Here is a 122,588-nt window from a genome sequence, read left to right as displayed (position 1 = left end):
CTTGCACACATTCAGGCAGGGTCTGAGTTAGCTGGTCACATGGAGAGTGTTTTGAACAGATGTTGGATGAGAAATACTGCCGAAGGTTAAAAACCTTACGTATGGGCCAGATGGTGAACAAAGTCCCTGGACAGACCTTAGATGATGTCTTCAAACATTGGGTGATGTTTTGTTGTTTTTGACATTTAGTGTACTTATGAAATTAAAAAACAAACACCACTGGACTGTGTGTATGCAGTGAGAAATGACTTCTTTAAGGTTTTAGAGCAGGTCTTATTTAAAATCCATTTAGAAAAAATGCTCAACTGACACAGCATTTACATTAAGAAGAATGTGGTCACCTGCTAGGAATTCACATTCTTGAAATGTAAAGAGAAGAATCCTTTTAAATATAAATTCATACACCTGTATCATAAATTTGGGGGAGTCAAATGATGTATATACATGACTTAAAATGGGGTTCTCCACTGAATGATTATCTTGCTGATTAATCATCTTCTAATTCATGTTCAAGTCTGAAATGAAATTGTCTCAAGGTTACCATGGTAACTTCAACAAAACTATAGAAGAGACCACATGGACCTGTTCAGTAACTGTGACCTAGCCTGTAAAGAATGATAAATTATAACACTTGAAATGTTTCACATTCAAGTAGGAAAGATCATTTCATTAAGGAAACCATGGTAAAATTCTATTTCATAGAACAGTATTGAAGGATCTGGAGACATTTATGAATTACCAGAATAGCATTGTCAACTTTTATAAAAGGTCTTTGACACTGATGATTATGGTATTATAGTTACATAATGCCTTACATATTATATATGTCACATCAGTTATAGACAATCCTGGAGATGATAATCTACTATAGCAGTTCAAAGAGTCCCACAGGAACCTCTTTTAAAATCACTGATTTCAACTTACTAAAGATATGGGTGTACAATGTAAGCGGAAACATTTTCTACTATTCATATGCAGATGAATTTCATTTCAGCTCAGAAACATTTGGGAAACTGACATTGCACGTGACTTCAAGCTATTAAATGTTAGTGATAGCACCTTAGAAAAATACAACAGCTTTCCACATGTGACAGCTTGTGTTTCAAATAGAAAATGGACAGTGTTGCATAAGAAAATCAAATTACACAATAAATTCCTATCAATATTGTGGAATAGACCCTTCCTTTCCAGCGAATCACTGATGTTTCTGAGGCTGTAACATTCACTATGAGTTTAAAGGAAACTTTTCACACCGCTCAGGTGCTGTCTGTTCTTGGGACCAACGTTTCTTGGAAATGTACAGAACATTCTCTTCTCTGGAGTGTGAAGAGCACACATAAAAACAGTGTGTGAAGTCCTCTTTCACTGCAACCTGCTAAGCTCTCCAATCACTCATCTATTACCCACCAGTGTGATTATTCTTTTTAGAAGCTGGATGTGTGGCATATTTGAGTCAGCATATTTTATTCATGGAATCAGAAAGCAGAGAATAAATCATTTGCTGGGTTAATGACAAAACTTAGTCATTAATGAAACTTGGCCAGCAGGTACACACATCTGCAAAAGTGGAGGGCTAATCAAAGCTTATCCCTCCTTGGAAAGGTTCCTACTTATCCCAGACTCATCAAGACATTCTCCATTCCAGACCACAGATTAAGAATCTGTGACTGTGGGAAATCAGGAAGGTTCATTTTAAATAATGGCTTCAGGTGCCACTCACATGTCTCACTGTTAAGAGTAAAATCATGAAACCTGTGAACCCAGAGCAGCCTTTCTGCCAGCTATAGCTGAGCCCATCTTATACTTGCAGAAGAAATGCACACTCAACCCATTACCATCAAAATCAAATATTTTGGCATTGGTGTTACTAACTCACAGCAGGATCATGCATGCAAAACGGAGTGCATGCTACTGAAACATGTTGCACGGAGCTGTGGAAGGTTTTTATTTTTTTTTAAACAATATTATAAATGCTTGCACATTTTCCCCTTTTAAAAGACTTCAAATATCTTGGAAGTTTCACTAGTATAAGAAATGTGTCTTTTCCTTTAAAAAATTACATAGCATAAATTTCTTTACATTTGGTCACATTAGTTCATAAAAGAAACTTACTTGCATTTGAGAAAAGAGAAAGAAGTAGATACACAATAGCTGAGTTAGGTTCAAGAATCAAGATCAATTTGTTTCCAAGACTTGGAAGAACTCCTTTTGTACTGTTCCAGCTCCTAAAATCAACAACAAAAAATGTGTGTATCCTTCATAACACTGCTATTTTCACAATTTCTTAATCATTACACACACTAAAGTCTAGAAGACAGTCTTAAGTTTCTATACAATTTATGCAGACCATAGAGAGGAATCTATTAAGTTTTCAGACAAAGCCATATGTTACATAGTATGTACATGATTTTCTTCCAACTAAATAGAGCATTTGTCAACTTCAATTATTTTAAAATGATCTTATTTTAGCTTGCTGTTCTGCTGTGGTAAAAAAGTTGGTTGAAGTTAGCAATATTAATATTTAAAATGTATTGGGATCAGCATTATGGCTTAGCGAATCAAACCATCTATGATGCCAGCATCTCACATATGCACTAATTTGAGTCCTGGCTATGCCACTTCTGATACAGCCCTTGCTAATGGCCTGGGAAAAGCAACACAAGGTGGCCCAAGTGCGCAGGCTCCTGCATTACATGGGCAATCCAGATGAAGCTCCTGGCTCCTGGCTTCCGATAAGCCCAGTCTGGCCCACTGAGGACATTTGAGGAGTGAATCAGCACATTGACCTCCCTCTCCTTTCCTCTTTCTCTTTCTCCTTTCTCACTATTCCTCTTTCAAATAAATAAGTCTTTTAAAAATCTTTATTCTGTGACCCATTGGTTCTATTCTTAAATCTCATCATATAGAATCATAGAGGAGTGTGCAATGTCTAGACTGCTCAGTGGTACCGTGTACCTTAGCACACAATGGGGGCAGCTTCTATTTAATCAGTGCTTCCTGAAGAACATCTGAGTACATCAGCATTCCTTCACATGGGGCTTCCTAGGCAGCCAGCAAAACGGTGCAAATGGGAGCAAGGCAAGATACTTCCATTTTCTATACTTCAGTTTTCAACTTTCAATTTTTTCACAATGAGTATATGTTAATTTTCATAAAATAAGGATATATCTTATTAGAAGTAGAAATCCTGCACAAGATGATTAAAATGCAAAAAGAATCATTTAAGGAGACTGCCTTCTAGCCATGTTCATGTTGCTTAATGTCTAATTAGCTGTGCAAGTACATTAGTTCATATTTTCAAAAAGTGGTTATATTGCAAGATAAGGCAATCACTGCCCTTTGGCTAACATAATTGAAGTCTGTTGTTGCTAAGAAAATATGAAAAGAAGATTCTCATTTTCAAAAAAAATTACAGATTGTTTCTTTCATAATTTTAATGTTATACAAATTTCAAAACTATATACAGACTTTGGGAGAATTTTTAATAGTAGTAACTCTAGTAGTCTGGACAAGTTAATGTTTGTTTTTTTTTAAAATAAATTCAGTTCTCCGGTTATCTACTACTTATAGTTTCAGACTGTTAATTGATAATGAATAAACAAATGAGCATTGGAAACTTTATTTTTAGCTTGAATATTTTTGTTAATGATAACAGGGAAGACTTAACCAATCTGTGGTGGAGGACAATTAAAAATGTCTCATGTGGGGCCCAGCATGATAGCCTAGTAGGTAAAGTCCTTGCCTTGGCATGTGCCAGTATCCCATATGGGCACCAGTTTGTGTCCTGGCTCACCCACTTCCCATTCAGCTCCCTGTTGTGGCCTGGAAAAACAATAGAAGACAGCCCAAAGCCTTGGGACCCTGCACCGTGTGGGAGACCTGGAAGAGCTCCTGGCTTCAGATCAGCGCAGCTCCAGCAGTTGCAGTCACTTGGAAAGTGAATCATCGGACAGAAGATCGTCCTCTCTGTCTCTTCTCCTCTTTGTATATCTCACTTTGCAATAAAAATAAAAATTTTTTTAAACAAGATGTATTTTTTTAAACTGGATTTGCACAAAAAAGTACTTGCACAAAATTGAGCCAATCAGTAGATCCTTGGTCTGTAACAAAGTACAACAAAGTGAAAGGGATCTTTCTACCACCTTTTTTTTTTTAAAGATATATTTATCGGGCCCAGCGCGGTGGCCCGGCTAGGTGGCGCAAGTGGTTAAGGTCCTCGCCTTGCACGCCCGGGATCCCATATGGGCACCGGTTCTATCCCGGCAGCCCCGCTTCCCTTCCAGCTCCCTGCCTGTGGCCCGGGAAAGCAGTCGAGGACGGCCCAAGGCTTTGGGATCCTGCACCCGCGTGGGAGACCCGGAAGAGGCTCCTGGCTTCGTATCAGCATAGCATCGGCCGTTGCGCTCACTTGGGGAGTGAATCATCATCCGCCTTTCCAATTAAAATAAAAATAAAAAATAAAGATATATTTATCTTTACTGGCTCTGCTCCTGGTAATTCTTTAAGTCTCCTGGGTCTTGGGGAGGGAAAGCGAGTTCAGAGGAGGGCCACACTGTCTCCTGCAGGTTCGGGGCCAGCCCTCCATCACTGGTGATTGTTCTGTCAGTGAAGCAGGATGTCATGTCTCCTCCCAAGAAGTGTAAGAATCAGATGTGACCATTTGGGTTAGAGGGGTGCAGGCACATAGCACACAGCCTGGACTTAAGGGCATACTCTTGTAAAATTAGGGAATCAGAAGTGAGAATTTATTATTTAGAAATAGCGGGATCATTCAGCCCCTTCAAATGAATACTATTATTGTTCCGAATGTCAAACAAAATCTAATATAAAATCCTCAGGCTGTTTTTTCCTGAAAAAATGTTATACAGCAACACTCATATTAAAAGATTAAAAAGATAGGCAATATGAAGAAAGAGCAATAGACAACTGGCTAGATTTCCACCTAATGCTGTTAAATTCTTTCTTGCACTGTCACTAAATCTGGCAGTGTCTATCTTGTACAAGTAAAAATGAAAATGTATTTTTGAATGTTTAAAGAGGAACTGATAAGATTATTTCAAAATTAATGTCTAGAGAACTTTCTCAGACCTAGGTAGCTTCTGTGTACACATGTACACAATTGAACACAACTTAAGACCCTGAAGATATTTTGAAAAAACACGAAATTACATTTGAATTTAAAATTTTAGATATTAGAATGTCATATTTTTGGGACAAATATCAAGTAGAAAATTGAACATAACTGGGTAAACATAGTGTCTTTATAGTACATGCATAAATTCTTATTATGCTATGACGTGTACAATCCGAAATCAGCAAAATTCATCTGCTGAAACAACATGAATAAAACTGTTTTAGAAGTGAAATTATGTTTTAATTTTTCAAGTAGGTTATAAAAATCCTTCGGGGGCTGGCATGGTAACATAGCACGCTAATTCTGCACCTGTGGTGCTGAAATCCTGTGTGGGCACTGGTTCATGTCCCAGCTGCTCCACTTCTGATTCAGCTCTATGCTAATGAATGACCTGGGAAAGCAGCAGAGGATGGCCCCAAGTCCTTGGGTCGCTCTTCCCATCTGGCAGACCTGGAGAAACTCCTGGTTCCAGTTTCAGACCAACTCAGTTCTGGGTGTAGCAGCCTTTAGGGCATAAAACAGCAGATGGAAAATCTCTCTCCCTTTCATTCATACAATCAAGTAAAATAAATTTTTAAATAAAAATCCTTCAGCCAACCAGGAGGTGCAAGAGTTGAGTGAAGAATGATAGAGACACTGTGAGGTTGCCTTCCATTTCTACTCAAAGTTCCTATAATTTAAAGTCAGGTAGGGGAGACAGATTTGCATGTGAAAATTAATTATGCCTAGGATTAGCCCTCATGCCCTTTAATAACACCTATGCACCTGACCCAACTGAAAGTAGTCACTATGCAATAACAGATAATCTTATCTACAGTGGTAGTTAATTATTAAGCAGGAATGAGTTCTAGTTTCTATAGTCACGATACATATAAAACAAGGGTTACTAGAAGGCACTTTACCATTTTCACAACATGCCTCTCATGTTGCAACAGCTAGAAAACTCTCTAAATACATGGATTATTTTTCAAAAGACTTCTGGATAAAATGTTTTGCTTACTTATTCTAGGATCCCTGATGGTGAAAGACTAGTGTTGGGAAATAACCCCCTGCTCCTTTCCCGGGGGATGGCTGTCTTTTGGGGGGTGGCTTCTTCAAGCCATCCTCTCAACAACGTGACTGCCCCAGTCTCTTCCTCCCCCAGAGGCTGGCAGGGCTCTAAGCCTATAGTGCGACCTGTACTTATAAACTTACTCCTGTAAGGATGGATTCTGCAGTGCCTCATTTTATCAAAATAAAAGGTCCGAAAGAAATCAAAATATTTAGGTCGTGGTAAATTTACCAACTCTTTACATTCTTACATTAGACATGTGTGTCCAAATGGGGCTACCGGGACCACTGTGGAATGGCAGGCTCAACTTCTAAGCACCTTCCTGGGAGACCCTAGTATGTATGAGTACTTTGCACTCGGCAGTCCTGAAATGGACAAGATATATTTTCTGGAACAAGAATAGCATGGGTATGTCAGAATGTCTTAATGGAAAATAAAACCTTTCAGACAATCCCACAAACAAAAGAAAATGATCAAAGTGCCTCCCTAGCAGCAAGAATCACCATATATCTTTAACATAAAGACAACCAGAGGAGTGAAAAAGGAATAGTAAGTCATTTTGCTGAGTGGTGGAATACTAGGTGTTTTTAAATTAAATTTCTTCTATATACATATCAGAACCTTACTTTTTCCCATAATGCAGCTATGTTTTTTAACTCTTAAAATATAAAAAGCTCTAAATAAACATTAAGAAGAAATAGATACTATACACTCTAGGTTTTATGAGAAACCTTGAGAATGACTTCAATAAACACATAGGATAATACCTGATCTTTCTGTATTCTCATCTCATCAACTTCACTTTCAGCATACTGAGGATCTCGAGCAGGGTCCTTGACATCTTTCAGTGTGTTGACACTCTGAAAGTAAAAATCACCAAATCATTTCATGCCCATAAGCCAAAACAAACTTTCAATGGATACTAAATGTTTAATAAATCAAGCTTCCCATTCCACAGGCTGCTACTGAAAGTTTTCTGATATATTCTTCAAAAGATTTATTTATTTGAAAGGCAGAATTACAGAAAGCCCAAGCACTCAGACCATCATCTACTGCTTTCCCAAGAGCCATTTGTGATGCCAACATCCCAAATCAGTGAGTCAGTTTTAGTCCTGGCTGCTCCGCTTCTGATCCAGCTCCCTTAATGCAGCCTGAGCAACTGGGCACCTGCCACCATGCAGGAGACCCAAACTGGGTTCTGGCCCCCGGCTTTGGCATGGCCCCATCTTAGCTGCTCGGAACATTTAGCAGAGTGAACCTATAGACAGAAGGTCTTTCTGTGTCTTCTCTCTGTTGCTTTTTCAAATATAAGCAAAATTGTTTTTTAAAAATCAGAAATACATACCTTTGGTGGAAACAGCTTTTCATATACTTTTTTCCACAGGTCCATCGGTGAATGGGCATGAAACTTGCCAAGGTCGTTGTCAGGAACAGGAGGGGACCCTGCAATTGGAATTTTTACTTCAAATGATGGCCTTGGTTAAATCATTACCAATTCTATCAACACAACAGATAACATTTATAAAAAGTATAAATCTAAGTTCATCTGTTTTCCCTCTCCCTAATATTGATCCCTATGTAACACAGCAAGGCCTCTTGGGGCAGGGTTTAGAGTATTAGAAGACAGAGCAGACATTAATGGAAACTGTCATTTTCCACGCCCTATTGAGATGATAGCCAGGTGTATCGTCTTCTAGTGTTCACCTTAGAAACACCTGCACATACGTGCTAAGTTTCACATTGCTCACCAGCTGTATTAGTGAAATTTACCTCAATCATAATTTTGATAGTGAACTATATTACTCCATAGTCATATTTTGGACTCTACCCAACAATCAAGATAACTATATATAACATCACTAATATTAAAAAGTAAATTTTAAATTGTACAGTACGGACTGGCAAAATTCTGTGGAAACAAACAGCTTTTTCTACATCACTTAATCAGTATGTAAACGTACAGAAATATGTGAAGAGACATGCCAACGTTGTTCCTTCTGTGTGCTATTTTAACATTTTAGAGAAACAGTGCTTGCATTTGGTTTTATAACTTAGTTTGAAAAATTGAGAAATTTGATGCCATTTCTAGCAATTTTTAAGTGACAGATTTTTCATTCTTTGTTTCCAAAATCTATGTTCACAAAAACTGCTTCACTATAATCTTCCAGGGCCTCCTGACAACTTTGGTGTGAAGGCACTGATACACTTCACTGATTTTATTCGGCTTTGTCAAGTTTTACATGCATGCACGTGTGTGTATGTGATGTGTTTTACAATTTTTTTCACTTTCACAGTCCATGCACGAGGGTACTTAAAAACATGGAAATGAGAAAATGGGATGAAAGAGAAGTTGTGGTGGTGTTGGATACTCTCAGCGCACAGCAGAGGGGTTGGGCTGGAGGCCTGGCTCAGCTTCTGATGCCAGCCTCCTGCTAACGTGGCCCCTGGTAGGCAGCAAGTGCTGGCTTAGGTAGGTGGCTCTCTGCCACTGAAATGCAAGCCCTGGGCTCCAGGTTTTACAGGTACTTGTACAGTGAATTAATAAGATTCTCTCTTGGGTACACACTCGCTCTGTTTCTGTCTCTTTTGTCATTCAAATAAAGATACATTTACAAAATTTCATAAGTAGATTTTGTTGTAAAAATGTTTTGAAAACCATGCTTAGGTTTATATCAAGACACATTTTTTATGAATTCTTTGAAGATCCTGTACATCTATGAGCACAGTTATGACACTAACCAGTATCTCCTGCTGTGGACCACTCTCTCGACTCCTCCCCGCCACCCCCGACTTCCTCATCCACAGACCTTTCCCAGCTTCTTGACAAACACGAATCATTCCTCCATTTCTAAAATTTCAGAGATTATACTGTTTGACACTCCAATAAGCAGGATTTCCTGGAAAATAAGCTAAGAATGTATATTTAACTTGTTCCCTTTTATTGCTGATTAGTATTCCATGGAATGAATATATAGCATTTGGCCATTCATCTGCTGAACAACTGCTGGGTTATATCTAGTTTTGGACTAGCAAAAATAAGGTTGCTTGAAACATGTACATGTGTAGTTTAATGTGAATATGTTTTTATTTCTCTGATATATATAGTATTATATATAGTATAGTATATATATATATATAATTCTAGATCATATGGTAGTTGTATGTCCAGTTCTCCAGAGTAGCTATGCCACTGAACATTCCAGCTAGCAGTACAGGAATGATCTGGTTTCTCTGAAACCTCAACATTATCTTAGGTATCTTAAGAGTGGAGTAACATATTCTGTTTTCCACATACATCTTACCAGTGGCTAATGATATACAACACCTTGTCATGTGCTCGTTATTTTCTTAAGTGAAATCAATCTCTGCCCATTTTATACTTGGGTTGTTTCTTTCACTGCTGAGTTCTTTATACATCCTACATGTTAGCTGCTTGTCATACTTGTGGCTTGAAAGTGTCTTTTCTCAGACAGTAGCATGTTTTTTTCCTCACTTGCACACGGGCTTTCACAGAGCAGGCAAAAAGCCCACCTCATTATTTATCAGCACACATAGAGATTCTCGCTAAAATTGTTGGCACTAGTGACAATTATAAAAACAAGTCTACTTGTCATTCATGAGGCAAAACCACCTCTGTTGCTTTCGTTCCAGTTCAGTCTATAATCTCATTTCAAAGACCTCTACATTTGAAGCTGGGTCACCTTCAGCTTCTAAGAGCAATGAAGGATGAGAAATACAAGGGTAAACTACTGCCCATTAGATGTTAAACCCTGTCACCTCTAAAGTGTAAAGATTTGCTAGGCCCAAAGATCGTTACAAAGAGAGCAGCATCTGAGGGAAGGTAAGGGGAATGAAATATAGCCTTGTAAAGTTTCTTCTGATTCAGAAACCCATAAAACCTATGAGTTTAGAAAATATATTTCCATAGATGAAATAAGCTATTCTAATAAAAACTAAGGCATATTAATTGAAACAACCCTATTCTTTTTGGTTTATTCTAGCACTTCAATCTCGTACATATTTTATAATTGCTTGTATAAAATGTAACTTTGAATTTCCTGACCACTCTATGCTCTTGGTTGCTTACAATCTCAATGAGTTAAAATTTTAAAGTACCTGGAAATCAGCAAGGGAAACATATGCGCGCACACACACACACACACACACACACACACACACACACACACACAGAATTGTTTTTAATGGAAAAAGTCCCATATGTGGAGACATCCCTTCCATCACAATTATGTCAACGTGATGTATGTTGCATTAATACTAGGCACACAAATAAACACATGTGGAACGGCAAGTGATAATAAAACCAGAAATGGTAGCATGTTGGATATGAAGTGAACACAAAGTAGGATAAAATCAATAAGCAATTAAAAAGAAGATTGAACAGTCTTAATAAGTTCACCAACCTATTTGACTTAAAGAATCCAATCCTGCTGTGATAAATAGTGGTTTGTTCTGATCCACACATATCGATTTGCTACATGGAGTACAAAAAAAAAAAAAATTCAATTTAGTTTAACAATTGACTATGCTGCCACACTCTGGTAAACATGAGGATCACGTCTTACAGCTAACCACTGATGAGATCATGGCCCCTTAAGAATGAGTGAATTATCAGTTTAAGTGATTTCAAAAATTTAAGTATAGCATTAATGAATGTTTAACAGAAAGAAAAGGCGACAGACCCATGTTACCATGTTAAATCAAAGCTGAGAGAAGCAGCAAAGCTAAGACAGTGAAATTTCCAATTCTACTTATAATTGATATAAGAAAGTCATAATAGAGGAAAAGCTGTTCAAATGGGGGGAAAGAAATATGAGAATGTATGTAATATTATCATTTGTTCAAGTACTGAGACAGAAACAAGAGATAATATAGCAGCGTTTCTTTTCAGAACAGTCTTTAGGGGGCATTTTCCTGATGAGAACAATAATCCAACGAGCCAAAGACTATTAAAGAACATGCAATGATAAATATTTTACCTTTTGTCAATGCCAAATGCCAACTGGTTGATAACTCCACGTATTTTTAGTAACAGAGCTTCTGACTTACTGGTAAACTTTAAAAAATTAAAAGAATACATTATATGCTCTGTTTTCCAATTACAGAAATAGGCAAAAATAGGCTTTGAATAAGTATAGGCTGAAGAGAGAATTATGGTTTATTTTCCCAATAAATATATATGCTTCTAAAGACAATGATTAAAACTCCTCCTTCAAACTTCACAAGTACTTGATAAGAAAAGGGCGTTCATATAATTATGTACTAATTATTTTAGCTATACTCAAAGGGGCCACAATCATTGTCAAAGAAATGTGCGTGTGAGTGTGTGTGTGTTTATGGTGTGTGTAGATATATGTGTGTAAAGATATTCTAATAAGAGCCTAAAAGAAAAATTTCCAAAATGTAATTGGGTTGCTTAGAATATAAGAGGTACAAAGCAAAAAAACCAACTTTCACATCCAAGGGCATAGCACCATCTTCAAAGCAATCAATAAGAGAGCTGCAGTCCTGTCCAACAATACTGACGCTGAAAATGAATTTTAAAAAATTCTCTTCTAAATTGATTTTGGAGCTTGAATATTTTCTGTGATCAAACAAAACCAGGGCTGCCATATGCAGACCAGTTTACAGAGGGAAGGGAGTTGGTACTACTCATAATTGAGCTGGGACATCACAGCTCGTGCCTACCCTACAAATGTTCTAATTTTGATTTTTTTTTTTAAAGATTTATCTATTTTTGTTGCAAAGTCAGATATACAGAGAGGAGGAGAGACAGAGAGGAAGATCTTTCATCCGATGATGCACTCCCCAAGTGGCCATGACAGTTGGTGCTGTGCCAATCCAAAGCCAGGAGCCAGGAGCTCTTCTGGGTCTCCCACATGGGTACATGGTCCCAAGGCCTTGGGCTGTCCTCGACTGCTTTGCCAGGCCACAAGCAGGGAGCTAGAAGGGAAGTGGAGCTGCCAGGATATGAACTGTATTCATATAGGATCCCTGTGCATGCAAGGCAAGGACTTTAGCCATAGGCTGCCATGCCGGGCCCCTAATTTTGATTTTTAGAGATACCAAAAGTCACTCAGAGCCAAAGAATGACTAAGATATAGGAGAGCGTTGGAAAAAAAAATCCCTAGCTGTTCCAATGGTAATTCCACAAACCAGGCTTTATTTTGATTAAGAACAGGTTCCCAAAGTATTCCAAGGAAAACACTCATGTAAACATATAAGATCTGATACAGTTATTTAAAATAAAGTATTGAAATAAACTTAATGCATCTACTGGGGTATTTAAAGTATATGTGAGCAAAAACTGATTTTCAAAATATGACTCTTCTGTTTAATTTTATTTCCTATTCTGTTACGGAGAGAAAAAAGCAACTAACAAATTAATATAAAAGAATGTAGGGCTGGGAGAACATTAGTTGCTTTCTAATCCAATTCTTCTAGCCACTGCATCAATTGCCTCTAAAACATCTCCACAAACAGCTATAGACCTTCTGCGAACTCGCAGCCTTTCAGTAACTCACTCTGTTTTCAGATAATGGTGATTCCAGGATCCCCTGCAGATAATAAAATCTGTAGTTGCTTAAATCTCTACATTAAATGGTATACTATTTGCGCATATATATTGCTTATAGCCATTATAACCTTCCAAGATAATTTACATCACCTCCAGGGCATTCATTATGGCTAATACACTATAAATGCTATAGGAAATGATCACCACAACAAGTCTACATGTGTATAGTACAGGCACAATTATTTTTGTCAAATATTTTTGATTTTGATCCATGATGGATGATGTTGAACAACTCTTTTTTATTTTGAGTAAATGCTTTCTAGGGATTCTTTTTTCTTGACTTAGGAAAACAAAAAATTAATTTAATTCGGTTTCCATAGCTCAGTCCTTCAATTATTTAAAGAGAATTATCAAATTGAAGAAGATATTATTCTTCATATTATACTGGTGCTCTCAAATTCTAATTTTAAGCTTCCCATTATCCTGGTGGATCTTCTCTGGTCCTACTTAGTAACAATTTTCTGTTTTTATAAACATTTTTAGGTTGCTTATAATATTGTCATGATCCTCTACTGAATTATAAAGAATCAATTATAGCACTGAAAGAAATTGCTGAAAATCATGGAATCCTGCAAAACAGCACCTCATTTAGGTTCCTGAATACATAAGTAAGACTCCAAGTCAAGTACGAGTCGGGGCTATTAATTTCAGCTCTGCTCTTCGTGTCTTGTAAGACTAGAAAGGCTTTATTGTTGTCCAAAAATGCTCCCATAAACTCAACCTTTGTCCCTTTGGGCTTACTGAAAGCTGAGAAGCCATTCTCAAATCCTTTTCCAGGTTCCCTAGGTAGGGTCTTCCGGACAGTGGTTAATTCCAAATGTCTGTAGGGGAAGGCTAATCTGATTTCCTCTAAATGTATACACACATATCCCACCCGTATACCACACTGAACTCTGCCTAATTAACAAGTGTGACCTGTTCCTTAAGAAAGATAAGGGGCCATGGACCCGGAGTGGTGGCCTAGCAACTAAAGTTCTTGCCTTGAACACACCGGGATCCCATATGGGCAACGGTTCCAATCCCAGCAGCTCCACTTCCCATCCAGCTCTCTGCTTGTGGCCTTGGGAAGCAGTCAAGGATGGCCCAAAGCTTTGGGACCCTGCACCTGTGTGGGAGACCTGGAGGAGGTTCCTGGCTCCTGGCTTCAGATCCGCACAGCACCAGCCCTTGCGATCACTTGGGGAGTGAGCCATCGGATGGAAAACTTTCCTCTCTGTCTCTCCTCCTCTCTCTATATATCTGACTTTGCAATAAAAAAAAAATAAATAAATCTTAAAAAAAAAAGAAAGCTAGGGATTTCCTTTTCTAGCTTTAATTAGAATTAAATGTGTGATTTTCTCTCACAGCCAAAATAATGAATTGTAAGGTCTCTGTCTCTATTCTCACAATGGGTCATTCACTTTGATTTCCCCACATCATTTCCAAAGAGTAAAGAAGATTTTCCAAATTGCTCTGTTAACCTAATATATAAGCAAATACAGTTCAACACAAGTCATGGCTTAAAACCTGTGTTGAACTATATATATATGTATATATATACACACACACAGCGAGATGCATTTGGAATGTCCTGAAAATATAAAAACTAAAAATACGTATCATGTGTATTACTTCCGGTCACAATATTCTAGCCACAGATGCAAGTGGTTAGACAGACGGTGCTGTCTCAGGGTTCCTTTGAGTGCACAGGTTTGAAGAAACAGAGCCCATTGAATGTGAAGAAGTAGTTTTTAAAATAAAAATGCTTTCATATATTATTACACTAAAGAACATCCAGGAGAATTTGTCCCTGCCCAGGGAGACGATGATAACAGCGCTTATTATAACCAATATTTATTGAGTAACTCTTTGCTCTAGGACCTGTGCTAAGTATTTCACATTTAGTACCTCTTAATTTTCACAACAATCCTACGGGAAGGTCTTGCTTTTATCCCTTGTAGTCTGGGGGGGCCTGAGGCCAAGTGACCTTCAGTGACCTCCCTATCATGACACGTTTAACAGTGACCTGGAGATCTGAATCCAAGGGAACACGCCTTCAGAGCTAGTTTTTAAACTCGTACACCAAGTATTACTTTTTCAAGTCAAAAAAGTGCAATGTATATTGTAATTCTCAAGAGGAAGTTAGAAATAAATAATCCATTTATGGCTTTAGCTTTGACCGGGGTTTACAGATATAAGCCATTTAAAAGCTTTGCTCCAAAGAAAGATGAGGCCATCTAGCAGGGCGTCCTTCTAATTCCGGGAGAGGGTGTTTGGAAGTGGGAAATGCAAGAATGGGAGAATGTTCATTAGCAATGTAAAATTTATCATTTGTCATCGTGCGTCATGTTGCTAATTGTCTCAAATTGGTACTCTCCGTTCAATCCCAAACAGGAGATAACACAAACCATTAAAGACGCTCCGTAATAATGTGCGACAAACCGCAGAGTGCTGCATACGACCTTTCTCTTCTCAGAATCAAAATCCTGTGGAAACAGGTTGTTAAAAAGGAAGAAAAAAACACAAAAGCAAGTGGAGAGAACAACATTATCTATAGTAGGAAGACACAAATGATGAAGAGTAGAAAATCATTTCTTGTTTTTCTAAAGCAGCCACAAGGAGCAGCCTTCTGTTAGCTTTCTATTTCTACCGGGACTGCAGCAATGGCTGCGGCCTCCGACAGCTACAGCAATCAGATCTTTTTTTCTTTAAACACTTAGCTCAACAGAGTTTAGACATAAGCCCACGTTTTATAGTGTGGAATACCCTGAGGATTCTCTGACAAGCAAAGATAAGAAGAAACTAATTTTCTTCTTTCCTCAATTGAAAAGTTGGGCAGTAAGTCTTATCCCTCAGTGACTGGGTTGAAGATTCATTTTCTGAATCTTCTACTTAATCTTCATGCTCACGACCATATTCACTTCCTTATTTTCTCTGTCCCAACTGTATCTTCTTTCCTAAATTCTTGAAGCTGTGTGACTCCTTAATCTATTCCTCTGAGGTATTTTTCTTATTTTATCATTATTTTTGGCACCTCTCCCTTAGAGTATTTTCACGCATACAAAACAAACTCAGCTAGAAGTAGGAGAGCTTACCTGGAAAATATCATATTTACTTCCAATTATGACCAAAGGTATTGGAAATGGGTCAATGAGTTCACGATCCTGTGAATAAACGTAGTATTTTAATGGTTTTTTTTTTTTTTGCTATCTGCTTAGCAATGGCTACTTCTAAAAATTAGCCATTTTTAGTATCTTTTTATATGTTGACCTTATTTGCTTATAATGGAATTTGTTCTTGGTTTCTACTTACTAAGCTACACTTCATAAGTGTAAATCTAGGAAAGATGATTCCCTGAAGTAATATATTTTTTCTTTTAATGTACAATATAACATCTTCCTGATACATACATATTGTTTGTTATTTTATTCTAACTGCTCATCGCATGCAACAGCATCTAAACTACATCAGTTTGTCCTATTCTAACCTTATCTATGCAAAACACATTCATATAAACTTAGGACAATCTAAAACACTGCTCTTTCATTTCTAGATAATGTTTATGTAATTTGTTTGTTTGTCATGATCAAATTATAATGAATATGTGATAGTCACTAAATGAATGTGAAATACAGAGACGGTGACGTTTATGTTAAAGCTCTATTCCTTGTTTGGATGTGGAGCATTATCTGGTCTCTGCCAGATGATTTTTATACAGTCTGGTTTTTCATGTTCATTGTACAGAGATTATAAAATCAATAGCAGAGTATTTTAAAACTCCTTTTTCTATTGGTGTGATACGCCATAACAAGCACAGTAGATGTCTAAGAAGACAGAAGACATCCTTTCCCTTGTTTTGCTGTTACTGACGTCTTAGTAAATTGCTATAATTTTCTTGTGAACATGTTCATCTACATCAAATGAATTCCAAGTCAAGCATGAAAATCTAAAGAAGTTGTTTGTGATGTTATCTTAAGTATATACGAGGCTAACAAACCGAAGAATAATCTCAGCAGCAACTCACTGGATGATCTTTCTGCATATTACTCCAAATCTTCTGTCTCATTTCAGAAGCTGCTTTAGAATTTGTCTTTCCCAGCTTCATTATCATTTTGTCTACATGGCTTTTTGTGGCTTGCAACAGATTTTCCATGGTGGGCCAAAGGTCATTTGGTTTTGAAAGATCCAAAACAAGAACAACAGAAAATGTCCTAAAGAAATAAAAACATCTTTCAAAAACACTCCAAATAAAATAACATTTTGAAATATCAGCATGCTGAAATTTACCTAGGAATATTAACACTACACATTAAGAAGAAAATAGCATTATTTTAAGATAACAACAAAAATCTTATTTTTCCCAATGTTTTTCTCTAGTGATATTTAAGTGTTGCAACCCACAATGGGTTGGCACCATATTTTGTTTGAACTAAAAATAATGCAGTTCAGAGAAGCTACAAGCAGTTGGGTCCAATAACATTGTATTTAGATCCAGTTTTACTTCTTTTTACTTCAATTTTCTCTAAAGAAAAGAAGTAAAATCAGGAATACCAGCAGTGACAACAAAGTAGTCAGGTAAGGGAAGAACAAATAGTTACTGATAGACCCTGTACGAGAACTGCCTGCTTTATTCAATCCTCACAGCATTACTCCTAAATGTTATAATGGCCATTTATGGATTTGAAATCTGAGGTACAGACTTATGAAATAATTAGTAAAGTTTTATAGTCTCTAAGTTGCATGTCTATCTGTTTTTATCTGTTAATACATCTCTTAACACTAGACACACATTATTGGACCACCACACACATCTGTATTCTTTTTAGGCATACCAAACATCCATCTGAACTCAGCAACAAAAAACATCCTATTTAAAACACAGACAAGGCACCCAACCACACAGTTCACCAAAGAACATACGCACATGATGCCACCGTTCGGAAAATGTAAACCCAAACTATAATGAAGTATTCCATCACAACCAGTGTGATAGCTATTGTAAAAAAAAAAAAAAATCCAGGAAATAAGGCACTGGAGAAAATAGAGAGAAACCGAAAAAACTTTGATGGTAAAAATGTAAAGTGGTATAATTGGCTATGGAAAACCATATGGCAGTTCCTCACAAATTTAATCACAGAACTACCATATGACCTAGCAATTGCACTTCTAGAAATATACAAAGATGAACTGAAAGCAGAAAATTGAATAAATACTTGCATATCAATATTCACAGCAACATTGTTCAAAATAGTCAAAGGGTAGAAACAACCCAAACATCCAACGATGGATAAATTGAATAAACAAAACATGGCATGTACATACAGTGGTATATGTGTGTGTGCATAAAATATTTTATATATGTACATAAAATATTTAGATATAAAATATATTTTATAAATATATATAAATTTCTTTACATAATTTGTCTTATTTATATAATTATAAATATATATATAAATATAAAATCTTCTGTAAAGGAAAGAAATTCTGACAATCGGCAAGTGAAACATGCCAATAACAAAAGGACAAAAAATTGATTTCATTTCTATTAGGAAGTAGAGTAGTCAAATTTAGAAGGAGAGAAAGCAACTTGATGGTTGTCAAGAACTGGACAAAGGGAAACTGGGGGCTGTTGTTTATATACAGTCTAGAAAGATGAAAAAGTTCTGGAGATGGATGGTGGAGATGGCTAAAGTGAAAATACTTAATGTCAGTGAGTTGTACATTTACAAAGGACTAAGATGGCAAACTTTATGCTATGCTTAGTTTATCACAATAAAAAGCAAACAAATAAATCCAAGAGCAAGTAGTCATGGTATGTAAAAGCACAAAAGCCAACATGTCTTAAATTATCAGAGGAGGGATTCTGCCAGTAGATATGAACAGAGTAAGAAAATACATACTATTTAGTTACTTTGCTTAGTTCAAGTATAACAGCTATAGTTCATATAGTTCAAGCAAAACAGTAACTAAATACACAGCTGGTGTAAATACAGAAAGTAGTCTTTTATGCTTCAACTATCAACGTCTAACACTGTGGTATAGTGAGTTAAGCTGCCACCTATGATGGCAGTCTTCAAGTCCTGGGTGTTCTGTTTCCGATCCATCTCCCTGATAATGTGCCCCACCAAAAAAAGCAATGAAAGATGGTCCCAGGTGTTTGGGCCTCAGCCGCCCATGTACGCAACTCTGATGGAAATCAGGTTCATGCCTCTGCAGCCATTTGGGGAGTAAGCCAGGAGATGAATTATTCTCATTCTCACACTCTCTCCCTTTCTGTCTCTTCTCTCTGTCATCCTGCCTTTTAAATTAATAAAACATATTTTTAAGATTTATTTATTTAATTGAAAGGCAGAGTACCAGAGGATAGGGAGATGCAGAGAGAGACAGACAGATTGATCTTTATCTGCTGGTTCACTCCTCAAATTGCCACAGCAGCAGGAGTAACACTGGTGTGAAGCCAGGAGCCAAGAGCTTCTTCAGGATGTCCCAATTGGGTATAGGGGCTCAGGGACTTCTTCCACTGCTTTTCCAGGTACATCAGCAGGGAGCTGAATTAAAAGTGCAGCAGCTGAGGCTAATAACCTATAAAATCCCTGTGCAATTGTGTTGTCAAGGGAACAATTTCTGCTATTTCAATAAGCTCATGGACAATTTTGCTCAATTGTAAAAATAATATAGGCATTTTAAAAAGAAAATATATATATATATAATTTTCTTTTTACTTGAAAGGCAGAGAGAGAAAAGATAAAACATTGAGAAATTTTTATCAGCTGTTTCATTCCTTAAGTGGCCATGTGGGCTAGGTCTGGGTTAGGCTGAATTCAGGAGCCAGGAACTCCATCCTAGTCTCCCATGTCAGTGGGAGGGACCCAAACACTCACTGCCTTCCCAGACACATCAGCAGAAGTGGAGCTGCCAGGAAACCCAGCCAGCGCGGTGACATGTGAAGCTGGCATTGCAAGCAGTGGTTTATAGCACGCCATTATTCTTGTTTCTAGACACATATTTGTAATAGTAAGCAAAAAAAAAAAATTTAGTTTGAGAATTTTAGTATGGTTATATTTGGAGAAAAAAAGATGACTATAACTTTTTCCTGGTGGTAAAATGTATACACTATATATTTTTTCCTAACGAAAAATAGCTATCATAAGCAAAAGAGAAAGATTATTCAATGTTTTTACAAAATCAATTTTTTTTGTTTGCAGTGCATTGGAAATTCATATTTCACAGCAAATAACATTTTAAAAATCTTATTGAAAAAAGAACTCTTAAAAGTCACAGGAATTGGGCCCGGCAGCATGGCCTAGCAGCTAAAGTCCCCACCCTGAACGCGCTGGAATCCCATATGGGCGCCAGTTCTAATTCCAACAGCCCTGCTTCCCATCCAGCTCCCTGCTTGTAGCCTGGGAAAGCAACAGAAGACAGCCCAAAGCTTTGGGATCCTGCACCCATGTGGGAGACCTGGAGGATGTTCCTGGTTCCTGGCTCCGGATCGGTGCAGCACTGGCCATTGTGCTCACTTGGGAAGTGAATCATCGGACTGAAGATCTTCCTCTCTGCCTCTCCTCCTCTCTGTATATCTGACTTTGTAATAAAAATAAATAAATCTTAAAAAAAAAAAGCCACAGGAATTGCTCTGTTAAAAATTCAAGTCTGTGGAAATGTTCCATGTAGCTATGAGGGAGGTTTTCAAAAAGTTCATGAAAATACACATAAGAAAATTATGTATGAATTTGAACATTTTTTTAACAAAATAAACTTATTTTTAATCCCTTATTCTGTAGACTTATTGAAGTACCTTTTTAAAATCCTGTGAAGTTATTACAAAGGTAAGCAGTATCTAACAGCATCTACCAATATTATTCTTTTAAGATGCTGGGCTTTGTCCAATGGATGGAAATTATGTGCCAAACTAATTTCAGCCAAAAATGCCCTGAGGTTGGCAACTACATTAGCTGTGAAGATGTTTTCCATGAATTCTTTTACTACTCAGCAATCTGTTTTGGACTGGGGCCCATAACTCCTTTTCCCACTGTTCGTTCTAACCTTGATCCTCTCTCCTACAGCAGGCTCCAGCTGCCCTAGAGACACAGGGAAAGGAAGGCCAAGGCCGCACACAGTGAGGTATGAAGGAAGCTGTGGGCAGATTGGGCTTCCTGCCAAACCCAACATTTCAACGAGCTGGTCAGTTCCAGAAGGCCTGAAGCCTAAGAATACTGCAGCAAGTCAGGGCCCAACCAGCACTAACTCACAGCTCTGGAAGAGCCTCCTCCATGCTCCCACCCCTTCAGCCTCTGGCCATCCTAGGCAGTAGCTCTCTGGTTCCTGCAGGTGTCGCCCAACCTTGCTGTGTTGACCACTGACACTGTCACCCACCCTCACTGTCTTCACATGCCATCACGAACCTCCCTAACTCCTAGGCAACTTCATGCCTCTATTAAAGACAGGCACATAAAAAACCAGAGAGTTGCCAAATGCCATGTTTTGAAAAATAACGTCATAGGGAAAAGGTGGTTCAGTGTATGAAAACAAGAGCTTACCGTACACATAAAACACCCAGTTCCGTACCAAGTATATTTACAAAGCTAGAAAGACTGCAAGACATACTTTGACATATTAACAGTGGCTATTTCTTTTTTTTTAAGATTTATTTATTTTTTATTGCAAAGTCAGATATATAGAGAGAGGAGGAGAGACAGAGAGGAAGATCTTCCGTCCGATGATTCACTCCCCAAGTGACTGCAACGGCCGGTGCTGCACCAATCCGAAGCCAGGAGCCCAGATCCTCTTCTAGGTCTCCTACATGGGTGCAGGGTCCCAAGATTTTGGGCTTTTCTTGACTGTTTTTCCAGGCCACAGCTAGGGAGCTGGATGGGAAGTGGAGCTGCCAGGATTAGAACCGTTGCCCATATGGGATCCCGGCGTGTTCAAGGAGAGGACTTTTGCCACTAGGCCATGCTGCCGGGCCCAACAGTGGCTATTTCTTACATGATTCTGGATGGGCTTCCCTTTGCACTTTTCAGTATTTTTCCTAAGTTTTCTATATGAGCATACATTATTTTTGTAATAGACAAAAGAAAGTAAACTACATTACAGTTTTTCAAAATACAGAAAGCATCACAGTTTAACACATAGAAGGGAAATGGGCAGAAGCCTTCAGTAACAGAAAACCTGTTCTTTGGAATTCTGAGCCACAAAAGCCTGCCCAAATCCACCCTGTGGACACTGCTGTGTGCCTGGAGCCCCTCTCAAGGCTCACTTGCTTACCTCAAGGTGTCACTCGTAATTGGTATGCTGATTAAGTCCAATAAAGAGGTTCCTCCACCTAGTTCCCAAAAGTGAGCAATATGTTTTGGCTGAAAAACAAAATATTTTCCAAAAATCACATACTAAAAGGTATAAGTTTTAAATTCTAATGAATTATTCTCTAAAGTGAGTTATTTTGGGGAGACAGTGAAAGGGACATTGATAGAGAGCTCGTATCCTCAAGCTTACTCTCCTGCAGTGACCAGCACTGGGGTGGGCTGAAGCCAGGAACTGGGAGGGCAATCCACCTTTTCTATGTAGGTAGCAAGAACCTATTTGAGCACAGACTGCTGCCACCCACGGGCTACGTGGCAGGACGCTGGAGGCAGGCATCAAACACAGGCTCAGTGCAGGATGCCGGCATCCCGGGTGCCCTACTTCGCTCTGGCCCAGTTCCAGCTACTGCAGGCATTTGCAGAGTGAACCAGTAGATAGGAGAGCTCTGTATATCTCTCTCTCTCCTTTCCAAGTAAAATAAATAGATGTCTATTTTCAAAGCTTTCTTTCTCCTTTTTATTTCCAATCCTTCAAAATGACCACAGCATCTTTTCAAAAGAACAAAGAAAAACATTAAAAATATGTGATAAATGCCAATTCTATTTCCTACCTTAATAGAAGATATAAGCACTTCTCCTGATTTTATCAATACCACATTTAGCATACATTTACCCAAATTTCCAATAAAGTGAACCAGTTGAACAAATTTGGATTTGAAGGAATTCATAATACTAGACAGAAGTAAAATAGTTGAATCTGCATTCTGACTTAGGACAAAAGAAACTCACAAAATGAATTAGAACTACAGAAAAGGCATGAGGACAGGGAGGACCATGTGGCAACACTGGTGGCAGACCAAGATTACCTGAGGCAAAGTAGGAACAACAGTAAGCCTAACTGCCCTGGCGAGTGTGCCTGGCTACCCAACGGGTTGCCAGGCAGAGACCGCTGCTCCTCATGGGACTCTGATAAGGTGTGGCAGGGCGAGGCAGGGAAGCAATCTACAAATAAGAGCACCTATTCTATGAGAACCTTCCCAGACTGCTGGCCAGCAAAGGCTCTGCTTTCCCCTAGACACTGGAGCAAAAAAAAAAAAAAGTGCTTTTATTAGGAACAATGAGGAAACATCGAGAAAGACAGGAAGTTTCCAGGAATAATATGCATAACAAAACATCCAGAGAAAGAAACAGATGGAAAAGGAGCACCTGAATTTTTATACATCTGCTATCATGAATCTGGAACAGCCATACAGCACATTTTGTGTTATTTTTTTTTTAAAGATTTATTTTATTATTTTTTTATTGGAAAGGCGGGTATACAGAGAGGAGAGACAGAGAGGAAGATCTTCCGTCCACTGATTCACTCCCCAAGTGAGCGCAACGGCCAATACTATGCCGATCCGAAGCCAGGAGCCTCTTCCGGGTCTCCCATGCTGGTGCAGGGTCCCAAAGCTTTGGGCTGTCCTCGACCGACTGCTTTCCCGGGGCACAGGCAGGGAGCTGGAAGGGAAGCGGGGCTGCCGGGATTAGAACCGGCGCCCATATGGGATCCCAGGCGTGCAAGGCGAGGACCACTGCGCCACGGCGCCGGGTCCATTTTTGTGTTATTTTTTAAAAATATTTATTTATTTGAAAGCTGGAGTTACAGAGAGAGAGTCTTGCGTTCACCGGTTCATTTTCCAGATGGTTGTAACAGCCAGTGGTGGGGTAGGCCAAAGTTAGGAGCCAGTAGCTTGCTCCAGGTCTCCCATGTGGGTGACAGGGACCCAAGGACTTGGACCATCTTGCACTGCTTTTTCCAGGCCATCAGTAGGAATCTGGATCAGAAGTAGAGTAGCTGGGGCACAAACCGGCACCCACGTGGGATTGCTGGCATTTTAGGCTGTAGCTTCACACTGCTCCTACAGCAAATTTCACATGAGTGTGATTTATATTTCTGGCAAATTATCACATCATTATCCACAAAATCATTCAGCTGTTGATATATGAATCAACAATATTTGTGAGAAAAATAATTTTTAATGGGGAAATCTGTTCTGAGGATGTTTGTGTATTTTTAAAATTTATTTAAAAGGCAGAGTTACAGAGAAAGAGCGAGAGACAAAGAGAGAAGGACCTTCCATCTACTAGTTCACCCCTGAAATGGCCCCAAAAGCCAGATTTGGATCAGGCTGAAGGCAGGAGTCAGGAACACCATCCTGGTGTCCCATGTTAAGGGCAGGGATTCAAGTCCTTGGGATGATTAGCACATGTAAGGTAAGGACTCCAGCCACTAGACTACTGCACCAGGCCCTCCCTTATTTAGTTTTAAGATATTTATCTTCATTTGCATGAAAGGAAGACCAACATACATAGAATGAGAGAGGGAGAGAATTGGGTGGCAAGGTGCCCAGAAGACAGAGAGATTTTCCTTTCTAAAAGATCTATTTTTGTTTGAAAGGCAGATTTTATGGTGAGAAGGAAATATATAGAGAAGGTCTCCTATCTGTTGGTTCACTCAACAAATGGCTGCAATGGCCAGAGGTGAGCTGTTTTAGAGCCAACATCTTCTTCCAGGTCTCCCACGTGAGTGCAGTGTCCCAAGAACTTGGGCTTCTCTGCTGCCTTGCCAGGCCACAAGAAGGGAGATGGATGGGAAGTGGAACAGCTGGAACACAAACAGGTGAACACATGGGATGCTGGCACCACAGGGCAGAGGATCAGCCTACTGGACCCTTGTGCCAGCCCCCAAGAGAGCTCTTCTCCCATCAGTTGGATTCACCCTCCAAACGCCTACAAAAGCCATGGCTAGATCAGGCCAACAGGAAGAGCTAGACATGCCAACCAGTCTTCCACATGGGTCACAGGGGTCCAAGCAATTGAACCATTATTTGTTACCTTTCAAGATGCTTTAGGAGAAAACTGGCTTGGAAGCAGAGGAGCCAGGACTAGAATCAGCACTCCAAAATAGGATGCTGGTATCGCAAGTGATGATTTAACTCGCTATGCTATAAGATGCATCTCTAAAAATGCTAACGATGTAGGGATGAGTGTTGGGTGCCATGGTCAACATACTTTTTGGGACACCCGTATCTCCAAGTTCAGATGCCTGAGTTCAAGTCCCAGGTCCCCCTCCCAATTTCACCCTTTTTGCTGATGTGCATCCTGAAAGGCAGCAAGTGATGTTTCAAACAATTGGGTCCTTGCTTCCCATGCGGGAGGCCCAACTGAATTTCCAGGTCCGGGTTTCCTTCTGCCCCAGCTGTCAGGGATTTTGGGGGAGTAGATCAGCAGATGGGAGATTTTTTAAAAACACTGACAATATACTAATAATTTGGTTTTGGATAGTGTATTTACATAAATATTTCACAAGTGAAGTCCACATGTTTAGATTTTTAGATAGTAACCCACAAAATTGTTCTCATTTGAAAAAAGGAAAAGTTACATTAACACTATTAATATAAGTGATCCGAAGAACCATCTAGAGTTAAAGTTACAAAGGGATCATATTCTAGTATTTTTAGATATAAAAAATGAGAAGGGGAAAATATTTTCCGTTTAGATTGGATTCACATCTGCTGAATTGCATTTGAAGTTTGAGTGCACAAAGTCATGAAGATATAACGGGATAACTGGATACGCTTATTGATGGTAGGTAAGATAGAAAATTTCACACATCATTATCATTACTTCCCCATCTAAGAGCGGAGCTTCAATACTTAAAAAGACACTCACGGTGTTGTGGCCCTTTGCTCTTCTTCCGTAGGTATATTCCAAAGCTAAGGTTGGTTTTGGTGGCTCATCCCTGATCAGTAAAGGCAAACAGCGTTACTATGGTGGAATGTATTCGCTTCGTACATTATCATCTTACCCAAATCATTCTAATCTATTAGCAAAGAAGCTGCCTGTGTATAATAGCATTAAGGTAAACATGAAAAAGATTTGATAGAAAAAGCAAGTCTTAAAAAAAAAAAAAACCATCTTAGTGGACTGCAGTGGCAGCTGCAGAAGTAAAGGAAGGTGCGATTTGGTAGCCCCTACAGGCACTGCTGGAGAGGGTGACTGGGCTAGTGTGCCACCACCCCTGGCAGCACAGGCCTGCTGCACTGGGGCCAGGTGAGAAGCACTGACATCAAGCTTATGTCCAGTCCTGGTGGGGATGCTGGGACATTCAAGACTGCTCACGGAAGGGAACACCAGTGCGAGACTTTCATACAGTCCCCTGTCTAAATCATAGCTCAAACATGGGCATCATTTAGCTAATGAGAGTTATAAGCCAATTACATTAAAAAGTGCAAAAAAAAAATCAACATGGACTGAGAAATATTAAAACGATTGGATTAATTTTTATGCTGTACCATATGTTCCTTGGTAATCAATTTTATGTTATATATATATATCTTAATTTTTATATGGTAAGAATCACTTTCAGTGTAGAAATACAGTGTTAATATACTCACATTAATGTGCAACCAATATCCAGAACTTTTTCATTTTGAAAACTGAAACTCCATACTTACTAAATTCCATACCTATTACAACCTCCACCATTCTATTTCCTCTTTCTATGTACTGATTTCCCTTAGTGAAATGATACAGTATTTGTCTTTTTGTGTCTAGCTTATTTCACTTAGCATAATGGCCTCACGGTTCATCAATGTTGCAGTATACAGATTTGTTCACTTTTCAAAGGTGAATACTACTTGTGTGTATATCTTTTGAAGTTGGAGAACTAAAAAGAGACTTTTTTTTTTTTGTAGCTTGTTCTTGAACAAGGGGTGAGCTGCACTTTGGTTTGTTTTTTCTTTTAAGATTTACTTATTTTGGGCCCGGCGCCGTGGCACAAGTGGTTAAGGTCCTCGCCTTGCACGCCCGGGATCCCATATGGGTGCCGGTTCTATCCCGGCAGCCCCGCTTCCCTTCACCCGCGTGGGAGACCCGGAAGAGTCTCCTGGCTTCGGATCAGCATAGCATCGGCCGTTGCGCTTACTTGGGGAGTGAATCATCGGATGGAAGATCTTCCTCTCTGTCTCTCCTCTCTGTATACCCGCCTTTCCAATAAAAAAAATAATAAAAATAAATCTTTAAAAAAAAGATTTACTTATTTTTATTGTAAAGTCAGACATACAGAGAGGAGGAGAAACAGAGAGGAAGATCATCCGTCCACTGATTAACTCCCCAAGCACTACGGCTGGAGCTGAGCCAATCCAAAACCATGAGCCAGGAGCCTCTTTCAGGTTTCCTACATGGGTGCAGGGTCCCAAGATTTTGGGTCATCCTCAACGACTGCTTTCCCAGGCTACAAGTAGGGAGTTGGATGGGAAGCTGTGCTGCCAGGATTAGAACCAGCGCCCATATGTGATCCCGGCATGTTCAAGGTGATGACTTTAGCCACTACCCTACCCTGCTGGGCCCCAGAAATGACTTTTAAATTTGTGATCTGGGGCCCAGCACAACAGCCTACTGGCTAGAGTGCTTGTCCTGCATGTGCCAGGATCCCTTATGGGTGTCAGGTTCGTATCCCAGCTGCTCAACTTCCCTTCCAGCTCACTGCTTGTGGCCTGGGAAAGCAATTCAGGACAGCCCAAAGCTTTGGGACCCTGTATCCACAGGGAAGACCTGGAAGAAGCTCCTAGTTCTTAGCTTTTGATAGGCTCAGCTCTGGCCATTACAGCCACGTGGGGAGTGAACCAGAGGATGGAAGATCTTTCTCTCTGTTTCTCCTTATCTCTATCAATCTGCCTTTTTAATTAAAAAATAATGAAATCTTTAAAAAATATTATGATCTGCATGTTTATTAAATATGTTGACTTTCATTCTTGCATATACATGTGAGTATACATATATGTGTGTATATATATATATATATTTGGTTATTAGACAACCAAATATATATATTTGGTTATTAGACATCCCACAGGATGGAAATTTTCTTTCAGGAATCAGAATGTAACTTTTAAGACAAATTTACAAGTTCTGTTAATCCATAATTCAGAAAACTTTTATGAGTAGCCTATAAAGGAATTTATATTAATGTTCTTAAACTCAGTGTGATATTTTGTAGTATTTATCTTATGTTAATATTGTATTAGATGGTCCGTTTATAATAGGAAACATTTAAACACTGCTTAAAGACAACCATGATTTCTGGAGATAGAAAGATGAACAAGGTGTCCCTACGATAGTTAGCACCTGTCAGAGACAATTTCATAGGTGAAAGAAATCACACAAATCCAGGATTCCATTATTTGTATTCTCTAATAATATTTTTCAACTAAGTGATGTTTCTCTGGCCTTAACACCCAAGTCCACCTCTTGCGATGCCTTGGAAGAAGTCCTAAGGAATGTCCATTACAGCCTTCTTGACAACTTCCTGCAACACACATCAATCATGATCCTAAGAAAATGTGATGGCATGCTTCTACAGCCAGGAAATATGAAGACATACAAAAAGAACGGTAAAATGTTCAATCTGAGCACTAACGCTGTGCTTAAAAAAATACACAACTGCACAATTTCATGGGAAATCATGACAACATTTTCCTCTTAAACAGGAAATCCGGCATTAATCTATGCCTTGGTTTGTTGTTAGTTTTATCTTTAAATGAGCTCTGAAAGGTTACACCAAGGATTCACTTCACCTGCCATCTATCTCTTAGAATCTATCTTGCTCTAAAATAACCAGAATAAGCATAAATGTAGTCTAAAGTTAACATAATACTTACCTGTCAAGACACCTTAGAATAATAGTAGTCTTTCCCTGGGAATTCAAAAAGAAAGAATACTGTGTTAATGTCATCCATATGTAACATTTTTATTATTGTTCATAATTATGGCTCAAAATAGCTTTTTTAATCTCTTCAATGATAAGTTACCTGGAAACTGAAGACTAGAAACTTTCAGAATTCTTCTAAAGTTTGACAGATGGGAAAAGTTAACTGTCAACTTTCCATCACAGTGTAACTACACTGCTATTATTATAATTATGAAGTCCTACAGATGACAAATATTAGCAAATCATACCTCACTTTAATGGTCAACTTGGCAGCTGTCTTAAATTTTCTGTACTCATTAATGCTAATTGCTGGTTAAGCTGATGATGAGTGTCTTCTGAAATGTTTTCATTCCAATTGTTGAGGTGGAAATAAAGAAAAGATAACATAGAAATAAAGGACAGGCCACAAATATGTGCAAAGTGGGCTTTTCATAGTGGGTTAGTGTGCTTGGTTCGTTTTGACTCTGGAGGACGTACTTACTACACTTTTGTTTGTTTGCTTTTTTAAGAGTCAAGAAATGTCAATTCTATTCCCATCTTTATTGGTAATCTGGAAACTCAGCTCACATTAAAAGGACCAACTCAGGGCTTTACTTAACACTAACGGGCATTATTCATTATTTAAACAGTAAAGCTCCTTTTTTTTTTTTTTTTAGAACAAACAAAAATGATTCCTTGCAAACACAGAGATGAAACTGGAACAGAAGGGAAAGCTCTACTGGAAGAAATCTCTGGGCTCTAAGGAAGAGAAGCATCTTTGACACAATTTAGTTATTCCTATAAAGAAATTCTTGAAGTTGAATCTAAACTATGAATATTAAAATGTTGACTTGCTGATTTTCCTTTTTAAAGATTTATTTATTTTCATGGCAAAGGCAGATTTACCAAGAAAAGGAGAGACAGAGAGAAAGATCTTCCATCCACTGGTTCACTGCCCAAATGGCTGCAATAGCTGGAGTTGAGCCAATTTGAAGCCAGGAGCCAGGAACTTTTTGGTCCTCCACATGGGTGCAAGGTCCCAAGGTCTTGGGCCATCCTCCACTGCTTTCCTGGGCCACAAGCTGAAAGCTGGATGGAAAGTGAAGCAACTGGGACACAAGATGGTGCCCATACAGAATGCTGGTGCCTGGAAGTGTTGGGTTAGCCAACTGATGCATTGTGCTGGCCCCACTTACTGATTCAGATGCTGATATATAGGTGTATTATAATGGGTCACAGCTTTATCACTGAGTTGGGGTAGAAGACCTGAATATTCTCAAACAGCAAAATAAAAACATGATAGTGAAGATTTCAAAAGATTTTATAAAACATTATAATTTTTCCTAGATCAATACGTATATTATTTTTTAATTTTTAGTTTCTTTATTTGAGATGAAGGGAGAGAGAGTGAGAGGAAGAAAGAGAGAAAAAGGAAGAGTAATGGAGGGAGAGAGAGCAACTGGCAGAGAGAGAGGCCATTAGAGAAAGTAAGCCTCCATGTAATAATTTAGTGTCCATTTGCCAGAGGCTGGGTTGCAATGAAGCTGGGAGCTGCAAACTCAATCCAGGCCTCTTACCCTGGTGGCCAGGACCTCATCAACAGCCAGGGTTGGGGATTGAACCCAGACACTCTGCTGTGAGACAGGGGTATCCTAACCATCATCTTAACCACACCCAACACTTAACACATAAATACTTTCTCATTCATTCTAAACTAATAGATGATCTAGCACAAGAGTTAAAGCAACTAACTCCATATCAAAATGCTACAATAAAATTTACCATTAGTTGTTAAGTCATCAGAATTAAAAAGTAAGTTTTGAAGCATTACCCCATTTTTACTGCCAATGAAGAAAACAGATTTTTCTCCAATTTCAACTCCATTGTGTTCACTTCCACTGCTTCCTCTTTTTTCCACTTCAGCTTTTGCAATTTCCCAAAGAGTGTCACTAGATAAGAGATTAAAAAAAAATCAGAGAAACAAGAGGCTGCCCTCAAAAGTTTATTTCAAGTTCACAGAAACCTTCTTTCAGTAAAACTTATAAAGCAAATTAACATTGTTTCCTTTGGAGGGGAGGCAATGACTAGGTAAGATATCTAAGGATGAGTCATTGTGCAATTTTCCTTTTAAACCAGTTCTTTGAAGAATGATGACATCTCCAGGCAGATCCCTCATCCTCAGGATTGGAGTCTGTCTTATCCTGGCGCCTTCTCAGCTGCCCAGGGAGGTAGTGGGACATACAGAAATGCACAGCTTTGAAAACCACTGATGCTTTAATCATGAAGATGGGACCCAGGCAAAGGCAGCACCCCAAATCCTCTCTGCTCCCTGAAATATTTCTTTTTGTTGTTTTTGCTTTTTTAATCAGCCTTTTTGCTGAAATCTTTTATATATATATAAAAGTTAAAGAAGGCAGAAGACAGAGAACTGTATTAAACTTTAAAAAGTGAGATCGTCAGTCAACTGTCAAATCTAACTCCTTCATTTCTTTCTTAACTATTATTAATATTTATTTATTTTTGTTGGAAAAGTAGATATACAGAAAGATCTTCCATCTGTTTTTCACTTCCCAATGGCTGTACCGACTGGACCTGAGCCAATCCAAAGCCAGGAGCTTTTCTGGGTTTCCCAAGTGGGCCACCCTTGACTGCTTTCCCAGGCCACAAGCAGAGAGCTGGGTTGGAAGTGGAGCAGCCGGGACCCGAATGCACATCCATATGGGAAGCCAGCATAGAGCTTAGAGGATAGCCATAGAGCCACCGTGCTGGCCCCATTTCCTTAGTAATTAAAGAAATACGTACTGAGCACTGAATATAGGCAAAACCTGTTCTAGACCTCAGACTCATTGAGAGCTGAGGCTGGCATTGTGGCATGGCAAGGTAAAGCTCTCTGGGCGCCAGTTTGTGCTATTCAATTGCGCCATTTTGTTTTCCACTCCCTGCTTGTGGCCTGGGAAAGGCAGGGAAGATGGTCCAAGTGTTCCTGCCCCTGTTATCCATGTGGGAGACCCAGATGAAACTTCTGGCTTCTGGTTTGTAGCAGCCATGAAGCTTGCTTGCTTGCTCTCTCTTTTCAAATAAACAGATCTTTAAAAACCTTTCTAAGAGCTTAAAGGCATGTCTATTCAAGAACCAGGAACAAATAAAGGGCAACACAAGTACGGGGAAGACAGAAACATATCTGTACTAAATGTATGCATCTATTTCACAAGTAAGCCTCCAAGAACTCAGTGGGGACCTGCGCTCTTCCTGGGATGGGGATGAGAGAGACAGGAGTAGGGGGTGGGGGAAGGCGTTCCTGGAGCATGCCTTCTGGGGACTTCAGTAACTGTAATCAGTGATACCCGTGACACGAAGCTGACAGCTCTTCACGCACTTCATGACGCAAGGACCACACAATGATCCACGACGCGAGAAAAAGCCTTATTGTGGCCTGAGCTGAACCCTGCCCGCCTCGACACCCTTACAAACCATCCTGAGGTTTGGGACTATCTTGAGGAAGGGTCATGAAATTGGACGTCTGAGCGCTGCTGTATTTCACAGGCCCTCAGAGCCCCCTACCCCCGCAGAGTTGTCGTCATCTTGCCCCTAGAACTTTCCAAGTTTTCCCCTCATTCAGTCGGGGGACACAGCGCCAAAAGGGCAGGCCCTGGGGGGAGGAGGCTTCTTTGCGCTTGGGAGAGCCTCAAGCTTGCAAGAAACTCTGATGGAATCAGGAAAAGGATGATCTTTGAAAAGTGCTTCCTCTGCTACTTCGGGAACATTTCTCCCTGTCTGCAGCAGAGTCCTCAGGCTCAAGGACCGACCCCTCACACTCCTGAGCATCCCGACCCCGGTCGCTAGCACAGACACCCAATCGGCTTCCAGCCCAGGTCCCCTCTTCAAATACACCCGCAGCGGCCATTCCCTTCCCTGCTTCTCCCAGGCTCCGAGGGAGCGCGGGGCCGACACAGGCAGCGTTCGGGGACTACCTGGGCATAATGGCTGGGCTGCCTCCTAAGAAGTAAGTTCGGCTTCGGGCCCAACCTAGAAGCAGTTGGGCAGCGAGTTCCCAGAAGAGCCAAGAAGCTCAGTTCCCCGAGTTGCCATGGGAGCGACGTCGCGCCGCGGCTGAGTGCAAAAGGTTAGCATCATGGGAAATGTAGTTTTCAGCTTTCCTGTTCAAGTCTTCCGCTTCAACCCTGGGGATGTTAAAGAACAAGCTGATAAATGGTTCTAAGTTGGGAGTTGTTCTTTTATGATTTGCCAACAGAGCATGAAACAATCTCTTAAACCTTTATCCGGTAATTTTTTCTTCCAGTTTTTGTGATGTGATATTCAAGAACAAGAGCTTGGAGGTGAAGCCAGCCTAGATGCAAGTGCTGACTCAAACACAAGAATGAGTCACCACATTGAGTAAATGACTGGAATTTTCTGATCCCACAAATATGGAAATCTGATGAGTTTGAAATCATACACACATATACATATAAGCTGTGTGTTTAGCACATTATAAGCACTGGACATTTGCTATTTTCAAATTTCAAGCCACTGGTAAGCAACTTCAGAGAGACAGAAAGAAGACATTCCTGCAAAAATGAGGTATGTGTTGATAAGAGGAAAGGGTGTTTACTTCAGACAGTCTTTGCTAACAAATACTGCTAATATGTAGGTACAATATGGAGCGTGAAAGCTATAGGTAAGCTATAGGCCAAAGGCAAGTTCAAAGATATTGATATGTGTATCACTGAATCAGCATACATACCCTAGCATTAGCCAGCCCATAAACCAATAAACAGACATAGGACACTAACAATTTGGGTTCTGAAACTTCAGAATCCCTTTTCATGCTAGTTAAGAAGCTCTGTTAATACTGATAATAATCACAGGAGCCCTTTTTTTTTTTTAGATTTGCTTATTTATTTCAAGAGTTGCAGAGAGAAGAGAAAAAAGAGAAGAGAGGAGAGGAGAGGAGAGGAGAGGAGAAGAGAACAGAAGAGAAGAGAAAAAGAGAGAGAGAGAATATTCCATAACTGGCACTGCTTCACTCCCATAGATGACTGCAAATGGCTGGGGCTCGATCAGGCCAAAACCAGAAGCCAAAAGCTTCTGAGTCTCCCGAGTAGGCACAGGAGGCTAAGGACTTGGACCATCTGCCTCTGTTTTCCCAGGCATAAACAGGAAGCTGGATCAAAGTGGAGCAGCCTGAGTCACAGATGGAAGCTTTACCAACTATGCTGAAACACCAGCCCCAGGAAACCTCTTTCACTAATGCTTGTTTTGTAGTAGACAGAATACAAGCACTTGGTGTATGTAACTGTTGGGATATCTGGGATAGGTGATTGAAGGACAGAATCGGCTCACAAGGAAGGTTGCTGTTTGGCTGGAACCTGAGTAGCTGTATTTGATCTTACTGAGCCAACGAGTTTTCTTCCCTTGTTCTTTCTGAGGTTTCCCACTTAAACAAAGAAAGTGATCTTCCTTGCTAGATGCAAATTGCTCACAAGAGTAGACAAAGATTTCACCTCTCATATTGGATTATCTAGAAAAGTCAAGAATTTCAAAGTTGGTGATGGAGGAAGTAATTTTATGCTATTTGTTGGATGGAATGAGCAGCAGTGCAGTGGGGTAAAGCCATGTGCAACATGAACTGGAAAAAGTTAATAGTTTGGGGTGGAAACATATGAAGTGCACAATGGAGCTAAGAAGGGAGAGCAAATTGGACGGAGAGCTTGGGCTATCATGAACGATCTTACAGCTTGATTTTACTGTGCTATGAAAGGTCAAATAAAACTTAAAAATAGGAGTATATCATGACCAGACCTGAATTTCAGTGAGATAATTTCTTGCAGCTGTGTGGAGGAGGGAGCCTGGAAGAACACATGGAGCCTATTACAAACAGCTGTGCAAGTGACAGGCAGCGTTTTGGTATTTCCCCCCCACCCCCTTGTTTTTCCAAGTTATATAAGCATATTGTAGAAAAGAAATTTACAGAAAAAAATTAAGAGGATAAAATCAGAATACTCCAGAAATACAGGCTACTATGTATTTAGATGTGTTTTCTTTTTAATATAATATTTCATTTATTTTTATTTGAAAGACAAGATTACAGAGAGAAGGTGAGAGAGAGAATGTTCCATCTGCTGAATCACTCTCCAAATCGCCATAATGGCCAGAGCTGGGCTAGTCCAAAGCCAGGAGTGAGCAGCTTCTTTTGGGTCTCCCACACGGGTACAGGGCCCAAAGCTTTGGGCCATCCTCTACTGCTTTCCCAGGCCATAAGCAGGGAGCTGGATGGGAAGGGGAGCAGCTGGGACACAACCAACACCTATATGGGATTCTGGCATCACAGGTGGGCTTGTACCAGGCCAGCCCCAGATGTGCTTCCTTCTAATCTTTTCTCCTTACAGAGTTGAGATTTCACTATAAAATTTATATCATGATTTTAACATTTTTTCTGCCCCTATCAGTTTTCTTACAGGTGTTATTAACATTAATGGATGCACAATATTCCATTATGGAGATTTTTCTATAAATTATGGACTCACTTTCCAACTGTTGAGTGAATCTGGGGTGGTTCAGGGTTAACACCCAACACAGTGCAGTGAAATCAGAATCCTTCCCAGGGATCTCTCAAACTAGCAATGGAAAAAGCAAGTCACACCTTCTCCAGGGGGAAATAAGCATATTTTCTGCCAAATGAAGAAGTTATTTTGTGGATGGAGAACATAAGCACTCACATTAACATGAAGACAAAGTCCTTGCACGTGTCTTGACTAGGCCCAGCCTCATACCCATCTGGGGAATGGACTGGTAGATGGAAGATTCTCTTTTTCTATCTCTCCCTCCTTCTCTGTAAACTTTCAAACAAATCAATAAATCTTTATGCCATTCGGCAGGCAGATAGACCATCTGGAGTCACTGAGCTTGGCAGGTAGGAGCGCAATGGTAATCTAATGGAAAGATGTTTCAACAGAACAGTGGGAAAATGGTATCCATATGGACAATACTCACTCATCTGGACCAGTGGGCAGAAGCAGGGGAGGTGCACAATGTGAAAGCTGACTAGAATGTTTATCTAGAGATACACAGTAACTGCACACTTGATATCCCCCAGGAGTTCCAGTCAATAATTTTTTAAAATTAATTTATTTTTTATTGTAAAGGCATATTTATAGAGAGAAGGAGATACAGAAAGATCTTCCGTCTGCTGGTTCATTCCCCAAGTGGCTGAATGATCCAGAGCTGAGCCAATCAGAAGCAGGAGACTCCTTCGGGTCTCCCAAGTGAATGCACAGGTCTCTCAGGTCCCAAGGTTTTGGGCTGTCTCCTAGGTCCCTTGGGAAGCAGGGTCCCAAGGTTTTGGGCCGTCCTCCACTGCTTTCTCAGGCCACAAGCAGGGAGCTGGATGGGAAGTGGAGCAGCCAGGATAAGAACTGGCACCCATATGGGATCCCAGCACATGCAAGGTGAGGACTTTAGCCACTAGGCTACTGCACCCCAAAGTCCATAACTTCTAAGGTATCTTCCCTTGTATTACCCAACATTCGTTAAGGACTTTTCTTGAGAATTCACCTGAGCCACATACAGAGGGAGAGGACTGTCCTTCTTTTGTTACGGCAGCTGCTAAGGAATAATCATGTGATTCTTTAAAACTGAATGAGTTTATTTGAAAGTTAGAGGAAGAAAGAGAAAGGGAGAATCCAGGTCTCCCATGTGGGTGCCAGTAACCCAGCTGACTGTTAATAAAACCTTAATATAATCTAATGGTACTTTCAGAAAGAGATTTCTGCCCAATCTCTAAAACACACACACACACACACACACACACACACACACACACACACACACACACACACACACTCCATGTCTGTTTATTAGAAGGTTGTCCCACCACAGCAGAACCTACTTCTCTTTATTCAAGTCCTGTTGAATAAGTGCATGCCATTTTGATGTTACTTGCTAATAGACATTTCCCTAAAGAAGACTTTTTCTTTGCCCATTCCTGGACTGTAAAACAACTGTAAAGCACACCTGCAGGGATCAGAAGTTGATGCTAATTATAAATATTACCTCCACCCTCCCACTTCAACCGCCAAGAAAAGCCTATGTCTTGGTCCTACTGCTAGGTGCACAAATCTTGCATTGTCCTTAATATTTATCTACGTATTTATCTTCACTTGGAGTTTAAGGGGTGGGGAGAGTTCGTCTTAGGGCAGTGGAATTGCATTCTTTGGGGAGATATGCATGTGGCAAAGGTGGAAGAGATGCAGTTTCTGCAGAATCTGCTACTAAGATGTTAGCCCACCCTCTTCCTCCAGACCCCCTCCCCACTGTTCTCCCTCCTCACACAGACACCAGCCCAGAGTTGCTCAGCAGGGAGGGAGGCCAGATTCCACAGCTGTTGGATTGGGGGCAGGGGAATCTTGGCATCCCAGAAAACTTAAAGCTCCTCCCACCCACCCTAGAAAAATACAGTTATTTGTGAAGGTTAGTCCTTCAGGTTTCCAGTCATGAACTGAACTACTACGTATTTTACTTCTACAGAAAAAAATTCCAATTAAGCATATTTTAAGACAAAGGCTCTTTTTCACATTGTGATTAGCCTTTCCTATAAATTGAGACTGAAGTTCATGCCCAAGCTATGGATCTTAAGGGTGTACGCACACACAGAATACACACACACATACACACACACCATCCAGAACATTTAAAATAAATATTTAGAACACCATCCTTTCAATTTACCTATATGAAACAAGTTCCCTTGAAGAGCTTAGGATGAAATCATAGGAGAATCAAACTTTCTATTTTTTTAGTGCATAGAAATACATATACACAGATATTTATTAAACTTACAATTTGCCAGAATAGCCTCTTTTTATGCAGATAAAATAAAGCAACACTGAAGACAAAGCGGGAACATTCTGAAGGTGTAATAACCACCATTTTCCCTCAGCTTTGACAATGAAGACATTCGGTATTTCTTGAAGATTATTCAAAAGATAATGCTCAAAATGGGTTTTGTAAATCATTTATTATGATTGAAAGGGAAGAAAATGATAGGAGACAAATATTACAATTAAACATGTAACATGATTCTCTTGTAACAAATCATAATAACATACTCTGATTTTTTAAATGGCTATGTAATTTCCCAGAAAATAAAATTTTCACATCATCAGTTACAGAAAATTGATTTCTTTCCATCAAAATATTTTATCTCTGCTCTATCAAGAATGAATACCAAGTCTATGGCACTTCTGTTTAAGCCTGCACTACACTGTGAGCCTTCACTTCCTGTTTAAATTAGGGTGGGGGTGGAGGGCTTTACCAAAGAGTAGATGAATTACTGCCTGACACGGAAACCCCTGTATATATCTAACAGGTCTGTCAAGCCTTGGGCTCACCAACTACTGGTGATGATTAAATGGTTTCTTGGGAACTTGGAAACAACTGTATACCAGGCAAAAAGCTTCTGAGAGTCTTCCCAAACTGGAAAGTACTTTATTCTCAAAAACAATTTGCCTCCTCAGGGAGTGGTTATTGCTGAAAAGATGTAGAAGTTTTGGTGGGGGGGGGAGGATATTCTATGAAAGTCTATTTCATGGAATTAAAAAGTTTTTTTAAAATTATTATCAATAAGGCACAAGATTTCTAATGCAATGTATTTCCTGCTCTGGGCCTTCTCAGGATACTGAAAAAGTATGGGACATTGCTAAAAGGCTTGCTTTGAGAGCAGTACACTGCCTTGGGAAGAAAAAAACAGAGAAAAATAGGAGAGCTCTTCCAGCAAATTGATTCAGCAGCGCACATTTTCCTCAAATTGATGTTTTAAAAATGACACACAAAGTGATAAATATATGTTCAAAAATAAATATGAATATTCTACACATAAATAAGTATATTCATGATTACTACTAAAATTTTTATGATAGAGTTTTCATATCTTATCACAGTTTCAGTTTTAGCAGGAATACTAATGGCATGGTTTTGACATTCTGGAAAACACTGACCACCATGTACCTCAGTAAAGTAACACATCTCAAGGTTTTTTCACCTAAAATTTTATCTCTTTGGACAAACAAAAATTTTGGAAATTCTCGTCAAACTATCATTAGAAAGGATGGTACGCAGGGCCAAGCTCAGGATTACCTTTGTTTTCAAAGATTTTACGTCACACAGCAAGGTCAAGATGGCCCAGCAGCAGGTACAATGCAGTGTGGACAATGTTCCTGTGTACTTGGGCTACTCTAACAGTCAAGAAATATCAGCTATGAGGGTTTCCTTTAAAATTTTATACTCCTGTGATCTGCAGAGGTGACGGGGACATGGGAGGTTCTGCTTGCCTAAGCCCTGGTTTTTTTTCACCTAGAAATTCATGGAGCCAGAATATTTACTGCACTTGCTCAAAAATTCTACCTCCGCACCCCACCCTGCAACAGTTAGGCTGTGTATGCCACTTTTCTCAAACTCCACACTATCACTAAAGGCACATTTAATTATCATATTTAATTTTTAGCAGTCAGAATTTTCAAATAATCAGCTAGTTTATTCAGGTAGTTTTTTATATCTCCCTTCCTGAAGATTTCCAGAATATTAGAAAGAAGAAAGAGAATAAAATATTGCACCATGCTTCTGATGAAGAGGGTGAAGGGAGATGAACAAAAAGACACATTCTACCCAGGAACCCTAAGAAAATTATCATGGTGGCAAACTTTGCATTTGTTTTATGCTTATCTATCTGACTAACCCCTGTATTGTTAATGTTGGCAATACAGACTTAGGGGTACCATGCTGTCAGAATGGGCGTTGGCTTGGAAAAAAGCATGCATCTGGGCTCTGGGGCCTCACAGCAAGGTGGGACCTTTGGTTGGCCTGCTGCCTGGCAGAGGTGGCTGGCTCCCCACGGCCCTGGCTTGGATTCCCCCTGGCCGGGCGGAGAGCAGTGCTGGAGCGGAGAGGTGGTGGAACGCTGCCTTTTGCTGATGGAAGTTGTTTATGTAACTGGCAATCAAAAGCGTGATTTCAAGAATCTAAAACAAGAAAAGCAGAATGGTTACACTCTCGATTAGTTCTCATCACTTCTGAAAGACAGGAGAGGGTTGGCCATAGGCCATCTGCCCAGCAAGCGTGCACACTATCTGAAATCTGTATCTAGATCAAAAACCACGTGTGCACGTCCCACACCAGCCAGGCACCAACACCCCCACAGTGTTCCACAATCCAAAACAAGCTGAAATTCAGTGGCTATGTGAAGAAATGTGACCAGCATTAGCACAACTCCATCAGTTATCTTAAAACCACTTTGAAGAAACTCAGGGCATCATATCCACTTCTTCAGCTAAAGTACTGATTGTACTTCCTGGCTGACTGCCTTTACACAAGTACAGTTCTGAATTGAGAAAGTGATTTGCCACTTTAAAAAAAAAACTACAGATACTTGAAGATTTAGTTAACAATTTTAAGACAGTTAAAATTTTAGGAAAATCAACTTTTCATTCATGTGTTAGTATGTAGCCCATTTATTTATTATGTTTATTTACAGACTTTGCATAAATGTAGTAAAGGAACTAATCTGCTTTAATTATAAAACCCTGCTACTTCCTTTAATGAGTCCATAAAGTGACTAATCCCAGTAAACAATATAATGTGTATATTACAACCTAACTTACATCATGCTCATTTGTTTCTAACTTTCCTATACCAGGCACTACGCTCATATATACTTTATATACAGTATCCGCTTAACTCTTCTGACTTTTTTAAAAAAGGGATTCAAAGATTTATTTTGTATTTTACTTGAAAGTGTGGGGTGTGGGGAGAGAGAAGTATCAAGTTCTTCCACCTGCTGATTTACTGGTTCACTCCCAAATGGCCGTAATGGTCAGGGTTGACCCGGGTGCAGACAGGAGTTTCATCCAGGTCTTCCTCATGGGTGTGGGGGCTTAAGCACATGGCCAATCCTTCATTGTTTTTCCAGCTACATCAGCAGGGAGTTGGACTGGTAGTAGAATAGCAGTGTAAGCACCCACATGAGATGCCAGCATTGGAGTCGACAGCTATACCCACTAGGCCACAACACCGGTTCCTTCATTTAAATCTTTAGACAAAAGAAATAGGCAGCATCACACCATTCTTAGTTAAGAAGCCAAGGCTCCGTTCGAAAGATGAGGTAAGCCAGCAGTCACACCATGCCTGGGAGTTTGATGATCAAGTCTGTCTTTTGCCCACTTGGAGCACAGTCTGCTCATTCAATGCTTCAGTGAGAAAAATCTATTGTAAAGGAAGTTGGCAGAAAGATTTTTCACTCACCTTGGGTTTTGCCATGGCAAAAAGGAGCTTCTCTGTTGGTTTGTCCTTTGAATGTGTATTGTTAATGACTACCATAAAATCATCCTGATAACCGCCAAAGGTCATTAGACTCTTGTACAGATAGCTGACTATCAACCTCTTCGAAGAGAAGAAAAACCAAATATGTTATATACTCTTTATTTTCAAAGGAAGACAAGAAATTCTTAGTAACATTATTATATTATAACATCATTATTAATTATGATAGAGTATAAAAATTATTTTTTAAAATAAAATCTAAGATTCAATATAGATAGCAGTATTATTAATTTTATCTAGGTAATGTCTACTTTCACAATTAAAGCAACTTTTGATTATGAAATAAATGACTCATTGCAAAAAAATTAGAACATATAAGAAGAAAATAAATGAACACTTAGCATAATTTGACTTTGCTTTTAACTATGTGAAATGCTATATGTATAAATGAACTGATAACATTACAGAAAAGTATAGAAATTATATCATAGAAATCTTAGTGAAACTAAATTTAGACTTTGGCAATTAAAATTTCTACTTTAATTATATACTAAATATTGCTTTATATTGGAAACAATCTTCATAACACTTAAAACTTGGTTGTCTCTGAGTTCTCATGGAAAAAATATGAGTGCAATCTAATCCTAGTATTTCAACTAAAAAAAATTTTATTTGAAGTTAGAATTATAGAGAGTGAGAGAGAGAGAGATTTTCTATTCATTGGTTCAATCTCCAGGTGGCTACCACAAACAGGGCTGGGCCAAGACAAAGCCAAGAGCAAGGAGCTTCATCTAAGTCTCCAGCATGGGTGGGAGTCCTCCACTGCTCTTCCCTGCCACTAGCAGGGAGCTGCATCACAAATGGAGCAGCCAGGACATGAGCTGACACTCATATGGCATACTGACATGACAGGCAGCAGTGTAACCCTGCATGCCACAACACCCCGATATTTTTCTTATCCACCCTATCTTGTTCTAAAAGGTTAAACTATAATCACAGTTGTATTCACAAAATGACTATTAATTTAATCATGTTAGGACAAATGCAAATGAGGAAAATCAGATTAAGATATCATTACCTCCTACTACCATACACAATCAATAGAAACAGCTGACATTGAAAGGCAAATGTTTATGATTTAGTCTTACCATAGAGGTGTATTCCAAAATGCTGACACCATCCTCGTGTACAGCCAGCCAAATGAAAGCACTTTCTAGTGTTGATGGAGTAATGGGCTATGGTAGGTGAAAATACACTCTTACTAAAAATGTTAAGTAAAATTACAAAAACATTTTTAGTCTAAATTATATGCAACAATTTTCCATTACGCAATAACAATTTAGCATTAAAAAAATCTCTTTTGGGGACAAGGCTGTGTGGTATAATGAAAAGAGTGAATTTAACATTAAGAGACCTATGTTTGAGACAGAAATCTGCCATTTAGTAATGTGTGCAATGCGACAAGCAACTAAATCTCCCTGAGGCTCATCTTTCTCTTCTTCAACATGAGAACTATAATAAACATATGTTATTTCTACTTTGTTTCATGAAGCTAATAGTTGTCAAAGCTGTTAGGGTTTCTAAGATTATATAAACCCTAATAAAATAAGATACATCGATGTGCTTTATGAAGTATAAATTGCTTTTACATTGTAAAGAATTATTACAGCTGCATACTTTCTTTGTAAGTTTATTATATATGATATTCAATGTCTAATAAAGATTGGGTAAGAAGAAAATTTAAAACTATGGGATCCATAGTAGTAAAAAATAATATAATTCCCACCAATTTTTATTGCAAAAGCAATAAAATTATATCAATAAAAGATCTCTCAATGCTAAAAACCAATGGAAACTCATGAGTATTTTTGAGCATCCCACAATGATTGCTTTGCTCAGTTAACAACTGAAATTCTAACAAAAAGCTAATTTCCTTAAATCTTATAAAAGGATGTAAAAACTATAATGAAACTAGGATGAATCTTGTGCTATCTGTATATGGTAAAACTTATCAGAATCCTCTCAAAAACAAAAGCAGGTGGCAACTTGTCAACCCATGACTATTTGCAAAAGATAGCAAGCATTCAACTGTCCATGGGCAGATAAATGGATAAACAAAATATAACAAAGATGCAATGAAATATCGTTCAGCCTTAGGAAAACCAAGGAAGTTTTGATACCTGCTGCAATCTGCATAAAATTTAAAGTCATTATACTAAGTGAAACAATTTAATAATACAAGGACAAATATTGCTTGATTCCCCTTCTACGTGATACCTAGAGGAGTCAAACCTATAAAGAAAGGAAGTAGCATGATGATGCCAGGGGCAGGGGCCTGGGAAAGGTCAGAGGGTCGGCACTTAACATGTACACAGCATGCATTTGATGCAGTAGCACAGCAATGTGAATAGGCTTAATGTTATGCAACTGGATACTTTAAGATGATTTGAATGGTAAATTTATGTTGTGTACATTTTAACATACAGAAAGGGACACCACTAAGCAAAGGAGTTACAACCACACTTCCTATTATAAACAATCAAAAATGCCTATTGTGAAATGTGAAATACAATACTCAAATTTTAATCATAGGAACTTATGCCAGCAAGCACAGCACATGCTATCTGAGCAGAGAAGTATATCAAATAGCCGTTCTAACACTAAAGTTAGAATTAAAATCCCTCTAAAATGTTAATCTACCATTCAAAACTATTCCTTTTATTTCTATATGTATTTATTCTTTAAGCATTTACTATGTTAGAAATCATAGACCTGACTATATAGGTTGAATGACAATCTCTGCTATCATAAAAATTATACTTGGACTGGATAAGCTTTTCAAGGTTTTCTTTCAAGTATCCCAGTTCCAGACCCAGCTCAAAGACACAGCCTCCCAGGTGTTATGGGAGAAACAGTATGCTTTGCATGCCTTCTCATGTTTATGATGGGGCTACTTTATCCAGCACTAATAACACAAAGTCTCCCAACAATGCAAAATTGCACGATCCAATAGGTTGGCTAAGACTTAGCTCCATGCCACAAATGTCTAGTCAATACATTACATTTTGTGCTGTTGACAACTACAGAAAATAAAATCATCCATTTTCTATACCCATAGATGCCAGAGTTGTGTGAGAAAACTCCCCTGCTTGAAATACATTAAATCTGTTCTCTCTGTGTTAATAAAAAGAAAAAACAAAAAAGAGAAAAAAATCTTCTCTAGAATTCTTTCCTCTAAAAGACTACTCTTTATCACGCATTAGCGAACAAAGTACTACAAACCAATATAGGAAAAGGAATTGCAACTGGATTTTTTTTTTATTGGATGGGGAGTGCAGTTTCTTCAAGACTATACATAGCTATTTAAAAACACTAACTATCATCTTTCTCTTAAATTAGCACACAGCTTCTAGTTCTAGTAGCAAAAATAATGTCTTAATAAAACGTTCACTTAGAATGAGTTAGAAGCTATGTTAGATTTGATGTATCTACTCCATCTTTTCATTAAGAGATGAGGAAACCGAGACCTAGACAGGGTCACTGATTTGCCCAAAGTTACATAGCTATTTAGCAGGTATTTAAGAAGAGAAGGGCACTGGAAGAGGATTTTAGGATCAACAAGTCGATACTCTCAAGAAACGTGCAACTTAACAGTGAGTAAAAAACAAATCCAGAAAAAACCAGCAAAAGGCAGGATGTATCCTAAGACCCTGAGAGAGTACCAAGTGACATGGTCCTATAGAAACAAGAATTAAAAAGCATGGTTTTTGCTTTGGGGGAAGAGCTGACCATTATTTGCTTCCTCAGTAGATCTCTGGTATGCTGTTCATGTCATTTCTGTCTGTGGTACTTTGTTCAAATCTAACGTACACTGCTTTGTTTACAGATCTTGGTATAGACTAGGCGAAATAGTCCAAGTACAACCTGTCTGAGACCATGGGTGGATGGATTACCAGAGTGTAGCTCAATGACAAACAGAACTCACTACATACTATGTTAACAAGCAAGTCAGTAAGATAGTGAATGAATGAATGAAGAGAAGCACGCAGGGCTCATGTGTTTACAAGCCCATGATGAGCCTAATGTGCCTAAAATACGTGTTAGGGTTAGGGCAAAACTGGACAGAGCGGAAAAGATGGAGAAACTTTCCTGTCTGTCAAAGGCGTCCCGCTACTATCTTCTTTCAATCTGGAAGAACTTCTCTTCATTTTTAAAAGAACAAAACAAGCTAAATCTTGGGGTAAATCTGTAAATCAGTTTTTGTTTAGCATCCCCGCCTGAGTCATCCTTACTTTTGCAAGAAACAGCTTGGCACCAAAGAATGGCCATTTCCTGGCTACTGTCAAATAGATGCGCACGCAGTCGGCAGCACTGTGTCCCCTGAGGGCCATCCACCTGGTTGACAGTCGCTGGCAAAGCTGCCTAAAGAAGAAGAAGAGGAGGAAGAAGAAGAGGAAAAAGAAGAAGAAGAAAGGAACAAAACAAAAACACAAAAGCAATAACATAGCCAATACATTAGCCTCTCAAGAGTTCTGGAGCCAGTTCTAGGTACAACTACTGATGGGGAGGCATAATCAGATAGACCTATTATTTTTGTTGACTTTCATTTCAACACTGTCTTGTCCTTTTTTGTTGTTGTTGTCCTTTGTTCTTTCTGGAGCATTCCTTTTACCAAATTCCCAGACTATTAATGTTCTTAGCATGATCTGAGGATTATCCCCCCAGGGTAAGTTTAAAAATGTCTCACTGGGGAGAGAATCCACAGAAGGAAGGTGTCTGACTCCCTTTGTTATTATGCATTTCAAATAGACCAATAAGTCTTCATGAAAAACTGAATTAATTAATTAATCTGAGAGATAGCAAGCTTCCATACACCAGCCTATTCCTGGGAAAACCGAGAAGGCCAGGTCTAGAAGCTGTGTCCCAGTTTCCCATGTCAGTGACAGAAACCCAGTTACTGGAGTCACCCAGTGCTGGCTCCTAGGTCTGTATTGTCAGGAAGCTGGAATTAACTCAAGAGCCAGAAATCGAACCAAGGTACTCTGATATGGGACACTGGTGTCTGAATTGGCAGCTTAACTGCTGGATCAAATTCAAATTCCGGTTAACAATTAAAACTGCATTAAAAATCTTGAGTAATAAGGTTTATTTTTAATTCAATTTGTTTAAAATAAAATTTTCCATGAGATAAATTTTTTGGTAAATATTTCACAATGCTAAGTCTTTTTGTCTAATTCCACCCTCCTTATTATTGGAATGAATTTGGACAGTGGAAACTAGGTCAAATGAAAAGTAGATCTGAAGTAAGATAAATTAATCTCATTAAAATTCTAAAAATACAGCTTCTAAAGCTTCTGGATATATTTTAAATATGAACATTTACAACTTCATGGTGCTCAATAGTACTGAAAAATCTTGAGAAGATGATGAAAATGATCACAATTTTTTTCACTTTTAAAGTCAGAAAAAAGAATTATTGTGACATTATCCCCTAAAGCATTACAAATATGTCCTTACCTTAGCTGTTCCTCAGAGCAGCCTTCCCTATACCTTTTAGGATAAAATTTCTCTATGGCTTGTTTCAGAGTTTGATTTGTTTTGCACTGATTAGTAACATGTCCTGCTGGAGTTGAAAAAGGCCTTTCGAAATCTCCAATCTCTACCTAATTGGAAATTAAAAAAAGAGCTGCTGATGAGAGATTTCAAAAAGAAAACCAGTTTTATTTTTTCTAAACATTCTTGTTTTTTAAAGATTTTTAAAATTTTTATTTGAAAGAGTTACAGAGAGAAGAGACAGATAGAGAAAGATCTTCCATCCACTGGTTCATTCCCCAGATAGCTGCAATAGTCAGAGCTAGGCCAGTCTGCAGAGCTTCTCCTGGGTTTCTCACATGGGTGACAGCAGCCCAAGGACTTAGGCCATACTTAAATCTTGCTCAGACACATTATTAGGGAGCTGGATTGGAAGTGAAGCAACTGAGATCGGAACCAGTACCCGTACGGGAACTCACCTATCCAACGCTACCTCAACTTACCTGCACATCTATTCAACCAAGACAGACATTCTGTAAGAAAGAAAATAGTTGCCCATAGTCTGTACTTTCAAATACTTTACTGTATACTAAGAGAAACTGAGACAAATAATACTTGTGATAAACCTAGATATAAGATACCAAAAAGGGTTCAAAGAAGAAAGTTTGATGACATTCATGTGAATGTCATTCTGAACATTCACATCATTCCTATCATACTCCTATTATTCATTTTTTCCTTGTATCGTTTTTAATTTCCTTCACTGTTTCTTCAAATGTACTGAAAACCTTCCCCCACAGCAAGCTGGGCATTGTCCCCACCTACCACTTGGGAGCACTCAGCACAGCTCCCTGTAAAATCTAAGGTTAAGACTTCACCATGAAGGACATGTTGAGTTGGACAAACAATGGTTACAAGCCGTAGGCTATTCATGGCAAACTTAGTCTTACAGGGAAGTCATTAACGGTGTGTCCCAACTCAGCATCTCCCTTCGCTGGTGCCTGACATACCATGTGGCATAGAATAAACACAATAAATAGCTGGGGAGTAACTGAAAACAAACTCAGATAATTCCCAACCTGCCCCATATGAAACATGCCACAAAACAAAAAACTCTTCTACAAAGTTTAGTGTATTTCATTTACCTTCACAAAGCTATTCCAAGGAAAAGACAGCAGAGAAATTAGTTTCCCTTTTATAAATACAAAAATTAAAGAAAAAAGTATTTAGTAGTTCACTTTTCAAATGTCTGCAATAGCTGAAACTGTGCTGGGGCCAATAGCTGGAACTGTAATGGGGATATGAGGGACCTTGTGTAGTAGCTTAGTGGTTACAGTACTCACCTTGCATCCACCGGGATCCCGTATGTATGACAGTTTGTATCCCAGCTGCTCCACTTCCCTTCCAGCTCTCTACTTGTGGCCTGAAGCCTTGGGACCATGTACGCGTGTGGGAGACCCAGAAAAAGCTCCTGGCTCCTGGTTTCAGATCAACTCAGCTCCAGCTATTGTGCCCACTATGGGAGTAAATCAGTGGATAGAAGATCTTTCTGTCTGTCTCTCCTTCTCTCTGTAATTCTGCCTTTCCAATAAAAATAAATAAGTCTTAAAAAAAAGAATGGGGATAGGGAAACATCTCAAGAGAGACAAGAAGTACACGACCTAGCAGTTAAGACACTTGCGTTTTCTTAGAGGCAAGAAAATTTGCCCTTTCCACCTGCCCACATCCTAATGCCTGGACACTGATATCCACGTTAGGGCCCTGGCAGACATTTAATGCCACAACGATGACACCTGAGGGCTAGCAGAAGGCAGCACAGGATAAAGCCCACATCCTCAATGAGTTAGGAAAGCCTCTGGGAGATCTTCTTCCCTCCTGCCTCTCTCACACATTCGCCTGTCTCAGAGGGAGAGGAAAATATCATCTACTTTCTAAGTCATTTTTTATTTATACAGGTATATGGTTATAGAAGGCTGATCTTAATCATAATGGATAGAATAAACAAACCGAACAATGTGTTCTAGTCTTTTAAAGATTGATTCCTATTAGGTTGCTGAACAATTTTAGCATGTATCTTAGGCCACAGCTGTAATCCCTTTGCTAACTGTAAAGCTTACTGGTATACTTTATACAAGTAATGATGGATTACTCTCGCACTGCTCCCACTGCAATGGGTGATGCAGTTAGGGTGGTAGTCATAACAAAACCAATCGAAAGAATTATTGGCAGGATATCATTTTGCTACATTTAATGCAATATAGAAGCTAGTTATCTGATCCCTTCATTATATTCTTCTATAGAACATGGAAGTTACCTGAGCTAAAAGAGCTGCCATTTCCAATGCGAGATCCTTGTTCAGAGGAAAAAGTCCATTTATTATCTGATCATTTGTCTGATACATTAATAGCAACTTTTCTCTGTCGGTCTCTCCACGAGCTTGCATCGAAAAATACAGTCTGAAAAAAAAAAAGGGAGGAACTTTTTCATTACAGGAAGTTCTTACAGAAGAAAGTAAAGATAAGTCCAGACACTTGTTCTATGTAACCAACAAAATGGCAGAAAACCTGCTATGGGATTGAAATTGATTTTTCTTGTTATTTTATGGCTTTTAAATATTATCCTACTTATTTTTTTTAGAAATCATTTAATCTATTATTTTGAAATCTCAAATCCTGAAGTATTCACTGGGGGAGGACCTAAAATACCAAGTAAATCAGAACATGAGCCATCATTTCAATGGGCTGCATACACTTTCAATTGCCAACACTGAGAATCATCCTTTAGACACATAACAAATAATAAGAAATGAAAGTTTCAAGTAAAAATAGTCCAGTAAGGCTGATGCCCATGGTATAGTAGGTTAAACTTTCATCTTATGTCACCAGCATTCCATGTGGGTGCTGGTTCATGTCCCGCCTGCTCCAATTCTGATCTAGCTCCCTGCTTATGGCCAGAGAAGGCAACGAGGATGGCTCAAGTCCTTGGGCCCCTGTACCTATTTGGGAGACCTGTTAGAAGCTCTAGAATCCTGGTTTTGGATCAGTTCAGCTCTGGCTGTTGCAGCTATTGGGGAGTGAAATAGATGGAAGATTCTTTGTCTCTGCTCTCTAGAACTCTGCCATTCAAATAAAAATGAAGCAAATCTTTTTAAAAAATCCAATATCAATATTTAATAAGAGAGGAGAGTGAGACTTTCCCTAGGAAACCTTAGAATTATAAGACACCGTTTATTCATTTATCTGTGCTTTGCCTTCAGGAGCTCAAAAAGAGTTGAAACACAGCATGGCTTTTGTTGCCTTTTGAGGCCATCACCCAATCAGTGACCCTCTTTATTATTCACTAGGTTGTTTACTTACAAGTGAGAGCCGTAGGCCTCTAGCTTCTGGCTGTAACTTGGGCAAAAGCTCTAGGTGCTGACACAAAAGGGTATCTGAGCAACACCTTGACACACTTGAGTGTGTTATGTTGGAAAATGAGATCTAGAACTCAACAGATGTTAGGTGTGAGCCTAATGAGCCTAACGAGTCTTACTGTGGATTTTCAGCTTTTTTTCTCCCTACAGATTTCAGAGAGAGAAAACCCCATTCACAAGTTATAGTATGATTCCCAGTAATTCATTTAGTAGCAAAGGCAAAGGTAGCAGGTCCAAAGCTCCAGGGAGCGCAGCGGGGATACTTGGGGAAACCACTTACACCCATGATTCTGATCACTCTTCTTTCCCTGCCAAGCTTATGAACCAGAAACAAATCCTAAACCTCATTTTTCATCTATGCCTATATGGCAGGTCCATCTGCTGAATGAAATTTGGTGATGAAAATTTTACCCTGAAAGCATACAGGCCCTGGCATCTTGTCCATGGAACATGCTGGCCCAACACAAATGGTTCCCAGTGTTTCATCTGCTCTGCCAAGTCTGAATGGATACCAAACATCTAGTCTTTGGCAGAATGAAAGAGGGCATGAGCATTTTGGAAACCATGAGCATTCTGTGTCTGAGAATGGCAAGGCCAGCAAAATGGTAACCATTACCAACTGCAGACAACTGTACACATCTAACTGGCTTTATCATAATCAACAGACCATTTCTTCTGCAGCTCTCCTGCGAGCTCCATCCCATCTACTCGTGATAGCCTGCAACTGTGCTCTCTCTGATGCTCTTTGCACTGCATGTTTTCCTTATTCCACTTTCCACTTCCAAGCTATGATCTTGAAATAAGACATAAATAATAAAACATTTAACCCTTCTGCTTGAATTGCCTTTTTTTTCATTCTGATGCCAAATACACTATTAGGAAGTTATTTGTGCATTTTAACATGGTAGTATTCATTACAATTCTGTTTTTTAAAAACAATTTCTTTTTTATTTGAAAGGCAAATTTTTATAGAGGGAGAAGGAGAAACAGAGGGAGATCTCCTACATGGCCACAACAGTCAAAGCTGAGCTGATCTGAAGCTGGGAGCCAGGAACTTCTTCCTGGTCTCTCACATGGATGCAGGGTCCCAAGGGTACTGCTGCTTTCTCAGACCATAAGCAGGTAAGCTGGATCAGAAGTGGAGCAGCCAGGACACAAACCAGTACCCATATGGTACCACTAGCAGCAAAGTCACCGTGCTGGCCTCCACAACTCTGCTCCTTTTAGTAGTGCTTCCCAGACGTGGGGCAATATTCTTATACGTATCTTTTGAACAACTTCTAGCACTTTCAACCAAATATTTTAGAAAGATTTATTTATTTTTTTTTAAGGCAGAACAGGGCCTGGCCCTGTAGCCTAGTGGCTAAAGTCCTTGCCCTGCACACACCAGGATCCCAAATGGGTTTGTATCCTGACTGCTCTGCTTCCCATCCAGCTCCCTGCTTGTGGCCTGGAAAGCAGTCGAGGATGGCCCAGAGCCTTAGGACCCTGCACGAACGTGGGAGACCCAAAAGAGGTTCCAGGTCCTAGTTTTGGATCGGCTCAGCTCCGGCCATTGCGGCTGCTTGGGGAGTAAATTAACAGATGGAAGATCTTCTTCTCTGTCTCTCCTCCTCTCTGTATATCTAATTTTCTAATAAAAAGTAAATAAATCTTTAAAAATATACATATATGTATATAACTATGCATGACGTTAAGAGAGTAGAAGTAGGAACAAAATTTTATTGATGGTTTCTTCTTTTTAAAAAAACATACAAAGTATAAATAAATATTATAACTTCCAAGGCTCATCAGTGGGAAGCATCATTGTCATTCCATGACTTGAACATAGCTGGGGACTCCTAACCTGGCAGTAGGATGGAATTACACACCTGTTTTTGTAAGTCAGACGCACAGTTCTTGTGCCCTCACATTTCCCAGGTTGCTGTTCTTTGGAGGCTTGCTCCCATTTGGAGATAATGTCGCATATCTAGGAGGGGAGCAGAAAATTCAGATTCATAGGACACTTCAGATTGATAGTGGTTGAAGTTTCTGTGTAGCCTCCAAGTTTTCAATTAATATGATCTAATAAAACTTGTTCAAGCTTTTTGTTTTCAGCCTCTGCGAAATTGTGAGTTTAGGATTTAGTTACACATTGCTCTTTGGCCCACTTAGCCTCTTAGACACTCATTAACTTTGGACCGTGGCCTTGAATTTTTTACTCAAAAAGGAATCTTAATGAAGGCCTGCATGAAGCTGGAGACTAGGAGATTACAAGGATTTTTTTACCCATGATTTAATCATGGAAGAAATAACTTATCCACATTCTGAGCTTACAAAGATAGGAACAACAAGTCACACCAAAAAAAAAAAAAAAAAAAAGAAAAGAAAAGAAAAGTAAAATACAAAGACAGGGCCTCCAGCCAGTTCTAGCCTCCAAATTTGGGCCTCCATCTCTTCATCCACAAGAGAAGCAGACCATTGCATTGTTCTGAAATCCCTGGTGGTTCTATAATTCTATGTTTCTAAACTTAAAAAAAAAAATCTTGTTTTCTTCCACAAGGTCATGTTTTGCTCATCCTTCAAATTCAAAATCAGGTCTTTCCAAGCGCCCCTTGCTGAATTCAATCTCTCTCTCTGTACAAAGTTCACAGCACTCTTAAAATATTTATCACTTTCATTCCTTGTTTAAGGTCACCATCGTGCAAGGCTGCTCTTTCCTAAGCAAATCATATATTTCCCATGGAACCAAGCTACGTGTCCCCTCTTGTGTTCTCCATGGGGGTCGGGCAGGCCCCGAGCACACACAAGCTGAATAAAGGAAAAGAAATGGAAATTCATGTTACTGGTACGTTCGTATTTGCACTCCTATCACTCTCACATTCAGAATACTGCCAATCCTTTTCCTCTCTTCCACATGGGGATGCATTTGTGAGTTCAGACTGTGCATTAAGAATGTGGTTTGACCACGGTCCAGTGATTTTTTTTTTTAATTTTAAGGATTAGGTTGATGATTTAGGAAATGAGTAGCTTTTTTGCTGGTGGCTGGCAAAAATCAAAATTCCTTATAAGACTTGCTTCTACCTTGATGTTGCCTTGAAGACAATGCTCGAAATCCCTGCCAGAAGGATCGTCTGTGAACAACGCAAATCCAGACTGTGCTGGCTTCCTCATTCCTGTGTCCTGGTTCAAAGTATTCAAAAATTCTTCCACTGTGGTAGATGCGTCAAACCCAACAACCTGGTCAGAAATAACAAAGCCGTTTTCTCAGTCTATAAATTTCCAACAGAGTTTGCGGGGGGGCGGGGCACGGCATATTTAAAGCAAGATTAATGATAACATTTATTTTTCTAAGTGCTTTAGCTTGCCCTCTCCCACAAAGCTCCACTGGAGAACATTAACAAGGTTACTTACAGCTGGATGGCAGCATTCAAAATGTCACCTTCAGCCAACAGACATGAATTCCAAATAGAAAAAATGATTTAACAGGTATAAACAACTTGTAGGGATATTATCTTACTCTTTATAAACCAACTAAGAACTACTGTTGAATGTACAATCTTTAAGCAAATGAAACAAATGTATTTAAATAAGCCCAGCGCAGTAGCCTAACAGCTAAAGTCCTCTCCTTGCATGTGGCAGGATCCCATATGGGTGCTGGTTCTAATCCTGGTGGCCCTGCTTCACATCCAGCTCCCTGCTTGTGGCCTGGGAAAGTAACTGAGGACAAACCAAAGCCTTGGTACCCTGCACTGTGCTGGAGATCTGGAAGAAGTCCCAGGCTCCTGACTTTGGATCAGCTCAGCTCTGACCATTTATAAAGGCTGCTTGGGGAGTGAATCAACAGATGGAAGATCTTCCTTTCTGTCTCTCCTCTTTGTGTATCCAATAAAAATAAAGACATAAATCTTTAAAAATATAGATTTAAATAAAGGGATACTTTCTGTGCTTAGTGTTTACTTCATTAATAGGTAAGTATCTGAATTCTGAGAAAAAGGTTGATGACTCTAAACACTAATTGCTAACTTTGGAACAGACAGTTAGCATGTGGATCTGAGAGCTGGGAGGGTTCAGAAAAGTCTCTTAGGATTAGAGACTTAAAAATGTAGTAAGGGCTAGAGTTTGGCACATCAGTTAGGGTGTGGCTAGGATGCCTGCATCCTGTCCAGTACTGCCTGAGCTTGAGTTCTGGCTATGATGCTTCTAATTCCATTTTCATGTTAAGGTACATGCTGGGGGAGAGGGGTAACAGAGTAGCAGGTGATTGCTCAAGTACTTGGGTGCCTGCTACCTACAGTGAAGATGAGGCTGGATTCTGAGCGACTGGCTGAAGTCTGGTCAAAAACAGGCTGTTACAGGCAACTGAGGAGCGAACTAGTGGATGGGAGATCTCTCTCTGCCTTTGATATGTCAAAAAAAGATAAATAAATAGAAATTTAGAATTGATAGTAAAAGTGCATACACACATATTAGTAACTATTTATTCATATAGTGAGTACACTGATGGCGGAAAAACTTGACTAAAGTATTTTGGTTTACTCCATTAGAATTATAATGGCCGAGAAACCTATCCCTTATTTGGCTTTATATGATTGTTTTTTAGAGCGGTTTTAAAACTCCACTGTTCTGAAAGATGAATACATCTGAAGGGTTATCACTGCTAGTTGTTGCCACAGGGAGGTGGACAGTCTCATTTGCCTAGTTCACAGAGGTTAAACATGGGATTCTTGGCTGGGCAAGTTTTCACATCAGCACAAATGTTAGCCTACCTGATAGATCCCATTCATGAAGTGCACTGGTATACTGAAGGGCAAAGAATGATGATAAGGGTTGCGGAGCAGGGTCGACAGGATTTCCATTCTCGAGGGCCGTGCCTCCCGATCACCATTTTGTTGGGTTCTTTCCACACATCGCTGGCAATAAATGGCATATTTGCCAAACTCTGTCCTGGGATACAAAACTTAAAATCAAACTTGAGGAATTTGTTTGAGACCATTGAAAATATGCATCCCATTATAAAAGGCTTTTTTGCAGTACATTGTTTGAATGAATTACGCTAATATTGACAGTAATTTTCCTTTTTTGAATGATTCAAAACTGTTGTAACATTTCTCAAATTCTAATTACTTTGCTTCAGCAACTGAGTGACTGAAATGTCCCTACAAAACATTCTTCTTTATTGTATCAAATACATTACCAGGCATGACATAGTCAACACAGAGTGAGTGATGCCTTTAAGAAATATAAAGAAAACATGAGTATGGAGGATAGGGAAGATGTCTTTAAAATGGGATGTGGCACGTAGATTAATGTTTGACTGCCAAAAAAGTTGAAAAACTATTTTCAAACAAACATGAAAATGTGCTTTGCTGCTTTCCCCCATAAAATGCATACTTGTTTTAAAAAAATGTGGAATATTAAAACCACCAGAGTAAAGAAATATAAAAGCTGGATAGAGGTCTTATTTGCCCTCATTTATTCTATATAATTTTTATTCTGTTTATAAAATCAGATTAATAACGCCTCTACATATGTTTGCATCTTTAAGTGTCTTTACAACAGATCCTCAAATGTCATCCACCTCCCTCGACAGCAGCTGAAAGCACATGACCTTGATCACAGTGTCCCCAAAAGCAGGATGAGCTGCAAGCTGCTTTCCCATTGCTTCCAAGTTGTTTTTGTTTTACTGTGTGTGTGTGTGTGTGTGTGTGTGTGTGTGTGTGTTTGAGTCAGCATCTATTTAAGCAGCTAACATGAGCCTCTTTGTGGACAAAATGACTCCGGATAAGCCTTGGCTGAATGCTTTGAGTCTCATTGTATGAGAGCCATTTGGAAAGGTGGATTTTTTTTTCCAAAGGAATGGAACTGCTGTACGTAATTCAAATACATTCAATTATAAAAGGCGGGAAGACCATTAAGGGATGTTTCCCACATAAAAGCATTCAAGTGGAGGAAAACTATAAAAGGGAAACAAAATAGTTGCTTTGATTGAATGAACACCAGCTAACGTTACATCATTCATACTTGAAACACACACAGATTTTTCACTTCAAAATATTCTTTGTCAGTTTTTCCAGTTTCTACTGCAATCACTCAAAAGAGATTAACATAACAAAAGAAATCTATTCCAAGATCCACAAAAGTGATAATCAAAGGCTTCCTGGATCCATATTTGTGTCACACAATGTTCTGAAAGTGCACCTGTCAGCATATTAAATACTTATGGCTTATTGTAGATTTTCAGAGGCTACAGGAGGGGAAAAATGGTTCAGCAAGCTGGTTTTCTGCACACCTGGAATCTGCATTCTTCTTCAGGTGGAGCCTGAGGAGCCACAGGAAAGGATGATGAGGAAGGAAGAGCCCAACACAGAGCGCCAAGAGCTGCCAGCCCTGGGCAAACAGAGAGATCATAGGTTAGATTTGCCATTCTGGTTGGAGGTGTGGCAGGAAGAAGCTAGGAGAGCAGTGGGTAGATGGGAGTCTCCCTTCACCAAAAATCTCTTGCTTTTTTCACACATATATATCTATTGAAAACACTCATCATGTTAAAAAAAAAACATAAACACTTTCTTATTAGATCAGATCCATAGATCCGTCCAATTGTAGTTGTGTTTGTCTGCAACTGAGGTAAACAACAACAACAAAAGCAAAAAAGGTATGATAGATCTCTTTCCCACTCAAAGATTAAGACAGAATTTCTTTTTTTGTTGTTCGTATGTACATTTACTTGCTGATGAAAATATAAAAGCTTTGAGAAAGGCATATTGTAAAATAATAGAAAACCATATGCCTCATGCCAAAACTCACCTACCCACACATACATGCATTTGGACAGACAGACAGACATGAAGGGAGAGTAGAAAAGATAATTAACAGAGGTTATGTTTAAGCAACAGTTACATGTGACTTTCATTTTTCCACTGCTCCGTTTTGTGCTCTCTTGTCTATGCTTTTCTCATTAAGCAAGTATAACTTAAGTAGTTTCGGACAGGCTATATAAAAGAGAAGGGTTTATTGGGCACTGTGCCTGCCCTTGAGGATCCTACAATCTAGCAGGAGAGAGTTGTATAAACAGCAAATTTATAACGCAACATATTGATATCATCTATTGTTTTCTTAAAATATAACCAATAGAAGGAATGAGTAACTGCTGGAGAAATCAGGGAAGGATTCACACAGGAGATGTGGCTTGAATTGGACTGTAAACTCCACAGCGAGGAAGGAATAAGTACCACGCAGGAAACAGAAACACAGCTACAAGCTAGGAGGGATGTGAATGAGAACTAGGGAGAGTGTATCACTCATGGTGAACTGGAGGCAGAAAGTAGAGAAAGGGGAGGCCAGTAGAGCAGGTGTAGGCAGGGCACTTGATGCAAATGAAGTTTAGGTTTCAGGACCCCCTGTTGTGCTCAGGCCCCTCCTGAGGCCCTGAGAAGGAAGGGCCCTATTGCCTGTGTTTATGTGATAAGCATGCAAAAATGCGCAAAAGCAATATGGCTTGTATGTTCTTTCTCAAAAGGATTTCCCACATCCCTCAAAATTTGGATTCGGTCCCAGGTCTTATTTGCTAGGGTAAGAGATTTTTGTTTTATTCTGTGACTAACAGGAAATTAATATGCAAAGATGAAAACAGGCACTCACTGGAGTAAACACACCCTACAGAACTGAAAAACAACTCAGTCTTTATTGCAAATCAATAAAAAACAACCACATTTTACCCAGAGCAAATTTAAGACTGAATGTTGTTGAAAACACAGAGGAATTATAGAAATGTATTCAAAGGAATTTACTGTACTTGAACATGAGATTTTGATTGAAAGATGTCTTAATATAGCGGTAATTATTACAGGAGAAATAACTGGGAAAACTTAAGTGCACGTAATTGATATTAATGAGATCATCAATATTTACACAGATGTTTAAGAATATAAGGAAAATGAATATTTGTATAGTTTAGAAAGGGTGACAAGTACACTACCCAGCTGCTGTGATTTGAAAAACTAACAATGTACATACATCTTCATTTATGATATACATATGAATAAACCAAAAGGACACGGATCAAAATATTAATAGCTGTAACAGCTGTTTTCTTTTGCACTTTCACAGTTTCTAGATGCCTATTTTCAATGTATAACATTCTTACGATCAGGAAAACAACATCATTTAAAATTGTATATATATGCATCAACGTATACCTGCAGTGGGCCTGGCTGGTTCTGTGGTTGTCTTCGTCTTGTCTGTTTAATAAGTTGACAGCAAATTTCATTCTGCAGCTCAGGATGTGTCAGGCAGATCTGTAAGGCACTCTGTGCTAGAGATATGTGGTAATCAATGGCTGGGGAGTCAACTTCTGCATTTATAAAAAGCTGGCAGGTCTGAATTAAACAGAAAAAAAAGATGCATTCAAAGTAACAAATGATTACATGCATTCTACATGAATTCTACTGATGCTCTCTTCAGCAATAGTTTATGTTTGATTGTTGGAAAAAGATTTCATATTAAGGAAAAGATTTCTGGAGTGGCTACATTAATAGCTGACAAGGTCTGTTGCAAAGCAAAATGAATTCTTCCAGAGACAAATAGGGCTGTTTTATAATGATAATGGCTCTAATTCATGTAGATGGCATATCAAGCCTCAATATTTAAGTAGTTAAATGTTTTACCGTGCTTATTTCTCTCATCCCCTCCTAGATCCTGGGCTGCGGTGGAAGGTGGCTGCGACATCTTGAGAGGTCACAAGGAGACCCACATTGTGAACAACACACTGACAGCTATGGGAGAGTTTGGAATCCTGTGTCCCCAGTCAAGTCTTCAGATAACCACTGCCCTTTCGGTGAGCTGAACAGTGATTTCACGAGATTCTAAGCCTGAGCCGCTCAGCTAAACTGCTTCCAGATTCCTGATTCTCTGACGCTGTGAAATACTGAGTGTTTGTGGTTTAAAGCCACCATGTGCTAGGGAAATGTTTAAGTAGACAACTGATGCATAGATGCGTCATGCTAGATTATTGCCTGTATAATTTCTAGATTTGTTTCTATGACTGCTTCTTCTCATCCTGATATATCAATATTTAGCATGATTTTCTGTTCGTCTGGTGACTTGTGATTGGTTGTAGAACTAGGAAAATTTTTTTTATGAATTGTATTGCATTATATGACACAGTGTTATAGGCACTGGGATTCTCCCCACCCCTCCCCGAACCCTCTTCCCATGGTGGATTTCTCCACCTTGTTGCATTACCACAAGAAGTAGGAAATTTTACTGCCAAGCACTGGAATGCTTTGGTTGCCTTAATATTTTTGAAGTTTTTTTCTAAGACAGTAGAATGATAGAAACAGTTTTGATTCTTCCAATTTTTTTTTTTTCTTAGGCTGGGTCAGATGAGGCAATAACCTAAGCACTCCACTTGATGCTCAGTGTTGGACATTTCCATTCTGGGTGATTGAAACAAAGTCTCTCCAGCCTTTTGTGAGCTCCAGCACTTTATTATTACTATTACTATTATTAGTAGTAGTAGAGGTAGTATTGCTCTATTTTTTACCAGTAGTTGTCTCCATAGTTTATCAGATCTCAGCTGAAAACTCTAGGGAACCCTCTGCAGACTTTTCTCTAGTTCTCTATTCTCAGTCCTATGAATTTAAACACCTTTACCTCTTCAGCTTCTAACTGTGTATGGCACAAGAAGACAGGCTCTGATTGGGTGCTTCCCTCACTGCACTATGCGCTTTTATTATTTTTTAAAAGATTTATTTATTTATGCCCTTAACACACATCGTGTTTGTGATTTCTTGTGTGTGTGTGGTTTATCACTTTCTTGAAAGGAAGAGCTACAGAGAGAGGAAGATCTTCCATCCACTGGTTCTCTCCCCAAAAGGTTGCAAAGCCAGGGCTGGGCTGGGTCAAAGCCAAGAGCCTGAAACTCTGAGTCTTCCATGAAGTGGTAGGGGTCAGAGCCCCCGGACTTAGGCCATTGTCCACTGCTTTCTTGGGTGCATTAGCAGGGAATTGGACAGGAATTAGAGCAGCGGGGACTTGAACCTGGCGCCCACATTGAATCCTGGCACTCCCCTTTAGCCCACTTTGCCATTATGTTGGACACATAACCATGGTCCTGAGATGCTTCAGAAATTGAACGGCAGCAATCCAAGGGTTCATCTCATTGGTTTTCCTGAGAATTGTTTTCCCTGTGCCAGTGGCTTCATGCTTAAACAATCACTGTGAGGGTAAATTCAGTAGCCCCACCTTGACACAAAGTATTCATTCCTTTTACCTACTACTGTTTATCTGTGCATACAAAAGGCTTTGATTTCTCCTTATTAGTTCTATATCTCACTGCCTTACTGATTTGCTTTTTGCTTATGGCGGTCTTTTTTAGGGTATACAACTATGCCTTCTGTAAATAGCTTCATTTCCAACGTAAATGCTTCTCAATTCTCTATGTTTTCAACTACATAGGTTAGTCCTCTAATCGAATATTAAATAATAAAAATGATAGGCTTTGTGTAATTTAAGCTTTGACTTAAAAGTTTAAAACAATAATAAGAAATATCCTTGTGTTGTTCCTCATTTTAGTGAACTAGCATTTTCCCATAGAGTATAATGTTTATTTTTAGCCAAGAAACATTTTCTCATTTTTTAAAAAGGCTTATTTGTTTTTACTGGAAAGTCAGATAGAGAGGAGGAGAAAAGGGGGAAAGATCTCCCATCCGATGATTCACTCCCCAAGTGGCCACAATGGCCAGTACTGCGCCAATCTGAAGCCAGGAGCCTGGAGCCTTTTCTGGGTCTGCCACGTGGGTGCAGAGTCCCAAGGCTTTGGGCCGTTTTCAACTGATTTCCCAGGCCACAAGCAGGAAGCTGATTGGGAAGTGGAGCTGCCGGGGTTACAATCAGCAGCCATATGGGATCCCAGCACATGCAAGGTGAGGACTTTAGTCACTAGTCTACTGCGCTGGGTCCACATTTTATCATTTTAAGGAAGTATCTATTTACTACTACTTTCAGCATTAATAGAGATGACTATCTATCTAACCATAACATTATTGTCTCCCAATATAACAAACAAAAGTATCTCTTTTGTCGAAAGGATCTGGGTCATGCTGCCTAATATCCTAACTTTCTCAGAGTTTTTGTTGTGATCAGTGTTACTGAGTAGGGAGTGAGGAAAAGGTAATGACTGTGAGGGATCAAGTCCACAAATAAGTACTGACTCCAGGCTACATGGCTATTTGATGATGCTCCCTAACAGTCACTACCTGATTACTGAGGAGCAGCCAACATAGTATTGATCTGGGGTTTGGCATAAGAGTGTATGCAAGCATGAGTCCCACATACATAGAAAACAAGAAGACAAAATAATCCAGAGGTGAAGCTTACTAGAACTAAGAAGATTTGGAGTCTTAAGATTATGTCATTAGTGAATGAAGTGATAATAAGAGTCATTTACAAGACCTGATGTAGAGAAGAAAGAATGTGAGTGAGAACCAAAATCCTTAATGAAACGTAAAGAGTTACCAAAAGGTGACCGATGGCAGATATGGGAGGATGAAGAGTGATATAGCTGAATGGCAAATTTCAAATAATCTGGAATTTCCAATAGTGATTGAGATAATAAGAATGACTGGTACTGGAGAGCAAGGAGAGAGCTGAGGTTGGTGTGATATGAAAATATTCCCATTTGAGAGACTTAAGAGGAAAGGATTCTTCAGACATCAAGCATTTAAGAATGGTTTATTGTGGGCCTGGCGGCGTGGTCTAGTGGCTAAAGTCCTTGCCTTCAATGTGCCAGGATCCCATATGGACACCAGTTCTAATCCCGGCAGCTCCACTTCCCATTTGGCTTCCTGCTTGTGGCCTGGGAAAGCAGTCGAGGATGGCCCAATGCTTTGGGATCCTGCACCTGTGTGGGAAACCTGGAGGAGGTTCCTGGCTTCTGGTTCCTGATCGACACAGCACTGGCCAATGTACTCACTTGGGGAGTGAATCAACGGATGGAAGATCTTCCTCTCTATCTCTCCAGCTCTCTGTATATCTGACTTTCCAATAAAAAGAAATAAATCTTTTAAAAAATGGTTTATTGCAGTAGATCCCAAATCTTCACCTACCCAGACAGCACACTGAATTCACTTCAATAGATTTCCTAATCAGAATCATTATCATCACATATTAAACTTTACTGGAGACAGTGAAACTTTATAGGCCAAATGATTACTTCTCATTTTTCAATAAATTAACTGTGTAACAGCATATAATGAATTTACCTTAAATAGTTTAATAGCTTCCGTCTGTAGGGCTTCAGAAGGCAGTGTTGTCAGCGGAGAAATGATTCCTTCTTTGCTGTGACACAAAGTGGGGTGTCTCCAAATCTGCGAGGCTAAATTCAACAGAAAAATGTGAACAGAAAACTGACCAAATCACTTACTTGGCCTCCATTATATGAATCTCATAGAAATCAGCTCCTTCCAGCTGGGCTCATGACTTTATGTCATAGAAGTCATAGAGAAAATGGTCACAAATGGTTGCTTTATTACAGCTTGCATGCCACTGGGATTCCCATGTTTCTGTTGTGGATTATGTTCATTCAAAAGGGTTGGTTCTTCACAAGTTCTTCATTAGGCTGCAACAAGTCTACCAAGGCACTATGGTATTGCTCAGAAGCGCCCAAGATTGTTGACGTAGGTAGGATATGAGCCAAAAGAAGAAGTACATGGGAGAAGTCAAAATAGGAGATCTGAAGTAAAAGAGGAACTTGATATCATTCCTAAAATCGACACTTACTAAATACCTACATGGCCACTGTAAAGTAAATGATGCCTCTGTTAGTATGCACAGTATATTATAGAATCCAGACTCTAGTGGGGAAGACTTAGGCATAAAAATTCATTTCCCAGTAAAGCCGCAAATGCTATAAAAGAGTTAAAGGAGAAGGGGAGGGACAGGTGCTTGTCCTAGAGTTAAGATGACCCCATTCCTACACGGACTGCGTGGGATCCATACTTAGCTCCTGACTCCAGCTTCCTTGTAATGTAGACCCTGGGAGGCAACAGTGATGCCTCAGGTAATTTGAATCCTGCTACTACCTTACGGAAGATTTGGGCTGATTGAGTTCCCAACTCCTGACTTTGGCCCAACAGCATGTTGGCCAATGCAGGTATCTGGGGAATGAACTAACAAATAGAGATTTTTTTTCTGCCTTTCGAATAAAATAAAACAGGAATGCTACCTTTGATCTGCATCATTTCTGGAGCCAGAGAAAACTTTGAAAAAATTAAATGGCAAGGTGTATAGGGATATAATTTTTACTTTGATCAAACATCTTTTATTGGCCAGATGCTGAGAAGAAGTGGGCTGGCTGGGGATCTCCTAAGCTAGGTAGGATTTCATCCTGTTGGTGAGCACTGTGAAAGAAGGTAGTGCGGGGGGGCCCTTCTGAACAGAGGGAGCAAGGTGAGCTAAGCTTGGTCTCCCAGTAGCAAAAATCCTGGCCATTGAAGGCAAAACTAGCAACAAGCAGGGTACACTGTTGGGAAAGAGGAACCAACACAGTGGAAACTCCATTAGGCTAAGGGGTGTGGGCTCCATTTCACAAACCGTAACACCTGAGGTGTCTATGAACTTACAGGGTTCCCCTTCTATATTCAGCAATTTGCAAACGAGTTGCTCAAATTCAGATCCAACATTCACATTGTTGCTTCCAGCTGCAACAGTCAGATGATAAAGCCAGGTGTCCTTAAAATCAGAACAAATCAATAGAAAAGTTAACCAAAATATGTCTTAAGGAAAAAAAAAACACTGTATAAATACCAGAAAATTTTTGAGTCTAAGAAGAAACCATTTACTTCCATGTTTAAATAACTAAAAACCATTGAGTGAAATGATTCTATCTTGAATATTGCTCATACTACTTTTCCCACTGTTCATAATTTTTATTTTTTTGACACATTTCTTGAAAAAGCGTGGCACTATTCAGCAGAGCAATATAATGTATTTTTTTAAGTAATATATTGTTAAGAGGCTAAACACAACCAGTTAGTGTTCTTTTCAGAAAATGCAATCAATTCTACCAAATTTAAAATCTCAATCCCAAAATAAAATATACAGAATACTTAAGAAACCTAAAAAACAATACCTAAATTTTCCTACTTCACAAAAGTCATTATTGGCTATTTACTTCCTATATGAAAATAGATATGTAACAAAAATTTTGCATTTTTAGCATTATTCTAAAGATGGGTAAATTATTCTCATTTTACTAATTCAGGATAAGTACCACTTTGTTGGTAGAAATTTCTTACAAACAAGTTTTATTGGCTATAAGATGTTCTACTATATGGACATACCATACTTAGCTAATGAATTTCCTATTGTTGAACAAGCAATGGTTATTAATTTCTCAAAGACAAAATAATACTGTTACAGTGATGGGCCCTTAACCATTTCAGACTAGGTTAAGCTGCCTGTGCCCATAGCAGAGTCCGATACATACCTCTAGTTCCTGATCCCAGCTTCCTATTAATGGAAGAATGTTTTATTTGGAAAGCAGAGTAACAGAGACATACACAGGTTTCCCACCCAAATGCCAGCAACAGCCGTAACAACAAAGCCAAAGCCAGTGCTAGAAACTCAGTCTGGGTATCTCATGTGGGTGGCAGGGCTCTAAGTATTTGAGTTACCACCTGTGGCCTATCAGAGGCATATTAGCAGATGGTTGGAATCAAGAACAGAGCTGTGACTCAAACACAAACCCTCCTCTAGAAGATGTGGGTCTTGCAAGGGACATTTTAACCACTGCACCAATAAATAACTACCTCTTCTCTCTATTTATAAATCACATAAAACATAAATTTTAACAATAACTTCATTGAATTATTTTTGCTTTTTAAATTCACTTGGAAATTATTTTTCTAGGTGCATGATATGAAAAAATAATAAAATTAATGTTTCCCAAATAGCCAAATTATTCAATACATAAGAAATTCACAAAACTATGCATTGAATAACCTGCTACTCCCCACCAACTTGTGATGCCTCCTTTATCATGTATTACTACACACACTGATTCCAACATTAAGAATTCCTTCACCAACAGGATTAAAATGACTCAGATAAGACTCTTTTCCAGGGAGGTAAAGAATGTCTGAAAACAGAGATGACATGTTCCATCTTCAGTATTATAAAACTGATTTGAAAACTCCCTCCAACATCTGAGTAAAATTAGCCAAATCCATTCTAAATCACTCAAGGAGTCCTGAAATACCTTTTCATGCTTGGATCCAATCAGGAGGTAAGTTGGGCCTTGATCTTTGGGGTGGATTACAATGGTGTAATGTGTGGAGAGCAGACTGCGTCCACTGGCTTCATAATCTTCATCGGAATCACAGGATCTGTCAACCTCCTCCACTTTGGCCTCCCAGAGCTTGATCTGACCTAAAGGAAACTGAAGCAAATGTTAGGAAGTGTAAGATGAGTACTTTATAAATCTTTTGCTACTAACTGACATTTGAAAAAAAAATTCATTTTACATGTTCGAAAAGCAGAGAGACTGAGAGAGAGAGAAAGAAAGAGATCTTTCATCTGTTGGTTTACTTTCCAAATGCCTGCAATAGCTAGAGAAAAGCAACCTGAAGCCAGGGGTCAAGAACAAAACCTTAGTCTCCCAAACATAGGCAGGGACCAACTGCTTGTGCCATCACCTGCTGCTCCGGAGTGTACTTGGACAGGAAGCTGGTACAGAAACCAGCCTGAAGTCTAACCAAGCCACTTATAGCTAGCATAGGCATCCTGAGCAGCAGCCTAAACACCATGCCAATCCCACCCCTGATTAACATGTTTCATTTTCATCTTTATAAAGTGTACTTTTGGGTCTAGTGCGGTAGCTTAACAGCTAAAGTCCTTGCCTTGAACGTACCTGGATCCCATGTGGGCCTGGTTCTAATCCCAGCAGCCCTGCTTCCCATCCAGCTCCCTGCTTGCAGCCTGGGAAAGCAGTGGAGGAGGCCCAAAGCCTTGGGACCCTGCACTCATATAGGAGACCAGGAAGAGGCCCCGGACTCCTGGCTTTGGATTGCAAAGGTTAATAACACTTCAAACTCCAATAAATGGACAGATTTCCTCTATCTTAATTTAAAGGTAGGAAAAGCTTCCCAAAGTTAATATACAGTACCTTTTATTGCCAAAAACCAAATATATCTGCTTTGCTGAATATTTAACATATTTCCTCTAAAGTTTCTGCTTCAGTGAAGTACATTTATTCCAAGAAAACACAGTCTTTCCCAGTTTGGTAACTTCTGCAGTATTTGGCCAGGTTGGCAATTGCAGTTCTCTTCTAAGATTTCTTCTAAGGTCTCTTGCAATTGCAGAGGAGAAGTTGGGAACTATGTTAGCCAGAGTCTCCTTCCAAGTATGGCTCAATTTAGAATTTCTCTATGAGATCTGCCTGAGATCTGGAAGCTAAGGGTGAGAAAAGCACTGTGGTCCTCCTGAGATACAAAGCAACCAGAAGTCTCAGCTGATCCCAGATTCCCAGTGTTGATTTCTCAACTTTTCTGAAAGTTATGTAGTTAAATAACTTTTCCATAAGCTATTTATAGTCCCACATCTATAGTAAAATATGTAGAGTGGAATACGTGGAGTGGCTTCTGCTTTCCTAACCATTAAGTTAGAATCAGACTGAACACACAGCTGTATATTGTGCTTACTTGGCTATTTTTATTTACACATGGGCACTTCCCCACATTTCTTCAGATGTATTATTTCTAACGGCTGTATTAGGGTAACTCCCATCCCATCAATAACATTAAGAATGTTGCATGTATTTAAAATACAACTGGTCAGATCAGAAAGTGCAGTCGGTAAAGAGGGCACAGGGAGATGCTAACAGATGCATGAGGTCACTGGCCCAGGACAGCCTCATTAACAGTCAGCAGCCACAGGGTGCCATTTGTTAAGCAGACATTACTGTTATATGAAAGTATTCATGGCCCACATTGGCTCAATTTTTGTAGTTTCAGTAATTCCAAAGAGACAGAGAATAGCCATAATGACAACTAGGTAGAGGTTTCTACTTTGAAAAACAGCTAACCTTTTTACTCTGAAATGATAACTCAAGTTTTTTTGATGTGAGCTGACTAGCTTCAGAATGAAAAAGCTGGATCTTAATAGGCAGCTGGCCAGAGAGGTTTCTGAGTAGTTGGTACAGGACTGGACTCTTTCCTTTCTGTTCTCTTCTCTCAACCTTATCTAGCTTATCAAAACCTGGGAAATCAAAGGATGCTGGAGTTGGAGGCAGAGGAAATCATTTCTAGGACTTACAAGATGGACTCACTAAAAATTGTTAAGGATTAGAATTATTAATCAAGATTTCTAATTACATTGTAGTCATTGTACAATTTAATACCAATTCCAGCCTTATTAAAAATTCTAAAGCTTTATCTAGCAACAGAGGGATGAAACGAAAAACTTTACACCACAATAAAAAATTACTCTAATTATTGTATTTGGAACATATACGTACCTTATCTTCTTGGCTACGAAAATAATACAGGGCCTTTCCTATAAGTGTACACCAGACTCTCTTGGAGTATCCATGCTTTACCTGGAATCACATTTCAATGAAATAAATGTAGCTCAGAACTTTGACCCTTTAAGGAATAGCTTATATAGTCTATTTAAATTTTTAAATATACAGTGTATCCAGAATATTAGAGATCTTCCAACTAAACAGTCTAAATGCTGTTTAAGACTTACCTGTTATGATAGCAGGATGGCATATTTGGCTTTTGTGCTCATCAGTCAATATTTAGTGAATGTTTACAATTACAATGCTTAGGACTGAGATACACAGATTTTAAGGGTGATAATTTCACCAGCAAGTATATTTCAGTCTTCCAACAGCCTAGTGACTCTCTGGGTTAACATCCTAAAGGCAGACGCCAGGATATTAAAGTCTCAAGTAGTCTAGCAATTTCCCAGATGTGAACAGTTCATATACTCAAAACTACTGGATGCCAACTCTACAATTGATCACACGAAATAAAACATGATTACAAGTTATTGCTCTACATCAAGTACCTCTTACATCAGGTCCTATGTTGAGTGAGTGGAACAGAATTTGAATCTAACTTTTGATTTTCAATAGTCTGAAATTGGCAACACTCCTGGATGGAGATACGAAGAAGATACAGTTTCCTTTTGTAACTTTATGAACAGCCAGACAATCAAATCAGTAGCATATTACAAAACCACATCAAGAAGATAAGAGTTTACATTTATGTGCATTTTATGGAAGCCATCGAACTAAAATACTGATTGGGCAATGTAGATTGATTATCATTTGTTTTTTCTTGAAGATCCTCCTGCCCCAGGCATGCCCAGATAGAGACTTTCAGATCTTCACCAGACAACTTTACCTATTTCCTCCAGCCTTAGAAAACACTAAGAATTGCATTCTCACTAAAAGACAAGGTTGAAAATAAATCCAATAACCCAAAGTTAGGATGTGATGTGCTAAGTTGTACTTGTCCTATATTCCCACCCACCTGCCAACAGGCCTGCCAAGCTAGCCCTACCATCTCCTTCCTTGAGGCTAAACCTCCTACTAGAATCTGGAAAGGCCCAAATGGAAACCAGCAATAGTCACAGCCCCAGATTCTGTTGTCACAAGGAGAAAAAGTGATGGAGGAATGGAAAGGAAGTGCTTTGGCAAGGCAGAGGTAGCCAGGAGGGGCTGACACTTATGGAGGCCCTAAAGGAAGTAAAGAAGCCCTTTGGTCATCTGCTAAGCTATGGGCAGGGGGTGTCTGAGGAACAGCAAGGAGGCCTGAGTTTCTGAGGCTGAGTAAGCGAGGTGAGCATAAACTAAGACAGAGTTAGGAATGAGGCAGAGAGGATTTGGATTTGGCAGAGGTTACTACAGTTCCTTCTAATGACCTACATTTCCTTTGTATTTTAAAAAGATGTACATCTTTGAAAGGCAGAGTGAAAAAGACAAAGAGGGACACACACAGATGGATCTTCTATGCTAACATTCCCCCATGTGCCACTTACAGTTAGAGCTGAGCCAGGTTGAAGCCAGGAGCCAGAAAATTCATCTGGGTTTCCCAGAGAGGAGGCAGAAACCCAAATACTTGGATCATTATCTGCTGCCTCCTGGGGTGCACATTAGCAGGAAGCTGTATTTGATCCACAGAGTTGCCAGGACTCAAACAACTCATGCTATGGGATAAAGGCACCCCAAACAGTGGTTTAGCCAACTGTGTAACCATGGCTGACCCTTGGTTTATATTTAAATGGACCATCCCAGCAGTAATACATTGAGAAGAATTGTTGCCACAGCGAACTTCCTAGTAGACAAGTCAACAAAAAGCAGAAATAATCTGGACTTTGAGGCCTCATGGACCAAGGCTTTAATCCCCATTCTACCACAAACTATACAGATGATCAGGCAACAGACAGAGCCTCATGTTGTACACTCAGTGTAATGCTGTATACTTCACAGGGCCACTGTGATGGCCAACTGAGAAAATGCAAATAAAGGACAATGGTAGTTACACAGTAAATGCTGCTTTCCTCACTGTGAATAATAAGTAGAACACATGTTTTCTTTTAAACCCACATATCCAGCTAGGCTCTGGGCTTTCAAAGCTGTAGTTTGAGCAAACAAATAACTCTACCATCATCAGTTTGATGGATTTAGAATGTTGCCAGAGAAAACAACAAAAACAAAAATGTTTCATTTGGAAAGACATGTTTAAGTTTAATTAAATTTAGAAACATAATTACAGGCAAATATCCTCGCAATCTGAAATAGAATTATGCAGGGATTTTTTTTCTTCTTTGAACAAACTCCAGAAACAAGCCTCATCAAAACTGTAGCATCATGTGTCTGGCTACAGACAGCGTACTGAAACTATTTATCTTTGCAAAACAACCATGGTTGCCTTTGGAGAACTGTAAATTAATGGAGAATTTTGCCAACTCACTGTGTAAGCCATGCTTTAAAATCTCTTTGCATGTAAATGTTATTATATGAGGATTTCTTAAAGTGTTGACTTACTCTGAAAACATTATAATAACACCAATTACAACAGAAGAATTCTTACGAAGATTTAAAACTAATCACAAGGCTTTGACAAACTGAAGGGATTTTTTTACTTTAACGTTACATACACAGCAAAGGTATATCACATCAGTCTGTTTTCAAACATTGGAAACAAATGGCATGTCATATCCCAACTAGCCTTTGAGGTCTCAGAAAACATCACCTGTTATCTTCACTCCTTGTCTGTATTCTTATCCCCATGGTGTTCTCTACTTCAAGTCTTGTCACCAATCTTACGAAGCTTAATATCAGCTGCTGTTTTTGAGTGTTTATTATGTGTTAGGCACTGTTCTAGTACACCTTACATGTTGAAACAACTTGTTCAGTCTTTAAACCCTCTATGAGATTCCACTGTTATTATCTCCTCTTACAGTTACAGCTGAGGAGGGGAAGGCACACAGCCTGTGATACCTTATTCAAGGACACACAAATGATGAATGCTAGCAGTAGGGCTTGTGTCCAGGGAGTTTGGCTCTATGTCCCTGCTCTAGCTTCTTTGTCAAATTATCCCTACATTCTTGCTCACCAAGTGTCCGGTAAGTTTTATCATTCTTCCATTTAAAAAAAAATCAACCTTCAATTTGTTTGAAAAGCAGAGTGACACAGAACCAGCAAGGGACCGAGAGCAAGAAATTTTCCATCTTTTGGTTCATTCTCCAAATCACCACAATAGACAGGTTTTGGGCCATGCTGAAGACAGGCTTCAGGAATTTCCATCCTAATCTTTTAATTGGGTGGCAAGTGCACCAGTGCTTGGGCCATTTGTTGCCTTCCCAGATGCACTGGCAGGATGCTAGATTGGATTCAGAGTAGTTTGGATTCAACCTGGCCCTCTGATACCAGATGCCAGCACAACAAGCAGGAACCTGACTTGCTCCAGCACAACACCAGCCCAGATCCTTCCATTTTGTCATCCATGCTTGGGCAACAGCCTAGCTCTTTCTTCTTAACTAAGAACTGTTACATTTTTTTCATATAACCTTTATTCTTCTATCACAATTTCCTTCCAGCTTATTCCCACCACCCTTATTCTTTGACTTTACTCATAACCTTAAGTCCATGGATCCTTCCATTTTATTCTAGGTCATCAGTTCCCTCGTGGCTTCTTTTCTTTTTCTAGCTGCCTGAGATCTCATATCTGATCATGAAACACATTCCTACACTTCTAACAAAGCTACTCAATACAATCTCATTTTTTACTTTTAAATAATTCAGTGGAAATAATGTGGGAAGGTAGAGACAGCTACAGAGGATTTCATGAAATAATATTAGCTATAGTTAGTAACTATTGAAACTGGATGATGACTACATGAGAGGTCGTAATATCATTGCCTCTACTTTCACCTATTAATGAAAATCTCCATAACAAAGGTTTGATTTCAAATCATCACCTTGTAGGAAATCACCATTTCACATGATGGGAACATAGGTGCTTATTGTAAAATTCCTCCACAGTTTTGCAGCAATCCAAAATGAGCAGAAACTGACAGTGCCATGCTGATAAAAGCACAAGGATGAAAATAATTCAAAAACCAAATGTGGCAAAGTAACAAACACTTAGCCACGTGATATTAAACTCTTGAGGTTTGATACACACATGGTTCTTAGGATAAGAAGAAAAACTCATACATTGCAATAAGAATGTGATTTAATGTAGCACTGTGTTCACTGAAAAAATATATAATTTTACAATATCAGGGAGTCCTCTAACTCTTCAAGAACTGAGCAGAGACTTCATAGCTATGTCACATGTTAGGGAAAAACAAAAACAAAACATGACATTTTTCTTTACTGAATACACTGGTGAAATCTTTCTTACTTTCAGTGCAGCTGGCTGGTCTTTTTTTTTTTTATTATTATTATTTTATTACATTGCATCATGAGACACAGTTTTACAGGCACTGGGATTCCCCCCTCCCCTCCCCAAAACCCGCTCCCCCCCCCCCCCCGGTGGATTCTTCCATCTTGTTTAGAGCCTTACAATTTTACAATTCTTTGATGCAGATCAGAAGCAGTCTACTCATATTGATTATTGATTCCTTGATTACTTCACAATATCTTATTGCATGAGATACATGTTGTTTGGGGTTGAAATAATATTACTGTTTCAGATTGACATCAATTCATAACAACCACATCAACAACAACACCAACAACATCGACAACAAAGTATATCACCCTGAAAAAAAGTAACACCACTGAATTGGCTGGTCTTTGTAAATATATTTGAATAGCACCTGACTATATTCCAACATTGTTATTTAGTATACATTACTTGGTAGCCCAGCTCTTTTACTTCTCAAATATTTACTTTTTATATAACCAGAGCATATGAGCGATGAGCAATTATATGAGTAAACACTGTATTACATTCTTCCAAAAGTAACCAAATGAACTTTTAAAAATTTAAACAAATATTAAGTGTAACTCAATACTTATCCTAAAAGATGCAGAAAACACAGCTCAGCAAAAATAAAATTATATGTAAACAACTAATATGCCCTAATATTTCCTATTCCAATATTTTTCTATGAATATATATAATAACAATGGCATAATAATCCAACAATGCACTCTATTTTTCACCTAGAAATACATAACACTTTTCTTTTCTTTTTTTTCTTTTTTTATTGGAAAAGCAGATTTATACAGAGAGAGACAAAGATCTTCGTTTGAAGATTCACTCCCCAAGTGGTTGCAATGGCTGAAGTTGAGCCAATCTGTAGCCAGAAGCCAGGAGGTTCTTCTGGGTCTCCTATGTGGGTTCAGGGTCCCAAGGCTTTGGACCATCCTCTATTGCTTTCCCAGGCCACCAGCATGGAAATGAAGAGAAGTGGAGCACACAAGAAACGAACCAGCACCCATAAGGCATTCCAACACATACAAAATGAGGATTTAGCCACTCATCAAAATCTATATGGATGATCTGTGCATTGTAGAATATATTAATTATGAGAGTATGGGAAAAATAAAATATGTTGTGATAGACATCCTTATTCTTTTTTTTTAAAGATTTTTTTATTATTATTATTTTTTTTTATTGGAAAGGTGGATATACAGAGAGGAGAGACAGAGAGGAAGATCTTCCATCCGATGATTCACTCCCCAAGTTAGCGCAATGGCCGATGCTATGCCGATCCAAAGCCAGGAGCCTCTTCCGGGTCTCCCATGCGGGTGCAGGGTCCCAAAGCTTTGGGCCGTCCTCTGCTGCTTTCCCGGGCCACAGGCAGGGAGCTGGAACGGAAGCGGGGCTGCCAGGACAGAACAGGAGCCCCTATGGGATCCCAGGGGTGCAAGGCGAGGACCTTAACCACTTGCGCCACCGTGCCGGGGCCCTAGACATCCTTATTCTTAAGTCTTCTGCAAATAAAGACCATTTGTTAAGGATTTTTTTTTTTTCCTTTTTCTAAGTAACACTGCTGGATCAAAGGCATGTGTAGTGTATGGGCCCAGTGTGATGGCTCAGTGGCTAATTCCTCACCTTGCAAGCGCTGGAAAAACATGTGGGCACCAGTTCATGTCCCTTCTGCTTCATATCCAGTTCCCTGCTTGTGGCCTGGGAAAGCATTGAGCAGTGGCCTGGGATGGCTCAAAGATTTGGGACCCTGCACCCGTGTAAGAGACCCAGAGGAAGCTCCTATCTCCTGGCTTTGGATCAGCTCAGCTCTGGCAATTACAGCCACCTGGGGAGTGAACCAGTAGATGGAGGATCTTTCTGTCTGTCTCTCTCTCTGTAAATCTGCCTTTCCAATAAAAAGAAAATTTTTAAGACAAAATAAAAAAAGGCACATTGCATATAGCATGTGCTATTCATTCATTTGTTCATTCAAAAAGGTTTAGTAGCACTTTGGCCAAGGCACTGACAGTCTTCCAGGCTAATACTCTCACTAGCAGATCCTTAATCTTTATTGAGGATGGGTTACAAAAATCCGAAAAATAGCCTCCCTTTAATCAGTTTTTTAAAGTGATTCCTATATATTTGTGCTTTAAACAACTTTGTGATGGTAAAACATTTTCTCATCTTATTGATCTTCTGTGCTTCTTCTTATATCTACTTCTCTCCCATCATGCCCTTTGTTTGTTTGTGTCCCAGTTTTAACCATTCTTTATTTAGTGATTACAAAAACTTGCTGAATATTAAAGATATTAACCAAGTTGAAGTTTTTCACTTGTCTTTAAAATTCTGCTTACAAAATTTTTGAAAGAGCATTTATATTTTTATAGTTTGTGGTCAAAGTCATATTCGTCTTTATGGTTTTTGTCTTGGGCATTATATTTATATTAAATTTGGGCAATATAATATATATTACATTCGTTCCTACCCTAAAGTGACATATACATTCAACATGTGTACTTTCTACCACCCACGCCTGAATCATCAGTAGGGCTACTTCTCATGATCGCCTGGGACACTACCAAGCACATGGATTCCTACCTTAGTGAGTAATCCCTTCATAGTTGGTTTGCCTTCAGGCTGCAGGAAAAGTGGGTTGGCAGCTTGTACTCGAAGAACATTCTGCAATACTTTAATCCATTCCTCCAGTATATTGGGAGAATCTGCAGTCAGATAGTATGTGTGCTTTTCAGTGGTCAACTAAAATGAGGTCAAAAAGGCATAGGAAAGGAAATTGTGAAGATTTAGGATTTCATCATCCCCTGTCCATTCTTTAGATATCATTATTTAACATGAGATCAATCGGTAAAGCTTGAACCCCGGGTTCTGAATAAAGTACTCCATAATAACTTAGACTATTTTAATCATTTCTTCGGATTTGCAATAACTAAACTTCCATTTAGGCTAACAATGTTTTGCTTTAGTTTACTTTAAAACTTTTCATAGTATTAAATGTGGGAGTTCTATTTTATATTTATATTTTTATTACTTGTCACATTTCCCTTTTCTCCCTCAAATGTGTTATAAGGTTCCTGATTTTAGAAATGAAAAGCAGAATAGCAACTTTAATAAAGAACATATTTCAGCAATTAAAAAAGAGCTTTTAGAATACAGTAATGAAGAAGTCTAATATAACTAAAATGAGTAAAATGAAGAAATCTTACACATGAAGGCACTTCAAAAAGTTGGTAGAAAACTAAAAGGTTAAAAAAAGGTAAATGTACTTAGCAAAATATTTTTTGAAATCCATATATAGCATTTTCACAATATATGCTTTTTATGAACCCTTTTTGAAGACCGCTAGATGCCTGGAATTCAAAATTGTTTTGTACCAATATTATTTAAAATTTTATTTTCCATAAGTTTCTTGAAGTATTCTTGTTTAAAAAGAAAAATTCTTAGAAATAACATGTAATCACATTTCATGAATTTGCAATTTCTCAGTTTCAAATCAGCCAAACTGACAGTTTCCCAAATATTTCAGAAGCTTACAGATGACTTTTAACTGCCAGGCTCTAGGACAAAGCTTTCCCTGAATGGCCCCTGTAAGTGAGCTAGAACCCACTGGAAACACTGACAATGTACCTTTCTGGCAAATGTCTTCCAGCTCGCAACGGAAGCAATGTAAAAAAACAATGGTTATTGGAAACATTTCACAAATAATGTCTGAATTTAATTGCATACATAAGTGTCACAACAGTCTACCCAATCTACCCTTTATTTGTTTTATTTTACAGTCCAGAGGTCTTTCGTTTTTTTATTACCCTCATTATGGCATGATCTCATGGGATATGGATTCCTGCAGCCCTTCCACCCTTCCAAGGGTTCTGACAATGGGGCTCCTCCAGGTGCATCAGCCTGGCACTTGAGTACAAATCACAGCAGCTTCTTCCTTGGTTTCTTTCTTTCTCTGATTACTATCCTTCACACCTTTCAGGAAGGATCTTGGCTCTTGGGAGCATTTGCCATGTTCAATTTGCACAGGAACTTTCTTGGCAAGACTCCTGCCCTTGCTTATCTACACTGACAACAGCATGCTGGAGGACACTGCTGACTGTTCAATATGGCCATGGCAACATTCAAGGGGCATTCCTTTTTCAGTAGCATCCAGTCCCATGATGTCTACATCAGTACCTGGGTAGGTATTGTAGGTATGGGAAGATGGTGGTTCTGGCACAAAGGCAACAGACTGCTTTTTAAATGTAATAGAAACTGGCTTTCTGTGCAGGTGAAACAGGTAGTCGTCATCCCGATGTGTGACTTGGCAGTTCAGTGCCTGTGTTTTGAAACCAGTACTATTTCCATCGAAGTGTTACAGGATCTGCCACTCGTCTGTCGCACATTTTTTGATTCCAAATTAAACTATAACACTCTTGAACTTAGCAATATATTACCTCACTAACATTGTATTAGGGATCCACTTACCAGATAACCCTTTCCTAAAACAGCTTGACAGTTTGAGAGCTAAAAACAGCTGGCAAACTAAATAAATGAAAATAAAGGAGGAAAAACTAGAGAAAACGTAATTTGAATTACTCCACACAAATTTAGTTCACATTTCAGTTTCAACTACAACATCTTGGTGTTTTACGCACTTTGGAGGCATCAACTTGATCCCAAAGTGATTTAAAAATTAAAATCATCCAATCTCATTCCCATTAATATAGCTAATTTAGTGTTTTGCATGATACAAGAAAAAGAAAGAAAGAAAGAAAGAAAAAAGTACCTGAACTGTTTGTTTGTTATCTCCTCTTAAAATATTACAGGATGCACTAAGTTCAATATGGCCATGGGGTTTTCTAATCACATCACTCTGTATGAAAAGAAGAAAATGTAAAGTGACTTAGTATAACAGCAATACCAAGAGAGCTTCTGTGGCTTTAACCGTATTACAGAAAAGAAAAGCAATCAGGAGCTTGACTTAGAGTTTAATGAGTTCAGAGCTGAACAGCCAGCACTCTTCACTCACCGGAGATTTGTAATAAAGTAATTCACCACCTTTAAGAACAAACCATCTTCGCTTCCAAGTCTTGACTTTACCACCCATTTTTAATAAATAGCCAGATTTTTCCAGTGGTTCCTAATGAAAAGAAAAAGGTTTTTAAAATATTTTATGTTGCCTTTTGGGGACTTAAACTCATGAATTTATTAACTTAAGAAACCTGATTCAGTTTACATTTTTCCCGTTATCACTGGAAGCTGAGCAGGTTTTAGGGACCTTCTGTTCCGGCTGCGAGCACTCGGTGTCAGGGGAGTAAGCATCGGGGGGAATAGCATAATCGCTTTCAGAAGCCACAGAGGACAGAGACACACCTACAGGAGCAAAGAAATAGATCAAGTCACATCTCAGCACCAGCATGGTCCAAATGCCACCTTGGGATTCCCCTACAAAATGCAGCTATTCCTAAAGCACAAGCCTCTGTCTCTCATTCACTTGGCCCTGAAGAACTACTCAAGCAGAAAACAGAACCAAGGGGTAGAGGCTGTCAAGCAAATCTCTAGCAGTCACAGGAACACAGCAAGTATTTTAGTATAATTATAACCTCAGCTATTTTATGTATGTAAAATATGTTTTAGTCTATCAATATGTCTTCTAAAGAACTTAAAATATGTATTTAAATGTAGACATATGGGGAAAAACACACCACACTTACTCTTACAATCACATTTATTCTTAAAAATTCTTTTAAATTTTCTTTGAAAGACATACAGACATGTGTTGGTTCACTCCTAAATGCCTGTGATACCCAAGTGAGGCCAGGATAAATCCAGGAGCCTGGAACTTAATCTAGGTTTCCCGTGTGGGTGGGAGAGACCAAAGCATTTGGGCAATCAGCTGCTGCACAGGGTGCAGAACAGCAGGGAGTTGGAATTGAAAGCAGTGCCAGAACTCAAACCCAGGCACTCCGAGATGCGATATGGGTATCCCTATGGTAGTTTAACTGCCACACTAAATGCCCCAATCATTGGTTTCATTTAAAGTAACCTCGCATACACACACAAAAAAAACCTCACATTATTTCATTAGTGTTTTTTCATGGAAACACTGCTAAATAGTTTATAGACTGCAAAAACTCTCATACAGGAAAGCAATACTATCGAAAGTCATATGGAGCCTGCGTTGTGGCACAATGCATTAAGCTATCACCTGCAATGCTGGGGCATCTCGCAGGAGCCTGATTTGAGTCCTGGCTGCCCCACCTCCCTGCTAATGTGCCTGGAAAAGCAGCTGAGGACAGACCAAGTCTTAGGGTCCCTGCTACTACATGGGAATCCCAGAAGAAGCTACTGGCTTCTGGCTTTGGTCTGGCCTATCCCTGGTCATTGTGTTCATCTGGGGAGTGAACCAATAGATGGAAATCTACATCTCTCCCTCCCTCTCTGTTGTAACTCAGCCTTTCAAACAAATAAAATAAATCTCTATGAGCAAAAGATTTAATAATAAATAATCTACTTCATTTGCCAACAACTATAAAGTAAAAATCAATGGATTACTCTCTCAGCAATTTATTTGCCTTAATTTTATTTTTGATGATGTTTACATAGTTGAGTAGGGTGGGAAGGGCTGAGGATTAGGGGAAAGTTAGTGAGACCACTGTTTCCAAATTTTCTTTTTCTTCTTCCTGTATCCGGGGGAAAGGGACAGATGAGGGGAGAAGCCGCACCCACCCGCCAACTGCCTCAGTACCCTGGATGGGAAATGGCCACCCCACGTCATCCCAGGGTCCCCAATAAGGAGCATTCTCCAAGCGTTCTGCTCAAGTGATTTTGATAGAAAGAAAGCTACTTGTGAGTTGCACATCACATTTGTAGCATCATTTAAAATATTTGAAGATAGTCAATAAAATTAAGGACTTGGGCCATTATTCATTATAGTATCTACAAACTTTTAAAAAATGCTTATTTAGGGCCCGGCGCGGTGGCGCAAGTGGTTAAAGGTCCTCGCCTTGCACGCCCGGGATCCCATATGGGTGCCGGTTCTAATCCCGGCAGCCCCGCTTCCCTTCCAGCTCCCTGCCTGTGGCCTGGGAAAGCAGTCGAGGACGGCCCAAAGCTTTGGGAACCTGCACCCGCGTGGGAGACCCGGAAGAGGCTCCTGGCTTCGGATTGGCATAGTATCGGCCCGTTGCGCTCACTTGGGGAGTGAATCATCGGACGGAAGACCTTCCTCTCTGTCTCTCCTCCTCTCTGTATATCCGCCTTTCCAATGAAAAAAATAATAAAAATAAATCTTTAAAAAAAAATGCTTATTTATATTTATGGGACCTCTGAGGGCAATGACACTGCTGTGATCCTATTTTTTAATTGACTCACACAAGTAGCTGTTTTGATAATATTTCTATTGTTCATAGTTTAAAAGCAATTTAGATCTACAAGGGACCTTACAGATCATCCTGATTAATGTTCTCATTCTCCAGGGTGACTAGGGCCCCAAAAATGAAAAGGCTTGTCCTAATACAAATAACCAGAAAAGGACAATGCTGGAGTACAAATCTCAGGCTCCCAGCACTGAGCCAGGCACTGTCCTAGGTACTAGAAAAATCTCCCTCTCCTGGAGCACAGATTTTTAGTGTAGGCTAATGCAGAGAATAAGTTCTAAGGAAAAATAAAACAGAGCAGACTAAAGGGAATCAAAAGAGCTTGTAACAGGAGGAGGGCCAAGGACTTCAACTTGAATGGTGTAGTCCTGGTGGATCTCATGAGCAATGCATCATTTCAGTAAAGGACCAAAGAAGATAAAGCCCTCGGTCATAGACACCTGGGGGAAGATTACCAGTAGAGGAAGAAACATAACAATCTTGAAGCAAAATAATGCCTGGTGTTTTGGAGGGACAAAAAAAAAAAAAAAGGCCCCATAAGCCAGAGTTGTGGAAAGGAGGAAAAAGAGGGGGAAAAAGTCAAAGGCAGAAAATCCCAACCCCTTTAAGGGACTATGAGAAGCCACTGCAGTGTTTTGAGAAGAGTGGCATGTCCTGATTTTGGTTACAGGTGGGCAAGATGAAAGCAGGGGGAATCAGCAGAAGCCAAATTTGAAATGAACGAAATCTGAGCAGTTCAACTGAAGCTGAGAGGTTTGGAAGTATCCAAGGGCTCCATGGAACACAGCTTGAAAACTAACAGGTATACCATGCTGTAGTAAAAGCTTTCACAAAATATAGGCTTCGTGGGATCAGATGTCTCTGTAACCTCCACTTACACACAAAATCCCTTCAAAACCCACTAAAACGCAATGCAATGCCCAAAATAAAGTTTGAAACATTTTCCACTTTAAAATCAGGCTAATGAATACATTTATAAGTAGGTGTATTTTCTACCATTTTACAGTATAACCAGTTTAGTTGAAACACTTAGTTACTGCAAAAGAATCATGAGAACATGCAATTAAATTATAACTTTATTTTGTTATAAAAAATTTTAAAATACATACATAATTGTTCCTGACACATAATTTCTGTGACTTTGTGGGATAAGTCACTCTACCCCACAAATTATTCAAAAAATGCCACAAAGTAAGTATAAAAGAGAACCCTTCATTTTGGTCTATTATTTTACTTTATTCACACAATTAAGTGATTTCTCTCTGACAGACAAGATAAGTCTTTAAAAAGGCAGGGGTGGGGGGAGATTATATGGCTTACCAGGAATCACAAAGAATTAAGGAGAAATAAAATTGGAATATAAACATCTTAGTCTTTAGTAGATTCCCCCCCCCTGAAAATATGGTTCTAATATCTTTTCTTTTTATTTATCTATGTATTTTCAGAGACAGAGGTAGAAATCTTCCATGTACTGGTTCACTTCTCAAATGCTAAAACAACCAGGGCTGAACTGGGAGAAGCCAGGAGCCTGAACACAATTCAAACACCCATGTGGGCAGCAAGGATACTAATGTTCTTTTTACTGTGATCTGAAGCCAGTATTAAAGCCTGTTACAAGGACAAAATCCCCAGGACACATTCTGAATGACCAGGAGTTGTCAAGCTGCCCTGTGATTCTCCCTCACCTCGTTTCATGGCTCTGGGGCTGCCCAGCCCACTCCTGCTGCGGGTGTCTGACTCTGATGTCCGGGAGCTGGACCTGGAGCTGTCTTCTTCCTCTGAGCCCGAGGAGTCATCCAGGAAAGGGCTGCTACTGATCTGGGTTGCCTTCTGAAGAAACATAGAACAGTTTCCCTGTGTGTATCTCTACCGTTCCCTCTCTCTCAGGAGGCTGAACTCTCTAAGCTATGGAATATGGTGTTTCCAAAGAAATACAGGTCTAGAATTTGCTCTTGGCAAAGCTATGTTGGTAAAAGCCCAGTTCTCAACAGCAGGGTGTTTGTCAATTACCAAAGATTCTGACAATCCTTACTTGAACCACTCCAAGCTACGAAGAGGAACCCGACATTGGTGCAAAGATCTTTCCAACTTAGGAACTTTCACCCCTTCACTAACAACATGCTTCCTTTAAACAATTAACAGCCAAGGAAGCGTGATGGGAATCACATGGGACTCAACAAAAACAGACCCAGACCTCAAATACTCTGATAAGAAAACATATCTTCTCCATATGTTTCCATTTCTTCTTCTTCTTTTTTTTATGATGTATTTATGCAGACTCTTAAAACTCTACAAAGGGATATTCTTGTATAAAACGTTCAGAATGGAATCTGGCACTGGAATAAACAGTCTTTTGATCCGTGATAAAGAGAACCACATGTTCAACAGTAGCAACAATGAGTTACCCCCTTCAAAGTTGTATACACTGGGGTTGTCATATTCTTGTATAGCAGAGATGTATAAAGTCCCGATACGGTATAAGAAGGCACTGCAACACAATCTGAAACAGAAAACATTTTTAAAAAATCTAACTAGCATTTCAGTCTATTTCTTATGAATGTAAATTAGGATAAGTTCCTACCAAAGCAAAACTGTATGAACACACAGGGTTGTTGATTATGTGGGCTAGGAAGTCTGGCACTTATGCGCTTATCAATATACTTTAGTCATGGCTCATTATTTCCTTGTGTGTGCCAGCTCCTCAACTAGACTGTAAGCCCTCTGAGGGCAAGAATCAGAGCTTCTATTTTATTTACTTATTTATTTATTTATTTACTTATTTGCTATCTCCTCACATACAATCTTTCACTAACAACAGATTCCATGAACAGTAACTGTGGAAGATGATACAGAGGGCTTCAAAAAGTTCATGGAAATGGACTGGAAAGATCATGGGCATGTTTCATCAGCCCTCGGAAGTTCCCCATGTTCTCTTTTCTTGTCTCTCTTCCTGACTTGGCATCTGAGGTCGAATGGTTAGAATACGACTTTGTGAGTGGTAAGAACAATGGACCATAGAAGAGGAACAGAACATCAATGGTTACCCCTAAGAGGAACAGAACGTCCTAATTTACCTTTAAATTATGAGCAAGTGGTAGACCAGGCAGAGGACTAGCAGAAGCAATGAAAGGAAATGTCCTCTTTTTATTTATGATAGTTCTGGGGTTTTTGTTTCATTTTTCATTATAGATATGCACAGTTTCTATGATTTTTTTGTCTAAGAAAGAAAGGGTAAGTATTTAAACTTGGAGGAAAAAGACATGCAGTTTTTTCTACTTTATCTCTCCTGAAAACAAACACACACATACTAACCAAGTACTCTTTACATCAGAGCTTAATGTATTTGCACCCCTAATACCAAGTAAGATGAAACAATGCTACAATTGAAGCAATCTCAGAAATAATTTTCTGAAAGTTCGAAAGCAGCATTTTATTTTTTAATGACTTTTGACGTTAAGTTCTTGTCTAATACAATAACAATAAAAATCATTTACTATCTTCAAAATTTTCTATTGTGGTTAAACAACACATAACATTTAGTATCTTAAGCATTTGCAATTGTAAAGTTCAATGGTGTTTGATACGTTCACACTATTATAAGAAAAATCTCTAGAATTTTCTTCCCTTTGCAAATCTGAAACTCTAAAACTCATCAAACAGCAAATCACCTTCTCTGCCTTCCTGTGGACCTCCATCCTGCTTTCTGTTGCTATGAATGTGAACACTTTAGATGTGTCCTTAAGTGGAGACACGCAGTACTTGTCTTTTGCGACCCTTTCATGTCTTTGTATTCCATTATCACTCAACAAGTTTTATGTATGTTGTAAAATACAAAAGCACTTACTTTTATTAACATTCTCCATGTTGAAAGCCTCTGACATTCGAATGCCTGATTTAGCTACAGCATAAATTCTGCTTTCCTAATGTAGAAGAGAGATTGAAACAGGGTGTTTAAAAGAAAGATGATTAAAAGAAATGATTAATTTCATTGCACATGCTTTTCAACTGTTCTTCATTTAATATTCACTAGAGGACAGTATTATTGTAAAACTGTCACCAGTGCCAACTAAAATGCAGCATGGTAAATAGTACTGTACAGCCATTAGTCATTCCATTATTTATCTTTGTTCACAAAATTTTGTTTGGTATTTTACATTTTTGGGAGAGAAAGGAAAAACTAAAAGGAAGCTTTTCATAGTCACTGACTATGCTTAAACATCACCATTAATACTCTACCATTGTAAGACTTGGGTAAAGACAAAAGAAAAATATCTGATGTCAGAAATCATGGATAGGGTATCATTAAATGTTATCACCTCTTTATTTCAATGTACATTTCATTCAAGTAGAATACTGAGGTCAAACAAGAAATGAATTTGAGAATTAAAATGGAATTTATATTACTATTCTTGTTCAAAATATAGGTTATTTTGTTTCATGTTCTTTTCTAAATCAGACTGCCAGAAAGCTGTTAGCCCTTTCCCCACAGGTAAAAGGAATCCCTAGATCCCCTGGACGATCAGATTGCCCTAAATTTTATAACATGGACACAGTTGATGGAGTGGGGCACAGGGGGCAGCTAAGGCTATCATCTTCAGACTAGCCAATGGCACAAAAGCTGTAGATTATAGACTGGCTTACTTAATGGATTTGATGCAGTTTCTTTGAGCGTGATTGTGAAACATACACACAGAGCAACAGTGTAATGGGCAGAACAGAAAGCATATACAAACAAGCCAACCATCAGGTGGTGTGAGACAGTGAGAAGCCAAGGAGAGTACAGGCAGATAGTTCATAGTGCAAGTAGTACACACAGAATCACTATTGACAGATAACAAGCTGAGCCCTGGAGCAGGGCAGTGGGTGTCACCTGTTTCTAAGAAATTATCAGAGGCACCATTGTGTCATCACATGCTGTCCCATAAGAGAGACTGATATTTTGGACAATATTCTGATTCAAAAAGGTAGGTAATGCCTTAAACTCCTGAAAGTCCTTAAAATAGGGGACTGCTGTTATGGGAGAGCACGTTAAGCCATAGACTGCATGGCTGGAATCCGACATGACAGGACTGGTTTGAATCCCTGTTGCTCTGCTTTCTACCTAGTTCCCTCTAATGCACCTGGGAAAGCAGCAGAAGATGGCCCAAGTGCTGGGCTTCTGCCATCCACATGAGAGATGTGGATGGATTTTTTTACTCTTGGCTGTACTCTGGCCCAGCACTGTTGGATGCAGTCATACAGTAGATGAGCCAGAGGACACAAGTTCTCTTTCTCTGTGTCTCCCCTTTTCCCTGTCACTCTACGTTTAAAAAAAAAAAAAATCATTAAAAATCCTTAAGATAAATTCAATAATTAAACTAACCAGCACATCCCTTCCTTCAAAGCTGAAATGACCTAACCAATACAGAAATAACACCTGAAACTTGATTAATCCCCTGGAAGGATTTTAAAAAGCAATCTTTACACTACTTTTTTTTTTTTACTGAATAACTTCAGAAGCAATTTGAGAAAGGTATTAAAACGATTTACCAAATAAAATGAACTTTGCAATCCTAGCCTAAACATTTGACAAATCACAACAGAAGAGGCAAATTTTCAACAGCTCACTGCCTAACAGATAACATATTTGGAATTTCAGACAACTCACATGCAACTGACTTCCAGTTTTTTTGTGCCATCCAAAAATTTAACAATAAACTACTAACGGCTTCAGTAGATACAAAACTTAAATGTTTTTTATAGCAATTAAGCACAAATACATCCCAAAGGTCTGAATTTACATTAGGAAACCATAGTTGTCTTAATTTGCTTAAAATTTCACTGGCCACTAAATTAGTAATAATAATAATGGAGATGATTACAAAACGACATGAATCTAAAAGCCAAAATATCCAGCAATCTAAATGTTCCTCTGGAGACCACAGGTTAAATTATGTCACCATAAAAAGGAAAAGAAACTTATAAAATAAAACAAGTCACTCTACTTTGTTTCAAATATAGAAAGAATGTTTTAATTCCAGTAATGCTGATATTGCTAAGAATCACACAATTTATGGACTATTATCAAAACGGTCAATGTTTCCATGGAAGATTTAATCAACTCTAGATCCACAGGAACCTGCTTTTATTAAAGCAATGGGGATCTGTGCTCATGAAGAGTGAGATTAAATGTCTCAGAAAATCAACCAAGTAAATGACTAAGTTCAAAAACTGGCAATCGGGCCCGGCACAGTGGCGCAGTGGTTAAGGTCCTTGCCTTGAACGCCCAGGATCCCATATGGGCGCCAGTTCTAATCCTGACAGCCCCACTTCCCATCCAGCTCCCTGCCTGTGGCCTGGGAAAGCAGTCGAGGATGGCCCAAAGCTTTGGAGCTTTGGGACCCTGCACCCTTGTGGGAGACCTAGAAGAGGATCTGGGCTCCTGGCTTCGGATTGGCATAGCATCGGCCGTTGCGCTCACTTGGGGAGTGAATCATCAGACAGAAGATCTTCCTCTCTGTCTCTCCTCTCTGTATATCCGCCTTTCCAATAAAAATAAAATAAATCTTTAAAAAAAAACCCTGGCAATCAACAAGGGTTAAGTGTCCTGGTTCAAAATTCATTTGAAAGTATCACAATTGAGTGTGTATTTTTATTGCAAAGTCAAATTTTTTACAGAGAGAAGGATAGACAGAGAGAAAAGATCTTCCATCCACTGATTCACTCCCCAAGCTGAGCTGACCTGACCTGAAGCCAGGAGCCAGAAGCTTCTTCTGGGTCTCCCCTTGTGGGCATAGGGTCCCAAAGCTTTGGGTCATCCTCAACTGCTTTCCTAAGCCACAAGCAGGGAGCTGGATGGAAAGTGATGCAGCCGGGATTAGAACTGGTGCTCATACAGAATCCCAGTGCATGCAAGGCGAGGACTTTAGCCACTAGGCTATCATGCTGGGCCATGACCCTTCTCTCTTACCCCAGATGCCTCCTTCCATATTGAGGAAGCTCCAGTAACTCAGCACCCCTGGTTCTCTGCCCATCCACTTGCACTTGCAGAGCCCATTTCTTTCCTCAGTCTTCCTTGAGAAGTAGCTGCCTCAACAAACATCTGTTTTATTTCTCCAAGTAGTTTTGGAGCGGCATCAACTGCTTAAAGAGGCCTAAGATAACCAAGGTTACCTGAGCAGGTTGAACAAATCTAGCTAATTCCCAAGTTCAGTGCTGAAAAGCTCGAGTCTCCACCAATTTCCTAAAATGAGTTATCAGTAGATAAGGTGATGTTTGTGATCTCTCATCAGCTTCTCATTTTTGCTTCTCTATTGATTTAGAACTCAGTGAAGGAAAGGGCAAATTGTGTTCTGAAAAGCAGTAATGGTCAAAAGAAGGCTAGTTTTGAAAAGAAAGAAGAGAAGTAAAGTATACTATGGAAATGAGTAGTTTTGGGGGAAAACATCTGTGTAGTGATATAGTTACCCAGGAAGGGAAGCGGTGCAAGGGAGGAGTTGGAGGTTTGCTGCCTGCAGCCTTCTTGGTTGAATCACTGGTTTCCTGGTCATCTGAACATGGAGATTCCAAAGAGTCATTGGAAAATAATCCATCATCACAACTCGTGTCCATTTGCTCTAAAATTTCTGTGCTGTCACCATCAACCAGGTCGAGATCCGTCTCCTGAGGTCTCAGCGGCCGTATCATGCTGATGGCATTTCTGTTGGTACCAAACATCCTGTCGGAGCTTAACTGGGGCTGGCTCAAGTGCCTTTTGGCTAGTGCTACACTTATACTGAAGACATTAGGAAGCCTTAACCTTGGGGGAGGCAGGTTGGAGGAAGATACCAACTGTCCACCTTTTCCAGGGAGCAAGTTAGGATGCTTTGGAGCCAAAGCTGGAGTCAGAATGGGGCTTGGGGTGTTGGCCTCACTCGATGAAGATGAATAATCCAGTCTCTGGGATTGGAACTTTTTATTCAGTTCATCTGAGGAGCTGTCTTGCTCCCTTTTTCTTGTTTGAGAATTTCCTTTTCCCAGATGACTATTCTGAGCTTTCCACTGTGCCTCCTGTTGCCAAGAATACAATTTCTTGTGTTCCAGTCTCTTAATGCCAAAAGTCTCTTCTTCAAATATGGAGCTGCTGTCATCGGATGCTGTCAGGTACATGTCACTCCCCATCCTGCTTCCCTGGGCCCCTTCCTCTGATGTGTGACTAGAAAGAGCAGATGTGCGCCTGGACTTGGCCCTTCCTTTGCTTCCATCTTCCTCATCAGAGCTCCAGTCACTCACGGGGGCCCCAGAATTCTGGGATAGAACACCATCAGTTGCAAAGCTGCTTCTTGTGTTTTGGTTCTGTTCTGGACCACAGGGGGTTTGATGCAGTGTTCTCTGGCCTCTGCTGTTTTCTTGAATTTGATTATCAATCGACTTTTCTGGGATTTCCATTTCTAGAAAAGGATATATCATATTGCCTTGTTGTCTTTAATAATGCAATCTTTCTGTACATTCACCTGTAGAAGTGTATGCTGTAGAAACTGACAACTCCATAGGAATAAAGTCAACTTCCCATTATCCTTCCTAAGTTCTAAGTCTTTTTAAGAGAGAAGTTGAAAAACTTTAACTTTTATGTAAAACACGGAACCCTAATGCCTCAGTGTAAGAATAGTAGTAAAATTAAACATTTCCAGTCTAAACAAATAATGTAAAAAGCAAAACGTGAAACAGAGCAACTATGACTTTTGGAGGAAGCAGACACACACACAAAAAATGAACACCATTAATCCTATTTCAGAGCCAAAGAAAACGACATTCATAAAATAAGTTTGGGCATAATAAATACAAAGCCAAAGCTTCAGAAGCAAATGCCCCAAACTTCAAGACCTGGAACTTGTAAAATCATGAAAAACAGAGAAAAGCCATCTTTGATGTACTTTCAATTTAATTACAACTGCAAAATGTGTTTTTTTTAAAATTGTTTGAAAGGCATATTTGTATATACAGAAAGGGGGAAGGTGATAAAGAGAGAGACAGAGGGGCAGAGACAAAGATCTGCCATCCACTGGCTCACTGCTCAAATGGCCAAAACAGCGAGGACTGGGCCAAGCCAGTCAGGAGTCTAGGGCTTCCTCTGGATCTTGCATGTGGGAAAAGGGTTCTAAGGACCTGAGCCATCTTCTGATGCTTTCCCAGGCACAATAGCAGGGATCTGGATGGGAAGCGGTGCAGCCAGGTCTTGACCTGGTGCCCATATGGCATGCCAGTGTCGCAGGTGGAAGCTAAACTTGCTATGTCTCAAGGCTGGCCCCTGTAAAAGGTGTTTTAAATTAAGAATAGCACTTTAAAAAAAAGATTTATTTTATTTTTATTGGAAACTCAGATAGATATACAGAGAGGAGGAGAGACAGAGAGAAAAGATCTTCCATCTGTTGTTTCACAACCCAAGCAGCCACAAAGGCCAGAGATGCGCCAATCCAAAGCCAGGAGCCAGGAACTTATTCCGGGTCTCCAATGTGATTGCAGGGTCCCAAGGCTTTGGGCCGTCCTCGACTGCTTTCCAAGGCTACAAGCAGGAAGCTGGATGGGAAGCAGGGTTGCCGAGATTAGAACCGGTGCCCATACGGGATCCCGGTGCCTGCAAGGCAAGGACTTTAGCCACTAGGCTACCAAACTGGGCCCAAGAATAGAACTCTTTTAAAATCTTTAGGTATGGTCTATATTTATTAATGTCATAATTATGAGCCAGTGCAGTGCAAAGAAGGTAAAGTCTTTGCCTTTGGTGCTGGCATCCCAAATGTGTGCCTATAAGTCCCAACTGCTCTACTAGTGATCTAACTCCCTGGCAATGCACCTGAAAAGCAACAGATGATGGCTCAAGCACTTGTGCCTCTGCACTCATGTGGGAGACCAGATGGCATTTCAGACTCCTGGCTTCAGCCTGGTCTAGCTCCAATAGTTGCAAACTTCTGAGGAGTGAACTGGAGGTTGAAGATCTCTATACCTCTGCCCCTATCCCTAACTCTACCTGTTCCTCTAACTCTGCCTTTCAAATAAACAAATCTTAAAAAGTAAAGAACAGAAAAGAAAAGGAAATGGAAGAATAGAAAAAACTAAAAACATAGATAGGATCGTCATAGTTAAGAAACTATGTATAAATACTAAGCAAATACACACTTTGCTAAATTTGTTAGTGAGGGAATGCTTCAGTGCAGGCCTCTTCCTGTACTTAACTGCTTGTTAGACAGTGGGAAGGCAATAAAAATGACTGCTCAAAAGGGAAAGAAAAGTAAAAACAAGAATAGCATGAGTAGAAGCAGCAGGATTCTTCTGACTGGAAAAAAATGTTATGTAGCTTTCAGAATTTCATCACCAAGCGAAACGAAGCTTCGAGCACTATAATCTTTCTCCTTTGGCGGGAGGAAGGCGAAATTGAAAATAGAGGTGGAAACTCAACAGTCTCTAACACATTTTGGAGAAGTCAACAAAAGACATTGCGCTGGAGTTGTTGAGGTCAGAGCCACATGACAGAGCAAGGTTTAGAGCAGTTTAAGACTAAAAGGAGGAAAGTGGGAAACAGCATTTAAAACCAAAAGGTAAAAATGTGCCCAAGCCCAAAGTAAATTATCCCTTAATATTCTCGTGGTAAGTTTGCTATGTCTTATTTTTTTTTTACTTGTTATGTTTAATTTAGTCTTTATGGACAAATTTTAAAGTAACACAAAATAGACAAAATGGCATTATGTACCCTCGAATGCTCATCAGTGAACTCCAACAATTATCAAATCATTCTTAGGACTGTCATTGTGCAGGTTAAGCCAATGCTTGAAGTTCTGGCATCCTATATGGGCACCACTTCTGCTCTATCTCCTTGTTAATGAAGAAGATGGCTCATGATCTTGGCTCCTGCACCCATATGAAACTCCTAGAGCAACCTCCTGGCTTTGGTCTGACTCAGCCTCAGCCCATACAGAAATTTACAGAATAAGCCAGTCCATGGAAGATGTCTCTGTATCTCCCTTTCTTTTCAAATAAATACCATATATCTTTTAAAGAAATAATTCTCAATGTTATTTCACTTCTTTAATTTAGTGCTATGCCTTATTTAATTTCATGTTAAATATTGGGTTTTTATATTTTAAATAAATCAGGGATAGGTGGTTCCTAGATGTTATCTTAAACTCATTTATGATATGTCCTTTGTAGAGAGAGCTGTAAGCTTTTCAATTTAAAGCATCACTTTCATCCATTACAGGAAAAAGTATGAGTCTGAGAAAATTTGTTTTCTCTATACATCACTGCCAAAGACTCAGAAAAGACATACACACACAAAATAGACAAAGTTAAATGCTATCTTACACTTCAGAAATATTCTCAGAAAACATCAAGTTGTCAGGGACAAAACAGATGTAAGCTATATTTGGATTCATCATAGCAAATTACTTTTTTCTTTTTAAAAAGCATGCTGAATCCCCACCCCCCACAAATACCTTCTCCATCCTTTCTTCCAATGAACTCAGGTTCTTTAGATGATATCTTGCTCATTTCTTCTGATTTTACTACTTGAGAAGGACTCCTTGCTCGGGATGAAAAGCACCCAAAGGTTAAACCGCTCAGGCGTTGGCCTTCTGAAAGTTTTGATGTGGAAGCAGTGGATGACTTCTTCCCTTGAACTTCTGCAGGATCATCATTCAAAATTAATATTTTAGTTTCTAAAAGCAGTCTGTTAAACACAGAACTAAAGCACACAAAAACTGATTATTGGGCCCAGCACGGTAGCCTAGCAGCTAAAGTCCTCACCTTGAACGTGCCAGGTTCCCATTTGGGCACTGTTTCTAATCCTGGTAACCCTGCTTCCCATCCAGCTCCCTGCTTGCAGCCTGGGAAAGCAGTTGAGGATGGCCCAAAGCTTTGGGACCCTGCACTCGCACGGGAGACCTGAAGGAAGTTCTTGGCTCCTGGCTTCAGATGGGCTCAGCTCCGACTGTTTTGGCTACTTGGGGAGTGAATCACTGAACAGAAGCTCTTGCTTTCTGCCTCCCTTCCTCTCTGTATATCTGAATTTCCAATAAAAATAAAGTATCCACTAGTTCACATAATGCAATGTAATTAATAAAAAAATAAACAGTGCTAAAAAAAAAAACCCACTGGGCTACCACACTGGGCCTTTAATATTGCTTTTTATAAGACCAAAAACACGAGAGCCAGCCTTGTGGCAGCACCAGGATGCCATGTCGGAACTCCACTTCAAGTTCTAGCTGCTGTGCTTCTGATCCACTCATTGGAAATGCACCTGGAAAAGTAGCAGAGGAAGGTCCAAGTACTGGGGCCTCTGCCACCTGCCCACATGCAAAACCTAGATGAAGTTCCTGGCTTAGCCCTGACCATCGCAGCCATGTGAAAAATGAACCAGCATATAGAAATTCCCTGGTTCTCCCTCTTTCTCTCTGTGTCACTCTGCCTTTCAAATGATTAAAATAAATCTTAATAGACCCCAAACATCAATATTCCAAACCAGAGAAGCTTCTAAGGAAATTAAATTCTTAACTCAAGGAAAGCACCAAATGATTAAGCTGAACAGCAAGCAATAATTCGATAAAGTATAAGAAAAATATATAGTACTGTCCTTTACATATTTTAATGCTTTCATGTTGATCACCTCATGCAATACTAATTTACAACATTATAATGATTAAATGTACATATGTACTTTTAAGGAACTGCATTATAGCTCTCTACATTGTATCCACTATTATCCAGTCTGAGCCTAGTTTCCAAGGATCAATTGTTCTGTGAAATGCAAGAGGCTGCCTAGAATTCATGCATGCCGCTGATTCAACTCCTGAATTCAATGTGAAGATGAGTGGTAGTCGCCAGATGAGTGAGCTGTGTACGTCTCTATCAAATGATAGCTAAATCATCCATGTGTAGGCTTTGAAGTTGAAAGGAAACTAACCCCATGCATTGAAAAATGTAAGGCGTTTATTCATGTCATAAAATTCTGCACAAAATATTCAGGCTGTAGGAATTTCCATACCTGTGGAAAACCACATAGAAAGCAAAACTAGAAAATAGCATCCCTGGATTTCTTTGTAAAGCAAATATATCTGCAAGTAAACATCAGGAAGCTAGGAAGAATGCACATCAATGGCTCGGAAAGACCATTAGTGATTGGTGCCCAATGCCCATTATTACAAACTTCCTGGGTTAATGTTAACGTACAGCACTTTTGGCACGTCGGATTCTAAATGATGCCTGAAGGAAGGGCAAGTGGAAGACCTTTTAGAGTAGGAAATGGGAAAGTGTGAACACAAGGTCATTTTTGGACCTTTGCAGTGACCATCAGTACTGTCTCTTCTTGCCTTTTCTTTCAGGTTCAACATTCACTTGGATGAAGCTCAGGTTTGTCTGGCAATTCATTTCATGACAAGTTTCAGTAATATATTCATAATTATGTCTTTAAAACATCTTGAATAAATAGTAAGATCCCATACATTCAAATAAACCCAACTAAGTCATCTTTGTCTCAGTATTTGTACCTTGTAATTTTAACTGCATTGTTCTTATCTCTTCAGTTTGGTTTTGGTTGATCAAACGAAGATTTTGATTTTCTATTTCCAGCTAAAAGAACATAACAGTATTCTTTTATACAGGTCAGAATTTCTAAAATGTATATAGATCACAATGTACATTATAGTTCTTCTATAGTAAAGTAAAATAAAAACAAAATGCTAAGGAAATATCAAATGAATATATCAGTATAGGCTATTAACCTAGATAACAATGATATCAATATTTGATTTTTCTATAACTAAGAGCTATACTTTTTTCACTGTAAAATCACTTTAAACCAAACTATTGCAACACTTAATCTACACTGTAAATGTTTACATTATTAAAAATTAGCATACATTTGGTTTGCCACATACTAGATAAATTAGACTACAATTATTTAACATTAACTAACTGGAACTAAAAGTAATTAATCGGTGAAAGGCCATTTATATTGATTATTATGAGTCTAACACTTTAAAATTTACAAATGCATTAAGGGGCTGCTACTTATTCCAAGTATACAAAATGACAGCAGCACCACCGACAAACCAGAATTTTTTGTTTCATTCAGAGTGAGCACATAGTCTAATGATTTATTTATTCAAAAGTGAAAGGTAAAGAAGAAAAAATATAGCAATAAATACCTCATTTAACTTGACTGTTACCCATTCCTTAATTTTTGCTGCTTTCTCTTCTATTATTTTAGCTTCTTGTATTCTTATTTGTTTCTGAAAGAACATCAGCAATTTGTTTAGTGCAAACAGAAATTCAACTGTCTGGAAAGGCTACATCACAAATAAATACAGCAAATTCACGTATAACCTGTTTCCAAGTTAATGGATCTATCGTCAACTCATCAAATAGTTTAAAGAGCAAAATTATCTAGCAGATATAATATAGAGGAATAGGCAAGAATTGCTAGTTCAAACAACTTTATTGCCTTTTCTTAAAGGTCAGGCATTAAAAACAATCTATTGAATTTACCAACACAATAAACCATTTCTGGGAATGGTCTGTGGTTTAGAACAGTTGAACAGGGTTCAGCCAGGTTAGGGAGAATAAAGAATCTCCTCAGGGGTGTGACTTTTGACCCCTTAAATATTAGTTTTAACATCCAGGAGGAGCCAGCAGGCCAGCATCGTAGGTGGGTTAAGTTGCTACCCAAGACACCAACATCCCCTAGGAAAGTGCTGATTTGAGTCCCAGCTGCTCCCACTTTTTCCCCCTGTAATCCTATATATACAGTAGCACTATCTACAATAGCAAAGACACAGACACAAACCAGATACCCATCCAAAGAGTGTATAAAGGAACTGTGGTGCATCTACTGCATGGAACATGACTCAGCCATCAAAAAGAATGAAATCCGACCATCTGCAACTAAATGGTCCCAACTACAAACCATTATGTTCAAATAAGTGAAATCCAAAAGGACAAACATCATATGTTCTCACTGATACGACACTTTTAATCCAGGCTCCTGTTAACACGCCTGGAAACTGGCTCCTGGCTTCAGCCTGGCCCATTCCTGGCTGTTGTAACTACTTTTGGAGTGAGTCAGTTTCTGTCTCTCCCTCTCTGTCATTCTGTCTTCCAAATAAATAAATCTTTAAAAAGAAAAAAAAATCCAGGCAAAAATAAACATTGGGAAACTCCAGCTTGCATTTAACAATCTAAAAATCTGATTATGAGTATAAAATTATTAAGAATGGGTTCAACATATAAATCAAAATGTGATAGCCCTGAGGGTAGTGGACAACTGAAACCCACTAACCTAAAGAAACACTGAGTGTGGCCAGTGCTGTGGGATCACAGGTAAAACCATCACCTGCAATGCCAGCATCCTATACAGAAAAGTCCTGGCTGCTCCACTTCAGACCCAGCTCCCTGCAAAAGAGCCTGGGAAAACAGTGTAAAAGACCTCCCAAAGCTTGGGTCCCTCCACCCACATGGGAGACCGACAAGAAGCTCTGTCTTCTGGCTTTGGACCGGCCCAGCTCCAGTCGTTGCTGCAATGTAGGGACAGAACCAGTGGAGAAAAGACCTGTCTCTACCTTTCAAATAAATAAATCTTAAAAAAAAAAAAAACCTGATCCCCAGAGAAGTGAAAAGCAAAATGTTTAATTTACTTAACAAAACAACTTTTTAGTGATCATAATTAAATGATGTTAAATAACTATTTAAGTTAATAATCCTAATGCATTATTTATAAAAGTTAAAAATAAACTGTAACTATAGATTATCTGAATAAGATGATCCACACACAGAGTATATGCTTCCAAGAATTAGAGTCAAACATAAATATTTAAAATATAAAAATTAGAAATATTTAAAACATATGTTCTGTAAATACTTCTAGTTCCCTTACCATCTAAAACAAAATGCAGCCATAAACATTTTATGGACATAAATGCCGGCAGATAACCAGATATTAAACATAAAGTTGGAATGTTAAGGAACACTGTCACATTTGCGCCTTGGAATCACTCCAGCTCCCAAGTAAATGGCATTTTTCTAGCACCTTTCACCATTCCACTGACCACTCAAGTATATAAAAATTTCTCCTACAAATTCAGAAATTCAGGTTCTATATTTTTAATCTTTGTGATTATGTACAAATAAGTGCACACAGTTGGAACTCTTTCAAGATCAACTTCTTCCTAACCTGCTCATCAAGTTGCAGTTCCAAGTTTTGAATGATGTCATCTTTTTCCTGTATTATGGACTCCAGATCTTGACACTTTTTATATAACCTTGTCTCTGATTCACTGGTCTGAATGTTAGCTGCTTTTAATTTTTCTTCCATAACTTGGACCTAAGGTCAGAAGACAAAAGATTAAAACTGTGAACATATTTACCAACATAGCATTAAATTTGGATTTTACTTTAACATTATTCAGATTCCTAAATTCAAATTCCTAAATGGAAAACAGTACAATTTAGTACATTTAAATCTTATCAAATGAGAAGATTCTTTTAAGTAGTGTTATAGGGTACATAAGAGGTTCTCACACCAATTGCTATCATCTAAATTTATGTATCTGCTTATTACAGTAATACACAGGATGTTTGTACTTTTCTAGAGAGGAAAGTTTTTGGCTTTTATTTTTACATGTTTTAAACTATAGAATTATAAAGTAGAGAAGGTAAGTGGTGAAGAAAGACTTAACAATGTATGACCTGGCATAATAACACATAGCAGGGGGAGTTTTGAGCTCAGATGAAAAGAATTGTATACACAATGGAAAGGAAACAGAAAACAAAAGAACTTGAAAGCCCCAAAGGACAAAAATCATTAAAAATTAAATAAATAAACAAGAAGGCTGAGAGTCTAAATATAATAAGACAATGAGGCCTTGCTGATTAATTCGCTGAAAAACATTCATGAACTACCTGTCAAGTACCAGGCCTATTCCAGGCCTCAGGAATGTACTAATGATACATTCATATGGAGTAGAAAAGATCACGAACATAATGAATATGCAAAGATTCTGCAGCACATTGGAAAGGTGATTAGAGTATTGGGAAAAACAGAGCCAGGTGAAAGAGATCAGGCATGTGGCTGGAGGCTGAAGGTTTGTCTGAATCTGGATATCCCAGATGGAATGGCTCTGCTTGGCTCTTCTGCAAAGCTCACTGGAACAGATGAAATCTCAGAGGGCCTACGAGCAAACTGGCTACAGAACTCTACTCAATTTATAATGAAGTTAAGATGCTATTATTACTGCTTTTCATTTTTCTCTCACTTTTTTGCCAATCGTAATTATGATCCATGTTTATAATTGGTCTGATGGATTGGGAGCCTCAGCAGAAACTTCATTAGAAGAACCAAATTTAGGGAAGCATAAGATGTTAATGTCAGTAATAAAATATGAGGACTGTATATGATAGGAAGACTTTGGGGCCAGCATTATGGTGTTGCAACACCAGCAACCAATGTGGCTGCTATTATCATGTCTCAGCTGCTCTACTTCTGACCCAGTTCTCTGCTAATGTGCCTGAGAAAAGCAGCAAAAGATGGCTCAATTGTTTGGGAGACCAAGATGAAGCTTCTGGCTCCTGATATCAGCCAGGCCCAGCCCTGGCCATTGTAGCCATCTAGGGAAGCTAACAAACACATGGAAGATTTCTCTCTCTCCTTATCTCTCTTTCTCTTTCTCTCTCTTTTGCCCATCCCTTATAACTCTTACTCTCAAATAATAAGTTAATCTTTTTTTAAAAAACAAAGACTTTTACTCTATCTTCTCTAATAGGTGGGAATATAATTTTAGTAATGGTTTAGGCTATGGGGGCAAAAAAATATTTGAAAACATTTGAGAAATTAAAAATAACTAAGATGAAAAATTTAAATGATTAAAAATACCTATGAAAAATCAAATGATTTCTTAAAGTTAGCAAACATTTGACTAATGAAGGTTTTCAGAAGGAAGTATAAAGATGAACTTGGTTCTACTTTCTTAACCATAAATACCAGGTTTCATTTATGGGTTAATGTAACCCAGAGGCCAGAACTGTTCTATTTAAATATGGCCCACATAGCTGGAAACTATAAAAATTTTTAAAAGAATAAAAAAATGTATTCCACTATTCAAATATCATTTAAGTTGACGTCAATTTACAATAATATATGATACTTGAATTTGTGTAAGAGCTCAAGGACAAAGGTCCATACCAGAGACACTGTATTTGGAAAATAGCCAAGCAAAGCAGAGAGTTGGATAATAAATACAGCTCCATCTTAAATTGCTGTGATCTCCTGCATGCAAAGCATCCTGAAGCTGGAGGAGCAAAGTGAGAAGAACAAAGCCCCTGTCCAAGAAAGTAGTTCTCCTCTGGAGACTCAGTAGCAGTTCAAAAACCTCAGGGAAACTGAATAAGAAAAAACTTAACTACAATCAGACCTATATCTACGAACCCCTTTTAATAAGTCACAGCAAGCCACCTTACAAGCACTGAGTTACCATGTAAAATTGTCCTGTTGCTGTTTAAAGGAAAGGGCTGCTATCCTAGAAAACTATGATTTGGAACTACTTTTGCTTCCTGAAAAATATGCCCAATTTGAAAGTTGTTCTCTAATTTGAATGAATAATAAAGCTCCTGGGATGCATTTTTTGGCCATCTGAAGCTTTTTCATTTGACCACAATTTCTGTATCAACAACTTTCCTAAGCCAGAAATATATTTCTAACCTAATCCCTCCCCACCACTACAGGTAATCAAGACATAACTCTCTCTCTCTCTCTCTCTCTTTTTTTTTTAGGGTGCGTTCTTGGTTTCTATTTCTGAGAATAACTTTCAATATTTTCACAAAGACTTCCAGTCGTTAAAAAACATTTTGAGTTAGCCCAGCGCAATGGCTCAATGACTAAATCTTTGCCTTGCATGCACTAGGATCCCGTATCAGCGCTGGTTTGTGTCCTGGCTGCTCCCCTTCCCATTCAGGTCACTGCTTGTGGCCTGGGAAAGCAGTCGAGGATGGCCCAAAGTCTTGAGACTCAGCACCCACAAGGGAAACCTGGAAGAAGCTCCTGGCTACTGGCTTCAGATTAGCTCAACTATTTAGAGAAAGTGACAAAATCTCTAGGGAAAGTTGTGAAAGGAATCCTGTTTACCAACTCTTTTTATTAGCACCAGTTTTCCTTGATAATTCACATGAATAAGAGGGCCACAGAAAAGCTAAGAGGTTTTTTTTTCCAGAAAATGAAGCAGTCCTTTTAAATATCTCACCACAAGGACATGGAAAACAGCCTAGTATCTTTTCCATTCATTTAACATGAGCTACATCAGAATTTTAACTACTGGGAAATTGGCCAATGACATCTCTGAATCCGAGGTGGTTATATTGTCTACACAAGCTGAGGGGTTAGGGATTGAATAACCAAGGTCAGCCTTGTGGGCACTCCATGCCACTATTTCTAGCCCAAAATAAAAATTCTGGCTCCCAAGATCCCGGTGAGTGCCCACATTCAGCATACGTAATACATGATGACATTCATTGTTCATGGGAGGAATCAGTACTGCATCAGGCTACTCTTCTGGAAGCTCCTTCTTGCTTTCTCCTGGATACTGCCCTATGTGCCTGGATGATTTTTATGTGTCTTTTCACTGTAATAAACCATAACCATAAGCAGAGCAGCTTTTCTAGGTCCTGTGATTTCTGCCAGCAAGTCATTCAGCCTGCGAGTAGACTCCAGACCCCTGACGCAGCTTCTGGTGTTATTTTCCATTGTCCTGCCCTGACTGGAGAATCCTGGAGCTGCAAATGTTACTGCAATTGCAATTATCCACATTTCTATTTCTTTTCTCCCATTTCTAGCCTCAGTCTTCCTTTCCCACTGTAAGTAATCAAGACTTGACTATTTGTGATTGATGTTTGAATGCTTATTTTCTTTTCACAATTATGACTAAGATTGCTGAAGGATTTATTAGCAGTATTTTGAGTCCCAAACTACTTCACATTTATTTGAAATTTATGATAAATCAGTTAAGCACTCTACTCATATTTTAAACACAATCACTTTGGAACAATAATGAAGGCAAACAAACCAATAAATAAATTTGCTTTCCAAGTAATGAAAGCAGTCCTGATACAGTAAAGCATGACAAGACCCTGGGAATTAGTATGACTAAACAGTCATAATTTACCAGGAACCAAAGATGACTTCAATACCAACAACTAACTTTATAGCACGGAAGACTAGTCCACATAATAGCATCGGCAAAGGGAACTTTAATTTCAGCTCCTGCCGTGTCCTAATCAAACACAGGCAAGCGAACAAGCCCTGAAGGTTAGAAAGAAAACACACACGTCTGTAACAAAAATTATGCCTCCCTCTTATATTAGTATAAATTCATATAACAAATTGTGGTAGTTGCCTACTGAGATACTTGTATTTCCTAAGGATATTATGTGCTGGTTTTTGGCCTCATACAAATACTCATAAGTAGCATTGGTTTGCCTCTGAAATTTATGAACAATAAAATGTGTGCTGCTAAAAGTGGGGCTAAACAGGGGCATACATAGAGAGCTCTTTCTATCACCACAGAAGACAGGAGGCACTTGATGAGAGAATAGCAGAAGCTTTCAAATCTTTCATGAAATTTAAATAACCTGTCATGATTTATTGTTAATTACTGCCCTGTTACAGCTTTACATTGGGATATTACTCCCTGGTACCATAAGCAAAAGAATATTAAAAACCAGCCACAGCACAGCTCCTTATGATTACTAACCAGTACCATTTCCTAGGGCTGACTGCGTGCCAGGCACTTGACCTAAACTGGATTCAATCTCACTAAACACTTACATAGAACGTGCCAGGAAATATGAGTAATTGAAGCACTTCACTCAGAGTAACCTATTCAATATCCCCAAAATTCTATGAGATAGGTGTTAGATTGTCCTACATTTTATATGTCGGGAGCTGAGGACCAAGCCAGAGGTGGAAGGAGACAGAAGCAGATTTCGGTGGAATTCAAGACTACATGGCTCCACCCTGTCTTGGTAGACTCACACTGGTGATATTTCATAATTTAAAAAACTGTTTATTTTTATAAGCAGGGATCACAAGAAGGTGTCAAAAGGTAAGGTCTAGTCAAGATAAGTTAAAACAGTAGGCAGGTTCTGAGTACACACATAGACATGAAGCCAATGATGAGCATTTAGTTTGGCATTCAGTTCGACTTTAACTTGGCCAGAATGGCTAAAATGAAAAAGAACAACAATCCTGAGTGCTGGTGAGGTGGAGGGGCAACTAGAATTCTCACACACTGCCAGCAGAAACACAACCAGGTAAAATCACTCTCAAAAAATGCTTGAAAAAATGCACTAAACACTTCCCAACCTGTGACTAATCTTATTCTTAGGTGTATATCTGAGAGAAATAAGCACACATGTGTGCTGAAATATAAGTAAATGAAGGTTTGTAGCAATTTATTCATGACAGCCTAAAACTGAAAGTTAATCATGTGTCCATCAATAGGTGAACAGATAAAAATAACATATTCATAGTGAATTAGTCAGCAGTAAAAGAAGCAATTCCTGATGTATATGTGTCAACAAGGATGAATTTCATAGATGTAATATTGAATAAAACGAGCCAAAACACATACAAATCACACACACAGGATCTTCAAAAAGTTCATGAGAATGTATATTATGAAAAAAATTCATGCGCAGACCTCAACTTTTTGTACTAAAATAAAGCTACCGTTTCATTTCATTTTCCACAAATTTTAGAAGTACCTTAATGGATCAAGAAGACGTGAGAGTCTTGGCTACCATTTGCACAGCCCAGGTAATAACAGGGAAGGAATACAGAGGAAGTTTCAGGTGTGATGAAATACTGCTCTATATCTCAATCTAGGGGCAGGTCTATACATCCATACTAAGATACTCAAGCTCAGCATACTTCACGGTTATGAACATTATAATAGCTTTAAAAAATAATAATATCATAAATAAACTGGAATACATTCACTCAATGAAGTTTTACTCAGCACTGAAAAGAGAAAAATTATCAAACCACGAAGAGCCAAGAGGGAATCTTACTGAATATCTTTAGAAAGAAAAGAAAAACCAATCTGAGAAGTTTAAACCTATCTGACTCTAAAACCACAAAAGCCAGAAACAAGGCAAACCTATGGAAACAGCAAAAAGATCAGTGGTTCCTAGGGACTTGTGGGGACAGAGACTTTCAGGACAGTGGACCACTTTCCTGCAGTGGTCACTATTATGTCATCTACACTTTTTAAACCCACAGAATATAAAACACCAAGTCTGGAGGTGAAAACAACGTACTCGTGTTGGCTCAACAATTACAATACATGGACCATCCTGCTGTGGCATGTTGACTGTGGGGAAGGTTAGAGTGTGTATGTGGTAACAAAGGATGTCTGAGAATCGCAGACTTCCTGGTCCATTTTGTGATAAGTATAAACTGCTCTAAAAAAAAAAAAACAAATAAATAAATTCTGGGCTTTTTTTTCCTGGTTTGTATTTTGTAACCTTTTGTTTTCTGAAAGTCCAATTTGTTTCATTTTTAGTTGAAGCTCAGAATTACAGAAGGAGAGAATAAGAAAGAGAGAATCTTCCATCCATTTGGTCACTCCCACTCAGATCCTCAATGGCCAGGGCTGGACCAGGTTGAAACCAGGAGCCAGGAGGATCTGTCAGGTCTCTCATGTGGATGGTAAGAGTCCAAGCACCTGTGCCATTCTCCATTGTTTTTCCCGGGGCCATTAGTAGAGAGAGGGCCTAACGTGGTAGTCTAGTGGCTGAAGTCCTTGCCTTCCACTTGCCAGGATCCTATATAGGTGCTGGTTCATGTTGCAACAGCCCCAATTCCCTCCCTGATTGTGGCCTGGGAAAGCAGTGGACGATGACCCAAAAGCCTTGAAACCCTGCATCCACATGGGAAACCCAGAAGCTCCTGGCTCCTGGCTTTGGATTGGCTCAGCATTGGCCATTGCTGTCACTTGGGGAATGAATCAGTGGATGGAAGATCTTCCTCACTGTCTCTCCTCCTCTGTGTATATCCAACTTTACCACAAAAAAAAAAAAAAAATCTTAAAAAAAAAATAGAAAAAATCTGTGAGGGAAAGGGGGAAATGCCATATTTTAGGCTCTAACTCTATTTTACAGGAAAGATATCAAGCTAAAGAATCATGCTATAGGGGTACAATCCACAAATCCAGAATGTAAAAACTTTAGAGTACGTACTACCCCAACTTTTTAAACAAATAAACTGAAAAAAAAAAAGATGAAAATGGACCATATATTTATAAGAGTTTAAGAATCAAATGAAGTATATCAATTTGGTTTAGATTCTAACTCAAAACAGAAATATAAATGTATTGAAGCACATATTTACATATACTATATAAATAAAATATATCATAAATATATGTTTTATATAAAACATGTAAATAAAATTAAAGACAAGTACTTAAGTAGAAACATGTACTGTCACAACAATCGACATATAGAAACAATTACAATGTCCACCAATCAATGGATGAATAAACATATTGTGGTATGTAAGCTACAACATAGGTAGCATATATACCATTTACATATTAAGAAGTCAGACACAAAAGATCTCATACTGCTGGAAACCTACTATATAATGTCCAGAACAGGCCCAAATAGACAGGGACAGAAAACAGACTAGTGGTTGTCAGGGGCCTGGGGGTAGGGAAAACAACAGCTGAACTAAATACTTTGAAATGAAGTTCCAGTTTCCTTTTGGGGGTGACACAAATGCTGGGACTAGGCAGACATGGTGACTACACAAACTGTCAATTAGTCACTTTAAAATGGTGACTTTGACCTTATGTGAATTACAATTCAAGGGAAAAACAAAAACCAGAATTATGACATATTTGGGAAAATCTGATTAGAGCTTTGATGTACAGAAGCACTACAAATAAGTTCTAGTGTGCTGATTTTTAAGAGTCTTTATGTTTAGCTGCTGCAATTTCACTCATCAATTTCATTCATGAGCAAAATTACATGGTATCTTGGATTTGTTTCAAACTAATTTTGCTTTTAAACTTTTCAGTGTTCAGTTTCTCACCGATGGCTGCTAACATTTGAAGCAGAAAATTTTGTGCAGTTTTACGAACATAACTGAGAATTTTTACACATTAATTATATATCCAGAAAAATAATAACTTTATACAAATAAAGGCAAAAGAAAATTATACTCTACCTGTTGAAAGGCTTTTTCTGCTTGACGTTCAGCGTCAATAACTTGTCTCTCAAGCTGCTGCATCTGCAGTTAGAAAGCATAAAAAAGGTAAAACTTCACATTTCCCATTTGAAGAAAGACTTAATCTCGCACAATGTCATTCTTTTCTTTTAGAAGATCCAGTTTGCCAGATAAGAGTTACATGCAATTACCACACCAAAGTCTCTTTATGTTTATGAAAGTTGATCAAACACCAAAATTTTGATATTTCAATACAATATGATGGTTCACAGGCGTCTTCATCAACAGGATTTATCTTTATTGGACTGTAACTTGGAAATTCTGATCAACACATATTAACAAGAATACATTCAAGATTGATGTAAAATCCGGTGTCAAAAGGTTTCAATGATATCAGAGAAATTGAGTATTCTTATAAGCCGCACAGATGCAGCATGTTTAAATTATACCTGTCTTATAGTCTTGTGAATGAAAAGTGTAAAGAAGAATCTTTGATCAAACACACACACACAAACATTAAAATGAACAATATAAGTAGAATGTGTAAAGTCTAAAAACGGAACCAATATTAACATGAGGCATGTATACAGGTGTTGGATACACAATCCATGAACTTCAAGTTCTTGCTTTTGTTTGTGTGGAAGTCTGGTCAACTTTCCAATGGTCCATGCCTCAATCTGCACTCTTTTTCAATTCACTCTCCAGGTGGCTGCAATGGAGGCCAGAACTGAACCAATCTGAAGCCAGGAGCCAGGAACTTCTTCCAGGTCTCCCACATGGGGGCAGGGTCCCAAGGCGTTGGGCCATCCTCGACTGCTTTCCCAGGTCTCAAGCTGGGAGCTGGAAGGGAGGCAGAGCCCGCCGAGACACAAAAAGGTATCCACATGGGATCCTAGCAAGTGCATGGCTAGGATTTAGCCACTAGGCTATTGCGCCGGGCCCTAAATATACTATTAAAATTAGTTTTACCCGTTTCTTACTCACTCTGTGAACAAGTCTACTGGAAAATTTTCATTACGGGATGAGTGCCTTGGTACAGTGGGCTAAACCTCTACCTGCAGCATCTGCATCCCATATTGGCACCATTGTATTCCAGCTGCTCCACTTTCAATAAGGTTCCCTGCTTATGTTCTGGGAAAACAGCTCAAGAAAGCTCAAGCCCTTCAGACCCTGTATCCTCATGGGAGACACAGAAGAAGCTCCTGGCTCCTGGCTTCAGATCAGCTCATTTCCAGCCATTTGCAGCCATTTGGGGAGTGAACCAGCTGTCTTTCTGTCTCTCCTTCTCCCCATAAATCTGGTTTTCAAATAAAAATAAAATGTTATTAGGGAAGGGGAAGAGGAGAGCCTAGTGCCAACTAAATTGTATCAAAAGCAATAAAAAAAAAGAGCTAAAAAATAATACAATCTTTAAAATTCTCCAGGGGAAAATGGAATTTAAAAAAAAGACAATTTGAATTACATACGTGGCTCACATTCTTTTTTACTGGATAAAGGTGCAGAACATCCACTGTTACTGCATATGGCAATTCAACCATCTGTCCACATGACAGCATTTTTATTTGAAAGTCAGAGTTAAGGAGAAAGAGAGACAGATTGAAATCTTCAGCCTACTAGTTCACTCCCAGAGATGGTTATAACAGCCAGCACTGGACCAAGTCAAAGCCAGGAGCTAGGAGCTTTTTCCAAGTCTGTCATGTGGGTAGCAGGAGTCCAAACGCTTGGCTCAGCTTCCAACTGCTTTCCCCAGGCAAACAGGAGATGGAAAGGTAATGTGTCCATATAGGATGCCAGCATCACAAGCAGAGGCTTTACCCATTAATAACACAATGCTAGCCCCAGAGCAGCATTTTAAAAGAGATCATTTATTGCAAGAATCTAGATTCTAGAAGAGGTCTCAAATAGCTGGATATATAAATAAATACATCTCTGGTACATTCTGTGTGAGCCTTACATCATCTTTAATTTTTGTGAAAATATTTCACATCATTAAAACGAGCAAGTAATTGCCTGAAAGTATTTTGTTGAGTTAGTGTTTAGACTATGGAAGTATATAGAAGCAACTGGACAAGCATTATGTCTCCTATATGTCTGAAAGATACTTTTTTTTAAGCAATAATGGTTCATTTGTTGTTGATGTTACATTAAACTTTTAAAGGTGTTTTCACTTCTTCTTTTTCTTCTTCTTCTTCTTCTTCTTCTTCTTATCACTTTATGGTATAGTTCCATAGGCCCTGAGATTTCCCTACCCCCCGCCCAAGTTCCCTCCTCACCCAACACCGAGTTTCCCTATGTTATTACTATAGTATAGTTCTTCGTAAACAGTCATATTTCCTCATTGCGGGCATGGACAATGGCAGAAAGTCCAGCATCCTATTGTCAAGATATACTTAACAGTTTCATTAGGAGTCCATCTTTGATCTCTAAGTGGAGATGCATACTGCATTGTATCCTCATACCTAGATATGATTGTCTCCATTACACACTTACTATGCATCCCCTTAAATGAAAAGCCACGATACAAAATCAATAACAGGCCAGTGAATGACCAATGTATTGCTGAAGAAATGAAAAAGAAAATCAAAAATCTTCTTGAAGAAAATGATGCTGCTAAATGATCTATGAGTCAATGAAGAATTTAATGAGGAAGAAAGTGTTTTGAAGAGATGTAACTAAAAAAAAATCAAACTCCATGAGATATTGTTTCTGCTGATCTTTGTTGGTGAGATAATGTCTGCTGTAGGCAACAACTGTAGGATACTTTTAAACTCAAAAGCCAACTGGCAGACACATGCTTGTATCAGATTCTTCCCCTACTGGCAATATGCTGCCAACTGACACTATTATAACATAACTACATTCTATTTTCAGGGGAATTTTTTTGCCCCACCCTTTTGAACATTGTTGAGATTGCCAGGAGAAACAATTTTGCTAACAAAATATTTCCAGTGAGAAAAGAAAACAGTTTTCTTAAGGAAATCATACAAATATCTGATTTGTCCTTCTAAAATGCTTGGGTTATAATGATAATGGGAAAGGCAAAAATTTGCTTCATTATCATATGCCCGAATTAAGTATTCACACAAGACAACAATCAACAGGAAGCAACTTCAATAAGCATGTAAAAAATGGAATTAGATGTAAGTTGAGAAGCAGACATTTAGCCTAGCAATTAAAATACCAACTGGAGCATCCTTATCCCAGGTTGGAGTACCTGATTCTAGCCTCAATCAAAAGTGCACCCTGAGGGCAGAGGTGAAAGTTCCAGCCAGCCTCCAGGAGCTCCAGTTGAGTTGCAGGCTCATGGCCTCAGGCTCTGGTGAGATTTGAGGATTCCCTAAGGGGAATGTGGGCTCATTCACACTCTCTTTTTTGCCTCTCTTTCTCTGTCAAATACATAAATAAAATTTTAAATGTTTTGAAATCCAACATTTTTCTTTTTTTAAAGATTTTTTTTTTAATTGCAAAGACAGATATGCAGAGAGGAAGAGAGACAGAGAGAAAGAACTTCCATCCAATGGCCAGTGCTGTATCGATCTGAAGCCAGGAGCCAGGAACTTCCTCCAGGCCTCCCCTGCAGGTGCAGGATTCCAAGGACTTTAGGTAGTATGGATACTTTCATGACATTAATTCATCCAATGCATAAACAGGAAGCTTTTCCATCTTTTTGTGTATTTTTGTTTTTTTTTTCACAAATTTTAAAATAATTTTCACTGTAGCGTCTGGCGCAATAGCCTAGTGGCTAAATCCACACCTTGCACATGCTGGGATCCCATGTGGCTGCCACTTTATATCCTGGCTCCTCTACTTCCCATCCAACTTCCCGCTTGTAGCCTGGGAAAGCAGTCGAGGATGGCCCAAGGCCTTGGGACTCAGTGCTTGTGTAGAAGACCCAGAAAAATCTCCTGGCTCCTGACTACGAGTTAGCTCAGCTCCAGCCATTGCGGCCATTTGGGGAGTAAACCAGAGGATGGAATATCTTTCTCCCTGTATCTCCTTCACCTTGTAGATCTGCCTTTCCAATAAAAAAGTGAATAAATAGTAAAAATAATATTAATTTTAAATGTATAGGTCTTTCATATTGTTGGTTACATTTATTCCAGGGCATGCTTCAAGGGTCTTGCTCAAGTGGTTTTGATAGCTCAACAGTTATGAATTGCTGCCAGTCTCGCCACTCCAAGCACGATAGGGTCACTCAAGAATCCACTGATTGACATAGTCCATCATAGAGTCTCTGTTTGCCCAGTTTTTCACTGCCAACATATAGCTGAGGTGGTTGACTGACTTGTTCTGTCCTCTGTCTTTTGATGGTTAGGGTTCTAAGTCTGGCAGTTCGATTGGGGGGATCCCCAAAGAAACTTTGTCTGAGGTGTTCCCAGACCAGATTTTTGTATGTACTTGGCAAGTACAGGGCCCAGCACAGTCCATCACCCCAATCAATTGGTGGTTGCAACTTATGGGTTGGTTCTGTTTCCAGCCCTGTCTTCCATGCGAACCAATGGGTGTTGCAGTCCAGCCTGGTTCTGTCCAGCACATACTTGGCCCTCACATAAACCAGTGGGAGCTACAGCCTAGTTGGAGCAACCCACCATAACCCCCACCAGGCCCACCCCCTGCCCTGGTTTGCCAGTATGTGCAGCAGACTAGTCCAGTCTGTCCCACATCCCCTTCTAACCAGCTCTACTACCCAGCCCTCACGGATGTTGTTGGGTATCTCTCTGTCTAGCTGCCCCAGCCCCTGTCCTAGTTTTCGTGCCCTCCCGTGGGAGTGGTAACCCAAGAGGGAGGAGCCCACTATTTCCCTCCCAGGCCATTCCCACTCCCAGATTAGGCACTCTCAAGGTGGTTCTGTGGCTTAACTTGACAGAATTAGCCCCCACTGCCAGCTTCTGCCAGCTGATGCTGCGGCTAAGCCCAAACAACCCTCACCCACTCTAACTGTGTTTCTGTTGCAGGAGGTAGCTTATCCCGCTTTGTCACATTTTCTTGACAATTTCCTTTGAATAGCAAAACTGTTGAATTTTAATGAAATATAATTTATTTATTTTATGTTTTATGTCCTACTTTTAAAATCTTTGTAAAAATCACTTTTATTTCCCCCCCAACAGATCCTTCCCATGTTATTACAACACTTTAATCTTTCATAAGCAGTCATAATCAGGTAGAGAATGAGAATTTGTGGAGCGGGTAGGGAAATCCCAGACCTTATGCAATTATACCATAAAATTAAATAATAATAAATAATAGTAATAATAAAATTATTTTTTAAATCACTTGTATTTTTCCAATGCTTTCATGTAGAAGTTTTACATTTTTAGCTCTTTTTTTGTTCTTTTAAGAATTATAAGCAAAAGAAGAAAGAATTATAAGCAAAAAGGATCTATACCTTGATGTGTCATTATATAACATTCCTTAAGCCATGAATATGTACATACATGTATGTGTCTGTGCGTGTTCTTATTTACACATATGATCAGAAGACCAAGACAAATTGTTGTGAAATGTCTAAAAAAACTTCTAATGGGAGCTTATGAACAGTTTGTCAAATAATAAGAATTCAAAAAGAACCTTCAATGTCTCCTTTTCCCTACACAACTGGTGTGTGTGTGTGTGTGTGTGTGTGTGTGTGTGTGTGATTGTTTATTCTCTTTCATGTCAGAGGTTTCCTTCAGATGTTTACTTATTCATGAGACGTCATTCAGGCTTAAGGTTAGAAGACTTGAAGCCAACTACAGGCTGACTAGACGCTCCTCTGGGGTTTACTGACCTTGAAATTGTGCATTGGATGATCTGACTTGGCTCTCTGTTAGAAAACTATAATTATCTTTCTTTCTGGCTCAAGTCCTTAGGGAATTACAATCTTTTTCTGGAGAATAAAAGCTGGTTGCTGGTGTATCAGGGAGCCACAGGGCTGGGAATGAGGTCCAACCTCACATTGAATATGCAGAGATTCAAGTCATGCCCCTATTTGGGGTGGAGCAGAGTAATAAAAACTATAGGACAGAATATGCTCCAGGGAATTTTGAGCCAAATGTCTTCTAGAACCCTGTAACGTGGGGCCAGCGCAATGGCTCAATGGTTAAATCCTTACTTTATAAGCGCTGGGATCCCATAAGGGCACAAGCTCCTGTCTCAGCTGCTCCACTTCCCTTCCAGCTCCCTGCTTATAGCTTGGGAAAGTAGTGAAGGACAGCCCAAACCCTTGGTTCTGCACCTGCTTGGGAGACTTGGATGAAGCTCCTGGCTGCTGGCTTCGGATAGGCTAAGCTCCAGCCATTGCAGACATTTGGAAAGCAAACCGACAGATGGAAGACCTTTCTCTCTGTTTCTCTGTCTCTCCATAAATCTGATCTGCCTTTCCAATAAAAATATAAATAAATCTTTTTGAAAAGAACCCTGTAAAGACCTATTTGGGAAAGAGGGATGTATATTTTGTGTAATGGTGAAGATACTGCTTGAGGTGGCCTCAACACAGTAGCCTAGCGGCTATAGTCCTTACCTTGCATGCATCAGGATCTCATATGAGCACTGATTTATGTCCAGTGGCCCTGCTTCCCATCCAGCTCCCTGTCTGTGGCCTGGGAAAGCAGTAGAGGACAGCCCAAAGCCTTGGGACCCTGCACCCACGTGGGAGACCTGGAGGAGGTTCCTGGCTCCTGGCTTTGGATTGGCTCAGCTCCGGCCATCGCAGTTACTTGAGGAGTGAAGGGAAATATTTCTCATTTTTTCCTCTCTGTAAAATCTCCCTTTCCAATAAAAATAAATCAATCTTTGAAAAAAAAAAAAAAAGATATTGCTTGAGATGCCTGCATTCCATATTGGAGCACTTGTACTTGAGTTATTTGAGCATCAGCTCTTCTACTTCCTTTTCATTTGAAGATTTATTTATTTATATGGAAAAGTTAAAGACAGAGCAACAGAGAGAGAAAGAGAGAGAAATCTTCCATCTGCTGGTTCACTACCCAGATAGTCAGCAGCCAAGGATGCACCAGGTTGAAGGTAAGAGCCAGGAGTTTCATCTAGCTCACTCACATGGCTAGTTGGGGCCCAAATACCTGAGGCATGTTCCACTGTTGTCCCAGACCATTGGCAGGGAGCAAGGTCATAAGTGCAGCAGCTGGGACGCAAACAGGTGCCCATGTTGTCCTAGCCCCATTCTTACTCTGTCATGTCCTGCTAATGTGTTCCCTGGGAGGCAGCAGGCGATAGTTCAAGTAGCTGGGCCCTTATGAAACATGTGGGAGACTCTGATGAAGTTCCAGGATCCTGGTTTCAGCCTGAACCAGCCCTGGTTGTTGTGTGCATTTGCAGAGTGAACCAATGGACGACAGAGGTCTGTTTGTCCATATTTGCCTTTTTTCTTTCAGTAAGTAAGAAAAAAATAAAATTAAAACAACAGCAAAAAAAAAAAAGAGGGAGAAAGAGAGAAATAAAAGAGTTAGTGGGGGAGTGAAGTATCAGCCTGAAAATACTGTGTATCAATGCCAAATATGTGGCTGTTACTGTCACTTCGTTCCCTAAAAACTTCTCATTTGTTCCATGCCAAATATCTAAAAGCAAAGTGTTTACTTTCTACAAAGCTGGAAAACTCTTCTCTTATAAAACTGAATTAGTTTTTGGACCATTCTAGCAACTGTAGTTTTACGAGCTCACGACCTGAAAGACATTCTTCCACCCACTTACCAAAGAGCAAAAGCTAACAGTTGACCAGTACTAGCTATTTATATGTATACAATTGCAAGTAAACTTTGTAGATATTCCTTTTTTTTTTAATTGAAAAGGCAGATATACATAGAGGAGGAGAGACAGAGGAAGATCTTCCACCTGATGATTCACTCCTCAAGTGACCACAATGGCCGGTGCTACGCTAATCCAAAGCCAGGAGCCAGGAACTTCCTCCAGGTCTCCCACACGGGTGCAGGATCCCAAAGCATTGGGCTGTCCTCGATTGCTTTCCCAGGCCACAAGCAGAGAGCTGGATGGGAAGTGGAGCTGCCGGAATTTTAACTGGCACCCATATGGGATCCCCGAGAATTCAAGGTGAGGACTTCAGGACTTCAGCTACTAGGCCACCATGCGCCAGGCCCAATGTTCCACTCTTAAATACAAATATAAATACACCACCAAAGATCATCAGATGTTTGAAAAAAGCTCTCAATCTGCAGTCATTAATTGACTGATTGATTGTTTGGTTGATTGACATAAGAATGGAAAAATAGGGCCCGGCGCGGTGGCACAAGTGGTTAAGGTCCTCGCCCTGCACGCCCGGGATCCCATATGGGTGCCGGTTCTAATCCCGGCAGCCCCGCTTCCCTTCCAGCTCCCTGCCTGTGGCCCGGGAAAGCAGTCGAGGACGGCCCAAAGCTTTGGGACACTGCACCCGTGTGGGAGACCCGGAAGAGGCTCCTGGCTTTGGATTGGCATAGCATAGGCCGTGGTGCGGCTACTTGGGGAGTGAATCATCGGACGGAAGATCTTCCTCTCTGTCTCTCCTCTCTGTATATCCGCCTTTCCAATAAAAAAAATAATAATAAAAATAAATCTTTAAAAAAAATAGAATGGAAAAATAATCGAAGGAAGGAAAGATAATTCAGGGAACAAGAAAATCTTTTAAAAATTCAAGTAAATGTTCAGGAACCAGGAACTTTCAAATACATTACCTCACCATCATACCAGGAGAAAGAAATTATTATTCCCATTATAACGATTAGAAAATTAATGTTAGGATTCTGGACTCTCTGCCAATGTCCATGCCTGCAATGATGGACATATGACAGTGTATGAAGAACTATATGTTAGTAATGATATAGAGGAACTAAGTAGGGGGAGAAAATTGGGGAGGGAATAAGGGAATATGGAAATATGGAACTGTATCATCAAATGATAATAATAATAATAAAATGTAAAAAAAAAAGAAAAGAAAAGAAAATTAAGGTTAAGGATGAGTATGCTGGTGCCGGCACAGTGGCGTAACACATTAATCCCTTATGAGCACTAGCTTGTGTCCTAGCTGCTCTACTTCCCATCCAGCTCCCTGTGTATAGCCAGAGAAAAAAGGACAATGACTCAAGTTCTTGGGCTCCTGCAACATGTGGAAGATCCAGAGGAAGGTCCTGGCTCCTGGCTTCAGATTAGCTCAGCTCTGGCTGTTTAGGCCATATGGAGAGAGATCCAGTGGTTGAAAGATCTTTGCGTCTCGTGCTCTGTAACTCTGCCTTTCAGATAAAAATGAATCTTAAAAAAAAAAAAAGAATGAGTATGCCTAATATAAGCTGTGCTTCCAGACAGCGACACAACTGGGGAAATAATTCTTCATACTCAAAATTCTCTCATACTCTTTTAGTTGAATCACAGCTGTTCTCATAAACTACACATACAGCTATAGTTACACAGAACCATATAAAAATCAGTCCCAAAATACAAAACCACAAAATTCTTAGCTGGAAAGCATTTGTCTTTTGTCTGCTATTCTTTCTGCTCAGGAGTCTTACCATTAAGTGAAAAAGCATATTAACATTCCTTATAGGAGCAACCTTAAGTTACACGTTTTCAGAAAACCTATGATAAAACCAGAGAGATACAAGAAAGGCTAAATTCTAACCAAACTCTGCCGCTGGATAGGAAGAATAAGTATTCTCTCTTCAGATATTAGATACACTCACAAAAATGGTTAAAGTAGGCAAGATCACTAACGCAGAACAGCAACTCAATAAATGTATTTTGAGTAAGTGAGCAAAGTCAAAGAATGAAGGCTTTAACTCTCTCCAAAATATTATTGTAAAGATAAATTTTGATAAAGAAAAACTACATTTTCACAAGGCATATTACAGATCATAGATTTAAAACATTTCACATTGATGAGAATATATATTAGCATACCCAAGAAAGTGTTATTACACGTTAAGGCCAGTTTAGACACAAGGATAGTCTAAAACGGTCTTCAGTGATTATTTTTATAGGCGCTCAAACTGGGAAAAACTTTGTAAAATATTCAGAGAAGCAGTACAGGACATATTTATGAGAATTTTACTTTCGCAGTGTGGACTATAATGCAAACCTTGGGTTAATTTTACAATCGATCCATCCTAAAAAGAACTTAAAACATTCAACTGCCTCAAGGCCATTTATACAATAACAAAATGAAGCAGTAGATTTTAATCTTACTGCTTCACTTACACTTAGTGCTTAAGTGTCTCTCTAACTAGACTCAGCTTAGCAAGTAGCAGTGCTAAATGCCACTGATCAGGATGATAATAATAACAGCCCACAGTACCCAGTGATCTCATTGTTGCAGGCACATCGCATATTGGCTTAGCTGATCAGTTAACTTACAATACTTTATGGCCTTCACACTCACTGCTGTGGACAGAAATACCCCACTATATCTCACTCATTCTGATGCTCTCCTACAAACCCAAAGACTCTACCAATAAGCATTTTAAAAATCTTGTTATAATAAATAATATCTTCAGTCAAAAGCCCCCCAAAATGACAAATGGCCCAGAAAATCTCATTGTTGGTATATGTAGAATTTCCACCGAATACTGTGAAGCGTCTAATCCCAACAGAGAAACTAAGAAGAGATAAAATTCAAATACGCCAATACTGGTCAATTGTGCGAAAGCAACATAGACTATGCTGTCCAGGGACTCCTGGGTCCTATCAGTCTTCCTACACTGTTCCAGGGAAATCATATTCATGAAAGCAAGACCAAGAGACAGGAATTCCCAGACAGCAAGCTGCATTAAGTAAAGGCAACATCAGGTTATCTGGGCCATGCCGATGCCTTAAGGGAAAAGCTTTCATATTTTTCTCCTTTTTATCTTCTGAAAGATGTAATCCATAGACAACATTTCATCTTAACTTAAAAAGAAAAAACTTTCCTTTTTTTTTCTTTTCTGAATCAGAATCTAGCTGGCTAATAAAGTAGAAAAACTACTTAAATCTCAGCTTCCCTGAAGAGTTTATATTTGGCATGCTAAGGATATTTCCAACACCATTCCTTAAATTCCTCCAACGACCTCTCCCACTTACAGCAGTGCTTGCCTAAGACTTCAATAAGGTCCCTTTCTGCACAAGCTTCAGTATTTAAGTAGCTTGGAAATTATGATAACAAAAAAATTCATGTAAAAACAGTTTTTTCTAAAGAGTTTCTGTACTCTTTGGCTGTATATCTAGAAAATACAAAGTATATGTAAGTGAAATTCATCTTTAATGGTGAAAATATTCCACAATCATCTCACATATTTTTCCTTAAAATTAAAAAATATATACTCTCCTTATCTATATGTAATTATATTTAACTCAGTTCCTTGTATACATATGCAATAATTCTGTCTCCAAAAAAATCATGAAAATACTGAATTACATCTGTGCACTAAGCACTTTAGGAGATGCATCACAACGAATGTGAATGATGTATGTTTGCAGCTTTATTTGCTAGCAATGTGATATTGAGCATATTCCTCAATTACTGTCAGTCTTAATATCTTTAAATTGGGAATAATGATGACATTATAGAGCTCCTGTGATATTTAAACTAGCTAATGATTATAAAGGCATATCAACCACAGTTGGCACCTAGAGCTGGTTGCCTATAGCAAGCTCCAGTGAAACAGAACTAAGAACCAGTAGTGAGAAGTTGATCAAATTCCTGGCAAAGAGCTGAGAGATCAAATTAGAATTCTTTCAAGTATCTTCAGCCTTGGGCCTGCTTCCCTCTGAGGGGGAGGGAAGGCGTGCAGAATTATTAGGGAGAAGTCCTGGGGAAAGCTGGTCCTAACCCAACACCAAAGATTGTAGATGAGACCAGACTAGCTTCTGGACTGTAACATTGCACTTGAATTCACATTCAGAAGCAATGCTATAGAGTTTGCTTTGAAAAGCAAGTAGGATTACGTACATCGTTTTATATATATATATATAAATGTATACATATGTGCGTGCGCGCGCGCGCACACACACACACACACACACACACACACACACACACACAGTAATAGGTGCCTGAGGCCAAGCAGAAACTGCCATACTGCCTTGCTGAAGACAAGATGGAACAGGCCAGAGAAGGCAAGGAACATGCTAAACAACAACAACAACAACAAAACTATATCTGAAAGGCCAGTTAGGGTGATGCTTCAACACCCCGGCTTGAAAAGCACAATGTCTGAGTTCAATTCTTGACTCCATCACTGACTTTTTGGTGCAAACTCACAGAAGTTAAGTAACTTTTCAGTGCTTAAGCTTCCTCTTATGTAAATATTGGTAATACTAATACCTGCTTAAAAAAATAGCATTAAGGATTAAAAAGTTAACATATATATGATACTCATATATAGATACTTATTATGCGGCACTTAGAAGAGTTCCTGGCACAGATAAGAATCCACTTCCTAATCTATAAAGTCCAAATAATAAAAGTTATTATTTCAAAGGTTGTTATGAGATTTAAACAGAGTAGCTATCAAGTGTTTAACATACAAATAAAAAATTAGGTATGGTCATCAAATCATGACTGAGTAACAGAATTTTCAAATTTGGAAAAATATTTCATAATAGGCTATATATAACAGAAAATGTGAAAACGCTTATTCTTGGTGCTGGCACGATAGCTCAGTTGGCTAATCCTCTGCCTATAAACACAGGCATCCCCTATGTGTGCCAGTTCTTCTCCCCGCTGCACCACTTCCCATCCAGCTCCCTGATTAAGGCCCAGTAAAGCAGCAGAAATTGGCCAAAGCCTTTGGGGCCGCTGCACCCACATGGGAGACCCGGAAGAAGTTCCTGCTTTGGACCAGCTCAGCCTTGCTCTTCTAGGCCATTTGGAAAGGGAAGCGACAGATGAAAGATCTTCCTCTCTGTCTCTCCTTTTCTGTAACTCTGCCTTTCCAACAAAAATAAATAAATTAAAAAGAAAATGCTGGGCCCAGCGCAGTGGCCTAGTGGCTGAAGCCCTTGCCTTGCACACGCCAGGATCGCACACTGGCACCAGTTCTAATCCTGGCAGCCCCACTTCCCATCCAGCTCCCTGCTTGTGGCCTGGAAGAGCAGTAGAGGATGGCCCAAAATCCTGGGACCCTGCACCCACATGAGAGACCTGGAATAGGCTCCTGGCTCCTGGCTTCTGATTGGCGCAGCTCCACCTATTGCGGCCACTTGGAGAGTGAATCAGTGGATGGAAGATCTTCCTCTCTGTCTCTTCTCCTCTCTGTATATCTGACTTTCTAATAAAAATAAATAAATCTTTAAAAAGAAAGAAAGAAAATGCTTATCCCATTCTGGTATGGAATATATTTACTGGGAAACCTTGAGTGACTTGGCACCATTATCCATTTTCCAGTGTGCAAAACACATCCAAACCATTCCAACTCTTAGATTTGTCCAAAGATTTAAGTCACACACACAGAATATGGGCCAGAAAAACAGAAGAAAAGAAAGGAAAAGAAACCACAATCAAAGCAGTAATTTTGACATATTCCTCTTAACATTGATTCACTGACATAGAAAACATGAGATTTAAATGCATATGGATTAATAATCAAAAAGCTATTGACAGTTTTACTTACAGAGAAAAGCCCTCACAATTTATAAAATGGGCAAATAAAGAAGATATGCTGTAATACGCATTCTGAAGGACAAAAGTGATGATGCCATAAAATTGAACTCTAAGATCAAACAATTAGAACCCAAATACTCTAACTTGTCCATAAGGAAATAGCGTAGAGAAGTCAAAAAACCGTGAGGAGATTGGGGCCAACAATATCAGCAGTTATATTGGTCGCAGATATCAAGGTTGCCACTGGGAAGTATCCTTGAGCTACAACAAGATAACTAGACGATGGTATGGAACAGTGAGCATTGGGGAAAATACCAGGTAAATCAGTTAAATATAGGAAATAATTTTGACAGAGAGGAAAGCAAAAGACAAAGGATGAATCACTGATGTCAAGCTAGGATAAGCTTCTCCAATGTGAAAAATATTTAAATTGGGATTTTTTTCAAGTTAAAGATTTTATTGTAATATCAACCTATAAATCATAGTGATATTGGGGATTTATTTTACAACACACATTAAGATCATCCCTGGCCCAAGTGAGTAGGGTAACTTCAGTCTTTTCCCTAGAGGACGTGAAGCCACGAGAATTGAAGATGATCTATATGAAGGTTTAAATTGAATGCTGTTTCTGACCTGAGTCAGTCTCATAAACTGAATGGGTTTTTTTTTTTGTTGCATCATATTAGTTTACTTCTGTGCTAAACAGATTCTCAGCCAGCAAAGGAAGGAAGATTTAAGGCCTTCGTTGGGAGTCTGACATCTGAACCAGTCTTCATCCCAACAGAATTATGCAGACTAGAGTGTTTAAGATTATCTGCAAATCCTTATGAAGAGTCAGAATGACCACTAGTAGTTGTCCACAGTCAGACCACCCTGAATGTGCCTGGTCTTGTCTGATCTGGGACTAAGCAGGATTGGGCCTGGTTAGTACTTGGATGGGAGACTATTAAATAGCCATCATTCAGTCACTTAGTGCTGTTTGATAGAAATATGGTATGTACTAGGTGTATCATTTTAAATCTAACATACATATGAAGGCTAAAACAAAATAAGTGAGATTTATTTTAATATTGTCCATTCAATCCAACATCCAAAATATGCTCACACATAATTAATACCAACATTATTTTTGACATACTTTATAGTCTTTATTTCATACTAAATCTTTGAGATCTGGTATGAATTTTACAATTGCAATACATCTGATTTTGAACTAGCCTCATTTAAAGTGCTCAACAGCCACAAATGGCTAGTGGCTACCATATCAAATAACGCAAGTCTGAAAGCCAAGTTTCTGGAAACCAGAACATGAGTTGTCTTGTTTCCAGATGTAGCTGCAGTATTAAGAAACCTGTCAGGCACATAATTAGTCCTCAATGAATATTCGTTGAAATGAATGGATGAACAAATCTATTCATTTTATACACATATTTGCCAAAACAGAATTCCTGAGACATAAAAGAAATCCTAATTACATAATTAGCACTTCTAAGAGAAGCATATAATTACACTAAACTCAATTCTAACCAGATGTTAGTTTAGCAATAAACAGCCAATACAAATTCCTTCACAGGTGCACATATTCAAGTTCAATATAGACACATTTTACTGTGCACAGGCCATTTTCTTCCATAATCATTTTTACATGGTTTTCCTAAACATTTAGTAGATCAAAATGCTTTCACCCACTCCTAGTAAAATCAAATAAATTATAGCTTTTCTCTTTGGAAGGAATAAATTTCATATTTATCAGCATAGACAATTCTCACCTACTCTACTTTAGCATTTGCAATATCTTAATCTCTGACCCAGTGTAATAATGAGAAAATAAGATTCCAATCACAGCCTCAAACATTTGCTAAAGGCTCAATTACAGTCGTTATTACAAAAATACTCAACCCCAATAATACTGAGATTAGTTAAAACTAATGAAAGCATCCCAAGTAACTGACATTGAATAATAAAGACTAAGGGGGAAAAGCTGACCTTCTCTGCTAAGAGTTCTCGTATCTTGCTTGCTTGAATTCTAAATTTCATGAGCTGGGACTCCAGAGCTATGCATCGTTCTTTCCAATCTACTGGTCCTTCTGGCACAGAAAGCTCAGCCATATTTATTCTAAAAGAGAGAGAGAGAGAAAACATTCAAACAGGACAACAAAATTAGCATTCAAGATAATTCATTAAATCAATGTTCACATTCTAGTTGCTGTCTAATAATATGCATACACAAATGTTAAATTCTAAGATGAATGCCAGAACCAACTAGAGTTAATGCAAAGAATTTAGTGCAACACAGAAAGGTAGGTTTTGAGACCCAATTGTGTTCCTTAACAAATTTATGCCCAAATTTACTTGGTCTAGAAAAATGAGGAATGATGATCACAAGCCATTCTTTCTAAAATAATTTTTTAAATCTATTTTATTTTTGAAAGGCAAAAGTAAAGAAAGAAAGAGAGAGAAACAGAGAGATCTTCCGTCTGCTCGTTCACTCCCCAATTGGTCACAGTGGCTGTGCCTGGGTCAGGCTGAAGCTGGGAGCCAGAACTTCTTCATGGTCTGCCACGCAGGGACCTGAGCCCAACCACTTGAGCCATCCTCTGCCACTTTCCCAGGTGCATCAGCAGGAAGCTAGATGACAAGTGAAATAACCAGGACTTGAAATAGCACCCTTATAGGATCCTGGGACTGCAGGTGGCAGCTTAACTCACTATGCCACAGCGCCAGCCCTCAAATCATTCTTTCATGTAAGTATGTTGTGAAGAACAAGAGAAATGTGGCTGTCTCTAACAGAATTTCAGACAGTGTAATACCACCACACAAACATACTACTGTTATAACTTTGCCTCTCCCAATAAAACGGTTAAAAATCTACTGCCTTGCATTTCATCAAACTCTTAAATTTACAGGAATATCACAATTTGATACATTTGGTTAGCATCATAAAATAACCTTAAAAAGCTAAATTACCACTGTTCTGATTTACAATTTAGATTTGCTTAAGTATTGCTTACTGCCAATCTAAATTCCTCCAGGTGCAGGCTGTCTTTCTAATCCTTTGGCATATTTAGCCAAAGGTTATGATGCTGACAAATTTGCATGATTTTCATCTAGGGTCAGAACAGAAATATATAAATATGAAATCTAGGATAACCTGTATGACATTATTCTGGAATCGGGGACATCGTGGTATTTACTTTCTTTTGAGAGGAGATTGGTCCTAGGGAGCAATGTTGTAGAGGGGAAGAGAAGAGGCAAGGAAACTGGTTTTGAAATTCTCAAACATTACTTGATTTCAGGGACATGATTAGTTCTGGCTCTACGATTCTTAACAGCAGTTTTAAGTGATTAATAATGTTACATCAGGCTATTTTTAACAATAACCTAATAACAGGTCTTTGCACTGCCCTTGCCATCACGGGTAAAATTTGCACACAAAGTTGAACTCCTGTAATGGCCAAGCCTCCGTCATGGAGTACATATGACAGAAAACCTCTCAGAGTCCCAAGATGCTACTCCAATTGAAGTGTACTATTCTAACCCCTTAGTTTTATAAAAGCATAATCACACTTATTTTATCAGCCTTTAATATTATGCGATGCCCTTCCCTGAGGCAATACCAACACTTTGAAACTTTACACTGTTAAAAATATACTACAATGTTATTTTTCTAGCACAAACATTGTTTTGTCCTTATGTCAATTTCACATGAACAGGGATTTTTATCAATCAATGATTTAATAACAACTAGAGGCAGAATTGTTTTTACAAAAGCTGCAATTTGCATTAAAAGCATCTCAACTGTCTCAATTTCCAGAATCCCCAAATTCCAGCCATATTTAAGATCTGATCATTGTAGAATTAGCAATTACTTTCTTCTCCTCAACTTATATTTGTGAATCCTCATGTCATTGTTCCTGAAGCATTCTCCAAGAATATTAGCGTTTCTAGTATTAACTTTGTTTTCATTAACCATGTTAGCATTTTTTAAATGGTTTATTGGAAAGTCAGACATACAGAAAGGAGAGACAGAGAAGAAGATCTTCTTTCCATTGATTCACACCCCAAGCAGCTGCAATGGCTGGAGCTGGGCCAATCCAAATCCAGGAGCCAGGAGCCTATTCCAGGTCTCCCATATGGGTGCAGGGTCTCAAGGCTTTGGGCTGTCCTCAACTGCTTTTCCAGGCCACAGCAGGGAGCTGAATGGGAAGTGAGGGTACTGGGATTAGAACCGGCACCCATATGGGATCCTGGTGTGTGCAACGGGAGGCCTTTAGTCATTAAGCTGCTGTGCAGGGCCCCCATGTTAGCATTTACTATCAATGATCCACAGGAATAGACAATTCAGTTAATTAGTTACTAACTTTTTCTCAATTCTACTGCCATTTCATTTCTCTTCTGCGGAGTAATAGTCTGGGACTCCACTTAGGGCACTGGCATCCCATATGGGTGCTAGTTCAGGTCTGGCTGATTCATTTCTGATGCAGTTTTCTGCTTATGCCCTGAGAAAGCAGCAGATGGGAGTCCTGGAGGAGGCTCCTGGCTCTTGGTTTCAGATAGGTTCAGCTCTGGGCATTGCAGCCGTTTGTGGAGTGAGCTGGCAGTTGGAATATATTACTCCCTGTCTCTCCTTTTCTTTGTAACTGCCTTTCAAATAAAAATAAAATCAATCCTTTAAAAAAAAATAGAGTGGGGGACTCCATGGTGGCTCAATTAGTTAATCCTCACCTTGCAAGCATTAGGATCTCATATGGGTACCCGTTCATGTGCCTGCTGCTCCACTTCCCATTCAGCTTCCTGCTTAATGCCTGGAAAAGCAGTGGAGGATTGATCAAGGCCTTGGGACCCTACATCTGCGTAAGAGACCCGGAGGAAGCTCCTGGCTTCAAATTGGTTCAGTACCACCCATTGGAGAGCGAACCAATAGATGAAAAATTTTTGTCTCTCCTTCTGTCAATAAATCTGCCTTTCCAATGAAAATAAATAAATCTTTAAACAAATAAAATAAAATATCTTAAATGGCAAGCATCAGCTATTAGATGCTGGGAGTGGGGGCAAGTCGTATCAGCTAGACATAGAACTACAAAGATCTGGGGCTGGGAGGAGGTCTCATAGGGAAACTGTAGGCACCCTCCTATGGACTGCAGCTTCCACTGGTGAGCATGAGAACCAGGGCTGGGGGCAGGCCTGGCTGGACAGACAGTGGCACCTGCTGGAATGAGTGTGGGCTGAATAGTGGGGTCACTGGATTTAGCTAGGATCCAATGCCATTGATGTGCATGAGAGTTAAATGGGATGAGGGACAGACTGGACCAGTCTGCTACACATACTGGCATACACAGGAACCGGATCTGGGGGCAGGCCTTGTGAGGGCTATCGAGGATTGCTCCGAGTAGGCTGCGGTTCCTGCTGGTGTGCATGATGCCAGAGTATGTGGGCAGGATTAGGCTGGGCCACAACATTCGTTGAT

General features: G+C 39.2%; 2 protein-coding genes across 3 annotated transcripts; both read right to left on the bottom strand.

Moving 5' to 3' along the window:
- Positions 1-1,308: 1,308 nt before the first annotated feature.
- DYNC2LI1 (dynein cytoplasmic 2 light intermediate chain 1) lies at positions 1,309-32,910 on the bottom strand. Its single transcript, XM_040993166.1, has 13 exons — positions 32,769-32,910; positions 30,629-30,746; positions 28,769-28,803; positions 25,779-25,848; positions 22,030-22,118; positions 16,784-16,970; positions 15,855-15,923; positions 15,168-15,245; positions 11,183-11,259; positions 10,607-10,677; positions 7,531-7,628; positions 6,953-7,045; positions 1,309-2,225 (listed from the first exon to the last, which is right to left on the bottom strand). Exons 1-13 carry the CDS (start codon positions 32,774-32,776, stop codon positions 2,163-2,165), a joined length of 1,056 nt encoding a protein of 351 aa, XP_040849100.1. The 5' UTR covers positions 32,777-32,910; the 3' UTR covers positions 1,309-2,162.
- A 6,716-nt stretch (positions 32,911-39,626) lies between these two features.
- On the bottom strand, positions 39,627-119,230 carry PLEKHH2 (pleckstrin homology, MyTH4 and FERM domain containing H2). Of its 2 annotated transcripts, none has more exons than XM_040993994.1 (29): positions 119,108-119,230; positions 103,567-103,629; positions 95,521-95,670; positions 93,500-93,583; positions 92,840-92,921; positions 90,791-90,976; positions 86,793-87,754; positions 83,191-83,266; positions 81,752-81,846; positions 81,032-81,176; positions 77,204-77,340; positions 76,997-77,107; positions 76,754-76,840; positions 74,569-74,727; positions 67,548-67,628; positions 65,292-65,471; positions 63,655-63,763; positions 62,296-62,408; positions 58,231-58,410; positions 56,325-56,422; positions 54,802-54,979; positions 53,117-53,272; positions 51,925-52,022; positions 48,956-49,097; positions 46,627-46,772; positions 45,402-45,531; positions 42,258-42,344; positions 41,092-41,229; positions 39,627-39,812 (listed from the first exon to the last, which is right to left on the bottom strand). In XM_040993994.1, the coding sequence occupies exons 1-29, from the start codon at positions 119,228-119,230 to the stop codon at positions 39,627-39,629; spliced, it is 4,482 nt and encodes a 1,493-aa protein (XP_040849928.1). The 2 variants fall into 2 exon arrangements, with proteins under 2 accessions (XP_040849928.1, XP_040849929.1); XM_040993995.1 differs by lacking the exon at positions 83,191-83,266 and adding an exon at position 86,283 and having other exon boundaries at positions 87,624-87,754.
- Positions 119,231-122,588: the final 3,358 nt, after the last annotated feature.

This window comes from Ochotona curzoniae, unplaced genomic scaffold (genome assembly GCF_017591425.1).
Source record: "Ochotona curzoniae isolate NIBS_2020 unplaced genomic scaffold, NIBS_Ocur_1.0 contig_883, whole genome shotgun sequence".
NCBI classification, from domain to species: domain Eukaryota; kingdom Metazoa; phylum Chordata; class Mammalia; order Lagomorpha; family Ochotonidae; genus Ochotona; species Ochotona curzoniae.
This window is presented reverse-complemented; position numbering and strand designations above follow the sequence as displayed.

Bases quoted from the DNA above. Each gene is read 5' to 3' on its own strand.
- DYNC2LI1 (XM_040993166.1), bottom strand. The intron at 16,971-22,029 runs GTAAGCAAGTGA...TTATTTCTTTAG, and splicing joins ATTACGAGTGACACCTTGAG to GACATTTTCTGTTGTTCTTG. The intron at 7,629-10,606 runs GTTGGTGAACTT...TTCCAATTGCAG, and splicing joins GGATTCTTTAAGTCAAATAG to GGTCCCCTCCTGTTCCTGAC.
- PLEKHH2 (XM_040993994.1), bottom strand. From the start codon at position 119,230: ATGGCTGAGCTTTCTGTGCCAGAAGGACCAGTAGATTGGAAAGAACGA. The intron at 87,755-90,790 runs GTATTTGTGGGG...ATCCTTTTCTAG, and splicing joins TGGAAGAAAGGATGGAGAAG to AAATGGAAATCCCAGAAAAG. The intron at 67,629-74,568 runs GTAGGAATCCAT...ATGTGATTCCAG, and splicing joins TGAAGGGATTACTCACTAAG to GTAAAGCATGGATACTCCAA.